Raw genomic sequence first — 144,179 nt, forward strand, 5'->3', positions numbered from 1 at the left:
GACAGAAAGAAAGAAAGAGAGAAAGAATGAGAAAGCTAGAGAAAGACAGCATAACGTATCCATGCATATTATCGTAGAGCAAGAGGGTGGGAAAGGGGAGCGGGTAAAGCATAGCATAGCCATGTATAAGCCTACTACCTATAGCAAGAGGCTGGGAAAGGCAAGTGAGGGTGATGTTGAGGTGAAGGAGGAGGGCTGGGCCACCAGCTCCGCTGTTTCCACAGTCTTCGCAGCTGCCCCAATTTTTTACAAGCCAATTGTAGCCTCATATGATTTTATTCAGGCTCCTTTTCCACGTGTACAGAACTCGCAACAGATGGCCCGATGAGCGGTGGCCGTTACAGAATGACGTCACAGAGGACCGTGCGTGAGACTCACGAAGCTGTCTGCTTGGTAGTTTCTAGCGCAATTTGCTCGGGTCTTTTTATTGCTCGAGCCTATGCCTCGTTAATGAAACAACTGTTAGATATAGCCCGCTCTTTGCAACAGCGCTGCGAAGTGCTCGTATATTTTCGGAGGCGTTTATCGCGTTTGAAGATCGACGCTTGAAGCCTCTGGCGCGGTGTCTTGTCAGCGCCCATTTCACAGCTTTCTGCGTTGACGCGCCATGTTCTTTCTACAGTGTACACTTGAAGGAAGCGTACATGCAATCGGCAGCACATGCAAATAGCAAGCTGCACGTGACAGACGGCGGCGTTGAATAATCGGTGTGTCGTGGCAATCAACAGCAGGGCGCCATGGACACGGCACTTGCCTTTCAGGTATGAAGAGAATACTCCTTCAACCGCGGCACTCACTGACCTTGATGTACCCCATAGCAGCACGCTAAAAAAACGACAAAATCATCGCCGGTCGGGTTCTTGCGCGTTCAGTTTGCTACACGACAGCAGCTCATTCGCGTCTTTGAAATTGTGTGCTCCGTGGCACGTTATAGTGCAAGCGTATACGGTTCCAGTCAATCGTCAATGCAAACCACTAAGTCAGTTTAGTTGCGTGTTTTATGTGAAATGTGCTAGTCACACCTGTGAAATCCTATGCCGCTGACGGCTGCACGTTGTATGAATTAATTAATAGTTACCTCCTTTCTTTTTCATTTCGCGAAGACACATCGTTCAGGTGATAGTGGCTTGGAATGCTCAAAAATCGTGAGCGCCGTATGAGGCTTCCGCTGCCGGGCTCGCAGCCTTCCACCAGTAGCTACGGCTTCTGCGTCTAAGTTCAGCGAGAGTTGTACGCTCAAATCGTAGCACTTCTCTTCGTGATATGCCGAACACAGCCTCGAGTGTTACGACAGAGACCCGTTGGCGCGACGAACGGCGCCAACCCATTTCGCCTGTAGGCTTTTGCCGCCGGGAAACTTGTGAAGAGTCACGTCGCGCGAATCCTTAACCGACTACAAAGCCCAACAGGCCCTTCCCTTGAATTTGGATAGCACAACAATGCCACGGGACACTCAGAAAAATTACGCGCGCGCGCGCGCGCGTGTGTGTGTGTGTGTGTGTGTGTGTGTGTGTGTGTGTGTGTGTGTGTGTGTGTGTGTGTGTGTGTGTGTGTGTGTGTGTGTGTGTGTGTGTGTGTGTGTGTGTGTGTGTGTGTGTGTGTGTGTGTGTGTTTTCTGAGGGTCCCGTGGTATTGTTGTGCTATCCAAATTCTAGTATGTTTTACCAACCTTAGCATGTCTTTAACATTATACAGCGTTAAAGGAGCACTGACACGGTTTTGAAACATCGCAAAAGAGACATTTTACGTTTCCTTTGTATGCAGCGTTAACGCTCTCCACACAGCGGAGTCAGACAACGCATATAAAATATTTTACTTTGATTTTAAAGTTTTCATGGCTGAGCATTTGCAAGCCAGCCCCACCGCAATGGACATTAAACCGACAAGTCAACTTAGTTCCGCTGAGTTTGCGAACTCTGTGTCCTCCATGCAGCCTAACTCGCAGAAATCACTGTCGGAGTCGCTGGACGACAACGCACTAATCATTGTTTGCGTGCACCACAAGCAGATGACAGATCTGCCGCTAGTACGTCGCGAGTTGCTGTCTTCCCGTGACGTCAACTGCAATGACACGCCACTGAGAAGCCGCCCCATCGATATCGAACAGAAAGTGTTTTTCTGAGGTAGCAGTATTAAAAATATATTCGATGCATTCCCAGACACTACAATGCTCTTTTTAGGGTTCTCGACACCAGTGTTTTTACTTAAAGCAACAATCCGGAACTATTTAGAATTCGTGTCAGTACTCCTTAAGACAGCCTGGAGCCCTAACTTTGCAAGAAAAGTATGGTTCCACTCGTGCACCTATGTAAAAGGCAGCGTGGCTCGCGGCCGCCCGTCGACCTGACAAAGCTATATGTGATGTCACGCTCACTGTTGCCAGCGCGTTCTCTGGTTGACGGCATTTTCAAAGAGTGCTCAATTTGATATTTATTTCGGGATTTAAAAAAATCACCGACGATAAAGATATTGCCTAGGGCGAATTCTGAGCGCAGCTTCTTGTTGGGGCAGGGCCAACTGTGTGTGAAGTTTCGGCTTTCCGCACGCTATCGACTACGCCATAAACCATAATTTTTGTGAGGTAGTACAGCACCCACTACGCTAATAATCGTCTTTCTGCGGATAAGCGAGGTACCCGCTACACATCTGTAAGGTAATACGTGCACTTTGTTGATGCTGCATGTGGCTGATTAAGATGAAGAATTATGGCTGAGCAGTTTGCAGTGGGTGGGAAGCAATAAAGGGACCGACAACTGCCCAGAACATGAAATGAGATGACTGCACTGATGGAAAGATTGTCCATCGCATTGACTCAAACCAACCCTGTTTATCTCGTGAGAGGCGGATTTATATTTTTATTTCTTCATTGAAAGTCACGAAAAATGACCTTTGGCGCCTCTGGCGACAAAATCATACACGGTCCGATGAAGCCGGTCACGTGACCATTGATTGGTGTATGCGTTCGATGACTTTTCTGTTAGTACTGTAATATTGTTCATTTCTTTATATTAAAAGATATTACTCCATAAAAATGTACATATAGGCCTGCGTTAGTTGTATGCAACAAAGTGGCGCTGCCTTCGCTTGGCGTAATGATCCCATGCCGCGAAAAGCCATCCATGACACAGGCGCAGGCAACCTTGGTCGCAGGCGCGCACAACGCTGTACAAATACCGAGAAGGTGTATAAAGCCACATCATCTCATTGTAGCAGCTTGCTATTTTCAAAAATGGCTGGAAAGCTCAAAATAATGGTGGTTAAGCATAAGTACAGTAACTCCTGCGAAAGCAGAACAACGACAGCTTTCACAAGGGCTAGCGGCATTTCTATCAATTCTCAGCGTTGCTGGAGCAAGCCTTCATGCGTGTTTGGAGCCTTTCAGATCGAAAAATACTGCTTATAAAATAACTACGTGCTTATAGGATAAACCACTGCAGCTACAAACACTACGAAGGGTAAGCTTCCTGTCGCGCCGTAAAAAAAACTGGGTCTTGAAAAATCAGTTGTCGGTCCCTTTAAACCACACACTCGTTGCGCTTAGCGTTGTGTGATGACTGTTATTTTACTCTTGCGCCACGCTATATTACATAGGTTACCGCGATTCCTTGCCCGACATTACATCTGCGTAGGGTCTTTTTGCAAATGAGTTTCAAGCACCAGCGTGGCTCCTTCTTTTTGCACAATATGCAATTTACGTCCCAAGGAACAAAGAGTCCTTTAATGCTTTGCCATGTCTTCACAGGAAGAGTACCTGTTGCATCTTAAAAAAGAAACTCTTTGTTTCCGGAGACACGCACATTTTTTAAACTCGAGTTAGTACATAAAAAAAACTGACGATTTCCAAATGTAGCCCGATATAGTGGGATCGGAAAGCATACATCAATAACACTCTTCACCAACTCCTTTCTGCTTGTGCTAAATAAATAGGCTGTTGAAAATTGTGTTTGCAGAAATAGTACGGCATCCACAATTTCTTTTTGAAACCCATAGAGCGAACAATATTCCACAAATTATGACACAATAAGAGATGGTAAATGAAGTGAGAGACGACGTTGCATCACCTCTCGTAGAAACGGATGTCGCACATCGAGAAAGTAAACAAAACGTTCGACTAATTGCCATATAAACAAATGCGGAAGGCCAACACCACCCCTTTGAAAAAGCGGCAGATTATTGACCATTGGTTTATTGATTGTAGTGATGCAGTGTTCTTTGGGATATTCTGCTGCGAACACTGAAAAAAAGGCTTTGAAATCCACCCTGTAAACATTAGGTGCTGTGCTTTCTCATTGGTTTGCATAGGCTCTGGAGAACAAGACTGATTGAGAGAAATGCTGAGCCTTCGCGATCAACAATAAACATATTCCAGGAAAAAGTGATTCATATACGCGGGATATATGAACGTTCTAATGACGCTCTAGACTGGTTTCCTGTGTTTCATCTGTGTTTAAATATCCCTGATTATTAATTTTCATAATATCAATCTAAGTACAATGATTTCCTTCCCTGTAAGAAGGAAAAAGAAAAGCCAGCGTGGCTCTGCCTAAGGATTCTGGACTGCCGCGCGGAGGGCCCGGGTTCAAATCCCATTCGATCCTGGGTGCTTTTTTTTCTCATTTTATTTTTTTCTGTCTATCAGTTACTTTTTCATGTCTATCGGTTACGCCACCGACGGCGACGCCACTCCTACAGGTAATAAAAAAAAAAGACGGCGACGCCACTCAACGCAGAAATGGGCGCCTAAGAGCTGCGATCTAATACGGGCTCACGTTATCCCTGCGAGCAGGCTAAGAGTAGAACAAGGCACACGCTTTCATCTAAGACCATTTGTTTTCGTTCACAAAACGACCGGACAATTCCTTTAATACGCGAAATGAGTGGATACGAACACTGGTGGGTGACTAGCGAAAAAAAGGCCGTGCATGACGCGTTCCCGCATAACGGATCATTTGTTTGTTTGTTTGTTTGTTTGTTTGTTTGTTTGTTTGTTTGTTTGTTTGTTTGTTTGTTTGTTTGTTTGTTTGTTTGTTTGTTTGTATCCTCAAGACTATGGCACATACGCACTCTGGGGATCGGCCAAGACTGCGTATCGTAACGATCGTGTTAAAGGGCACAGTTGTTTTTCTTTTCTATAAGGCGAAAGCCTTATATGCCTCACTAAACATCCCGCGTCGGCAGCGCCTCGCGTCCTGCGGCGTCGAGGACGAGTGGTGCAAAAAATCATCATCACGTGATGACATCACCATGATGTCACAGACCGCAAAATTTTGCGACGTGATCATGACGTCACAAATTCTGGCCTGACGTCATGTGACGTAGCGCCACATAATGCCGTTCTAGTGCCCTCCTTTAGGCGGCGAACAAAACTGGGGAGCGCGCTACCTCAAGAGAAGGAAATAAAGACGGCGCTTCGCGGTGGCACGTAAAGCCACGGCTCGTGTTCCCTGTTGGCGTCGATTCTGGTTCAACCGTCTCGTTCTTTCGCTCCTGTGGCATAAGCCTACATCGTCATCACATGACATAGTAGCTTGGTCAAAGGTGGGCTGATCACGGAGGCAGTGCAAAACCAGGTGAGGTGCCTCCGATCCTGGAGGCAGTGCGAAACCACGCTATGCGCACAATGCTTTCGGAGGGTGGCAGGATAAATACATCTAGGGAGCCTACATGACCGGCCGTTCATGTAGGCTCCCCAATACATCTACTGAGAAAAAAAAAACAAAACAAGATGGCTTTCGCCTTCCAGTCGTCTCAGGTAAATGCGCAAGTGACCCTCTGATTTTTCTTTGCGTGCGTGCACCTGCATGTGTACGTGCGCGCGTGCCTAATCAAGACATATGCACGCATAAGGATGGCGTTGGTTGTGTCGGTCGATGAGCAGCTCTGGCTTTGACGGAAGCATTCCACGCTTCCGAGCCATAAACACACTGTAAGCGACGCAGTCCCTCGTATACTTTGCGCGCAGCTTTCTTCGTCCAGTGCTGTGTGCTTCGGTGGCTGAAAGCACCTTGGTTGACGTTGGGAACGTGCGGAATCCGTAAGCGACACGTTCTGAATGCTGCCGGAAGGGCCACCTGATCGTGGGACTGCAAGTGTGAAAAGAAAGAAGATAAAAGGCCCACCAGGATGTTTACGATCGTCTACTCTTACTGCGGAAGTACCGCCTGCACTCGAGCCTTACGTTCAGAAATGGCAGCAGAGAAAAGAAGGGGAAAGAAGCGGGGAGATCAGCGCGACGCTAAAAGGGAGAAGGCCTTATTGCGCCATCCGATCTTCACAGTGCAAGCAACGAGCTCGCAGTACACATGCGTTTCAGGTAACTCTCTCTGGTCTCTCCACCTACAATTTATTTGTCAGCCTTCATTGTTTGCTGCTTTTTTTTTAGTTTCGTTTACTGTTTCATTCTCAGAAAAATGAATGGGACGTAAACTTTGTTTGAGCCAGACGTCCCAAACTCCCTACTTTGTTACTCGGGCAAGAGTAAAAGAGAAAATACTGAAAAACCTTATCCACACAGCAAAACGTTACAAGCAAACGTACAGCGTACCTGTATAGGCGCCAACAGAAAAAAAATTCAAAGCTCTTCCACTACTGTGAGGATGGAAGCCAGCGAAGCCAGCGGCTGCGGCTACACGTTCTGTCGCAGCACCTTCACGTCTTTTCCGCACACATTCGCGCTTTTGTGCGCGTTGGCGCTCCTTCGATTCCCGCTCTTCTTCCTCCGAGCGAACAACACGCGTCTGTCCCATAGCCAGTCCAAAAGGGCAACTCATGATAACAGCGCTAGCGCGATATCTACGTCAGGAGACAAAGGGGCGCCACGATTGGTGGGAAGTACCGCCGCCGAGTATCGCGACACTTCCGTAAGTAGGCATCGGTGGTGGTGAGCGGACGAAGTTCACCTGTGGCGAGGGGGCGAGGCAACCCGAAACTTGTTATTATACGTGTCGTTTTGTCCGGGAACGCAATCCGCCACAACCTAGTCATATAACGCTTAGCTGAAAAAAAGAAATGTGGGCAGCTGGCAGTAGTGGTGCAAGGCTGGACTAACAGCGAAGCTTGTGGTAGACCTAGATTATTAGCAAGGTCTTAATTAAGATGGTATCAATTAGCACGGACCTAATTAGTACGCTCTTAATTAGCATTATCCTTATTAACATGCTCGTAATTAGCAAGACCCTATCTGTCTCTGTTCCTGTCTGTTTCTTTCTCTTTTTCTCTGTCGCTGTTCCTTTCTTTCGTTTCTCTTCTTTTTGTGCTTCCCTTTTGTTTTCTTCAGAAGACACACGCATTAAAAAAAACCCTACATTGCGCATCCATAGTGTCAACTTCAATGGGTGCGCTGGTCATAGGCCTTATTATCCGCCAAATTACTAGGCGATACAGAAAAACGTGCTATCCTCATTTCTCGAACGTACGTCGCCAAGAGCAGCCTGTCTTTATGTATAGTCACGGTCGCTGGACGAAAAAGCGCCTTTTCATCCAACGGCCGTGGTATAGCCAATCCAAAGATGAAGTAAAGCACGAAGAGAGCGCGCGCTGGCCGAGTTATTGCGTTGCACGCGCTGGGCGCTGCTCAGTCTTCTGGTCATGCGAACCGACGGAACGAAGACCTTAAACAGCGCCGCTGTTAAAAGAGCCGTTTGTCACCTAGCACGCCTCCACGCTTACCCAGTGCGTGGAAATGGCACCGTGAGGCTGCGCTGAAGGTCGGACGTTGGATCCTTGCCTCGGCAAGCGCACTTCGGTGAGGGACAAATGCGGAAACGCTCGTGTCCTTAGATATATAGGTGCACGTGAAATAATACTGGGTATTCAAAATTATCCCCAAGTCCCCCTTTTCCTCACAATCACATCGTCGTTTTATCACGTAAAACGCCAGATCCTCCTTTAATTTTTTTTCGTATTTGGGAGGTTCAACTATCCCGCAGGTGGGAAGATGTTCGTGTAATTTCTTTATTCACTTATTTATTTATTGTTTACTTGTTTCATATTGCAGCCGCGAATGCCATACAAGAGAGGCCGGAAATAGATACATAGAATGTAGTAGAAATACATATGTAGTAAGAGTTAATCATGTACAAAAAAACATTAGTGATACAATTGCAACACTTATTTCAAAATTAAAAAAAAATGAAATTAGGCAGATCCCGCGCAGTGTGGGAGTCGGTTTCAAGCGAAGCAGTCAGCGAGCAGCTGTCTATGCTGCATTTTTTGGCTTTGAGCCAAGCGTTACAAGGTGGATCGGCGCGTCTTTGTAAACAGAGTAGTTGTGTACACATCGCGGACTCACCAGGCGCGTCGACTAAACTGGCGTTTAAAGGGTAACTTATGTTCTGACGTAAACTCAGCCCTCACGTTAGAACAGGGACGTCAGTTTTATCGAAACGAAGTGCATGCCACGGTGCGATGATGTGAATATCATACGCAGCATTCGTTAGCGTATTCCTCCAGGACCGAGCAATGCTTGAATGTAGCTTGCTGAGTCGCGAAGTACATATGTAATGTTTATTAGACTGTTATAAAAGCGGAGCCAACACCGGAACCACAATTTAGTTTAACCTGACATGACGCATGTATCATAGGAGTACATATGTAATGTTTATCACCGTGTTATAAAATTAGACATCCAGTACTGCAACCACAATTGACGCTGCACCGACATGACACCTCCATAGGATCTTTTTCCAAAGCAGATTTAGGAGCTGGCGTGGCTCTGGGGTAGAATACTTAACTGCCACGCAAAATGCCTGGGGACCATTCCTGCTAGGATCCTGATTTTGATTCTTGGCATTCGTCGAGTCCAATGCCTGTTCCAACGTCTGTTCTCGCCGTTTCTGGGTAGATATAAACTGTGAATAACCTGAGGCGCATACCCGCATACAGCGACCTGAAGTACATGGGTATGTGCCACATGTCACTGAAGGAAAGTGTTTCATGACGTACACGACAGGATTTTCACGTTATTCATGTCATGACCAGACACTCATTTTCGTCATACCCTCATGCTCTCCTATGCCAATTTTGGTCCATATTAAGTAAAAGAGGCGACCACGAGGGCACCCAAACGTAGGCGGCTAGATAGATACACAGATAGATAGAAACGCTCAAAGTGCCTTTCGTTCGCTAAGAAATGCTTCGCATTTAAAATTACTCAAGTAACTCGCACATCCCAACAGCTGCCAGGAACAAACTATGTAAGAAATTGGCACGCTCCCGCTTTTATAGGCAACTTGTTGCTACACCTTTTGCACTGGCGTAGCAGAGGGGGGGGGGGGGGTTGAAACCTCCCCGAATTTTTTCAATTTTGCATGTTAGTATATAGAGGCATACATACAAACGCACGTACAAACATACATAAAGTGTGGTTGAACCCCCCGAAAAATTTCTGGCCATGCTACTGACCTTTTGGTGTGCGCAGTGTTCACGTAGACGAGGACGAAGATAAAGTAAAGCACAGGACAGGCGCTACACGACGTGACGCACGTGATAGACGGTGACAACACGATGGTATCCTTCGCGCGATCCATAGCTGCGTTCGTGGCCTAAACTAAGCCCATGATCCATTGCCCACTCTCGTGGTATTTAACGTGCACGTTTCCGCCAGCCATCTCATAATAATACTCTTGTTCAGGGTTGTCAGGTTTGGCGACTTTGCGCCGATTAGGCTACTTTTTTAGGCCGGTGTGTGCAAAAAAAAACCATCTTGGTGACTTGGCTATATTTTGGCTACTTTCCTGTTCCCTCGAATAGAACCAAGTATTGCAATACTCAATATCTTGTAGTTGTAACATCGCAGCTGCTGGCTTTCGAGTATGCGGTTTCAAAACGTGGCGATCAAGACGTGTTTACGGCTCCCGAAATTCAATTTGGTGCTTGCGTTGCCCACACACACACACACACACACACACACACACACACACACACACACACACACACACACACACACACACACACACACACACACACACACACACACACACATGACTTTTGCATATACATTGCTGAGACTCGCGGGGAAAAGTGCTGCATGAGGCCTCATTTTGGAACCCACCTATTGCTGCACGCGTCTGTAAAAACTGTAATTGGAAGTTACACACTCATGCAGTACTCATTTTTATTGTCGTCACAAGGCTGGTAATCTCGTCCTTTTCAGAAAAGTCACTCAATACGCGTGAAGAGAGTGTCATTTCTGCAGTAGCGCAGGAAACTTCGTCGTCTGGCACGAAATGATTGCTGAGGTCAACAATTTATGCTTTAATTTCAGCAATTATGATTTGGGAGGGTTTTTTGCTGTACTCGTGTACATTTACACCAAAAGGCTCTTGGATTTAGTCAATTAAGTAAAAATGTCGCAGTTGTTTTCTCACACGCATGACTACTTTTTCTACATTTACTGCCCTTGGTTCAAGTTGGCTACTTTCTGGCTAGTTTTCCAATTTATTGGCTTTTTTTTTGGCTTTTTGACCTGACAACCCTGCTCGCGTTCAACTTTTCTCCGATCACGTTGCTTTCGCTATAGAGCGAAATCACGTCGTAGGAGCTTCCATTTGGATCCCTGGACTGCGCTATGTAGACCACGCGAGCTTTGGCACCGCTTTTGGGCGCAAGCCGATTTATACCTCGCAGTTTCCGGTCGTTGCTGCCGTGTAGCTATCTAGCACTGGCAGTTGGGCTTCTTGTGATTACCTCGCGGAAAAGTGTGCATGCGAAACTATGCTTGCTTGTGCAGTCTGAAACATCGCACCTTCAAGTCTCTCACGCACTTTTTGCAGTGCTAGACTGAGCTAATCTTTCAAATCCACTCCGAGATTTAAAATAATTAGTACTAAGCGATTCCCTTTCGATGAAACCTCCGCTGGCAGCGGCTGATGCCTGCTTGATTTCGATCCAAGCGGCGCGCTTGTGGCGGCCTCTGGTACGAGGTGCGCTTACTGCTTGCAGCAAAGGATCCATAGACAGCTTTGGCACGAGGCATCTATGCGAGCGAGTTAGAGCGTCGGGATGTTGTGCGAATAAGCCAGGGCTCGGTTGGGATCAAACTGCGGTCCGAAAGGATATGAGCCAGGAATCCACCTGATACCGCAAAGTGCCTCGCAAGGAAGAATGCTTCGCTTTATAACCTGAAAAAGCCACAAGCCAGAGAACACTACGGAATGCAAGACGCGACTGGATGGGCGTTTGGAGGGCATTTAGAAAGATACCATGTACATCAATTTCTACCTACTTATTGTGACCTGTGAAATATACGGAGATCCGGAACCCAAGAAAACTTGTAAGCCTAATTAGTTCTAACTTTTAAATTAACTTAAAGCTAGACTATGTCAGACTTTCGTGAAGTCTGATACATTCCGCCTACTTGACGAACCTCATTCCAGGAAAGATATTGAGCGGCTGCTAATAACTAACTGGTGTTTAGTGTCCCTGCGTAAAAAAAAAAAGTATGCTCAAAGGGCGTTCATAGGCCTCAGTTCTAGAAAAATTTCGAAATGCAACTTTCCTCTAGATTCTGGACATGTTTGTTAGAATGAGATAACATTAACATTCGACCACCCTTCGTAACGTAAAGCTGGTCGCCTTTATTGAGCACTATTCGAAAAATACGTGTTGATTTTCGATTATGCGAAGCGAATGTAATTGAAACATGTGGTTGAAAAACAACCACAATAAATTGGCCGGCGGTTTAGCATATCTCCGAAGAAAAAATGAAATGTCAACGTTTGGAATGGATTGTAGAAAGCTACGAGCTAAAGAAACGCTTAAAAAGTCGTAAAAATGTTTAGTGAAATGTTAAGCGATAGTTTTAGGGCTGATTACCGAGACCTCTCGATGGCACGATCTGGTTTATCGGTTGTTTCCTTTCGCTAACGGTATGTCAAAATTTATCAGAGTCGTTTCGGACGAAATTTAGTAGTTCGATGTTAAGATATAGACGCGTCGCCCGATTTCTATGCGTTGAACGGCACGATAGGCACTAGTCTGGCTATACAGTACCAGATTATTTTTTTTTCCCCATGACGCTTAGCCCTATATGCCTCGGGACAATTAGTAAAAAAAAATTGGTAAAGACAGCGAAACGCCACACACTCCAAGCAAAAATCGAGTATTTGGGGAGAATTTCTGCCACACAGTTATAATCGTCATCTACCTCGCGTACTTTCCTTCCGTTAGCACTGCGGTCCCGGCACCTGCCGGTAATGAATGGCGTGCGCGCTATCAGTGTGACGTAGCATTCTTCATAGGAAAGTGGCGAGAGCTGGGTTTTCAAGAAAGGGAACGCGAGCAAGCCAGATGACCGATATAATTTATTGGCAGAAATACTCCTCAAATACTCGATTTTTTTCTTAGAGTGTACTAATCGCTCTGCTAAGGAATTATATCAAGCCCTCATATTTTTAACGTTTACACCGACTAATAATTACAAGCTTTTTGGCGCATAAAACCCCGGAAGTTATAAGTTTAATAAGTGGCAATTTTACGGGTCGTATCTACGAAATCATAGTTTGTGCTTGAGCTAATGTTTGAATGCAAAGGATGTCGCTTGAATGAACTACCATCGTTTTTTGAGAACCCGTACATTCATTACTTTTAAGCATATACTCCAAGGAGCGAGAAGGTTCGAAAGAAAGAGGGGAGCGACAGAGGATAACCCCAGACGTGTGACCGTTTTGCTACCCTGCATTAGGGGAAGGTGATATAGAGACGAAGAGAAAAGGAAACCAAAGTGCACTAATTACGCGCTTGCATGAATATGTACTGTAAGCCTATGAATGCCTCCGTGGCAGCTCAGCGGCAAAGGTGTAGCACTGGAGAGCTCGAGGACGCAGCTTTGATTCCTGGCCACGGCGGACGCATTTCGGTGGGAGCAAAATTCGCGAACACCCGCGTACTTAAATTCAGGCGCATTTAGGACCCCACCTGGTGACAATTGCTCCGGAATCCCCCATTACGGCAAGCCTCATAATCATGTCGCGGTTTTGGGGCGTAAAACCCCATACAATATTATCATATCAATATTATTTGTAAATATGGCAGACGCTTCTTGACTTGCGGCTTTGCATAGACGTTCTCGTCGCTTTGGTGAGCAATGGGCACGGCGATGGCTCAAGGATCTTAAGAAGCCGTGATGTCTATGCTGAAGGTCATGTAAGCATTGGATGCAGGACGTCCAGTTACTGTTGAAGCGCTTCGAGCTGACGGTGCCCGCTGCTTAGCAATATGCACACGAACAGCAGTGTGATCACAACCTGCCGGTCTAGCTCTGATCTTGCTTACTCACTGTGCCTTACACATACGAGGGTGGGTGGCGTCATCGAAGTGTAGGCCAAATATCAGCAGGCGCACTCTCCACCGCTTCCTCATTCTTGGAAACATTTTCTTTGAAGTCACATATGCTTTGCCAAGGTCACAGAGGAGATTCCAATGAATGATGGAGCATGAGTATAAATGAAAACTGTATAGAGCTGCTTGCAGAAAGATACTGACGGGAGCATCGTCCGCGTCGTTGTTTTAACAATCTCGGCAGCTCATCGGAGAGATGACTGATTCCTCACGTTCTGCTTCAACGCGGTCATTATTCGTTATGAACGAGAACACATTCCATTGAGGACGCTTTCCGCGGTTCGACTGTGCGGTTCGGGCACTTCAGAGTCGCGACGCCGCGGTTATCAGTGCTATGAATCTCAAAGCAGTGATAGCGCGCCTTCAAGTTTCTGAGCAAAATCGATAATCCATATGCTGTAATTGTTGCTATTGCTTGCGGAGCCAAAAAATAAAATAAAATAATGGCAGCTGTACTAACTATCAGACGGCACGTCACCGAAATATGTGTGATCTGTCGCGACGCAGATGTTTTCATGACCTGGCAATTCGCCCTTGACCTGACAGAACATCCGCTGCTCAAAGACATATTGCTGGTTATTGGGCTATTTAGTTTATCGCGCATAACGGAATTCGGTCAACGGAAATATGAAGACGAGGACCGTGGCAGAAGCGAACAACAGAGCAAGACGCAGTAATCCAAACATGGTTCCGCGTAATCGTTTTGAACTCGGTCATTATCTTCTGATTCGTGGCTACTGGCATCTGTCTGACGCGGTGGCCCTCGTATACGTAAGATACGAGGCTCCTGCTAATGGTTCGCTTTTATTTAACTGCCGAAATTCAAGCGTGGTACAGAATATTTCTTAACGCATCCACCCGAATAAAGTATAAGTCACACACAAAAAAATGCGTCGTCCTCTATGCGGTCCTTAGCCTTTCCTGGAAACTGTGCTCCTCGGGTTGAATAAATTCGCATACGCAACGCGCGCGGCCGCTACATGGAGTTTCAAATTTCTCGTATGGGCGAAGGGGAAGGCTCATCTGTTATCGCCAAGGGAACACCACGAGAAACACAAGAATGAACCGTAAGGTGTTCGCCGAACTTTAACAAGCAAAAAATGGAGAGCAATGCGTTGCACGTTTCGCATCCAGTCTATCTCCTGGGACGGTCAGTGCCCCGACCGATGATATCGCATTCCAAACTCATTGGCATTCAGCCCGCCATCGCAGTTTCGCCAAACGGTCACAAGCACACACCCCCCCCCCCCCCCGCAAAAAAAAAAAAAAGTAAACACGGGCTCAACGGAACAAACCCTCCCAACTATAATAGAGTATGAATAAGAACGCCCAAAAGAACCTCGTTGCATTTGGTTACGCTATGGATTTCTTTGCCGTTCATTAAAGGTAATGTTAATATTTAATCTTCAATATGTAACTTTCTTGTTTTTTATGTACGTTATGCAGGGGCGAAAAGTGAACAATAATATGCCAGAACGCATAAAAAAAGTTAGGTGATCTACCATCTAACAAGCTCATCGGTTGACACGGAGCTCCTCACATAAAACACTTGATCGCGCAGTACTCCAGTATGGCTTGGCCGCATGGAACTCTCACAAAAAAAAGGACGGTACCGGTAAAATTGAGTTTGCCCAGGAGAAAGCCGTCCACTTTATTTACGGCCGCAATATTGCAGGTATTTTACAGTAAAGCTGTTATTCTCTAGTTGGTCGGGATTCCTCGCGACATCGTGCCCACAAAATAAAAAAATCTAAAAAACTTCGGCGATTCAAGCAAAAAGTGCATACATTCTTTGGCACCACGCATACGACATACAGCAAAGCATTCGTTTCAGGAAAACAACAAAAAACAAGCATCTAGACGACATAATTGAAGATAGGGCGTGATAACACGCAGCGCACCCCGCATACACTTCCCGGTAAATATTACCGTTGCGCAAGCTGTAGCGGCGACGGCAGCTTGCGACGTGGGGAGTGACGTCACAAGCCTTTGAAGCATAAAAAAAAAACAGCCTCTATATATAATACACCAGTAGTGTTCGTCGGCGATAGTAACGTTGAAATTGCGAAACACGACGAGTACTGGTTCCTGTCGTTTGTTTGTAAGGGCAACTTCGGTAATCGCGTTCCCTGAACGGCTTGTGCCTGAGGTTGTTGTGCATACCCATGTGAACTACCCAGAGGTGCGCTGGTTCCGTAACCCTCTTCGCTACCTGCGTCCACTTAAGTGGACATGACTTCTTAAGCAAATTACACAACAGCAAACTGCTCAGTGTCACTGAAAAATCGCGCCTACGTCGCTCATCGTGTTCTTTATCCATACTCCACAGTGAGCAGCAAAAGTCAACTTCAGCGGCTGGTGTGCAAACAAAAGTAAACAGCGGTGAGTAGCTCGCGAAGCGCGTGGGTGTTTTGGCCTAACTTTTCTTTTTCATGCAATGTAGTGTGGACAAAAGTTATGCTATTAGTCTTTGGGAATCATTTAACGAAATAGTGAAAGAATAGAATTCGAATTAATCGGGGTGTTTTTGTCTTTTTTTGCAACTAATGTCCCCGTCTGTTGACACCCATTTCTACCCCATGAAAGCGAAATTTTTGTTCCAATGTTCTTTCTTTGCACTTGTGGAACCGTTTCAAATAAAGATTTTGCAAACTGCGTCTCTTTTTCTTGCCCACTATTTTTTTTTTTTTTTTTTTTTTTGTAGTGAAGAGGCAAGACCGTTCACTGCACAACTACACGGTTAAAGGAGTACTGACATGAATTTTAAAAATTTTCGGGTTGTTGCTCTAAATGAAAGCACGGGTGTCGAGAACCCTAAAAAGAGTGTCGTGGTGCCTGGGGATGCATTGCATATATTTTTAATACCGCTTCTTCCAACCAGCAGTTTCGGTTTCGGTTTCGAGAGGGCGGACTCATAGTGACGTGTCAAGTCTGCCCGTGACATCACGGGCAGACTGCAACCCACGAAATATGCACCTGCTGTCCTTTGCTGTCAGTCGAACGTGGTTCATGATGAGTGAACTGTCGTCCAGTGCCTCCGACAGCGATTTCTGTGATTTAGGCTGCATGCAGAACCCAGATTTCGCAAACCAAGTGAGCTGACTTGAAACGTCATAGGGCTCTCCATGCGGTGAAGCTGCCTTGCAGATGCTGGGAGATGAAAACTTTAAAATCAAACTTAAATATTTATACGTGTTTCCCGGATGCAGTGTGGGGAGAGCGTTAACACTACATGCCAAGGAAACCAAAAACGTCCGTTTTGCTGCACTTCAAAATCGTGTCAGTACTCCTTTAAAGAAGAAACGGTAGCATGGTCAACAACTGGGCTAGTTGGTAAGGTTCCATTATGGTTAAAGCAGCGCAAAATAAACACGGACGAATAAGGAGACACAAGGAGCGCTTACTCGCAGCTGAAAGGTTTATTAGATGAAAGATAAAAAGAAGTGAACACAAACAAACTGCGAAGTCGCCGCCACGTATAGGAAACTTGCCAACTTGCAAAAAGGCAAGGAACGCAAGGCCTTCACTAAACATACCTGACATCTTAACAACAACAGAAAGTGGCACATAGGTATGACAACATATCTCCAAAACCTCAGTTGCGAGTAAGCGCTCGTTGTGTTTCCTTCTTCGTCCGTGTATTGTGCGCTGCTTTAACCATAAAAGAAACGGTACCTGAATAGCCTGAGCACACTTCATTTAATAAAGCCGCCTTTACGGGGGTTTTCGATTTGGTGCGCCTGCGTTGTCGGTCTCACCAGCGAAGTGACAGTTCAGTATGACCCTATACCTCCGGTATTTGATCACTATAGCAGTGGGCGCGCCGATCCTTCAGCTTGAGTCATAGCAAAGTAAGCCAATCCCGGAGACCTTATGCCATGTTGATTTATTTGGAAGTTGCACAAGCTAATGCATGTTTCGGGACGCCTTAGTCGCCGAACGCGGACTGTTACAGGCATGCGGGACGCGCATGCTCTCTGCCTATACTACTACTACACATGCTCCGGTTAGCAATTCTGTTCTCGCGAAAATTACACAGTAACACAACTAAGTACCCCCAATGTAACAAATATGCAGCGTTATACGCGCCATTCATTTAAATATCGAATAACTTTCTTGCCTCATATGAGTGAATTGACAATCATTGTTGGTCTCTGCACAATTATTCACTTTCTGGAGGCTTCTTTTAGGGTCAACGAAATGTACACTGATAAACGTGACGATGATAACTTGCATCAGATGCTTGTTAAGCTGGAGAAAGTAAGATTTAAAAATATGTCTGTACATATCGGATATGTGCGTGCCCAACCACTGTTTGTACATCTGCAGGTTTCATATACTCCTTCGCGAAATTGGTGTCGTTTGAAACGGCGAGGCCAAATGCGCAGAGCATATTACCGAAATGGCTCATTGATCAAGTACAATGGCCTTAATTAACTACGGCTTTTTATACTGCCCCGTACATGGTTTATTTTGCTCTTATAAGCACCGAAATTTAGCTGACAGCGGGAGAATAACCGATGTTTAAAGCATCCATAGCCTATAAAGCGACAAGTCTGTGCATCGAAGCATTCATATATCAAAATTTTATCGCAACAGCGTTAAAGATTCCGTGTCGCAGAATATCGGGTATCGGCGCCAGCGGATTTGTCCGCGAGCGACAAATCCCGGCGTATGCAAAGAATAAAATTCAGGGTGCGAGCCGGAATCACACCCAGGTATTCTGCGTTGCAGTCAAGTATTCTACCATGCACAGAGCGACGCCAGTGCTTGGAACTGCCTCGGAAAAAGACCCTATACAGGCGTCATGCCCGGCGAGGAGTCGTGTTAACAGATGTAATATTGCGTGGCAGAAGCGTGGAATCTCACCAGGAGTCGTACCCGTGTATTCCATAACGACTGAATGAATTCAAGCTGTCCACCCATTACAAAGGACTCAGCCATAATCCATCATTCATTATCATCATCATCAGCCACATCATCAACAAAGCGTGCAGCTACGTTGGTGCGCGTATTGGCTTACAGGCGCGTAGTTGGTTACTTCGCTACTTCGCAAAACGGTGAATTAGGCCGTAGTGGATACTTCGCAAGTGCAGATGCAGTAGGAGCCCTAGGAGAGTCCACGACGGCCAATGTCTCGATGGTACAGACGTTCCTTCCCTCACGGCGCGGTTGAGGCGTCCACCGAGAAGCCAGCCATGGCAAGCGAATGAGAAAGCGGTGCGAACGGAGCCCGATAGCGCCATCGCGTTCCACTCTTAAAGGCGAACCTTAAGCATCCTCCAAGTGTTTCTCGCACTGCGTGTAGCCTTCTCGCACTCAAACTTAATAAGCATGGATATCCCACACTACCATGCCTGAGACCTAGTGCACGAAGACGCTGGAAACGAGTTTAATGTAACCTATACCGCGATAATTCAGCGGACAGTGGAGTTACTGGTGAACTAGGCAGTTACGCGTTTGGTCCCGACTGCGTTGGCGGCATTTTAATGGCACGAAATGGGAAACTCAAGTTTAACTACTCATTCAAGAACACCAGGTGGTCAAATTTAATCAGTACGCTTTCACTGTACGGCGCCTTTTATTGCGATAGCAATTATATGGACACTCTCGGCTGATTTTTGCCGTCGCATCATGTCCCGGATGTGTATATATCAAAGGCACAAAGAAAAATAAAGCAGAAGAAAATAATTCCGAAGCACCCGACCGGAGATTCGAACCATCGACCCCTCGCTTCACAGCCCGCTGCATTAGACAACTCAACCATTCCCAATGCACGCGCCGGCGAAGTAACGGCGAGCTATTTATATGCACCATTTACCGCTGGTAGTAAGCAAATCTCGGAGGAGCTTGAGGGTGCTTTCTATCGCGCAACGCTCCTAATTTTCTTTCAATTTGAAAACTACCCTTGAGACGCGCACGACAAAGTGGCCCCCTTCTGTACCCATTCGTGATGTGGAATGAAAAAAAAAAAAAAAAGAACACCAGACACACCTTGCGTTAGAAGCCCCCGTGTGGGAGGAGACTCAGAAGGATCACTCCACGCGCCGCAGTTTAAAAAAAAATATCTAAGAGCATCTGATTCTCCATTGTCAACACTTGCAGCGCGTTGCTCAAGCAGAAAGACGTGACAACTGCGACAGTAGTTAGTTCACGCTTGCTCTGTGCATGCTTGTGCGTTCTTTTCGGGCATCCTTCTTTGTGCTTCAGCGGCCACGCTGCAAGCATCGAGCTGCTTCTCGTTCTTCGGGTGAGATTCCAATTTCTTTCTATCGCATTCATTGCTTCGCCCTTGCGGCAAAGCTGTGACATTTTATCACACTGCGGTTTGCGCGCGTAATACCCCAAATTTAATTTTATTGTGTCTGTGGCACGTCCAAAGAATATGTGTCCAATAAACGCTTTTTCTAGTGCTCTGGCACGATGTGCTTACTAGATATGTGCAGCACGTATTATCGCAGTCGAAAGGTGGTCAAAGCCGTCGCACCCTTGCGTGAAGGTCCGGAGCGCAACCTCCCAGAGAAGGCTCTCTCAATCAGGGTGTTTCTCCCTCCCTCTCTCTCTCTCATTTCCTGTTCTCTTTCCCCGAGAGCGCGGTTGAGGCGTCCACAAATATGTGAGGCAGTGACTGCGGCCTTCCTCCTTATCAAATCATTTTTTCCTCCTCCTCAGAGTGGTATGAAACAATGGCGGACGTAAAAAAAAAAAAAAGGAAACGTAAAGAATGGTCGGTCAGGCGAATATCTGGTGCATAGGTCGGCAAAAAATGTGGAGCTCACTCAGACTCACTCGGACTCAGACTTACCAAAATTTTCCTCAAATTGATTTACTCGGACTCAGACTTACTAAAAGTTTTCTCAACCGGACTCACTTGGACTCAAACTCACCAAAATATTACTCACTCGGACTTACTCAGACTCGGACTAACGGCTCGATCTGAGTCTGAGTGAGCCTGAGTGAGTCGTCTCATGAGTCCGTTAGCGTATAATTAGCTTTTTCGACCATTCAGTCAATGCTCTTGAACACCACTATCTCGCATAATCGGTGCTCTACTTGGCACCATTGGATCCAGTGGTTCCAATCTAGTAAGGACGTTTGTATTGAAAGAGGTGACTCAGGCGAGGTATTTTTGTGAAGAACTTCCCGTGAACGAGTTTTGGTGCGAAGGTCAAGGTACCTCCCTTCGTAACTCATGCCTCTGATCAATAAATATTTAGTGCGTTGAAGTACGTGTGACTAGCCGTGAGTATAAGCGCGACCCGACATAAAGCTGATAGTACTGCTGAAGTTGAGTAGATAGCAGATTCAGGTGTACTGGCCTACACTGAAGAAAGGGACGTTCAAGGATGGAGAGAAGGAGCATATCCTTTGGACAACTTTACCTTGGCGTTCCCTTCGTCCTTGAAGGTATCAGCCTTGTTTCTCTGCGTTCGAGTCTGTTGCCGACGTTTGTGTCACTGCCAGAGACAGCAAGCGTGGCGTTTGGCCAGCTACATTCAAACATTCAAGCCTTCTTTATGGGAGTGTGAAAATGAAGAGCAGGCATGCACATAATTCTGAACATCCGTCCACTCGAGCAATCCACCAGCAAGGTGTTCGTTCATGGCCCATGGACATTTCCATGCGCAAGCTTCCTTGAGTTTAGCTGGTGTTCCACGGCCAACAGTGTAACGCAAAGATCGATCCGGCACAAATCGAGGTACTCAACGGACTGGCTAACAGTAACAACTATGAAATAATATGCAAATAACGTGCACCTAGGAGACGCACGAGAAGAAGCAGGGGTGAACAGCAGTGAAATGGCCCCGTGATAGGTGTAACGTAGATCGTGATGTGCGTGGAAGAGTTCTCGTAGATGGTTGAAGGTGTTTTGAAATTTTTTCAGGGAGACGTGGAAGACGGCTTGATACGGAGAACGGGTCATCTCATCGTTCTTGTTTTTCATCACATGGGTTTCCGCGGCACTGCATCTATGAAGATAGCGGATTGCCGATAGAACTAAGTGCACGTTGTTGCAAGTATCATCGGAAAGCGTAGGCAGGGCCTCATCTAGAACGCCTCCATTTTGAAAGGTAAAGACAACGCGAATGGTTCCTACGCGATAGTGTTCGAAGAATTCTTGTGACATCGTGATAACGATGTTGTTCGAGTTCACTATGTTCTGTCATCGCTTTTTGCGATGGATTTATAGGCGAGCTCAGAGCTAAACGAAATGGACGCCATGAAGCTCAAGACGCATCCGGAAATTGCCTGCTAAAGTGCAATCATTTCCAGGATTAGACATTATGTCGTTACCGGAGGAAACACTAACGAGACACGGGAACCTAAAAACAACATGATACAGCCTGCGCCGTTCCCTAGAAGTATTGTATTGCTTCTTTCTGGAAGAAGCAAAGGCGGACCATCATTATGCCCGTCGTTTCTGTCGCATAATTCGAGCAATATCTGAGCGGCCGCCATGTATAAGAGTTGAAATGCGCTTTCACGTGCAAACCATTTGCCGCGCTCACACTGACGAGCTAGTATGCCTTAAATCAAGTATTGATCGGCGTGGCGAGGACATGGAATGTATAGATATGTGATCTATCGCGCCTGCTTAATGTTCCATTCGAAACCTCGAGCATATACCAAGAGAGAAAGGACAAACTGCGCCGTTGTTTGTCTCTTCCTCTGCTTCCGTGTGTCAGTCTCCCTGCGTTGTCGTTTTGTGGAGGTCGGCTCCATGACTTAAGGTCGTAAGACGTGGGGCGTTTTTTTTTTTTTTTTTTTTGCGGTGATTATGGTTTCCTTTATTCTATAAGGACCGTCTCGGCCAAATTTTTGTTTTTCGCTCACTAGGCGAGTTCATCCATTTGCCGAACGCGGACGTCGTATCGCACAAGCCAACCTATACGCCCCCCAGGTCAGCATGAGGTGAAGCCACTTGCAGTGACCTCACGCGGCTGGCCGCCCGCTGAGTGGTGCTGCTCCACGAGTAGGTGCTAGTAAGAGGGTGGTGGTATTACGGCGGCGATATTGGCCCCCGCCGTGCCGTCCTTCCTGCTAGCCGTCGCCGCCGGCCGGCCGGCCGGAGAGAAAGGAGTGCGCGCGGCCGTGACGTGAACGGCGGCGGCAGAAGGACAACAAGCGTCGATAGAAAAGGAACCGGTTTGCTGTTGCCTCTTGTGCGCCTCAGCGGACGCTGGAACGTCAGTCGCCAGTATGCCGATAGCCAGGAGGGCTTGGCTCAACTGGATCGTCGCCCTGCAGGCGCTGGCGGTGAGTGAGCGACCTCACGGCACGACCCCGCGGTGGGCCAGGCATCGAGCCCAGGCCTCTGGTGCCGCTCCCATGCCCGGGGCCGTCCGCGCCGCGTCGCAAGCAGTATAGCACGTACGCACGCACGTCCACGCTTCATCTGCGATCGCCGCTGTCCGCCCCTTAACGCCGCCGCACACGAGGAAAAGCGCAGCTTCTAGCGCTGGGAGTGATTGTGTGTTTTGCTTCTTGCCTTGCGCTAGCCGCGCTCGCCTGCGCGGGCGCGCTTCGGGGCTACGTAATGGGCAGTTGAACTTGACATTGCGAGGCCGTCGCGAGGGGCTCCTCGCCCACACATGGGCGGGCAGCCTCAATTTCGCTGTTGCAGCGCTTCTGTCATCATCGTTTAGCGTGGTCAACTCGATGACATAACCGCGCCTTCCCAGCTTGCCCGTCTGGCTGAAACATTTTGACGTCGGTGTTGCCGTAATTAACTACGTCTCGTGTGTAATTGTGCACGTCGGTCTCGAGTTTCGCAGAGTTCGCGTAACTTGAAGATGAACACGTTCCATTTCTTTTTAACCTTCGAGCCGGCTGAGCATCTGACCTTGCAGGCGATGGCTCGAGGTATTTTCCCGGTGGGTTGCTTCGTGGCCTTTGCGAAGAAACGCATCGAGTCGCAAATTGGGGCAACCATGTACACTGCCCACTTAAATAGCGTATTCCTATAGCTCGCAACAGCGAGTCAGTCCATTGTAATGTACCGTACGTTCAGAATTATCTTCGAAGTGAAAGGATCTCGCCCAATCATTGTGGTTATTAAGAGCGATTTGATTCACTTATGTTGCCCCACACGCTAAATGTGGCAACCGACTGATATGGAACATAGGAGCTGATATTAACGAGGAGCATTTCATATGGGCGAGAATTTGTTTAATATAAGGTAGTTTTTCTCCCGGTGTTAGTGTCCAAATGAATACCGAGCTGTAACTTTATTAACCTATGAACAACGACATCTTTAATCTATTTTGTATTTACTTGCTGAATGTGCTTATCTAAAGTGGAACGCTTGCTTAGAATGTGAAGCGTGTTATATTCGAATTAAGCTTGACTTTTATAACGGACATATTTCGTATAGTCCGAGACGTTTTTCATTTCCTTTTCGCAATGGTATTTGGTCTCAATGAGACTGTATTGTATGCCTTTCAGTATCAATTATGCCAGTTTCGGCAAATACCCAGTTTCGGGAAATATTCGCGTTGAATGCGCGGCGGTACACAGCTTCGAACGAACAAACTTGAACTTTTTATAAAAGCTTCGCTTAACACTTCGACCTAGAGCTGCCTACCTACCTATTGTGTTCACATGTTCACTAATTTCAACCTCATGGACAGCGATCATTTCAGTAAAATTTTATATAAGAAGGAGCGCAGCGTAAATAGAGGCCTGTGACAGGGGAAAAGTGCTGTGTGTGCTCTGTGTTCCGCAAGACAAATTTACACCTGCTTACCCTAACACCAGTTCTACTCGATGCCAGCTGTGTTAATAACAAGAGCTGTTGTTCATTCGCCACTAGGCCCGACTGCTTCCATTGCAAAGTCACGAGGCAAGGGGAGACAAACATTTACAAATGATGTTTCCTCGTCGCTGGCGCTACCTCTTCTTTCAAAAAAGAAAGAAGAATAGAAAGAACGAGAGAAAAAACACAGTAGCACAGCCTCATATAGACAAACAAGGCGACGCAGTCGGAAGTGATGCTGGCAGGCACATGCCTGACGCCCTCGCGAGGCTACGAGCAGGACGAAGGTCGACGCAGATAGCGACTGCATCTGCAACGCGAGAAAGCGCCCGTTTATAACGACTGTTCCCCATCGGCACACAGCCACGGCAAAGCGTCGTTCGCGGGAACTCGGCGTGCAATCATTATTCTCCCCGACCACGACGACGCCTTGTCTCGTTTTGCTATCTATCGCGCGCGTGCTCCACTAGCCGTGTGTGTGGCGATGAGGCCGTGAGACGATTTGACACGTCAGTAGAGGAACTGAACGAGGAAGAAATAAAGTCACGTTTTCGTTTATTTTAATTTGGAACTATTGCGAGATATATGGAAAGCCATTACCGTATATATGGGAAATCCAGTGCGGATAGAGAGACAATAATAATCTTTATTGCGATAAAGCAATGGGGAGGAGTCTGCCGTCCAAGGCGCATTAAGCTCTTCCTGTTTCTACACCGTTAATACCAGCAAGCGCTGATCGTCGAGGTTGGAGCTGATGAGTGCTCGCTCCCAAAGCTCGTGGGGAAAATAGAATGGATTAGGCGAACGTTGCTTTTTATCGCAGCCTCCTACCGTATGAAAGGGAGTCCCGGGGAAGCCGAAGAAGCGGTCTAGTCTGGAATACAGCCTGCAGGGGGACAAGATGTGACACACAGTGTGATGCGGGAAAGCTGTCCGCCTAAAGTACACGGAGTTGACGCTCATGCTTTTCCGGTGGTTGTATGTGCGCGAGTGGCTAGGTGCCCTGTGCGGAGAAAGGTGCATGGAAAGCGAACTATTAATCCGCGTCCTGGCCGCAGCACGAAGGTTAGCTCAAATGGCACATTGACTCATCCCCCAGCCTACCGGAAAACCGTTGGTCCCGCTGCAACTGCTTAGTTTTCGTTATGAGGAAGTAGTCATGGGACATTAAGATTGATAGCAGTCGTTCATGTTACTGCGTTTGTGCTTACTGCGCTTATTCGCCTGGGAGGTCGCGGAGTATTCGACACCCAGGCCTCACTTAAACCCGTCTATATATGCACTCCGCTTCTCGTTATTAATACCTTTCTTTTCACTGATGGCATTTGTTGGCCATGTATCGCCTTTTTTGTTTGTTTGTTTGTTTGTTTGTTTGTTTGTTTGTTTGTTTGTTTGTTTGTTTGTTTGTTTGTTTGTTTGTTTGTTTGTGTGTTGGGGGCGCTGTTAAGGTCTCCGCTACACGTACAAGTAGGTGGGCAATATATACAGGTCCTCGTTATCTCGAGCTGCCTAAATGAGTTATGAATCTGGGCCAATACGACCAGTCATCTTACCTAAGGTACTCGGGAATTTCTTAGACTAGCACATACACCTTTGCGCTACAGCCTTGTCTCGCCAGTCTTTTTTATAGACCCTCATCAATAAACGATCATTGTAGTTAGTTAGTTAGATGGTTAGTTAGTTAGTTAGTTAGTTAGTTAGTTAGTTAGTTAGTTAGTTAGTTAGTTAGTTAGTTAGTTAGTTAGTTAGTTAGTTAGTTAGTTAGTTAGTTAGTTAGTTAGTTAGTTAGTTAGTTAGTTAGTTAGTTAGTTAGTTAGTTAGTTTGTTTGTTTGTTTGTTTGTTTGTTTGTTTGTTTGTTTGTTTGTTTGTTTGTTTGTTTGTTTGTTTGTTTGTTTGTTTGTTTGTTTGTTTGTTCGTTTGTTCGTTCGTTCGTTCGTTCGTTCGTTCGTTCGTTCGTTCGTTCGTTCGTTCGTTCGTTCGTTCGTTCGTTCGTTCGTTTTTGCCTATAAAAATCTCATTACAAAATACTAGATGATGTTTTACAGAAAATTTTGTTATTGGTAATAGCTATGAGACAGTTTGAGATTAGTGCATTACGCTGCATTTATTTATATTTATTCCTTGCAACTGTAATATTAACGTTGAAAAGCCCGTTTCGCAGAAATTGCGGTTTCAGCATCGGCGTCGTTGGTTCAGAGCGAAAAATCGGCGTTATTCGTGAGCAAAAAATCGAGACATTCAAATAAATAACGAGCAAAAATATTCGGCTCGAGTACGATTCGAACCCACGCCTGCCTTCTGCGTGGCAGACAGATGTTTCACCACAGAGCCGCGCTACTGATCGACACTGCTTTGGGTAAAGAAATTCACCGTCGATTACGATACTGCCTTATGCGGAATACTGAGTGCATCTTCATGTTGGGGCAACGCCAACTGTGTTTGAAGTTTTGGCTTTCCGCAGTCGTAGCAATGTAACATTCGTTGCATATTGCCACAGAAACTGCCAGCGCTCGAGTGCTACGCGTTCGCTCTCTTTCGTCCTCGTTCGCTCTATCGATTACGCCGACGCCAGCGGCGACGCCGCTTAACGCAGGAACGGGCGCCTAAGAACTGCGCTCTAAAAAAAAAATTACAAGCGTCATGTAGTGCCAGGAGCATCGTTAACAGGTGTAATATTCCGTGGCAGAAGAGCAAAATTGCACCAGGCGTCACACCATGCTAAGTGCGCAACGAAAGGGTTGTTTAAAGGCCCACACATTACAAAGCGTCGCATTGCTCTAATCCCACATGAATCTTCAACACTGTCGACATCCGTGCTGTAGATGAAGCAGTCGTCATTTGTGAAGAACTTGTTGTAGTATATAATAAGAACTAGAGGAAACCAGACAATACAGCGAAATTGGTCGTTTTTTTAGAGAAAGAAATAGATCTGTGGGAAAAATGGTGAAGTGCTCGTTAACTAGAAATGTTTTTGTTTATGTACTTTAACCGGTTTAATAGGAAAATAACCGTTTTGTTACTATCTGAAGTTTGCATACTTGGTTAGGATGAGGAGGAGGGTGTTGTGTGGGTTGCGGGCGTATCTACCCTCGCAAGATATGCCGGCAATTGCAACGCCCACTTTTCTCCTTTTAGAAAATTACGGGAAACACGGGCATCCTATACAAAACCAGCGTGGGCAGGGGAACAAGACGACGCGCTAGCGGCGGAACAGTTCTCACGCCGCGGTCCGCGAGCTACGACGAGATGACACGTCCCAAGCGTGGTGTGGGTACGAACGCTCAACTGAGTCGGTGCCGAATGACTCTACACTCGTAAGAAAAAAAAAGAGTATGTGTGACTCCTTTCGGTGAATCCTGACTTGCCACGTATATGACTCTCTTTAAAGAGACACGTTAACTCTCTTGTGGGTCACACGACTCTCAGAAGAGAGTATAGTGATCTTCAAAGAGAGTTCACGTGTCTCATTAAAGAGAGTCATGTAAGTGGCAAGCCATAACTCTCGAAAAAGGGTCAAATGACTCTTTTTACATAGAGTGTAGAGAGAACTTTTTTTTTTTTTGTCTCGCTTCATTCGTTGGTCTCAGTTTCATTCCAGGGTACTTTTGCTTCGGGAAGGCTACGGAAGAGTAAATTGTGCCGTATCAATATATCTTAAAACATGGCAACAGGTCTGTGGTAGTACGCTAAAATGACAGTAGAGCTGCGTTTTCTTATTTTTAAATATTTGCTGCCGGTTCAATGAATCGAAATTTTAAGCTAGTCAAAAGAGGAAGGGAAGGGAAAACGATGCTGGCCATGCACAAGATGGTGTCCTTGACGCCACAGGAAAACGACTCGGTTAGAGTGTACTAGAACAGGAGAGTGCCCGGAACGAGCTTCGAAAAGTGAAGCCTAAACAGGGTCAATCCGCTTGCAGCGCTGCGATCGGTAGTCTGCAATGCGTCGTCGTTTAAGCAATGCGCGCGGCTCCGCCAAAATGGTGCTGGGGTAGAATGCCCGCTTCCCACTCAAAAGGCCCGGGTTCGAATCCAAGCTGCAAATGGTGGGTTTTTATTCTTAGTGTCACCTTTTGTAGCTGTATTGGTTTTCCTTTGTTTCTTAAAACTAGCTAAAGTTGCTACGTGTTGGTTCAAAAAGTAACGCAATATGTGAAGTTAAATAGAAGAAATTTGAGAGCGAGCGCAGGTGTTTGCAGCGCCACCACCCGGGATTGAACAAAAATGTAAAGTATGGCCTGCGAGATTTTCGCGAAGACGAGACTCGAAACAAGATTTCACATCTTATGTTACTTTTTATAGCAATACGTAGCAACAGAAGGTAGTTTTAAGAAGGAAAGTAAAAAACCAACGCAGCTATAAAAGGTTACACTAAGAATAAAAACCGACCATCTACAGCTGCGATTCGAACCCGGGCCTTTTGAGTGGGAAGCGGGCATTCTACCCCTGCACCACTTTGCCGGAGCCGTGCGCAACTCTTAAACGACGACACATTGTAGACCTACCGATCGCAGCGCTGCAGGTGGATTGACCCTGTTTGGGCTTCACTTTCTGTACATTGGTGCTGCGGCCGTTCCGAGCACTCCCCTTTTCTAGTACACTCTAACTCGGTCAAAGAACTTGTGATAAATAGATCTCACTGGAGTTCATATGCTCATGGCGACACCAGGGGTTGTCAGCAACTCGATGGTACACTTAACACAGTGTTGCTTCCTGTCATTTCCTTCCTTCCCTTCGCAACCTCATTTGCTGGCCGTCGTGCAGATGTCGGCAGCCGAAGCTAGGCAGATACACCAATTCCGGTAGCGATTATTTTCTTTTCCTTCGTTTTTTTTTTTACTCAAGGAAACACTACCAATTGCTATAACAAATTAGCTTGCGTCTCTGAAGCCCCCTTGATTCGGTTGACTAACATGCGCCCCATTTAAGATTTGCTTCCTATCCAAGCTTCTCGTATCAACGCCCCTCTCAATGAACCTCTGCGCCAGCACAGGGTGACAGTGTTGTTAAGCCAAATTTTGCGTGAGAAATGAAGAAACACAAGACGAAACACGAGGACGAGCAACCGTGCGTTCGTGCTTTCTTCTTCTGTGTGCGTTAATTTTTTGCGCTAAGTTTATTTTAACGATGGCAGAGCAACCAGCCTGACAGACTGTCCTATGTTCGATCATCTCGGCATAATTATTCATTTTTTACGCTTAACACAATCCATCCAAATAAGGGCGGCCAATTGAATTAACGTGCCTTGGACGTTCACCGCACGAAATACGCTTCCGGGTGGCAATCCTTTCTTTTTTTTTTTTGCGCACATATTATTGCGCCCTTCGTGTGGATCTTTCCTACGACCTGTGTTGCGCGGAGCACCATTCTTTTTATCAAACTTGAAAATCTTGAAAGAATGTCTCTCAAATTGTAAACAGGTGTTTTACACTGCTTTTTTCTGTAGCCATATTAGGTCACCAGGGCTTTGGTACGAACACCTGCCATTGCTGTTCGAATGCGAAAAGTGCGCTTTTATTTGCATGTGTTTTTCGATCTATCCCCTTTCTATGTTCCTGTATTGTATTACTGCATATCATCTTGAAAACGCTCCGGTTTATTGGGCGTATGTGCATGAAAAAGCAAGCAAAAAAAAAACACGTCAGACTATTTTTGGGAGAAGGTAAAGGTAAAGAACCGTCAAGTGTCTGGAGAAGCATGCTGGGTGGATTTTTTTTTTTGTTTGCAATTCACCAGGTATGACGCATCATCAGTAATTCGCCCAATAATAATCGTTTTCTGTATTTTGTGAAGTAAAATTAAAATAAAAATTTCTATAGGAATAAAATCCACGCATATCCGCGAAGTGAATGATGATGGGTGGGCGAAGCACTGGTGATCGTTTGGTAGCTGTCAATCTCCCGTGACATTGCCCACTTGCGCATGTAAATGAGTGACAACGCGTGTGGACAGTTATATACAATGTGTTTTATTGGTCATAACTCGTATGTCGTGTTCAGTTGTGGATTCCGTTTTGCCTTCATTATTACTGCTTTGTGGTCAGTGATAGTTCTTCGATCGGATCTAGCCTGAAGCTGGCAAAGAGAGGTCGCGCGGCGCCGTGCCCAAGAACGGTCTATTTTGGGACCATGTGCGCGCTGTGCTCGCTCTATAGACGGTTTATACACAACTGTTTTGCACCTGCGCTTCGACTGTAGACTACAGCGGACGGACGGACATTGTGAGCTCTTAAGGTGCTTCGCCCCTAAAAGTTGGGGGCGCTTGCTGCTATGGCCAAACAATGAACGGTTTCCATAAACAGATAAAAACATACTTATAGTTCCGATTTTGGGAATTTCGTGCGACTCCCTAACAAATATGATGTAAATTATTTGTTAATACCAAAACATCATCCAGAACTAGACAGCCTCTTCCGAAGATTTCCCGCCCTAATGGTGACAGTTACGGGATATAGTAAAAAGAAAGAAAAAACATCTGCTTTTTCGAACACATTAAAAATAGATCTTGCAGTAGGCTTTCCTAATTTCATGGCACAGCGATTCTCAAACACCATTTGAAAAGCCTCGCTTACATGAGAGCGCTTCCTCTGGAAGCATTTTTAGCATAGGGAGTGTTTCGGCTGGCCTGCGCCAAGCATTAAGAAAACAAAGATATGCTCTACTCGTGTCGAATTGGCCTAGCATCGTTATGAGCCGTATGCAGCACATCATGATATATATTTTTCCAAACCACCAAACTGGGTAATTAATAAAGACTGATTTGATAACTTTGTCAATTAGTATGTCTAGTGAAAATCTTCAATACAGAAGTTGCTGCACTTGTTCAAAAACATCGGAATATTTTACCTATGCTGACTCCCAATCCACAAAGCTGAGTAATTAACAAATGCTACTTAATTAACTTTTCATTTAGTAGCTCTAGCGAAAAAATCTTCAATAGAAAAGTTTTAACGCTTGTTCAGCAACGTCGGATTATGTCATCTGGGGCAAGATAACTGCCCCGTTTAATTTTTTCCCAGCCTTACTTTAGAGAGCGCGAAATTAATATATATATATATATATATATATATATATATATATATATATATATATATATATATATATATATATATATATATATCACACGAACTACGGCCAGTTACCAAGCGTGGCCTAATTGAAAACGGGTCGCCGAAGGGGGAATTTTTCGCATTCGATACGAAAAATTGCATGCGGATGAGCATTGAAGGATAAATAAGGGGAAGGACGCGAGAGCTTGTGTGCGTCCCGCTTACTTTCCTCGTGTGGAGTGCTTTAATTACTCAGTTCTTCGCGTGCGAAAATGCCCGAACTGCCAGAACCTCATTCTCGCGTGCTTTCTATACTGGGCGCAAATAAAAAAAAAATTCTGGAACGTAACGTCGTGCAAACGAGTGAATCTCATGTTTTATTGACATTCCACGTATGCGTCCAAACATTCTAGCCAAATTTTTCCTTTATTTAGAACTTGGATCCCCGACGAATAATACTTAAGTAGTTGTACTGAAAAAGACAAAGAAAACTCAAATTACGTACAGGATAGCTCTCTGATACTGCAATAGCCTCATTTTTTTTTTGGCGTAGCATACAATATTTACACGAGATTAACGCGCGTTATCTAGAGGTCACCCGGCACACACACCGCAACAATGTGTATAAGAGAAAACTAACCCTTAAAATTAGTAGGTGGCGTTTAGACTTATCCTGCGCTGAACAATAAAGCTGACTGCTTGGAAACAATGAGGAAACAAAGGCAGCGTTTGTACACATGCGAGAACGAGAAAAAAAGCCTGCGATAATAATATTATCAGCAACTCAAAGCAGCCTTATTATCTTTTGAGACATATACCACAGCTACCAACATAATGCCGAACGCTTGGAGGTCATTCTACGGCACAAGAAATTTTCATTTCCATAATAAGCGAACACGCCCATCACATTATCGCCGTCGTGTTGTTGTTCCGAACGAGGTCGATTGCGGGTAGAATCAGCGGCCTGCCTGGCCTATACGTGTTGCGGGCGCGAGGTAAACAATGCGAACACAAAGCCAAGATGGATATTCACTTGGTGCTGCGCGCTGTCTCCCCCCTCGCATCTATTGCCGAAGGCCGAGTGATCGAGCCCGCGCCACTTGACGGCTCGACTTAGAAGTATGTACAGTACGGAGTGCGCGTCCCTTCCCTCATCCCTGCCGTGGCTGTCTGCGGGACCGAGCGTACGTGTGACCCTTACACGCGGCCCGCACGCCACACGTTGGAACTGATATGTTATGAATAGTAGAGCGCTAAAAGTGGCACAGAGAGGAAAGAGTGGCCAACAGAAGGGCGCGATGTTATGCATGCAGCCTATATATACGCGGCTTCCAGCACCGTAGGAGGAACGGGGGTAGGCTGAGCGAATGACGCCATTAGCCATCTCAGTGGATAGTCATTTGCCCTGCACCTTAGAGGTAATCAGCGGTGAATGCAAAGGCTTGGCGAGCCGAGATGGCTAGTAGTAGGGAGGCTCGTCATGTGGGCTCCCTACCACCGGTCATCTTCAAGACGTTTCGGCTTCCGTACAGAAACCGAAACGTCTTGAAGTTCCTGAACCATTTCATTTTTGGTCGGCGTTTCTCGTGTTTTCTTTCTTTCTTTTTTTACAGCGAAAGCTGTTATCGGATTACAATGGCAGTGGAGTAGTTGTCCGCCGCCGCCGGTATCCATAACCACAACCGCGCAAAAGAAGAAAAACTGAAATAAATAAAAAATATCCATTGTCGGATAGTATTTCAACCCGGGCCGTCTGCGTGGCAGTCGAGTATTCTACCACAGAGCCACGCTGATTTTTTTTTTTTTACTGCAGAGCAACGCTGGTGCATGAAACTCCTTTGCAAAAAAACCCTATTCAGGCTTCATGTCGGGCAAGGGATCGCGTTAACATGTGTAATATAGCGTGGCAGAAGAGTAAAATAACAACCAGGCGTCACACAATGCTAATAGCGCAACGAGTGCGTGGTTAAAAGCTTCCCATCCACTACAAAGAGCTCAACCATTATTCTTCATCGTTATCAGCCTCATGCAGCATCAACAAAGTGCACATAATGTCTTACAGATGTGTAGCGGGTACCTCGCTTATCCGCAGAAAGACGAATAATAACAGTGCGCTTCCCTACTTCACAAAACTATGATTTGTGACGCACTGTAGTTATAATAATAATAATTCTTTATTCTGGCATGTGTATTAGTTTCCCCACGAGAGTTTGAAACGGGCTTTAAAGGCCGCTCTTCCAGCTTTCGCTGTTACTGTGCTGCGCGCTCCGCGCAGGCCTGGCGTTCTTTTTTTCTATTATCTCATTCAATGACCGACAATACTCGCTGTCACAAAGTTTTCGTGATGAAGAGCGCCGGCACCCTCGCTTTAACGCCAGTCCGAAACTTGTATTTTCCCGACCATACGAATTATCGACCGACCATCGATTTCAGTGAATAAGATATTTTCATGCTTGCCTGTTAACTTATTTTCGTAAGCGAACGGTCATTGCAATTTGGTAAAATGCGGCAAGACTCGACCTTCGAGATTAGGAGAGCGCTTCCGAAACGCGCTTCACATGGAAAGCTTCAGCTCGGTGTCTTTGTTTTTGTGCAAATATGCAGTTTTACGCGTGTGAGAACTTTTACAAGCAGTGCACGAAGCTGTTTCCTAACTGATTTCACACCTCTCCGTAGGCTATTTTACCGAGCACCCCGAGATGGTTGTTTCTTCTCCCTTTGCGTCTTGACCAGTACACTTAAATATCTCTCCGAATAGGGTTATGCAACGTTCCTAAACACTTAAATCAGACTTTTAGTCTTCATGTCACCATGTAGTGTCTCCTAATTTGTACAACTCTGATAATGCCATGTAACTGTTGTTTGTTCACTCGCGTTTCAGTAACTTTCCCAGTATATTCGACAGTGTACCTCTCTAATTTATAGTGTATTCCTGGTCGGGCTATAGCTTCTTTTAGCAGTGATAATTTAAAACGTCCCCGCGTGTCTCATTTTATTTACAATTTGGTGACTTCCTGCAAATCTTCCAGTTAACTCAGATTTTTTGTTTTCCTCGCAATGTCTGCGCGATATTCTTCATATTCTCGCTATTTTAGCGCATCTGATCAAGGTCGTACGTCCGCCGCGCAGTTTGTCCCTGTGAGTCCAGGCCGGCTGGCAGCAGCTATCATTTTTTAGTATTTCGTTTCTTTATTCGTTGTTCGTGATGTCGCTGCAACAGCGGTGTTTCCGGCACTCGTGGCACCGGTCTCCACAAGCTTCGACCATACTGAACCTTTGCTTCGCACACGTTTCTTGGGCTATACTCATTTGTTATTGGACCATGAAAAGTGCTTCTAGCAGCACAACGTATTCGACGTGCAAGAAAAAAAAAGAGAAGTAAAACCAAGACAAAGCAATGGGACACACTATTGTTTAGGGTAGACTGACTTGGACACGAGCTCGATATAGCGGCGGGCAACTCCTGGCCGACAAAAGTTATGATGAGGCCCTTTAGGAAAAGAACATAAAATAAAGTGCCTCCGCCCGTACCACCGAGGTAAACTCCTGGCCGACAGACAAAAGATGCCGACAGACAAAAGATGCGAATACTTTATTGCGACAGCAGTTAAAAGTCAGAAATAGGATTTGCTTCGTCCGCCTGGCCCTTTAACATCACGCCGATGACGACGACCGTCGTAGTTAAGTTGTCGTGAGGTTGCCTCTTAAAGGAAGGGAAATAAAAGAGGAGGAAGCATTACGCCACGTACCAGGCCAGCACTCCGTGAGGCAGCGCTCTTCGCCTTTTCTCCCTAGAAATGTCCAGCTAACACGCGATACTGCTCGGCAGACTTGGTCCAGCATTGTGCTTGGTTCGCGGTAAGTCTTAACGGGGCACACGCTTGTTCGAGTGCCTTGTCAACCGCTCTAGCTGCGTGCGTTTTCGACCCGCCACGGTGGTCTGATGGTTATGGCGCTCGACTGCTGACCCGACGGTCGCGGGATCGAATGCCGGCCAGGGTATTTCGATGGAGGCGAAATGCTTGAGGCCCGTGTACTTAGGTTTAGGAGCACGTTAAAGAACACCAGATAGTCAAAATTTCCGGAGCTCTCCACAACGGCGTTCCTCATAATGATATCGTGTTTGGTTTTGGGACGTAAAACCCCAACAATTATTATTATGTGCGCGTTTTCTCCCGACATGTTCGCGCCACTCTAGTCCTTTATATTGCAACGTATACACTTTTATTCCATCCTCCACGGACCATCGCCACCATCGCCACATAAAACGAAAACTTAGGCGTTTACAGATCGTAACCGCGAGGCGATTTGAGATTTTAAGCTGGACACGCCGACCACTGAAGCTACATCGTGTAACGTTCGAATCAGCACATTCGCGCTAAAGCGCCATATAGATTATGACGTCTGCGCGGCCGACGGTTGTGCGTGTATTTTGGAGGACGCGGCGGGCAACACTGTAATGGACGAAGACCGCATTATGCCGCATTGCAAGGTATTCTCTCGTTGCCCGAGCAATGGGCGCTTTCAGAGCCTGCATGCGGTTGTCGCAATATGCGCGCATCATCAGTTCCGGCTGTAGGAGATGCCTTTTTTTTTTCAACGCACTCTATTATTCATACTTACAGTCATGCGCTCCTCCTTTTTCCCTTCCCATATTTTCTAGTTATGTTTCGTCATATAAAATTTATGCTTAGTTTATGCTTCTGATGCGTGGTATTTAGTTTTCAAAATTAAGGTGAAAGCCTTAGATGACTCATCAAACGCGAAAATTTATTATTCCGTCGGCGGCGTCGGCGACGTCAACACGAGTCATGCTAAAAATCATCATCACGTGATGGCGTCACCATATGACGTCATTATGATGTCAGAGAAAGCAAACATTCGTGAGGTCATTACGGCGTCACTATGACGACATCATGACGTCACATAACTCGACTTCACATGATGACGTCATCATATGACATCGTCGCTTGGCCAAAGGTGGGCGGATCACGGAGGCAGTGCAAAACCAGGTGAGGTGGAGAAAGCTTGCAATGCCTCCGATCCTGGAAGCAGTGCGAAACAACGTTAGGTGCAGAAATCTTTCGGAGGGGGGCGGGGGAGGATCAATACATCGACTGAGAAGAAGTAGAAGAGGAACATGGTTGTCCCCTTCGAGACACCTTGGGCGAATGCATGAGGGAGCCTGAGAGTTTTAACGGCGAAGCTGTTTAGCAAATCGTTCCTTGTCCGGCGAACCAAAAAACTATCATCATCATAAACGGGTATGTGCCACAGAAATTGGGTAAATCCCACTACTCACCACTGGTCCACTAAAAATGAAAAATGAAGAAAATGAACAGTTAGCGCAACAAATGGCTGCGAAGTGACGGAGGCGAGCCGCGGAAACCCCGACTACGTACAACGAGAGAATACTATATATAGGGAACGGGGGAGGCAACGGTGGCTGCGAGAAGACCCCGAAGCGATGGAAACCCTACGCCAACGACGACGTGCCCGTATAGACCAATGAGAGGTGCGAACGCTTGGTTTCAGTGCGAGGTTCTGTCTCTGCAGTTTGGACATCCGTGTCGTGTCTGTCTGTGCTTTAAGACGCACCTATCTGCACCGAGAAACAACGTAGAAACAACCTAGCATCACCTAGCTAAAGATTAGCAACAACCTAGAAGCAACCTAGAAACAACCTGTATCACCTAGCTAAGGCCTAGAAACAACCTAGAAGCAACCAGGTTACTATTCCGAATCGTCCAGTTTCGCTGTTTCAAGCCTTGCGCGGCTTGGTGCAAGCTTCGTCGATTTTTTGCTTAAAGTGCCGTCATCGACAGTGAGGCGAAGGTTTTCTCTCCAAATAGGTGATAGTGTAGCAGCCCTCATATACTATACGTAGATTTGCTTTGGCGAACGGTTCATAAAGAGCGGAGAATGGCACATAGCTAACGGTCCCGTACAAGCTTACTAACGTTCATGTATTCTTAGTGAGTGCAAGAAGGAAATAGCGACGAAAAGGAAAAAAAAAGATTGCCGGAGGTAGTTGTGGTTTAAGAGCATACTCAGGTGACACAGACGCACGAAAGATGTTTTCTTGGTTTGGCTTCGAGGACAGCCCGATATGATGTGCCGTCAAAAAACACCAGTTCGCCCTTTCTACAGGCGCGACTGCTTGCCAGGCCAAAATAACAGTGACACTGTCATTAGCAACGTGCACAGCAGATTATGAGGAAACATAGTGCAGATTGCTAGGGTGAGATCTCTTTTTCTTTCTCCCATGTGCTTTTTTTAACCTTATTAAACCCTCCCCAGTACAAAGTAGCAAACGGGTTATTTCTCTTTGGTTACCCCCCGGCCTTTCGCATCTTATCTCTCTCTCTCTCTCTCTTTCATTCTATGTAAGAATATTCAGGCAGTTCGAGCATAAGAATGGAATATATTTTATAAATATTATTAGACCTTTCTTTCATTTATAACCTGATATAACTTTGTACACGGGATCTTTCTGCTGAATGCGCTGGTGACAGACGCGCTGTGTCAAAAATGTAAAGAACTTTACTGAATATACTAAACAAAAATGGAGAACGATAAGGAATGCAACAAAAATGATGATGATTGCGATTACCACGACGACGATAACGACAAAGGTTTTATACTACGCTTCACGCAGGCCGCGTGAAAAATTTCCGTTCCTCAATTCTGACAGAGCACGTGCGTGCAATGAGATAAAACAACCATTCGGGCTGAGAAAACGGCCTATTGTAGAGTATAAGTTAGCGTAACACAGCGTATGTTCCCAAGAAGCAAAAGCAAAAAAAAAAAAAAGAAAAGTTGAGCAAAGCTAAGAAGGCTGCAACGGGGCGCCTCTGAAAGCACGTTTCGGTCACGCATCATTTGCCGGCGGGGACGCCTTTGTCAGCTACTCTTCCTTCTGAGCGCGACTCGTCTCGTCCAAACGCAATTTCCCGTCGCAGGCCTATTCATCGCGCGTGACGTGCGCGCCGTTAAGGTCGCACTGTGGGTATAATGAACTTCGCAGGCCTTGAACAAATGCTGTTAGAGTAGATATATTGGACGGGAACTCGATAAATTATTCTTATCACCTCCTTCCAAATGCACAACACGCCACTTTAAAAGGAATTAGAGATATGATTAGTTTCTCTTTCTCCTTTCGAATAATACACGGCCGAGTAGATTGCTACTTCACCGTACGAACTCTTCCCCGTGTTCGGCGCATTCTTACTACCTGCCGCGGCAGCTGTCGCGTTGCGGTGCTCAGTATACAAGGTTGCGGGTTCGTTAACCGGCCACAACGGCCGCATTCATACGCGGGCGTAACTTGCATAAGAGCGGTAAACTTACGTTTAGATTCCCGTTAGACAGCACCGGGCGGCAGAACTGAATCTGCAGCCGTGGCGTCTCTTATGCTCTGTGCGTCCCTTTGACGCGCAAGACCCCATTATTTTGTTTTGTTTGTATATGGCCGTCCTCACTAAAATTACGTTCGATATTGGACGAGAGAACGTTCATAAAATAAAAAAGAAAAGTAGTTTAGATTTGTGTGTAGGGACTGCCATCCGCGCGGCAGTCCACCAGAGCACTTCTGTATCGTCCGAACTCGGCGACCGCCTCTAATTGCTCGGCATTCTTTATTACCTCATCAATATCTCATTACCATATGCGCCTCATTTATTAGGATTTTCACCGTTATACTGCGCAGTACCGCATCAGTCATGAGAAGATTATAAGCACTGAATTGAACTGTGAAACTGTATATGCCAGGAAAATGCGCAGGCAAAACAAGCGCCAAGCTGTACGCAGATTCAAATAGTCATTTATTTTGCGCGCTTTATTTTGATCACTGTCGTACGGCAGATCGAGTGGTCTTTACGCATACAGCAATAAAGTTCAATCGACTCCTCCCACATCGTCGCGCACATTCAGTACCCTCAGGAAAGAGCACACTGGAACACCAGCTAATGTGAGAACCCGTTGTGGTACTGCGCGAACTATTTAACAGAGGGATCGCGATTGCGTATCTCCGCTGGTGCTCCCCGATAACCCTACTTGCGGCCTGCGAGCCCGTGAGGCAGCCGCGTGACAGAACGGGTTCCGTATTGTAGGTTCGTCACATAAATGCACAGATGGCGATTGTAATTTTGATCATTACTGACTCGATCAGTTTATTCTGATAAGCTTTTAAAAGTCATTGTATCAGTTATTGTACGCAGTCCGCACAAAAACAAAGGCCATTTCTGATCGTTTTATATACGTCGTTCAACCACTATATGATGAACCACTATACATTTTTGTACCTCGCAAAGGCGGGCGCTCAAGCTACTTAACTTTTCCTTTTTGTTTCAAACGCGTAAAGAGGCCATATTAGAGAGTTTGAGAATTGGAGCCCCAAGGAGCTTGGGGACCCAGGAAGTTTTCGAGTTGCCAGGGCGCATGCGCAGAACACAAGCCACTCTTGGGCTCTTGCGTTAGCGTTTTCCCAAAACCCAAAAATCGAAAACTAGCGTGAGTACCCAAGGCGTCTTGGGTCGCCAGCGAGACGACGCAGACGCAGCGCAGGCCACGAAGCAGTATGGCCCGCGTTTCGGATAATCTTAATTTCGCCACGTGTGGTGCCCCGTGCGTTTGACCCAACGCAGCTTGCGTTTGACCCAACTCTCAAACTCTGCTGCTTCTCTGAGCGCAAGGGCAGCCTGCCCAATGCAGCTTGGAAACCCAGTGTCTTGGGTCCCGATTTCTCAAACTCTCTATTGGCGTTCTTTCTAGACATTGATAACTTTGTACAAAGCCACACACACACACACACACACACACACACACACACACACACACACACACACACACACATATATATATATATATATATATATATATATATATATATATATATATATATATATATATATATATATATATATATATATATATATATATATATATATATATATATATATATATATATTGTCGTTGCCCAGTGGCGAAACCTTTCCACGCACTGTCACGATTGTGTAAAGTCACACCGGACAATTTTGAACGCGGATAACTTGAATTATCCTTTATATCGAACCATTTTCGAACACGCCGAATCTCTAACCTCAATGCCTGAGAAAATATATGGCTACATCGAAGAAAAATGGCTGGTACACTTCAAATATCGATCATCGGGCAGCGTGAAATGCCCCAAGAAGTTGGCTCTCCCTCGCAAGTTGTTCGCTTTTGCTCGTGGAACGGATCTTTGCCGCATGTATTTGGGAGAACCAGCGTTGTGATTAGGAGGGCACCGTACCGAGCGAGTAGAAACTACCGCTTGCCGACACTCCCATGAATCTCCTCCATATAACTCGCAACCGCAACATCAAATCACGAGAAAAGGAAAACTACAAAAAAACATCCTAGCACATTGCCGCGAAGCCGGCTTTCTTGTATAATTGTGAAGCAATGCCGTGAAGCCTATATGCGCACCGAAAATACGGTAATATATATATTTTTAAGTTCTGTAACGAATTATACAGTATATAGAAATAATTCCAGTGTCTCTCCGAGTTCGATGTATGCGGCTTCGACAGTATTTCTAAAGCTTAGGAAAACTTATGTTCTGTTAAAATACTGGCATCAAGAAGTAGTGATTTTTTGGCGGAACCTTGGCTTCAGTAATAAAGGCGGAACATGCATAAGCCAATTTCCGATTTCCTTGCGCAAGAATTAATTCATCCTGTCGGAACCTCCGTGTATGACAAGAGTCCAAGAGTGTTCCTGAACACGGGTTCGGGTTGCACGCCTTCGTTTCGGTATGCTCAGCTATTTTCTTGTCTTCTTTGCAACGACTGTGACTTTGTAGTTCATAGCTCGCGTTTTACTTATGTGCATGTTTTGCACGCCTACCGTTTGCAATATCAGGAGTCGTTACCAACTGGCTCAGCTTTCTGTAGTTCTAGTACAGTAATGTTACAAAACGCATCAAAAGCTCGTTTAAGCCGAAGCAAAAATATTACGATCCTCGACGTAGTAACAACAGCCTGTTATTTTGTGCAACAAGAACGCAATATTCTTGCCCGTACTCCTGAAGGAGCCGCATATACATTCCAAGAAGAGATCAACGGTGTCCATTGAATGCGTATTTCAGAACACCTCTGTTACATGCGAACAGTACAGTTTAACGAGATCCTCCAGACTTATAAAGCTACATCAATTAACAACATTTTGTACCAAACCGTAGACACATATGCGAGTTTACAGTATATATTCACGGAAATTGTCTTGCGCGTGAGAGAGATGCTTCTTTAGTTTGAGTAGGTGGAAGATCCAAGATACATGTTTTCCCCTATTCCTATTTTCCTCTGCGCAAAACATCGCTTCAAGTCTCCTATAGGCTTTCTTCACTAAGTGCAGATTTCAACGCACTCGTGTTCGTCAAAATACCTGGAACACCAGTATGCACTCGCGGCCGCGCCAGCTTATGCCAGAGGTGGGAAGCGGGGTTAGGCGCGCAGTCAGTGCACGCCTGCCCATTGTTGGGTGAAAACGTCAGCAGCGATTTCGGATAACGTTCTCGGTGTATATGCAGGCAATCTTCCGAGAAAGAGAGGCACCGTGGAGATCGAAGTGTCTCGTCAACGAAACATTGAACCATGCAGTGGTGTCCAATCACAGACAGCTGCATCCGAAATGGTACCTTTCAGTTTCACGTTTTGGCTCGTTGCCGGCTTCATACTGTACAGCATGCTAAGCTCGAGACACATAAGAAAAACGAGTTGGATGTTTTGAGGCAAGCGTAGAACAATAGTTCCTTCCAGTGTTGTCGCCTTCAGCGCTGCTGCGCAGAATCGGAAAACTTTCTCACGCATAAGTTTCGCGAAACCGCTACTGAGAAAGAAAGTCGAGCTGTCATTACGCCGGAAGACGGAGCTCTCATTACCGTCAATGTACAGCGGCTGACAAACATCTGACAACACTGTGCTGGCATCAATCAGTCAAGCGACCCTCAAAGCTGCTCGTGTCTTTTGATGCTTGTCTGGGTAGCAGCTCCAAGAGGCGTGCTCCTTTCGAAACCATACCCAACGTTAAACATCCCATTGCAACCACATACGCCGTTGCTCATAGGAGCCTGTACTTCAATGTCAACCTGCCAGTGCCGCTGTGCAGTGCACTTCATCACCCCGAAGTGAATCAGAACTGCTTTTGGGGCGCCACTTCGCGTTTACAATACGATACCGAACAAGCTGCGCTTACGCCGTTCGTCGGAAGTGAGGATAAACATTGGCTGCTTGAGCCTAATTGTCACGCGGGCACGAGGCGAGAATGCCTATCAAGCCCGGATCTCGCTCACTTCACGCTCGCGCGACGATTACGCATCAACCGGTGGGTTCCCGGTCGGCACTCGTAATCGAACCCGGTACTTCCCACATTGGAAACGGGCGCTTTATCATTTCGCTAGAGCTGAAGCTCGCGAACTAACCGTTCCTTGTTTTCTTTTTTCTTTTTCTTTTTCCTAATGGGTCGTGCCGTACTCCGACCTGGCACTTGGTGGTGTATGGGTACTCATCTCGAAAGGTCGCCTCATAAAGATAAGCGAAGGCCTGTGGGTGCACCTTGACACACCACATCATTGGTGAAAAGGCCGAGCATCCGCCGCGGCCGTGGCAGGTAGATAATTGCTGCTGCCGGGAAATTGCCGGTGAAATAGGTACAAGTGCGCTTCCGGCCAGCTGCTCGGCAGAACGAAGTTTCTAGTCGCATCTACACTGTTAGAAATTGGTGGCATGCGACCGCCAGAATTATATATGTGTGTATATATATATATATATATATATATATATATATATATATATATATATATATATATATATATATATATATATACGTCGTATTTGATACCATACGCATATGGGACAAAACATCCGCAGCAGACGCAAGACGAACGACCATAGCGCTACGCATATCGAAGATAATTCCAGTTCAGGGAGCTTCTAGCTTTTCTGTATCGTGGCCAGTTGCCCGGTAGACTCAGTCATCTTCGTCTTGTTCTTCTTGTCTTTTAACTTTATGTGCTTCATTAACGAACAGGTTGTGTGATACAAACTTCTTTCTTCTTGCGGTTGGCGTGCCAACAGGGCAATGTAGGGAGCAAAGTACACAACAAATTAACACTGAAACGCTCCGGCCTATGGCAGTGTATATAGTATGTGCGCTGCGCAAGCCGCCTCCGCCGATAGCTCTCGTGCGCTTTCGAAGCCACTGTTCTACTTGTTTATCAACACAAGCATAATGCCACAGCACGAGTGGTGTTCTTTCGTCCCACTTTTCTCTCCCTCTACTCGATAGCATTCACTGCAGCCTGCACGCTCCCCACCACTTTGGAAACTCAAGATGAAATATTCATGCCAGATGTCTCGTAAGATGAGATCGTTGGCGCACAGCATAAGGCAAGAGGGTACATATGTCGCGGAAAGCTATCTCCTTCAAAAAAAACTACGGCGAACTTTAAAGCGAAGGCCACTGGTACTGCGAGAGCCCTTGTTTTCAAGGTGATTATGCTCCGCACGCCCTTTGGCGCCGTCATTACCTTTGCCTCATTTCTAAGAGGCTGCTCGTAAGGCTCACGTGCATTTCGCTTGCGCGCCACAACTGTGGAAGTTTAGGGGTGAGCCTCCGCCTGAAGCGTCCCTGAGGCAGGCGGCCAGGCAAGGGCACCCGCACGCACCCTACACAGGACCGAGCACAGGGGAATTCCCGTCCTTTTATTCCCCCTGCTGCTGCCAGCACAGCACGACGCTGACATAAATCACCCCGTGTTACAGCACTGAGGAGTGGCCTGCCAGGGACCACTGGCTCGTGGCAGCTGAAAAGTTCACTGCCCTCTCGCCCTAGCAGAGCGTCGGAGCAAGCACTCCTCTTAGCGCGTATCCCCGAAGAGCAGTGAGCGCAAATTGCTTTAAGCGCTCGCAGTGCTGACTGCATGGCAGCGCCATGCAGAAGGCAAGCCAAGCGTCGAATAAGACAGAAAGAGATTTAGAGAGAGAGAGCAAGTCGCTTGCGTCGTTTTTCGCCCGACAGGCCGCAATCAACGCGCTTCCTTTCGATCGGCTTTGTATTTCGCCAATACGAGATGCGCCGCGATAGATCCTCGGGGGTCGCGCGAACACCCGCGGTGCTGCGAGATTCAGTTATCAGCGGGAGTCTCCGTGGACGTGACAGTAATTAACTTGTCGACAAGCACCAGGCCTCCATCTAACACCTTGAGAGGAGAGGTGTACGTTTCATTCTCGTGTTTTTGCCAGGTTTTTCACCCACCATGAGCAGCGGCGTTCTGTCATTCGTGTCTGGCAATGTCTTGGGGAGCGCTGACACCGAGTGCATCGCCCCCGCGGCTCTGTCCCAGCTGAACAACACCACGCCCCCCCCCCCCCCCCCGTCACCGCCTCTCCCCTCACTCTTGTTGTATTACACGAGTCTCTCAAACCAACGCCAAACGAACCCTACCACTCCGGAGCGACGCGGCAACGAAAGGAAAAATTGTGCAGAGTTGTGCGGACTGGTTGGGCGTGAGCTCACCCTGATACCACTCTGAATTATCTACCGTGATAGCTGGTGTTTAATAATAATAATAATAATAATAATAATAATAATAATAATAGTAATAAAATAATAATAATAATAATAATAATAATAAATAATAATAATAATAATAAGAAGAAGAAGAAGAAGAAGAAGAAGAAGAATAGTAATAATAATAATGCCAAAAATAGCAACCTGAACGTACAGGCCTGAGAGAGCCACAGAAATACTTCAAGGGCAGTGCTTGGCGGCAGCAAGACAACCAAAATATATCTGGAACATTACAGAAAAAGAAAACAGAAAATGCGAAGACATAATCTACAAACATCTAATAGTCGTCGTTTCAAGGCACTGCTGTAGTGCCTAGCAAGCACTGCTGTTGTGCCTAGCAAGCACTACATCGTTGGCATCGCTTCCACTGAGATTTCCAGGCATCGAAGGCGTCACGGACGGTAGGCCTCCTCCGGAATGTCCTTTGAAGCCTTGGTGCAAGCCTCCTTGACTTCGTAAACTGTCCTGAAATGGTGCCCTTTCATTGGAGTTTTCGAGCGCGGATGCAAAAGGGAGTCAGGAGGAGCCATGTCAGGACTGCAGGGCAGCTGGGGGACCCTTGGCTCCTTTGAATCGGCAATGAAGCGGGTCAAGACGAAGGCGGTGTGGATTGGCGCGCTGCCATTGTTGATGGTCGTTGACAGCCGTCCAGTGCGGGCGTCATCGTTGGCCTCTTTACGACCTTCTAAAAAGGCTTTATGCCTCCGGTACACTTGCCGTTATGACTAACAATTATCACCAAAGCTCTTTATCATATAAAAAGTTTCCACTTCGGATTTGTCGAGAGGAGGAGAGAGAGATGAAAAAAGGAAGGCCGGGAGGTTAACCAGATATTAGCATCTGGTTAGCAAGGTTAGCAACGAGTTTGACGGAGTAGTGTCTCCTTACTCTCCGGGTGGTGTTACGAGCGGGTCGTTGTCCGATGTGGACCCAGGGGGTAACGTGGAGCTGAGCGGCAGGAGTCGTACCACAGGCCCAGGGATGTCCAGAACAGCAGGAAGCCGAGGCAGAGAGACCGGCGTTGAGGAAAACTTAACAGACGTTTATTTACAACATCATAGAGGACAGGATCGTCAGAACGACATCTAGTCCGACCGATCCGTCCCGAGCAGACGCTCTGCTGCTCCTTAAATACGCTTCATTCCCAAGATAGGGAAACTCCTTAATCAGCAAATGTCCAATCACAAATGAGCATGCCTTTGAAGCTGCATAACTAGCAAACGTCCAATCACAAGCATGCATGCCTTTGGAGAGTCCGTCTCTTCGACACATAGGTCACCGCCCCCAGGATGGCACGCCAGGGACCACTGCGCTCTCACTCTCTACGTCCGACCAGTTCGGAAGAAAAGGGGGGGGGGAGACAATGCCACCTCGGGGAACTGATAATCCTTTTACGAACAAAGGCACCAGCCTTAGCCAAAAGCACACTCGATGCAAATACGCGTCCCACGGAGGGGACCCGCGTGTAGCAGCCAGCTTCCCGCCGAAGCGCTCAGTTCAGGGAAAAGACAGCAGGTGTAGGTAAATCCGTTCTCCGAAATGAGGGGGGGGGGGGAGTCCAAGTAGCAGGAAAACTCGTTTGGAGACAGCTGGCCCAGGACCCTCGCATTTGCTTTGTAACAGTGGTAGCATACGACAGTGGGACCGCACGTGCGTGAGCTAACTTCCCTCTCCACCAATATCAAGCGGTCCCAGCCTGTTGTGACGTATAGACGCTTTACAATATAATTATTGACATTACTTTTCGGACAAACCCTGTAGCTCACCCTCGTTAAAAAGCAATTATGGAGTGCAAAAAGTGATCAACGGTCGTTTCAACCCCTTAGTCTGGTCATTGTACAGCGGAAGTAGAGCGGTAAGCTGCTGGCTATAACTCAGTGATGCCCGTTTTATGCTCTCCAACCTATTTTTATTCTATGCATTTTCTTTCCGTCATCAGCAACCCTTGCGACCAATCGGCATGAATATACGCCCTATTGCACGCATTCCAGCGGCTGACTGCCCTTCACGAATTCTCGATATATTGCAGAGCTATGAACATCACCTTTGTCTTCTGCATATTAATCTTCACTCAAACACTCTATCGGCTAAGCTCCTCAATTAATCGTCGCAAGTCACCTCCAGCGTTAATGACATGACCATGACAATGTAATCTGTAAACCGCTGTCTCTCTCTTCTCTAATGGTTGTTCTTTCTTTTTTACGTTCGGCAGATGTCCTCCTACACTGACGTTTTATTCTTTTTAACGACTGCGATGGTAAGTTTTTTATATGCAATAACAAAGTACAACACACCTAAACGGCTCAGATTATCAATGTTCCTTACAACAGAACAATGTGTCGTCGTTTTATACGTCATTAGCTCTGGTCGACTATTATATTACCCCGAAGTATGGATTAGAACAGTGACGTGCAATTACACATATTTGTGCCCGTTACTCATATTTTTTTTCTTTTGTGTAGCACGAATCTGCAAGCGTTTGTAAAAGCGGTTGGAAAGTCTGCGTATTATTCGAAGCGGTGCTTCGTTTTGTTAACACGTTGAAAGAAATGACTACTGAAGTTACGTGTAAGTTGATACGACGCTAGAGTGCGTTGTTCTAAGCGACAAAATTCAGCGAAACAACGCACACCCCTTGAATGAAACAGAACACTCATTATGTGGACCACGCCGAAGTCAAATGTATAAATTTACAGCGTGGAAATGCCGTTCTTTGTGAATAACAATTGGAGAGATGACAACATCTGTAGGATTGAATTGCGGCGCTTGAGACTACTAGAGGGCAAAGGTTGAACTTATTGCGACACGTGATTAAACTGGGCTATGTCACAGTGTATGTGGCTTCTTTCGTTCTTTCGTCTGAACTGTTCCTGTGCACAAATAGTTCAGCGTAAAAAAGAAATACTGAACCTTATTCAGCAGGACGTCAATTCTGGCTGCTTTCAACAACTTTCCGTTCACCTCTAATGTTTCTCTATTTGGTGCTTGCCATTTATTGCGCGTGAAATGCGCATGCGCCGTCGCGCAACCCAATACCTAGAATACCACTGCTCACTGGTCCCGTGCAGCAAGTTGGGAGTCCTTCAAGCGTTGTAAGCCTAGCACCACTGCGGCACTGCAACACCACCACGAAGCCCGCCTGTACCCATTGAAAACCGGTGGGTGGCCGGCCGGCACTGGGGATCGAACCCAGTACCTCCCGTAGTGGAAGCGGACGCCTAATCCTAGAATACCGATGGCAGGATCAAATCTGGAAATGCTTTAGTTGGATGAAATCAACGGTCTCCATTGAAGCAAAAAAATCAGATGGTGGAATATTCGCACAAAGTTTGCTTAATGAACACGCTAAAACTGTCAGCTTTGATCAGTGTTCATGTAAAACTCTCTTTGCAGATCACAGAGTAATTCGCACTGTATTGTGTGCTCACGGCTCTCGTAAACGCAGCGTTATGCCCTTATTTTTTTACGACAGAGAGAGGGAGAAAGTAGATGGCTAACACCATCTTTGGATAGGCTATAGAAATCAATCCCAGACTCTCGTAAGCAGAATGACGTCACCCACTTCATTTTGACTGTCCATCCGTTATTCCCTTAATTTATTTTTTAAGGCGAAAGCCTTACACGCCTCATCAAACGCGAAAATTGACCGTCGGCGTCGGCGTTCCGCGGCGTCGGGGACCACGCGAATGATTGCGAAAAATCATCATCACGTGATGACGTCGCCATATTACCTCATCATAATGTTACAGATCGCCAAAATTTGTGACGTCATCATGGCATCACAAAGTCTAGTCACGTGACGTGACGTCACATGATGCCGTCCTTACGTGACATTGTAACTTGCTCAAAAGGGGTCAGATCAGTGAGGAAGTGCAAAACCAGCTCAGGTTCCTCCTATCCTGGCGGCAATGCAAAACCGCGCTAGATGCACAAAACTTTCGGAGGGTGGCGGGGCAGGATCATGACATCGACTGAGAAGGAAAAGAAGATGGCTTTCACCTTCCAGTCGTCTTAGGTGAATGCACAAGGGACCCTGTGAGTTTTTTTTGTTTGTTTGTTTTTTCCCTTAGTTAAGCAAGCGACAGAAGGCTGTTTTAAATATGGTACAACAGGTTTCTTAGGCAAAGAAAATTGTACAGTGCACTGGTGGCTGCCGTGCTGTAGGCAAGTGAGCATCTTTGCTTCGGGGTTTCTGGTCTGGAACCGGGTACATTGACCGAACTTTAAATTTATACGCCCGCTAGGAATTATGCAGGGTGTTCCTTAATATACTAGATAGTACTTCATGTGAACAACAAGAAAGCATTTGTTCTGTCCAAAATTTATCTGATAAGATAAGATCTAATTTAGGCGGAGTATTATAGGGCCAGTTTTCCTCCGTTTTCCTTAATATTAAATCTTATTAATCAACTAGTAGATGCGTATAAATGCTGAAATAACTGTTAATTTGAAGTACGCTTGTCATTTGCTCGAGTTTACGTCTGTAAGGTGTCGCTGAACCCCTATGTCAATTTCATACGCCCAGCGGGTAGTGGTAAGATCAGTTAGGTATAAAAGCACTTGCAAAAATGTTATGCGCAGAATGCATCAGAAGTACGAATGCTCTCTTACTGAGGAGTATTTTATAGTACTCGTTTTTTAACGAGTCAGAGGTTTACCATTTCCACACATTCTTACGTGGCCGCTGCACAGAAGTGATCATGCAGTCATGCGACTTCTGATCAACGAGCCATCACCCCCCACGGTGGTCTAGTGGTTACTGTGCTCGACTGCTGACCCGGAGGTCGTGGGATCGAATCCCAGCCGTGGCGGCCGCATTTGGATGTAGGGGAAATGCTAGGCGGCTGAAAGCTATAGGTGGCTGAAATTTCCGGAGCCCTCCACTACGGCGTCCCTCTAATCATATCGTGGTTTTGGGACCTAAAACTCCAACAAATATTATATTATCAACGAGCCACATTTCGCTATCATTCGAACTGTTATTTATCGGACAGCACAGCGAGTTGGCAGGCGCATCCGTTCATGTCGGCACTTTAGCATAAGCGCCCAATAAGGGAAGCCGCCAAATATAGTTAAGTGCGCTGTGGCTTAGTGCGTATCTGCTGCTTTCGCGCTGTACTCAAGAAAACGACAATTGATACTTTCTCTTTCACTGCACAGCTTAAAATTAGGTGGCAGCCACTGCGCAACTACTTCTCGCAGACAAGCGAATGAGTTCTTTGCGCTTCTTTCGAGTTTAACAAAGAAACGGATGAACACTACACACCAAACGCCAAGAATAAGCGGTCCAATTGGGGTATTTAGGACGACTTGCCGTTTTTCCTGACCATATTCTGTTGCGACGCGCCTTTTTTTTTCAAAAAATTTCACGTGAACTTCCGGTCTCACGTGACAGGGATGACGGATTTCCTGCGCGCCGCCCGGTGCGCTGCAGTTTGAATTTCGGGGATTATTATCTCAAATTACATGCATTTTACGCAATTAAAAAAATTGTCATGTAATAAGTTGTCACGTCCTACAGCTCTTCCATATATACAACGGCCCTAAAGTTAATAATTTAAAAGTTGATTAACGATTTTTGTTAATTACTCATTTGAATGTAACTTTAGGTGCGGCAAAGTTTTTCCGTCTCGGCGTGCAGTTCGTTTGCGAAGACCACAAGGGCCTGACTGTCATAGCACTTTTATAAAAAAGTCTGTATTATCTAAAAAAACCTGTATATGTGTATCGGTTTATTAATGTTGTTATTTTGTTCCTATAACAACTATATGCACGACATTAATTATAACTAAGAGACAAGAAAGCCAAGGATGATATAGGTGATGTTATTTGTAGCAATTATGATGTAAATGTGAAGAAAGTAAAGTGGGCGAAAAGATAACTTGCCGCCGGCAGGGACCAAACCTGCGACCTTCGAATAACGCGTCCGACGCTCTACCGCTGAGCTCGTTCTGGTAGACTTGGTGCCTTCAGGCAGTATGCGAGGGATTACTGGTCAGCTGCCAGCTCGCAAAAAGATCACGTGCTTCGTGACGTCAGCAGGCAGAAAAAGAGTGTTCCACACTCACCGTCATGCCCAGTAGCGGCGCTGACTAACACTCCTAGGTTTCAATGCCCATATATACCCCATAAAGTGGACGGGAGGATGACCGCCGCCGTAGCTCAGCGGTAGAGCATCGGACGCGTTATTCGAAGGTCGCAGGTTCTGTCCATGCCGGAGGCAAGTTATCTTTTCGTTCACTTTACGTTCTTCACATTTACATCATAATTGCTACAAATAACATCACCTATACTTTCCTTGGCCTTTTTGTCTGTTAGTTCTAATTAATTTTGTGTATATAGCGACGAAAAACGAGCCCTTAAAATTCCCCTTCTTTCATTCAACTATATGCCCGGTATTATATACGGCAGATGCGGACGCATTCAAACGACCGTACAGATGCATTAGGCGTTTCGCGACCTCCTTAATTTGACGTCAGGCAGCACAAAATTTCAAGTGATATAAATTGCACGGTCCACGAGGCGCGCTAGCTGCGCGTTCACTTAGTCTTTGCGGCGTTCACGTGATTAAAAACATAAAAGACTCTCACTTCGTATTTGCGAAAGCGTGAAACCGAGGCGATAAAGCAGACGATCGCTGGTGCAACAGACGTCATGGAAAATTTCTGCGGAGTACCAAAAAAAAAAAAAAAAATGCGGCGTTCGTGCGACTCGGCTTGTCGTTGTCTAGGGGAGCGAAAGCCACACAAAAGCGAATGCAAGCATGACTTTGCGCATATATGATGATAATCATAGCAAATTGAGTGAGGAGTGAGTTAATAAGTGACATTATTAGTTAACTTTGATAGTGATGTTAATTCCTGAGTGTTAAATAGTCGATGTCAATTAGTGGAAGCTAATTAGTTAAATCTAGACAATCCACGCAAATTGAGTGTGTGGACTTAATTAGTGAACGTTGATTAGTGACAGTTAATTTGTGAAAGCGACATTAATGACAGTTAAACAGCGAGAGCTAATTAGTTAACGTTGGACGTGGATATAAAGTGCACGGTGAAATAACCACACCGCATGGCTTTCGCGTTCGAGTCGTCTTGGGCGAATGCGTAAGAGACTCTGTGAGGCTTATTTTCTTTTTTTTCTGTTTTTTTTTTTTTGAAGTGCCATAACCACGGACCGATCATGACGCACGCCATATGGTAAGATGACTCCGCAATAACTGCGATCACTCGGTTTTCTTTAACGCGCTACCTGAATATAAGTAGACGAGCGGTTGTGCATATCGCGCCCCATTTAAGTGCCACTGCCCGCGGCCAGGATCGAAGCAGTCGTTTCGAGCTAAGTAATGCAACGCTATCGCCTCTAACGTACCTTGACGTACACCGAAACGTTTTTTTTTCTTTTTTCAGTTTTTATTTATTTATTTATTTATTTATTTGTGACAGCGGCAGATTTCCTGCTCGACGTGCTTATCAGCGAAATAAAAAAAGAGGCAGATTTCTAAAAAAAAAAAAAAGAAACATGCGCGAGTAAGCGTGTTTTCATTGTTTTCTTCAGCAGATCACTTATAGAATAGTGGAACATTGGTGATTACTCTGGGAAGAAAAAAACACTCCACGTAGTAATCATTCATTTAACTATCAGAGGCGCGCATGTCCTGCCCTGACAATAACGGAATCCTGACTGTCGCTTGTCCTGTATAGAATATATACATACCGGATGTCCCGGCTATCTTTATCCATGGATTAAAAAATACAATATTAGAGGCAGGCGAGTGAAATCAGTTGCACATTGCTGACGGTCACCTTGCGCCCTACAATGTTTTTGTTTTGTAATTAATTAATTTGTTAATTAGGAATATATAACTAAATTGCTAAATATTGACTTCAGGCAAAAAATGCGACTTTCAAGGTTCGAGAGAGTCTTCAGGAACCCCCATTGCATTATTTGCGATAAAGAAAGTGTCACGTATACCATTTTTTCCAAGCTGCAAAGACAGCCCGCGAAATACAAAAAGAACCACGTGACTAGCGCATTCGCGCGCAGCGAACGTGCTGCTCTCAGCCGTGGTTTGAGCGAACGAAATCAGCTGCGGCCGCAACTCGCCGGCTCCGTTGTAGCGGTAGGCCGATAAATTAACGGTGGTTTCTTGACCCGCGCTCGCTACAACTTGCACCGTCACGCACGCCAACTGGCTGACGCGGGCCAAGAAACCACCGCCATTAGTGTACTACATTAGTGTATCACATTAGGTCATTACATAAATGCCGTGAGTGAGTGAAGAAACTTTATTTCCCTTTTTAAGAAAGGGGAGGAGCCGGAGGGAATGGCGTGAGATACTTGTCGCGTACGTCATAAAACCCTTTCCTTCAGGCACGTGTGGCACATACCCGCATACCCCGGCCCATGGAATGTGGGTATGAGGCACGGGTGATTCACAGTTTGTATCAACCCAGGAACGGCGATAACAGACTTTCAAAATTGGGGGACGCTTAAGCTTCGCCTTTAAGAGTTGAACGCGATAGCGATATTCTGTTCCTAGTGCGCAGTTCGAACACTACGAGTGTTTAACAGAATGCGCGCGCTAAGGCGTGTCTTATGTAATGGGTAGCATGCTTTAAACCAGGACCAATTATGCGCGAGAAACTTTTACGAAATTGCGATGCACCCACTACGTGGTCTTAAGAGAATACGCTCAGTAATGTGTGTGCCTTTTGTAATGGGTGGCTGTCTTTAAACCACGAAGTCGTTATGATATTGACGTGGTGTGACGCCCGATGGCAATGTACGCTTGTACCACGCAATATTACTGCTATATTTCATCTCGTACTGTGACACCTGTATACAGGACGCGTATTTTTGGGAAGCATGAAAGTTACTTTCAGTGCAACCCCAAGCAGAGGCGTGGCTGTGTGGTAGAACGCCTGCTTGCCACGCAGACGGCCTGGGTTCGATTCTCACTCGGACCCCAACATTTTTATTATTTATTTTATTTGCAGCTTTTTCGATTTTTCGGTCACGGACAAGATGATGATTTTTCGCTCACAACCAACGGCCCCGACGCCGACGGCGGAATTTCTGCGATACGAGCTCTTTAACGCTATCGCGTTAAAAATCTTTACGTTATCGCGTGAGTGGGATCTGCCGAACTTTTTTTTTTTTAAGCTGGAGGTTCAATAGCGTGATCCGGCTAAAATTCAGCCATCAAAGAATTTATACTCGCCGTGTGCGTCGTATTAGTGCAGAACGATCCTCGTTTTTCTTATCTATTGACTTGTGTAGCCTCTGAGACAAACTTTAAAAGAATTTTTAAGGCCAAGTTGTCTATATCGATTTTCTAGGAAGCAGTAAATACGGTACGGTACGAAGAACTTTATTTAAGGATCCGGAGAAGTGCCACCCCTTAGGGTGACACCGCGGGCCGCTCCCACGTGGGGACAGTTAGACCTAGCCTAACCGCCGCATCGCAGGCTCTCTGGACAGCCCAAAGTTGATGCTGATATTCCGAGCTCCAGAAGCAGTAAATAAGACTAATTAATGCGCCTGAACTTATGCATTCATATTCAAAACTTCTGAAGTTCTGGTGGACAGCACATTTCTCAAGTACGACAGCATTTCACCCGTCAAAATCTCGCAGAAGTTGCTCCCCTTTATACATATATGTGGCGTTTTTTTTTTTTTTTCATAAAGAGCCAAATGCAGAAACCGAAACTGTGCTAAATATCGCGGAAGCGTAAAGCGCGCCTAAGTGTCTTTAACTGCTAAAACAGGTGGAATTAAAATGGGGCAATTCCTGATTGCAACGTGAACTCAAAAAGGCAGTTTCTAATCAAAAGTGAGCCAAATGCTGCATCTGTTTGAATCAAACTGAGCCACATTCATTAAACCAGCGCTGCGTCAACAATCCTGAACAAAACAGCCAACATGATGTCATCTAATCTGTTCCATTTGTGTCCTCGTTGGTTTGCTATCGTGTTTACCTTCCACAATTAGTATGTTTTAGGGCGAGTTGCCACTTACTGAAGGACATGATGCTGTACGGCAAGACTCGAATATAAAGAGTAAGAGGCCGAATTTACTGCTTCTTTTCGCCTCTTAAAGGGATACTGAACAAAATTTTCGCCGTCGAGATAAATGGCCCAATCGAAAGATTGGGTGCTGAAATTTGTTGAAACAACCTTCATTTCAGCCAGAGACTAGCAGAATATAATGAATTTAATGCATTTTTCGCAAATTGGCGCGTCTAGCGGCCGCGCCGCGAACTAGAGAGGAAGTGACGCTAAACTCGGCGGATAATGACTCGCCAACCGTGCTCTCTGCAAAATCGCTTACCAATCGACATCGCAAGCCGCCACCCGCTGCCGCGCGCGAGGCGGTAAATGCAGGAGAACGATCCTCAGGTCACGTGGGCATAAAGTCACGTGATCAAAGCGATAGCTCATCTAGGTACATCTTCACCTAGGAGCAGAGAGTGTGTCTGGGACGGTTTAGGTACAATCACCGAACACGTAGTACAATCGCGTGGTGCGTGATGGGTGTGTGTGAGAGGCATGAACGGGGTGGGCGTGTGTTCACAGCTTCCGAGCTAGTAAAGTTGCGTTAATTCGTTACCACTTAAAACGTGGCATACTGGCAACAGCTAGGTTGAGGCATTTTCATTGGTGTCATGTGTGCTGACTCTACGTAGTTTCCGTGAATGGTTTGAGAAGTGTTTTGCGTTTTTTTTCCCTTCATGTATTGCATGAAGCTGCACACATTTTAAGTGTCCCGTAAAAAATGCTTGTACGCAAGAAGAGTAGCTTGGGCTTGTTCGTGTACATACATAACGCAAGCGGAATAGCTCACACCGAGGCAGGGACGGTGTAAGCAAGTCGACACGAGAGCATGTGTTGTCTTGCTTGCTCCGTCGCTGTCTCAGTATGTGCTATTCCTCTTGCTCGTGCTAGGTCTAAGAGGTGCTAGCGCGCGCCCCGGCGCTTTCGCTGCCGTCCATCGAGAGCGTCCGACAAGAGAAAAGAATCGCTCTCCGCTAACTCGGGAGACGGGAACGCGAGGCTCACTTGTTGCGGGATCGGCAGGAACTGTAGGTAAACTGGGAAAACTTGGCATCGCCTCATAGGGGATAATCGAGCTCTTGATTTCTCTCGTGGTTGACGCTGCACCGTCCCTAGAATTCCCCAGAAAGCGATGTTATACGGAGCGCTGACGTCTGCATCGAACTAGCCAATGAGAGCGAGGATCACCCTCCTGGAGTTACCGCTTCGCCTGCCGCGCGTCTCTCTCAAAACGTGTTCTCACCGTCGGGAAGGTGTTCTTGAGAGGAGAGGTGTAGAAAGGAAAGTGGCAGGGCAGGAGAGAGCGTGCCCGTTGCCCCCCTCTTGCTGGAGCATTCGACGTCACGGCCGTCGACAAGCGCACTGGCGTGCAGCCGCCGCGCTCTCACAATCCACTAAAAATACGGCCAACTGCTCGAAATTACGTGAAATAAACGCTGTTTATAGGAACAGTCGTGTCGTCCGAGTCGAATGCAAGAGTTTTCGCAGCTTTTTCAAATTTTTTTCAATATCCCTTTAATGTATCTTTTCAAGTTTAGCGCTGCGCTATGATGTCGTTCTTGCGCTTCAAGACGGTATATTTGAAATAAAAGATATATGAAATGAAGATATTGGGTACCGATCTATTCCTTGAAGAAGAAGAAGTGATCCTAAACGGCATGGCATAAAACGAGCTCAGAAGAAGAAGAAGAGCTGGAGCACTTTTCAAGGCCTTCAGTAGATGCCAAGAACAAGAAAACGATGACGCCAGTCCAAAATAGGGCGCCTTTTGCCACAAAGCACCACTCGCTCTTGAAGTCTAGACATCGCCATTACGCGCATGCGACGAAGGACGGCACCAACGGAAGCTCAAGGGGGATGTTAATTTTAATGCAAAATATTGTTACATCGTACATTCGAATCATTTTAGACTTCTTTTACGAGTTAATTCAAGCACAAAGAAAATGTTCCAATCTGTAAGAGCCAAATACAAAGTTTACTCCTGAATACCGACGATAGTGGGCTATATAAATTTTAGCCACAATATAGATTTGACTTATTTTGGGGACAGAAACACAATGGCAAAAAACTGTCGGAGCAGGCCCGACCATATCTGCAGTAGCAAAAAAGTGCGTTTTTCTCGGTTTCAGTTAAAGTGAATTTGGCTCTTTTAGAAAAAAAAAACGCCACATATATTCTGAAGCTCAAGTAATCCCTTTCGAGCTAGTAAACGGGTGTCCATAAACTACTTCTACGCAATCCTGAAGAGGCCACGGCGCGCAATCTGTGCCCCGCTGCCTGTGCACTGCCGAGGGAATCACGGTCATAAGGAAAAACGCCTCGCACTCGCCCCCTTCGCGCACATTGAGAAAAACCAGGAGGAAACGCGTCTTTCACAGACAGAGAAAGTCTAATAAGCTAATGTCACGCGCAGTCGATAAGAGCCTTATCGCGAAACCACCGAATGGCTACAAAAAACACGCTTCCGCGTGGTAAGCAATGCAAACACGCAAAAAAAAAGGACCCTGTCGCTGCCGTCAGCGCGCACATATCGGCCACCACGGCGCTTATTATTTGCATAGCGGGCGTTCTGCTTCATCTAGACTGCGAGTCGTTACGCCATTACTTGCGTTTTTTCGTGTTCGCGTCTCCCGTAACGACACTTGGCAAGTTCATTAAGCCTCTCCGGAGAGTGCACACGCTTGGCGCACATGTCGGAGATTGGCGCGGCTGTTGGGGCGGCGGCGAAACGCGTGTGTCAACGCGCGATTTCCTCGGAGCGTTCAAAAATTACGCCGGAATCCGACGTTCTTGATTACGCGCTCTTTTATTCGGGAGCGAGTAACGAGGAGACCGGTCTCTGTTATTGACTTAGGTCGGCCTCCTTTATGGCAATCATTACTAAATCGCGGACGGCTGAATGCTGCCGGCGGTATGCGGCTGCGGGGACCAGTCCCGCCCTCTGGACGGAACCAGGCATCGCAGCGATTGATCCGAGCAAAATGACGTTTTTTTGCATTTTTTTCCCTTTAGTTCCCTCGTTCTTGCTAGCAAGCTGACCCCCCCCCCCCCCACCCTTGGCTCACGTCACTAGTGGTTGAATGTGTTCGCCCTCTAGCGCTCGCTTTCGCCTTTGTATTTTATGTCTTGCACATAGAGATCTCCAGAAATCTCACAACGTGGGGCGCGCGCGCGCGCGCGCGCGTATGTGTGTGTGTGTGTGTGTGTGTGTGTGTGTGTGTGTGTGTGTGTGTGTGTGTGTGTGTGTGTGTGTGTGTGTGTGTGTGTGTGTGTGTGTGTGTGTTGGAAAGAACGACGGCGCCCCCTCTCTCTTTCTCTTCTGGACGCGTTGCTTACTCCCTGCGGCCAATGACGTCCCGTCGAGCAGTTCTGTAGACGCCGAGCCCGCGGTTGTGTACTGATGGTAATTGCTCGAGATAGCGTCGCAGCTAAGGGGCATATAGACTGATTGCATGTTTACTAGCTCTGCATTGGCTCGGCGGCCACCAAAAAACGATGCGACTGGAATGGTTTCAATGAACTTCTCCCGGGCGCGCGCTCCATTATGCGGTGATGTTGCAACAATTGTAAACCAGTGCATATCAAGTCTGTGACTGAGCTCAAGCCTTACTGAAGTTACGCCGGGTCTGTGAGATGGATGGATGGATGAACAACTTTATTTTAGTCCTTCGGTGCGCGCGATTAGAGCATTTTTTTTATCTTACTGGCATACGTACATTTTTTTAATAATTATCTACGGTGAATATAGTCGCGCGACACTAACAAGACAAGCAACTCAGTGTCTGTCTTAACCAAGGACTGGCTCCGCTGCCTCAGTGCTGCGTGGGCTTGCCATATGTAATGTTGTTTTCTCGACCGAACGGCCTGACCCCGCAGGTTGATGCCCCTACAGGACAAAAGATATATCCGGCACTCGCACTCCAGCCGACGATAGCTGCGCGGCGGCAGCGGGGGAACACGGATTAGACTACGTTTTTAGGACGGGGATAAGGTTTTGTTCGGCACACTTAGCCAATATTCTGCGTCGGATTTTATTGTAGCAATAAGTGACATTAAGACAAGACTGAATAGATAATGTCTCGACAAGAACATCGACTGTATTGATTGTACAGGCGGAGCTTCGCCATTTCCTTAGATTTGGGATTCATATAGCAAGCCCGTGCGGATGTGCGGCACGCGCGTATAATTTACGCTAACCAAATTCTAGAAGGCCGCTTCGGCCCCAGGTGACAACACTGCCCCCAGAGCGTAGGGCAGCAGGTTCAGCGCATTGCCGTGTCTAACGCTTTGCCCCACGGTGCCTTTCTCCAGGTGGCGATCGTGTTCGCGTGCTCCAGAGAGTGCCTCTGCGTGCCAATCGTAACTCCGTCGAAGGGCAGGACCCGCTTCGCGAACATCTCCATCCACAGGAACCAACCCCCCCGCAAGCCCTTGCCTAGCTTGCACAAGCTCAACACTTCTTGCCTTCAGGACCACACCTTCTGCGAAAGCCTCCCCGGTTATCCAAAGTAGGTATCGTGTTCCTTACTATATCACGATTGGGGCTGCGCGATAGGCGTTACATTATAGCCCAGAACAAACGAAAAGCAATGGTTTATTGTAGTTTGTGATGCCTTCGTGTTCGACACCTTAAGTGCGTGCACTTCAAGATTATTTTCCGGGTTCCTCCCTTTTCACTTTCTCTCTCTCTTCCTTGCTCCCCCGTTCCTTCCCCCATATATTTATAGAGTGGCCAATATCTATCTATCTATCTATCTATCTATCTATCTATCTATCTATCTATCTATCTATCTATCTATCTATCTATCTATCTATCTATCTATCTATCTATCTATCTATCTATCTATCTATCTATCTATCTATCTATCTATCTATCTATCTATCTATCTATAAAGGATCGCTGGCCCTAAAATTTGCGGTGGGTAAGTTTAACCATCGAAATAAAGATTCGCGTGAAGAACAGTGACACCCGGCATGGTGGGCAGCGGCGGCCGCATTTCGATGAAGGAAGTGCTAGAGGTCCGTGTACTTAGATTTAAGTGCACGTTAAAGAACCCCATGTGATCAAAATTTCCGTAGCTCTCTACTACGGCGTCCCTCGTAATCATATCGCGGTTTTGGGACGTAAAACCTATTAAAGGACAGTAACTCGCCTCTATGTAAATTTCCCAGTGATAGTGTGTGACATATTTTACGTTAATCAATCACAACTAATATTACTATATTTTTCAAGTAACTCATGCGACCTATTAAACTGTGACTAAATTTACGATGTCTCGCGAAAGCGTCACCTTGGGTCTGCCATTGCTTTCCGTGTTGTATGCGTCGCTTATCGACCGTAAAAAGCACTCACTTTCCCTCAAGTGTGGCTTCTCATCGCATGAGCTTGCATCATTGTTGATTAAAAAAAAAACTTGGATGACACTTGAGCTTTGCTTTCAAGAGTAGAACGCGGTAGCGTAGTCGGACCGTGTTCGTATCGCCTTCCCAATCGCTAGCCTTGCTTCGCTTTTCGGTGGAGACCTAAACCGTGCCGCAAGGAAAGCCAAAGTGTGAACGCCCTCCGGCTCCAATATCCACGCATGCGGCGCGAAGAAACACAGCCGCACGGCGGGGCGGAGCCGTTTAAAAGCGCGCCCGTCGGCCCTTTGCGCCATCTCGCGGGGGATAGTCAAACCGCTGAAGAACCTCCGAGATGTGCGTACCACCAACGCCACATGGTGTATATAGATAGCTTGACGTTAGTATGCTAGAGGATGTATACGTATTGACTGAGCGGCTAACCGCGTCGCGCCACGGAGCGCGAAGTTGGAGGTTCGAATCTCCGGTCCCACCACAACCGAAGACATTTTATTATTTTTTTATTTGCATCGACCTTGAATTTTCGCTCACGGACAACGCTGATTTTTCGCCCTCAACAAAGACGCCGCCGCCGACACCAGCATCGACACCGACACCGGAATTTCTGCGAAACGAGCTCTTAACTCTATCACTTTTAAAAAGTTGTTTCATTGTTACAGAACGTTTCAAGGCGTAAGCCTTAAGTGCCTCGTGAGAAGCGGAATGTGACCGACCGACGGTGTCGACAGCACATGTGATACGAAAATCGGAACGGGCGATAAACGTCATCGTCATCATGATTGGCGCAGAATCATCAACACTGTCATCCTCCTCAGCATAGAGTCACGTGGATATACGTAGAACCTTGGTGATACGATCACGGCTCGTACAAATTTCGGGGTGATACGAATTTTTCTGTGGCCCCCGCCAAGTCCCATTAGCCTGCAGTGTAATGGAGTACGGTTGTTACGAACCGATTTTCACCCGGTGACCTTTGATACGAACGTACGCTACCACGCAGGTACGAACAGGTGCTGCCCGTGCTGTCGCGGAATACAAGACAATCACGCGCGGTCACGCGCGCCGCGCCGCCCGTTCGTCAGAACATTCCATCAGCGGCGTGTCGTAACCTCCGAGACATTCGAGACTGTGCGCGCGAATCTTGGAGGCCTCAATGCGCTTTCATATACCTTCGCGCTTAGATTACAGATGACGCTAACGTAGCGCTCTCTCTTTCTTTCTCTCTCTCTCTCTTTATTTTAACGCGTCGACGCGTGCTGCTGTGCTCGAGGCAGCGTCATTGTACATTGTTTACACGTGCCTGCCACGTAGATGCAAGCCTTATATACGCAAGCAAAACTGAAAATTTCGGGGCGGGAGGGTTTACATCCCTCAACCTCCCCCCCCCCCCCCTGGCTACGCCCCTGTGTGCTCTCTGTGAAGTATTTTGGCTACATCGGTTTCAACTCGACGATGGGCATTGGCATGTGTGGATCACCAGCGTGAGTAAGAAAAATCTCGCCATCTAATCGCTTGGTGATGGAAATGAAATGAAATAGTGCTCGTTCACGGCCAAACCAATGGAAATGCTTGAACATCTACAAGCGCCTATCGCTAGAACATTTGCGTCAGCTACCAGGGTCTTTTTAACTCATTTCAAGTCACCGTCCGTGGTTGCTTTAGAAGCTAAGGTGCTGCGCTACTGAGTTCGGGGACGCGGGTTTGAGTCCCGGCCACGGCGGCCGCATTTTAATGGTGGAGAAATGCAAGGGCACCGGTGTACTTATACTTGGGAGCAAGTTAACTAATCCCCTCCCCCCCACGGCATGACTCATAATCGCAATGACACAGTGTACAGATAGCACAATTGGAAATATATTACACAGAGGTGTGTGTGTGTGTGTGTGTGTGTGTGTGTGTGTGTGTGTGTGTGTGTGTGTGTGTGTGTGTGTGTGTGTGTGTGTGTGTGTGTGTGTGTGTGTGTGCGCGTGCGCGTGTGTTAGCTTTTCCTCTGTGCCTGTCCAGTTGCGCTGCACTGTGTTGTTATGAATCCTAACCAACTAGCCCGCCAACATGCATTGGTTATCTCATAACCATGTCATAGCTCTGGCCCGTAAACCTCCAGAAGTAAGTATTATTTATTTCGATTCTGCTAAGCTATGTCTGCATAAGCGTTGTACTTTGCCCAGTAGAGCAGTATTACCGACCCAACGGGAAAAGGTAACAAAAAAATGAAACGCCTACTCGAGGGGGTCACAATTTCCGTAAAACAACAAAACAATAAAAAAAAATGGGTGGATCCCACGCATAGGTAGGATCGTCGCGCAGTGTAGTGCTGTGGCGTCGGAACGGGCCGACACTTTATCGCAGGCGCTGCAAGCCGTTCCGAGTTCCTCCATTACAACGTGGTACTTTTCGAAGTAACTTTCTGTTCCGGCAAACGAGACGCGCTGCTCTCGCAAGGCCGGTGCCCTTTGTTGCTTTACCTCTCGCTTTCCGTTGATATATTCGTCTCCCATCGCCGACAGTCGTTGTTCTCGCTTCTGGTAGTAGTGTTCACCAAGCTTCCTGTACTCCCAACGCTTACAAGAACTGTTCCTTCTTGTGTCCTTGTCTTTTGAGCTACTTCCTCAAGTATGGACTCCCAATGCTCGTAGCCTTTCATGGCTGCCACGAGTCGTTGCGTGTGCTCACGCCTTTAAGCCAGCGTACAATCGCGATCCGCACCGCGTTTCATTGCGCAGCGAAGATGCGGCTAATCCGCGCGACGCTTCTTTCGTGCGGACACGCTACACAGAAAAAGGGGCAAATAAGTGTCATTTTGTTGGTTTGCGCTACGGTGTACTATGTCCGTTGTTACTTGAGTGCGAGAGGCCCTGCAGTATCACGCATGTCTAATATAATAAATCCGCCGATATTATAGTCATATCTGGTGTGAACAAAAAGTTATAGAGGTACATAAGTCTTCTTGCGTGCATTGAATGCGAAAGCAGTGCGGAACACACAAAGAGACACGGACCAGACTGGCGAGGCCGCGACGTGTCTGGGCGTGTTGTCTACATCAACGTCAATGTCGCGTGACATTGTCACATGACGTCATCCCTTTGTTATGTGCTCGAATTGGGAAAAGTTAACTTTGGGGATGGGCCAAGTCAATCTTGGAAGTGGGTCATTTTACTTTTGAACTGTCAACTCAGTTTCCGGATTGGGCAAAGTCCTTGTTGGAGGTGGGCCACCGAAATTTTGGCAGTGGCCCAAGTCAATCTTGAGAGTGAGTCAGGTCGGTCTTAAACGTGGGTGACCTCAATTTTCGAATTGGGCGTTCAAGCCAATGTAACGTCATCACGTACTTGATCATTTGAGGTTTCTTCCCATCGGAAATCTAGGCTAACGCTCGCCGGACGGACGCCGGATTTTTCGTTTGATGGAACATATAGAGCTTTCACATTAAAAACAACAAAATTTAGGCTAACATCGTAAATAAGAACACTCACGGTCATGCGGCGTGCTTGTGATCCGTACGCTATTATAACTCAACTTGATTCCAAGTGATGTAATGAAACCCGATTAGGTAACGCAGGCTGGGTAAATATTTCGCATTGCCCCGTTTCAAAGGTGATGACAGTGAAGATGTATAATCATCCTATGGAGAAACACACATAAAGCAGTCTATATGTTTGTATTATTATTATTATTATTATTATTATTATTATTATTATTATTATTATTATTATTATTATTATTATTATTATTTGTGACGAATTTTTCTTTCAGAGCAGTGGTCCTTCTTAGAGGTGTGTACTCACGCCTAGCCCCAGTTCACGTAGCCAAGCATTTCTTCACTGGCACCACTTCGTCAAAGCATTTGAACAGACCGCGGCGCAGCCGTGGGCCACGCGGAAGGGCCACGCGTCGTCGCTCCCGCCTTTCCACCTGTGCATCAGACTAGTTGGAACAGCCTCATGTGGATAACGAATCTTTTGCCAGAAAAAGCACACGATTGCATCGCGCTCCAAAGTACTACGTCAACTCCCAATAATTAGCACGTGAGGACGGCAGCACTGACGCGGACACCTCCCTGTCCCTGCACGTCTCGTCTTGGGGGCTACGAGTGGCCCCCGTTTGTGGTAAGCGGTGTGTCCGACGCCAGCTCTTTCCTCGCCTCGCTTTCGCTGCCGTTGGCACGTTCGTTTCTGGAATCACCCCTACTGTTTTACGTCCCGCGGATGCGAACCAAGGATGAAACTGCAGGTGAAGAAGAAAAAGATATCTATTAGAACGATAGAGCGCAAAGAAAATGAACGGCTCACGCTAGAACCTCGCGGACGAGCTTTGTACCAAGCCTCGCGTTTTCATGACACGACACGGGAAGAGCGGAGTAATGAGTTTCGCAGGCACCGCACAGGGCGGCTCAAAGCCGCCGTTTATCGTCAGCCAACCTGGTGTATACGGCTTACGCGCAAAGGGGATCTCGCTCTTTAATCTGCGCGCAGGTCGTTACGCCACTCGAAACGGCCGCACTGTTATTGTTGGTCGCAACCGAGGAGTTTCCGCCCATATGGGGCCGGCGCTTCGTCATCGCGCACCCGTCGCGTCCGCCGTGACCCGAAGTCGCATAAGTGGGCGCCTGACATACAGTCGGGTCACCACTTCCAATACCAACCATGCTCGCCCCGACGTCTCTTGCGCGATCGCTGCCACGCTTGAAAGAGCTGTTGGCCTATATACCGCTCGTAGAGAACGCGTTTCGATGGGTTATATGCGACAGCAGATACCACCTGTCAGGGCCTACATAGGTAGCAGCGTTCTGTTTTTTTTTTCTTTTTTTTTCGTTGGCGTACTTTCGGCATTTGCTAAGCTTGATGCGCACGTAATGCTTTGTGGAGATCGTGACCGGGATAAAAAAGCTGACAGGTGTCTTCCTCATTCCTTCACTGGCATCGCTGCAACACCCCTTGGCAACAACTAGGTTTTTTTTTTCTTTTGTTTACTTTACAAAATATTCATGTTGACTCAGTTGTTGTGGTCGCTTACCCTAGTTCTAATAAAGCTCGATGTGAGGATATTTCGATGCTATAATTTTAAAAAAAATGTTTAATGACAGTACGTTAATCTTGGATTGCTGAAACTTCACTGAATTCAAGGACGAGGTAGACAAAGAAAACGTGTGAAAGACTACTCGCTTTTAGTTTGGTTGCTGCCACTGCCTGAATGATAGAAGCTTAAAAATCCTGTATGCATACGGTTTTTCTCACACCGTGCGTAATTTTGGCAGCGGCAAACATATCTCGTGCGTTGCCAAATTCCGCAGAACCACTTGATATGTCCTTTCGCCCGAGCTAATCACTTGGAACACGAGTGAATTTCTTTTTTCATATCCGCCTTCCCGCTCATATTTTTGCCTTTTCTTTGCATGTGGTTTGATTTTTACGATTTGATATTGTTATATTAAAGGGGCCCTGCAACACTTTTCGAGCATGCTCAAAAAGCGCTGCCGATCGGTAGTCGAGGCTCCCGAGAACACGCGAGCCAAATATTATAGCGATGCGCACGGCCTGGAATTTACAATAAATTCTCAAAGTCAGCTGAAAATCGCTCCCTCTTCTCTCGACAAATGATGTATTAGTCCGCAAAATATGACGCGATTGTCGGCAGTTCCACCATTGGCTGATGTTATGATCACGAAAACACCCTCATTATTACTTTCGTTGTTAATTTTGAGTTCAATAAGTAGATAATATGTATGTTTATATTATGTTATCGCGTTAAAAACACCGAACAAACATTAATATTAGCACTTCCGGTCTCACCGACAGCTCGTCTGCTCGTAGTTGCGTGGTTCCGTTTTCTTCGCCATGCGCAGTGCCGAAAACGTGAATATTTCTGTGCTTTTGACCATCGCCGGTTGCCGTTGAGAGTGGCAGCCGTTCGAGTGTTGCCTTGTCAGCTGAGCACTGCATCGTCGACACGTTCTCACGACCGACCGAGGCACGGGCGCAGCGTGTCTCCGATAACAATGCTGGCGTCCGGTAATGGCGGCGCTTCGGGGTCGTCTGCCAGTGCCGTCTTACGATGCGGTGTATCGGAGTATGGGCCGAAACCGATCTCAGCTGTCATTCGTTCCAAACGAGCGCGCACGTTTGCTTCCATGGTTGGCAGAGCGATGAAAACACTACGGCGTTCGAGGTGCACACCCAACATTACCAAACCGACGCGCAGTTTTCAAGCACGCGCGATACACAGCGCGATCGACTCCGCTCGACGAGAACGACGCAAGCCGACCGGAAGTGGCGGCACAGACCACGTGGTTGCGCCGAGACGCCAGAGAGAAAAAAATGAAAAAAATGCCGCCGGCGCTGACGTCGCCTCCTCGCACCTCCACCCTCCTTCCCTCCCCTCACGCCGCGCGCAGCTTTCCGCGCGCTCGCTGCGTTGAGTTGAGAGAGAAAGCTGCGGAACGTGATCTCTATAATTTGGTAACACCACTTAGACTTGACGGATTCGAAAAATTTTTGCGGCATATGGCTCGTGAAGAGTCATACGTCAATAATGGGACTATTCCAAAATAACAAAGAAAGGTGTTGCAGGGCCCCTTTAATAATTGAGATTACATCAAAAACCTTCTGTCTCAATGTCCCACGAGAGCACTGTATGCTTCAGCTACTCCAGAATGCAGAGTAGCCGTCTGTCATAGAAGCGGCCGCAGCTGAAAGGGACCCTACGCACCACACTTTTACGGCAATCAGCGAATTTGTTAGTGTATTTTACGAAGCAAATATCGGTCCGCTTCTTGTCTTTTACTCACTTATTCTTCCTCTGCACAGCGGCACAAATCTTACCTAGCGTATTGGCAGCCGTGAAAACAACATTAGGGCCCGTATCTACTTCCTACTTTCTTTAGCCTGTGAAATACGCAATGAATGCACTGCGGTATACCTACGACACGTTTCTTCCTATCGCTTTCTGCAACCATGCTCGCACTTAACATAATGGACTTCTTGAAACGTTCATCGACAGTGACCACTGCATCACGAGGATAACCTACATCTAAAAGACGCGTAACCTGTGCGTTAAAACTATCACTCCTTTTTCTACGTATTTTCATGTATACTTAAAGTCGACGCTGATAGGTCGACGCCTTCCGGGTTGATAGGTTCACCTATTGTTTGGGCATGCGCAGATAAGTTTTCGTGCCTTCTTTCTTTTCCGCCGTTGTGCGTCCCTTGAGTTGTTAGTCGGCGTTTGTGGTGTCGTGACTTCTTTCTTGTGTCCGTGTTTGCACACCCTGTCTTTTTAGAATGGACACAATTTTCTTTTTTTGATGCTTACTCGCGCGCCACCGAGGACTTGTTTTACAGCGCTGACGAAGCGGCACGCTCGATTCAAACAAGGCCTTTATAAGGTCAATGGGTCAGAGGCATTAAAAGGACGTGTTTTCCTATGGGCCAGAAAATCCGCTGCGTTACCGTGGCGTGCGTAATTCCTGGCACATTATGCAGTTTTAGAACAGATGCGCAAAGCTACGCGTTAACGTTTGTCGCCACTGCACAAGCGTCACACGCTATCCACTTCGGTACCCCCGTTAAGTGACGAAGATAGTGTACCGTACCCAACCAACGCTATCTCTGCGTACCCTATTCTAGAACTACCTATTGCCACAATAGGTTACTGTTACGGATATAGGCAGGGATCCGAGTCCATACGAACGGATTATAGTATTTGCGGATTTGTTCCCAATTCTAGCCACAATGAAAAACAAATCATCTTTAAATTAGGCGCCAAAAATCAAACAAAGGTAAGCCGTTCCGTTTGTACGTTCCACTGTCCAGCGGGACGCTCTCTTGTGTTCAGCGTGTAGTGTTTCTGTGCTCCAGGCGACCGTATCCTTGTGCTGCAGCATGCATCCACTTTTCCCAGCTTTCGCGTATTTCTGTGTCACTGCAAACGCCGACAGCAGGTGCAGTGACCGGGAAGGCTGAGAAGAGAAAGAACTAGAAATAAGAAAATACAAGAACGCGGAGAATGTGATTCGGTTAAGGAAAGTCCTTTTTATAAGGTTGCGTAGGAGATTGCACTGTGTGTTTTGTGTCCGTCAGATACGCGGCCTTAATCTCATATCGACAAGAATGGCGACCATGTTTTCGTCAGAAAGGACCTGTATCATCCCGTGGTGCGTACAAGGTGCATTTTTTATTATTTCTTTCTTTCTTTCTTTCTTTCTTTCTCACTGTCGTGTTTCCCTTGCCGCATGTAAAAAGGGAGCATTTGATCACCACACATTTTGTAACACTTACGAAGAACTAAACTTTAGTAGAACTCGCTGTCGGGCTAGTTGATACATGTCTGAATTAAATAGTTAACTTCGCGCCAAATTCACATTCACACAGAAGAAGAAACCGTACCCACTGGAGGAAATTTTTAGCAATGAAATGGTTTTTAAAGTTTTTAGATACGTAGACGATTTTCTGATTTTACTAAAAAAAACGGGAAGATTTGACGAACCAAGTAATGGTGGATAAGGTTTTAGAGACTTTTCGGCAGAACGGACAAGGTTTGTCCTTTACACATGAGCTGCCTGACGATGGGGTCCTGCAGTTTTTAGACTTAAAACTAACCCTTTGTGACAGTCATGTTTGCTGGTGTTTTTCCCCCCGTGCGAGGAAGGAACTTTTACCCTTTGGCTCGGCCCACTCGAAAACCGTGAAGAGGGGCATTGCAATGCTTTCCCTGGGGTCCACTTCGGAAGTCGTGTCCGCATCTCATGAAGTTTAGTTTTAGTGCACAATTAGACCGTTTGAAGGTCGCCGGGTTCCCTGGCTCGATTTTGTATGCGGTTGCGGAATGCCTTCTGCAGAAGGTAAAAAAAGGCCCAATGGAAGCACGAAAGGATAAAGAACGGCCGGAGGTGGTGCCTTATATTCATAAGGTTACACACAACCTGAAAAAGGTGGCGAGTCGGCATGGTGTACCGCTGGCGTTCGCGGCCCCAAACAAACTGGCGAAGTTGTGCCCTCGCATCAATGGAAGTCATGCTCAACAGCCGAAAGGCTGCAAAAAGAAGCATGCGCGGCCGTTCACGAAGTGCGCCACCGGAGTGGTTTACGAGATACCCCTATCGTGCGGGAAGAGCTATGTTGGCCAAACGGGGCGCTGCGTCAATGATCGAGCGAGGGAACACGCTCTCACGGTAAAGAATAAGGATGGTGCGCATTTAAGCGCGCATGTCGCTTCATGTGGATGCACACCATGCTTCACGCAGATTAGGATCCTGGGAATAAGTAAAAGCAAGGTAGCGCGGGAAATTTTGGAGGCATATCACATAAAGAAACGGGTGGCGGTGGTGAAAAACTTTATTATAAAAGAGAGTGTATGAGCCCCTGAAAGGGCCCTACAGACTAGGTGACATCCTCAGTCTGGGACGTCATTGGACGACACCGCTGCTCCAGCTCGCGCAATGAGGGCTTCTTGGGCCCCCAGGTCAGAGCAGCTAAGCAGCGTCGCCTCCCAGTCCTCTCGCGTAGGGTTGGGGAGGGGGGGAATGGCTGTGTTCAGCTGGCAGGCCCATACCATGTGGTAGACGTCTGCTGTCTCCCCACAGTGTTTGCACCTGCCAGTGACTGCTGGATCGAAGTATTGTAATATGGCCGGGCATAGTAATGTGTTCGTTTGAAGTCGGCGTAGGATTCTTTCTCCCGCCTTATCCAGACCCTTGGCGGGGGGTGGATACCGGCAATGCTGGGAACGATAGTGCTCTACAATTTCTTTGTACCTGAGCAGCGGCGGTTGTGGGTTCCAGTCCATAGGGTTCAAATGAGGTACCCGGGGAATGAGCGCCCGGGCAGCCGCGTCTGCGGCCTCGTTCCAACGGGGTATCAATTGTGTTATTGAGACGTCACTCAGCCTGTATGACTCGGAAGTACGGTATCTGGAGAGAATGTGGTCGATAGCATGATTAGGTAAGCGAGCATGTTGCGCATGTGTTGATGAGAAGTGGGTATATATTAGCCTGTTTCTTCAAGGAATAAACAGTTGTAAGTGAGCGCCCGTCCTGTCTTGTGTTTCTTCTTCTGTGTGAATGTGAATTTGGCGCGAAGTTGACTATTTAATTTCGAACTAAACTTTCTTTTTATTGTTCCTGTTCGTGATTATACCTCGGTATGTAATCGCGAAATAAAGGCGTGTGTCATTACTTCGACAGCTGAGCCCAGCCATCATTTGCATTTGTCGTGTTTTCTTCAATAAGCGCCTGTTATTGGCAACGCGAACTTGTTGCCACAGGTAGTACATTAGTTGCACAAGCATGCTTGGTAATATTTAGTATTATTAGTAACGCGCATCGCTGGGGCTGTTCTTTCCATGTTGGCCTCTCTGCACAGGGTATACCTGCTGTGTTACCCCCCCCCCCCCCCCCCGCCCGCTGAAGAGTAAGATATCGCTGCATCTCATTTATCTCACATTTTCTTTAATTTGTTTTATTCAACAGGGCTCTCGTATAAAGGCAGCGCAGGTTAGACATGGCATTTTAGCAAAGACGTTCGATAGCTCTTAGTGACATTGAGGTAAATATACAGATAAGGTGTTATTTTTTTGAGAGAACACTATTCGTGAAAATGGGCGTCGTCCAATGTGCACGAGTGGCCTTTTTAATTTGCTGCAATACCTAACTCGTTCTTTATTGATAACTAGCTGCAGCACACGTGTTATACTTGCGCAAGTGACGTGCGCGTGTGCTCGGGGTCCGTACATTTAGCAACTGTCCTGAAATTAGCTTCGAGACATGTCTCCCGAAAATTGATGCAGAATGAATGCTTTCCGCCGATGCACTTTGTCGCCAGATTTTAGGAACGAATATTTCCCCACTGTAGCTAGGCTAAGTGTTCCCTTTGGTGCATATGTTGTTACAGAAATCACTTGCGCACTTGTGCATGTGGGAATACTTCTTAAGTAGACAACCACCTATATAGACCCTATGCAAAATTGCTGCCATCTGTCGGAGGTTTGACGAAACTACCGATTCGACGCCGTGTTGGAGGCTTGTGTCCGAATCGTATTGCTGTCACTGCTGTAACTTCTTGCTTGTATACACTCTAAGAAAAAAAAAAAAAGAGTATGCGTGACTCTTTTCGGAGAGTTCTGACTTGCCACGTATAGGACTCTCTTTAAAGGCCAACTCCGGCGATTTTTCGAGGCCGATGGATCTCAACGAAATTCGCTTGGTACATTCCTTTGCACGTTTCCGTCATTTATGCCAAATTACAGGCTTGAGACATGCGCAGATTGTTTGCAAATTAATTTTAAAGATTGTCTGCAAACGCCCTCCTGGCTTCCCACAATTATTGGCAACATTGCGTCTGTGACGTCAGTATTGGGAAGGCGGCGGAAGTGACGCAGCCGAGGGCACCGCTAACTTCGGCGCTTCGGCCGCTACAGCGAGCGTCTGCTGTGCACAAGGCGACAGACAGCGTTGGTTTGGCCGGCGCTTCGCTGGTCGTCCCGGCTGTCACAGTTTTCATACTCCGCGCCGGCGTGACCGGCATGCCTTGCACGACTTCCGGTTCGTTCGTAACAACGTCTACGTCATACTGCCACGCCCACTTATTGTCTTGTTTTGATGTATTCGGGTTTGACCGGCAGGGACGGTTATCAACGCTCGACGCTGTCCGCGAAGCAGTGTTCTAGAAGCGTCGCGATTGTAGTAGATCGGTTTGTTAAGATTGCGCCCCGCACGCGAATGTTCCAGCTTTGTCTAGAGATTACGCCGCCACCAGCGATATTGCTGGAAAGTTCGATAGCGCCTGTATAAAAGCCGACGCGCATGACCGTTTGTCAGTTGATCGACGGACGACGCCCTCCTGTTCGCCGCTATCATTGTACAGCGTGTATTGCTGTAGTTCTAGTTCTCATTTTCCCGGCCACAAGTTCGGCCCAAAAACAGTTTCATCCTGCAAACGCCGACCGCTGTCTTCGTCGACGTCACGACCACGTGACATCTGGTGGAGGTGCTGCTTCATGATCCGGACGCCACCGCGGAGCGCTGACCCAAGCCCAAGCCGCGAAGAAGACGACTCTAAGGTCAACCCGGATCCTCGAACCAGCCGCCGGCAGAAGGGACTACAACCAGAGTACGGGCTCCTTCCCGAAAACGCCAGGCAGCCGAAGACCGTCACATCTACCGCCGAGACGATGACAGACCAACTGCCACCTACAACGGTAGTCATGCAACAGCCAAGGGAGCCACCAACTTTCCGTGGATCGTCTTTTGAAGACCCGGAGACCTGGCTGGAGACGTACGAGCGAGTCGCCGCCTTCAACCACTGGGACATAGAAGAGAAGCTGCGCCACGTCTACTTCTACTTAGAAGACGCCGCGAAGACGTGGTTCGAGAACCATGAATCGAGCCTTCAATCCTGGGACCTCTTTCGGACGACGTTCCTCAATACCTTCGCGAGCATCGTCCGCAAGGAAAAGGCAGCTGCTTTGCTGGAGACCCGGGTGCAGCTGCCAAACGAAAACGTCACCATATTCACGGAAGAGATGACTCGACTTTTCCGTCAGGCCGACGCTGCGATGGCGGAAGACAAAAAAGTTCGCCTGCTAATGCGGGGCGTCAAACAAGAACTTTTCGCGGGACTTGTCCGCAACCCGCCCACGACGGTCGCCGAATTCCTCACCGAGGCTACGACTATTGAAAAGACATTGGACATGCGGACGAAACAGTACAACCGCTCGCCGCTGTCTGCAACCTATTCCGAAGTGCACTCACTAGCCACCGACGACTTGCGCGAAACCATCCGAGCGATCGTGCGGGAGGAGTTGCGCAAGCTGTTACCTTCGCCGCAGCCTCAAGTGGATTCCATCGCAGACATTGTCCGCGAGGAAATCAAAGAGTCACTGAGTGTTCCTCAGCCGGCACCGCCGCAGCTTCAAGCAATGAGTTATGCTGCTGTAGCCCGACGCAACGCCCCCCCTCCTCGCCCGCGTCATGACGCCGCGCCGCCCCAGCAGTTCCGCCGCCAGGCACCACCGCCGCCACCACCGACGCCATACCGCCCGCCAACCTGCCAGCGATACACGCCGAGGAAGACCGACGTTTGGCGCACCCCCGACCATCGTCCACTCTGCTACCACTGCGGAGAAGCTGGCCACACCTACCGCCGCTGCCAGTATCGACGGATGGGACTGCGTGGGTTCGCCATCGACGCGCTGCGTCCACAGCAGGGTGAACGACCACGTGACATCGCCGACTATCTGGCAGGAGCGCATTGGACCCCCCGAGGACCTTCCCGATCGCCGTCGCCAGGCCGCTACGCCTCTCCCCAACGCCGCCAGTACACTGGCCCGTTCCGGGGCCGGTCGCCTAGCCCGTATCCGGAAAACTAAGGGCAGCAACCGATGGAGGTGCGGTTGCTGTACGACGAAACATCGAAGATCCTCCGCCGCCGACGACGACGCCACGACGAAACCTTGAAGACCCGACGCGAACCAGACAGAGCCCTGACGACGAAGCCTCGTGGACCGAAGTGGACCTGACAATGCAGCGGGGAAGCAGCGGAACAAACCGACGTAGCCGTGACCCGACGCCACGACCTAACTGCAATGCAAGACGACGAACTAGCGACCTCGACGTCCTTATCGACTGCCACAACGTCACAGCTCTCGTCGACACCGGAGCCGACTATTCTGTCATCAGTGGACCGTTCGCCGCGAAGCTGAAGAAGGTTAAGACCGCTTGGGACGGCCCCGAAATCCGCACCGCTGGAGGCCATCTGATAACACCGATTGGTGTCTGCACGGCGAGAGTCACCATCAATAACCGGACTTATCCTGCGAGCTTTGTAATCCTACAAAACTGCTCCAGGCATGCAATACTTGGAATGGACTTCCTAAGTGAACACGGCGCCGTCATCGACCTGAGGTCCGAGTCGATAACACTAACCTCAGATAAAGCGCTCCCGCCCCGCGTGACGCCGGGGAACCATGCACTGAATGTGACAGAAGAGCAGGTGACCATTCCGCCGCGTTCCAGCGTCATTATTTCCGTCGGCACCGAAAAAGCTGAAGACATCGAAGGTGTCATCGAGAGCGATCAGCGTTTGCTGCTAGATCGTGACATTTGCGTCGCAAGGGGCATTGCTCGGTTGCATGAAGGAAAAGGAAGCGTGATGCTAACGAACTTCAGCCAGGAATACAGACACCTGAGCAGGGGCACGACGATTGCATACATCGAAGAAATCTTGGCCGTCAGCGATGCGTTTGCATTTTCAGATTCTGACGAAGCTACGACGACGATCCCTGAGCCACCCTTCGACGTAAACCCAAGTCTTCCCACTCGCCAACAGCAACAGCTTCGACGCCTTCTGCAGGAATATAGGGACTGTTTCTCGTCGTCATCGCGGGTCCGACAAACGCCCCTTGCTAAGCACCGCATCATAACAGAAGAAAATGCTCGACCACTCCGTCAGAGTCCCTACCGGGTTTCGACGCGGGAACGGGAGGCCGTTAAGAAACAAGTCGATGAAATGCTGCACGACGACATCATCCAGCCGTCCAACAGCCCGTGGGCGTCTCACGTGGGGTTAGTGAAGAAGAAGAATGGGACCCTACGTTTCTGCGTCGATTATCGTCGCCTGAACAAAATCACAAAGAAGGACGTGTACCCTCTCCCACGGATAGACGACACCCTGGATCGACTCCACAATGCGAATTACTTTTCGTCGATGGACCTCAAGACCGGCTACTGGCAAATTGAAGTCGACGAGAGAGACCGAAAAAAGACCGCCTTTATAACACCGGACGGCCTGTTCGAGTTCAACGTCATGCCTTTCGGTCTTTGCTCGGCACCTGCGACTTTCCAACGAGTCATGGATACTGTATTAGCTGGCTTGAAGTGGCAGACTTGCCTTGTTTACTTGGACGACGTCGTTGTGTATTCCTCGAACTTCGACGAACACCTCCAGCGACTTCAATCCGTACTTCAAGCAATCAAGAACTCCGGGCTCACCCTGAAGCCAGAAAAGTGCCGCTTCGCGTACGAGGAGCTCTTGTTTTTGGGTCACGTGATCAGCAAGACTGGAGTGCTCCCAGACCCGCAGAAAACAGCTGCCATCGCCGCTTTCCCGCCACCCACCGACAAGAAGGCCGTGCGCCGATTTCTCGGCTTGTGCGCCTATTACAGACGCTTTGTCAAAGACTTTTCACGGATCGCCGAGCCACTAACGCAGCTCACGAAGACCGACGTCGAATTCAGGTGGCAAACAGCGCAAGTCGACGCATTTCATGAACTGAAACGACGCCTGCAGACACCTCCGATACTTGCGCATTTCGACGAATACGCCGATACGGAGATTCACACCGATGCAAGCAGCATAGGACTCGGCGCCGTCCTTGTGCAGCGGACGGGCGGACTGGAAAGGGTTATCAGTTATGCTAGCCGGTCGCTGTCTAAAGCAGAGGTGAACTATTCCACAACAGAAAAGGAGTGCCTCGCCATCATCTGGGCTACGTCAAAGTTTCGCCCCTACCTCTACGGCAGGCCCTTCAAAGTTGTGAGCGACCATCACGCCTTGTGTTGGCTAGCTAACTTGAAGGACCCTTCAGGTCGCCTCGCACGGTGGAGCCTAAGACTTCAAGAATTTGACATTACTGTCGTGTACAAGTCCGGAAGGAAACACTCCGACGCCGACTGCTTGTCTCGTGCCCCCGTCGACCCACCAACGCCCGACGACCAGGATGATGACAGCTTCTTGGGAGCCATAAGTACCGAAGACTTCGCCGAACGACAGCGAGCCGACCCGGAACTGAAGGGTCTAGTGGAATACCTGGAGGGCAGGACCATCGTTGTCCCAAAAGTATTCAGGCGAGGATTGGCATCATTTTCCATGAAAAACAACGTCCTCGTAAAGAAGAACTTCACTCCGGCCCGAGCCAGCTACCTTATCGTTGTACCTTCGGGACTGCGACCAGAAATTTTGCATGCCCTGCACGACGACCCAACGGCTGGACACCTCGGACTTTCCCGAACGCTTGCACGAGTACAAGAAAAGTACTACTGGCCGCGCCTTGCCGCCGACGTCACTCGCTACGTAAGGACGTGCCGAGACTGTCAGCGACGGAAGACACCGCCCACAAGACCAGCAGGCTTCCTTCAGCCGATCGAGCCTCCTCGGCGACCATTCCAGCAGATCGGGATGGACCTCCTGGGGCCGTTCCCAACGTCGACTTGCGGAAATAAATGGATCGTCGTGGCTACCGACTACCTCACCCGCTACGCCGAAACAAAAGCCCTGCCCAAAGGCAGTGCCGCTGAGGTAGCCAAGTTCTTCGTTGAGAACATCGTCCTTCGACACGGCGCCCCAGAGGTTCTCATCACCGACAGAGGTACGGCGTTCACGGCTGACCTGACTCAGGCAATCTTGGAATACAGCCACACAAGCCACCGCCGCACCACCGCGTACCACCCACAGACCAACGGCCTCACCGAGCGTCTAAATAAGACCATCGCCGACATGCTGGCAATGTACGTCGACGTCGAACACAAGACGTGGGACGCCATCCTTCCGTACGTGACCTTCGCGTACAACACGGCCGTACAGGAAACGACGCAGATGACGCCATACAAATTGGTCTACGGACGGAGCCCGGCAACGACGCTCGACGCCATGCTACCAAACGTGACCGACGAGGAAAACATCGACGTGACCACCTACCTACAGCGCGCCGAAGAAGCACGACAGCTCGCCCGCTTACGGATCAAGAACCAGCAGACGACTGACAGCCGCCGCTACAACCTTCGCCGACGCCACATAGAATACCAACCCGGTGACCGTGTATGGGTATGGACGCCAATACGCCGACGAGGACTTAGTGAGAAGCTTCTTCGACGATACTTCGGACCGTACAGGGTACTTCGACGCCTCGGCGCACTCGGCTATGAGGTTGTCCCTGACGGCATTACGAACTCTCAGCTTCGCCGTGCGTGACCTGAAGTCGTCCATGTCGTGCGCCTTAAGCCGTTTTTTGCGCGTTAGCGAGCCTGGGGACTCTATTTTTTTCCCCTTTGTTAGTGTAATTTATTTGTGTATGCACTTGTTTTTTTTTCTCTTCTATGTTCTTTCACAAGCATCGGGACGATGCTTTTCAGAGGGGGGCAATGCCACGCCCACTTCTTGTCTTGTTTTGATGTATTCGGGTTTGACCGGCAGGGACGGTTATCAACGCTCGACGCTGTCCGCGAAGCAGTGTTCTAGAAGCGTCGCGATTGTAGTAGATCGGTTTGTTAAGATTGCGCCCCGCACGCGAATGTTCCAGCTTTGTGTAGATTACGCCGCCACCAGCGATATTGCTGGAAAGTTCGATAGCGCTTGTATAAAAGCCGACGCGCATGACCGTTTGTCAGTTGATCGACGGACGACGCCCTGTTCGCCGCTATCATTGTACAGCGTGTATTGCTGTAGTTCTAGTTCTCATTTTCCCGGCCACAAGTTCGGCCCAAATAAACAGTTTCATCCTGCAAACGCCGACCGCTGTCTTCGTCGACGTCACGACCACGTGACAATACGTAGACAGTACACTCGGTTGGGTTTCGGTTTCGGCGTTGCGCTTTTTTGCTTATTTAAAATTATTCTCCAATTTGCCGAGTATTTCTGCTATCGGGCCCGTAACAGGAGCGTCTCAGGAACATAAAAGCACCATTACTTTGACATGGCCAAAAAATCGCCGGAGTTGGCCTTTAAATAGTCACGGTGACTCTCTTGGTGGGTCAGGGTCGGCTCGCTCTAGGAGAGTCCCCTGACCCTCTAGGAAGAGTGCAGACTCTCATCGGGAGGATCACGTTACCACTCATAGGGAGTCAGACGACTCTTGCCGGTAACGCTCCTAGGGGGGTCAAGGGACCCACACCGAAGCATCAAGCGACTCCACAAGCATTTTAAGCTACTCATTTGATCCTTGCTCTACTTTTGCGCGACTACTGTTGAAAGTAGTGGAGTATTCATTTTAAGCAAGTCCAATAATACTTGCCGTTCTGCCCAGCGACTGTAAAAAAAGAATAGCTTAGTTTTAGCATTATTTTAAAACTCGTCAAAACAACACATATTTTCCAACTAAGTTATATAGAAAGCGCGAAAAGATGGTCTGTGATTTCCAATTAAGAAATTTGGGTATTCCTCATGTACATGCTTCTATAAGTATAGCCAACTAAAATGTGTGACTGTGATGTGCACAGTGTCATATGGTGCTAAATGAGCAGCAGAAATGGCCATCATGTTTCCATATTTATTCCTTGTGATTAAGGATAAATCAAAAAGTGGTGACGGCTTGAGGCATCAGACTTGTGGCTTGCTAGGTTGTCGCTCCTGTCCAGCGTGAGCACCATGAAAAACGGCATCTGAAAAGCAGAACGTGATATTATGATGAGAAGATGAAATTGCAGTAAAGGTTTGCAAAACCTACACAATAAGTGGTTCACACAGACATAATAAAGGCTAACAACAAAACAACAAAGCACATCCTCCGGCAGCCAGGGGCATGCCGTGAGCGGTTATTGACCGCACGTTTTACAAACGTAACCCATCATCCTTAAATACTCAGATAAACAGATGCGAGTACTAGGGCCCGAACGACACCTAGCAAGTGCGTACACCGTCTACGTCGAGATCAGTCATGGCATATGCTAGAATTAGCGCACGTAACTCCCACAATCACGTACACTCACTCGATTCTGTTATAGCGCCCAACGTCATCGCAGTGTATGCAAACCACGAAAACAGCAAACAGAAACGAGGGAAAAGAGTGCACGCCGGCGGCCGCAACAACGCGCGCCGTCGAAAGTCTAGAGCTTTTTCACTTTACCGGCGAGGCGTGTCCAACTAGAATGACTACCGCGTACGTTCTGGAAGCCACCGTACTATATCTGCACTTCAAACTACCGTCTTTAAGCCAACAAAAACCATTACATATGGTGCGTCTGAGCGTTCTGTACACAGGCTTTTTTTTTTTTTCACGTTCCCACGCGTGGAAGCACGCCGCACACTCAAGGTCGATGGAAATGTTATTATGAAGTAGACTAAAGTGCATCTCAAAACGACATCTTGCACCTTCAGTAGTGCAGACACGACGTGCGATCAGCAAGAAATGACCCTCGATTATTGTTTCCATCGCTCACTTTATGGGAGCTTGTACAGCAGCGCGCATAACGGTGGCAACTCGTTAACTGACAGCTTTAGTTGGGCATCCGCAACAGCCCCGCGGATACAGGCTACTGTTGGAAATGGCTGGCAGGTTCCGCAGAGCTGCTGCAGACGCCCAGCTAAAGCTGTATAATTAGTACCTACGAAAGCAGTACACTCACCGTTAACTGGCGCCCGTTGTCGGTGTCCGCAGCTCCATGAATATTCCGCCCTCCAAGCGTCACTTCGTGCACGGAGCCGGCGTCAATACCACCGAAGACGCGCAACCAACTCGTCCACGCAACGCATTCCAATAGACCAGGAGACTGAGATGACTGAGACGACTGAGACAACTGAGAGAGGAGAGCGGCGCGCCACCCCGGCGCCAACCCCGTCTGCGTCGCCGAGCAAGGCGCCACAACGGCGCCAAAGGGCGAGCGTGCGATATGTATGGCGTATACGGCGTCTCTTCCGTATACCGAAGCCAATCGAAACGCGCTTCAGGAGGGTCCAGAGACTCCTTCCCAAATGCGAACACTTTTTCTCTGCCTGTACCTTCCAAAAGGGGTCAGATGGACACCCGAAGAGAGTCACGGTTCCATGACCCTCATTTGACTCTCCTTTTTCTTAGAGTGTATGATTTGATAGAAAGCAATCGAGGCTTAAAAAAAAAAAAGTCAGACGAGTGTGTAAGGGCATGTACACGTTACCGGCATTTCCTAGTTATTACGTTGACAGTTATTACATGTAAAGAACTGCCTCGCAACGAGAAGAAGGCACAAGTTTGTCACCGAGTCACATGTAAGCCTGTTGTCGTTGAGCATGAAGCTTAGTGCTAGGTTATAAATTTTGTCTATTTTCAGTGTAGCGAATAAAGCCGGAATATCATGCGTGTAGTGTAGGATGATTGGGAGGAGGCTTTAGCGTACGTCACAGCTAGGCACAGCGATGACGGTAAGAAAGTGCTGTTGACCCATTTCAAAGCGTTTTTCATAAGGGACAGCCTACGTCGACCAGATGTAGTGTGCACTTAATTTTAAGTAAAACGTTGTCCTGTTTTTTTTTTTTGTTTTTTTTTGAAGCAAAAATATTTCGCTGCTGCAGTCACCGACGTACGTACGATTAAAATGTAAAAAATTTCCACTTCTCACGCACGTGAAAAGTGAACATGAAAAGTAAAAGTGTTAGTTGCTTCAAGAAGTAGGTGCCTGTTGGCTGGTATTTTATTGAATATCCTTCCAACATGTGCTCGTAAATGACACGATACGCCAAGAATATTTGCGTTCACATCGTCGCTTTCGGGGCCTACTGGCGACTTACAATTTCAATCCGTTTCCGCAAGGCAGTTTTGCGTCGCTGACCGCACGCTTGCGAAACCACCTCAGCGCGTAACCAATGGTCACGCACCCACGGCTGAGTTTAACACACTTGACGGAACAGCACTTCTTCTGTTTCATACGAAAAGTGCCCCACACAAGCGTCTGCTGTTAACATTTCATAGCACACAGGGGTGAATACAGGATTTTTCCGAAAGGGAATGAGCTTCTAGGAGAGCCTGATATGTGCTCTTCTTAGGATATAATTTTTAAAAAAAAGTTAGGGGGGGGGCGGTCAGGCCATCCGGGCCGCCCTTCTGAATTTGGCATCGATAGCACATGAAATGCTTGAAAAATACGCATTGTGAAGCAATATGCGCAAAGTCCACAATCGAAAACAAACTACAAACAACACACTCCAGCACAATCGGTTCGTTCGCTGCGAATCGATGACGCGCTCTAGCTACCTGTCTAACATGTAATTGTTATCGCAATGTAAAAAACTAAGTAATGCTGTCAACAGCAGCGCAAGCATGCGCGAGTAGCCGCGATGCAGCTTTGTAGGTCGTACATGAAGCCGGTTTGTCTGTATCTGCAAGCACACCGTGCGAAAACTGTCTCGTTCCAGCATGTACACACAAAAGAGAGTTCTCTGATGAGTGCCGGTGCTTTCACATACCGCATCTATTAAGAACGGCGAACGTAAACACGGAGTTAGTGGTAAGCAGCAGCCGGAGCGGCGGAACGATGTGCCACGTCTCATCGGAAATCTAATAACATGCAGGTTAGCTTCCTGTAAACCTTTTTTCAGCACCCCAATTTCCTCAATCGGGACAACGCGGCACAAGAAAATATGTCAGCATTGCAGTTCCCATCAGCCTCCACACGCCGACACGTATACGCTCCGTGTGCGCACATGCGGAGCGCGCTTAGCCTTCAACATGGCGGAAATGCGCACAGTGGCCGCTAGATGGCAGCAGATATTGCATAAGGTCTCTACCCTAGGGGACAACCGTGAACTGGACTTGTGATGCCACGGCATTCGATACACACTCTGCAACGTGCGTACCGTAGCCGATGAAATTGCATATGTATTTGGTGAGTTGTGTATTTTTCTAGATTCGGTGCGCTTCTCGGACAATTCTCGATGTCCAGTGCAGCGAACAATGCGTCGTCTAAAGATTAGCCTCTTTCTTACTGCACTCGCGTTACACACCGCTCGTGTTCTCTGTAACACCTCGTGTATGAGCAGCAGTATTTTTCAGTTTAAACAAATCACTGAGACCATACGACTACCATATTCATTATATATATATATATATATATATATATATATATATATATATATATATATATATATATATGGGGGGAGGGTACTCCTGATCGCCTGTTTCTGGGAGTGTTAGCCAGCGACACTCGGAGCGAGTACCGCTGCCTAGCACTCCCAGAAACAGCCACGCATAAATACCCGATGGAGTGGACGGGCACGACGACCATCGTAGCTCAATTGGTAGAGCATCGGACACGTTATCCGGAGGTTGTAGGTTCGGTCCCTACCAACGGCAAGTTGTGTTTCTTCGATTCCTTCGCTACTTATATCATAAAATTACAACATTTCAGTGAAAGACGACAAGTAATGTCGTCTATGCTTAATCGTGGCTTCATGTTCTGTTATCTTCATTAGGTTATGTCTATCAACAAAACCAGCCCCTCGATTCACTCCCGTTCTTTCGTTCTAGCGTTAAGGAGCTTTTCGCGATCACGGTTCCGGAGGCACGGGCCACCCATCGGGAATTACAAGGCCAAGCACTGCTTGTTTTTCTTCTTCTATGGCGCTGAATATCGTTCAATCTCTTGTCCTGGTTTCTTGCAAACCGTTTCAGCCTGCTAAAGGCAGCGTTCGCGCGAGTGACCCGCTCCTGTCCTCCTTAAGCAATTGGCCTGTGGCTCAGCGATATGCAGTGGTGACGTTATTCGTTCGTATTTTTCCGATGGTGAGAGAAGGTCGTCTGCGAGCTACGCAAACGAGCTTTTGCTGCCGCTGCTGTGAGAAACACAAGGACATGCACGCAGCTTCACATTCCCTCCGTTGCAGACGATAGAGGTCCTACGCGCATTTTTTTTTTTCCAGTATGTCTCATTATATTTATTGAGAGGGACGATGGAATTGCATCGCCTTAATGAAAATGCCTTCGTCTACAAACGAAAACAAAGTGTCCGAAGTTCTACGTGTGCTTTCAAACAGGTCTTCACTGCCTTCTTTTCTGTATCTTTATATTATGTGTGGCGCTTTTCCTTTCTTTCTCTCTCTCTTTTTTTATCTCTCTGTTTTCGCTTGCTCGAGTATATAAAATGCATGGAAGTACAATTCAGTGGTCTTATACTTTTTTTTTTACCGCCCTTCATTGCAATCTTTCTTCCATGTTTGTACATTTTAATAGCGAATGAGGAAGGGCATTATTGAGAAATAGTTCCGAGCTGTCAGTTTTAAAAAGAGCATTTGTGATAGTTTATAAACTGAATACTGTAGTTTCGAGAGCACGTAGAACTTGGAAGGGCTGTTCGAATCGCAATTAAAAGCGGTTGCATAATTTGATTCAATTAAAAAATGACAGAATGCACACGTATACAAGCAAGAAGAGCGACAGAAAAGAAAACAGTGCTCAGCCACCAGGAAGTGTACTTTCTTTTTTCTTTTCGCAACCAAGAGAAATTGTTAATGAATAGCATTTTCTCAGTGAACCAAAGGCGCTCTTAGCGTGTCTATCTATCTATAGGTAGACGCCAAGAGCAAAGAATACGAGGTCATTTTGGGTATTTGTGACGACATGCAGTTTTTCCTGGCCAAATAATTACCAATTGTAACGTAAAATGTGAAATCTCGTTTCGAGTCTCCTATTCGCAAAAATCTCGGAGGCCATACTTTACGTTTTTGTTGAATTCCAGGTGGTGGCGCTTCAAATAAATGCGCTCACTGTCAAATTTCTTCTTTTTTACTACACATTTCGCGTTACTTTTTGAAGCAACACGTAGCAGCTGAAGCTAGTTTTAAGAAACAAAGGAGAACCAATACAGCTATAAAAGGTGACACTAAGAATAAAAACCAACCATCTACAGCTGCGACTCGAACCCGGGCCTTCTGAGTGGGAAGCGGGCGTTCTACCCCTGCACCACTTCGGCGGAGTCGCGCGCAACTCTCGAACGACGATACATTACAGAGTACCGATCGCAGCGCCACAAGCGGATTGACCCTGTTTGGGCTTCACTTTTCGAAGCTCGTTCCGAGCACTCCCCTGCTCTAGTACACTCTGGTTAAGGAGTGGCGTGAACCTGCACCAAGCGAGTGGGGAGCGGTGGGAGGAGTTGCTGGCCAGCCTTGACGATCACATCAATTGGATCGACAGGGCACGCAGGGTGGCAACTGCCTGTGGCTCCCTGGACTGAGGGCAGTGTTATGATCGGCCTGCCTGGCTTGGCGCCGCTTTGACGCATGAGACGTTGCGGCTAAGACTACCCTGATTTCTTCCGGGTCAGCGGTTCCAGAGATGCCCCAAGAGCGGCGACAACACGAAGGTCGTTCGTCTAATATTCTCAGGTTGTCTGCGCCCCTCGCAGAACCCTTTGGGCACGCCTGACCGACTGACAGATTAGGAAGAGTTGTTGGCCGTCGAGGCGGCTTGCTTTGTCATCAAGGTGCCCCGGACAAAGGACCCAGCGTCTGGGAACCGCCTGCGGATGCATTTCCCACGTTCTCCGTGGCGCCTTGTTGCCGCTGTTTCCACAATTCGTGGTCTGCCTCGCGCATACCCATCATTGCAACAGACTACGAAATTGACTTCCACGTAAGACTAAACGTCTTCGTGCTGTGCCGTGTGTGCGCGGTGAGCAGTGTTTTTCCCTCGCCATGGGACGAACTGGATGTGCCTCTTTCTCCTTTCGTGGGTTGGGAAGGAGGCGGCGTTTCACCTTCCCCTTTTGGGGGCGGAGGTGAAGATGGAAATTTTCATTGGACTGTCCTGGCCTCCATTGTTTTTTCCTACAGGGAACCCTGGGAAGGCTAGGACATAAAATGCGAGCGCCGATGCGCTCCCGACAAGCTCTCACAAGTTCTTTCAAGCTCTCACGAGCTCCGAGAGCTTCCATGATGCTAACCCCATCATGTAGCAACACGCTACCTGTAAATAAACGTTACTGTTAACAGCTCTGGGCTCCTCTCCACGACATCTCCCCGGGACTCTGGCTGGCTCCGGTCATCTGGGCAGTACCCCGATCACATCAACTGGATGGCAGCGGTGTGATGCTGCTGACAACTGGATCACATCAACTGGTTAGCAGCAACGGGATGACCCATGCTTGACTCGGGCCTCAACGATATGGTGAGTGCTTGACTTTCTTTGAGTTTTGCCAGGTTTTAGCTTTTGAAGTTTTCTAAATCAGTGTGTAATCTTCTGTGCGTATAGGCTTCGTTGTACCGCTACCATACGTCGCAGCTATTCACCATTTTAGCTTTCATGTTCTGAAACTGGCAGTGTTTTACCGTGCGTCTAGGCTTCGCTTGTTCGCTACCTAACGTCACGGCGGGTAGAAAGTCCTCACTCGTGAAGACCATGGAGTTGGTAAAGAAGCTAGAGAGACCAGACCTCTTACTACTGTGTGAAGAGCTGGGAATTAAGGTTGGGAGAGAGGAGAGAGAGTCACAGCTGATTAAGGCTATTCAGGAATGCGGGGCGGAGGATGATGAAATTGAGGAGTGCTGGGAGGAAGTTGAGAAGAACAAAAGATGGGCTGAAGAAGACAGGATAAATGAGAAAAGGCGATTGGCTTTAGCACTTTATCAGGCATCAAGTAACCCGAATAACGAGATAGCACCCTCAGATAAGAAAAAGAAAGGCAGTCCTGCTAAGTCCACGTCTACAGTGAGCCACTCAGAAGATCGAAAGAAAGAAAAGGCGTTTAAGGCTAGGAAGCCGGTTGTATGCCACCGTTGCAAAGAGCTAGGTCACATCGCAATCGGCTGCCGCAAGCCTAGGAATGTTCTCTGTTTTCGGGACAGCAGCGACAATGATTCTGGAACAATTGAAACCCCCCATTCAGGAATTAGTTAAGGAAAACGTACCGCGGGACTCTGCCGCAACGTTTGATAGTGTACATCCGTACCCTTTGACAAATGAGGTGACCACAGGGGAACGCCCGTGTGCATGGCAAGTAGTTGAAAATGAAAGTGTGTGTTTGCCATTAGCCCTCGTTGCGAGTGACGGACCGTTCAGACTGCTCGCCACGGAAACTTTGGTGTCCCAAAACCTGCCCGAGCATTATCCCTCTCAGAATGACGTGGATATGCTTTCGAAAGGCCTTTGTTTTGGTGACGAATCGGCGGCAGCTATGACGGATCCGATGGCCTGTGAGTCTGCTCATGAGATTCCGGAAGCAGAAAGCGCTAATGAAGCAGACTGTAAAAGTTCAGATGATGAGGCGCTTAGCTTACCACGAGAGGAAGAGGCGCTCAACATAGCGCGAGGTGATGAAGCGCTTAGATTAGCGCGAGGTGATGATTCTCATCAAGGAGAGACATCTGACGGCGAGCCGGCTGGTTTAGCAAGTGTCGATTGTAGCGTTGTTTCTGAAGTGCAGACAGCTAGAAATAACGCCGAGGATAAGCCAGTTGAGCCGCCTGGAGTTTTGATCAATGTACTTCCGAGTATTATTGCCGAGTCGGTGAGCGTTCCGTGCCGCCCCGAAAGAAAAAGGCGCCAGCGAAAACTTCGGGAAAAGGGGAAAGGTCCAAGTTGCCTCGAGCGGAGGCTGGAAACCCCTAATAAGTTCTCTAAAAGCCAAAAGTTGCGGGTCTCGCACAAATTGAGATTAGGCATGAAGCGTGTCGCGAGGGCCAAGAAAAAGAGACGCCGAAGTGGTCGCCTGGTTTCATCATCTTTGGTGAAGGCTAAACGGTGGAGCAAAGCGAGGTGGTGCGTACGCGACTGTAACGACAAAGGTCCTCCCCCAAGTTTGCGAGAGGGTGACCGCTGTTCTGGAAGGCCCACAATGAGGAAGCTTAAGCGTCCGGGTGCCTCTTTGTCGGAGTTCGGGGACCGCGGAACAAAGGTCACCGCTACTGTGTGCTTCGGACAGGTTGGCTTTTTGTCCCTCCGTCGCGATCTGGCCCATCGACAACTGTGGTATGCGCGTCCCCCCAGAGCACGTCTGAAAGGGTGCCGCATTAAATTACGCAGTGTCACGAAGGATACTAAGAATTTGTCTTGTATCCAGTTTTATTATTGTTTTGTTTAACTGTCTGACGTTTGCATGTCTGCCGATGAGCAAGGACTGTGTCGATTTTTGAAAGTTTTATTTTCCTCCTCATCTTAACTGCAGACATTGAGATATTTGCTAAACTGCTTGTTTGCTTACATTTTGCAAAAGCTAGCACCCGAGTAGAGGGTTTTGCGCTGATTTTAACAGAGAAGTAGGCTGAAGGTAAAAGCCTCTGTTTAAACCTTCTGTTCTTGCAGTGAAGTGTAGGTTTTGTTTCTCTGTTTGTTTTATGTTTTACGCGCGAGTTTATCTTAACAGAGAAGTAGGCTGAAGGTAAAAAGCCTCTGTTTAAACCTTATGTTTTTGCAGTGTAGTGTAGGTTCTTGCTTTTGTTGATTTTATTTTATCAGCATAATTTTCGGACAGTGTAAGGCTACCAAGAATTTCTCTTGTATCCAGTTTTGAATTGTTTTGCTTTTAATGTTTGCGTGTTTGCAGATCAGCAAGGAATATGTCGATTTTTGTAACTTTTATTTTCTTCCTCATGATAACTGCAGACATTAAGATACTTGTTGAACTGAGTGTTTGCTTATATTTAGCGAAACCTAACACCCGAGTAGAGGGTTTTGCGCAAGTTGATTTTTAACAGAGAAGTAGGTTGAGGGTAAAAGCCTCTGTATAAACCTTGTGTAAATTGCAGCACACTTGTTAGTATGCGCATCAGTGTAGTGTAGGTTTTTTGTTTCTCTGTTTGTTTTATTTCCATACGCGCAAGTTTGATTTTGAGTTTTACTTATACTGTGAGAGGCGTAATTCATTAACTACCTCCTTTCGTTTTGTTTCGCCCGTAGCACCTGCGTGCCTTGAACGCTGTGAATCTCTCTGGGAAATGATACAAAACGTTAGGCTGTTGATTTGCTTCGCACGTAGTAGGTCTGAGTTTGTTATGGCTTCGTTATCTGATTCTTGATTTTCACGAGTGAGCGCACCAATTGTAAAATTCTAGGGAGTTTTACCCAAAACTGTAACCTGGCATTTCTCGAGGTCAGTTGAGTGCCCTATGTTTGTTGTGCCTCGGGTCTTGCGTGGTTCGTTTCTGGCGTTTGGTGGCCATGGCTCAGGTCCAGAGATTGGTGCAGCCTGCGTCAACGTCTACAAGGGAGCAGATCTACGGTCTCTGCGGAGTGCTTTGGTGCTGCAACCCCTTCGAGACCTCCTGTGACGGTGGACGGGCTGTTATGATCGGCCTGCCTGGCTTGGCGCCGCTTTGACGCATGAGACGTTGCGGCTAAGACTACCCTGATTTCTTCCGGGTCAGCGGTTCCAGAGATGCCCCAAGAGCGGCGACAACACGAAGGTCGTTCGTCTAATATTCTCAGGTTGTCTGCGCCCCTCGCAGAACCCTTTGGGCACGCCTGACCGACTGACAGATTAGGAAGAGTTGTTGGCCGTCGAGGCGGCTTGCTTTGTCATCAAGGTGCCCCGGACAAAGGACCCAGCGTCTGGGAACCGTCTGCGGATGCATTTCCCACGTTCTCCGTGGCGCCTTGTTGCCGCTGTTTCCACAATTCGTGGTCTGCCTCGCGCATACCCATCATTGCAACAGACTACGAAATTGACTTCCACGTAAGACTAAACGTCTTCGTGCTGTGCCGTGTGTGCGCGGTGGGCAGTGTTTTTCCCTCGCCATGGGACGAACTGGATGTGCCTCTTTCTCCTTTCGTGGGTTGGGAAGGAGGCGGCGTTTCACCTTCCCCTTTTGGGGGCGGAGGTGAAGATGGAAATTTTCATTGGACTGTCCTGGCCTCCATTGTTTTTTCCTACAGGGAACCCTGGGAAGGCTAGGACATAAAATGCGAGCGCCGATGCGCTCCCGACAAGCTCTCACAAGTTCTCTCAAGCTCTCACAAGCTACGAGAAGCTCCCCTCGAGAGCTTCCATGATGCTAACCCCATCATGTAGCAACACGCTACCTGTAAATATGTAATAAAGGTTACTGGTTAACAGCTCCGGGCTGCTCTCCTCGACATCTCCCCGGGACTCTGGCTGGCTCCGGTCCTCTGGGCAGACCCCCGATTACATCAGCAGCCATCACTGCTAGATGGGTCTTGCGGACCAAGTTGGCGCTGCACCACAAACCCCTTTCTGTTAAAAAAATGTTTTCCTTCCTTCCTTCATCCTTCCACGTAAGAATTCACCGCGGTGTGATGCAATCGAGTTGGCAGTTTAACCAACCTCCTCGCGGATTTCTCAATTAACATGAAAAAACCAGGGTTCTTTGCAGAGTTCACCATGGTGTCGCGTTCGTAGGTCGGTCAGTCGGTTCTTATCTCACCGGACGTTTAAGTGAATGCACATACATATAAGTATCTCAATATAGAGGCACTGAACGCTGATTGACATAGTCGTACCAGTGAGCACGCGTTGAACAATAAGTCACCATATAAAACACGCAGTAATAATGATGGCACAAAGGTATAATTCACGCGCACAGACATCTCAATAGAATAGCGTGTCATCTTCAAAGATTCTTTCATTTAGTATACATTTGATTGGCACCCGCCGCAGTGTTCAGTGGTTGTGGTGCTCTTATGCTGACCCGAAGGTCGCGGGATCGAATCCCGGCCGCGGCGGCCGCATTTTCGATGGAGGCGAAAATGCTTGAGGCTTGTGTACTTAGATTTAGGTGCACGTTAGAGAACCCCAGGTGGTCGAAATTTCCGGAGCCCTCCACTACGGCGTCTCTCATAATCATATCGTGGTTTTGGGACGTTAAACCCCAACAATTATTATATTATCTTCTCGTCGAGCGTGTTGTAATACTTATATGATGACATTATAGACTGCCTGTGACGTATAACGCCTCAGTAAGGCGATTTGATCGAGAATCCGGGGACGGATACGAAATGCATTATTAGAACGGACTTTCAAAGCTCGATAGGTGGAACGAAATCGAAAAAAATAGAGAGTGTGACTGAGCTGTCAGTCGCAGATAAAATAGTGCGATCTAGTGATGAGAAACGAAGAAAACAACATAAAAAGGCTTTAGGAAGAACCAAATAAAAGCCTCACCACTATAAGGGGCCCGCTTGCCAGGTTTAGGTATCCCAAGCAAACAAGCGCTGCACGTCAATGAGGCGTTGATGGTAGGACCCGCACAGTATAATGAAACGGCTCCCGGGTGCGGGAAGTGAACTTGGAACGTCACTGGATGGTGGATTGCGCAGCGCAGGTAGGGCACAGATATCGACCTATTTCCTTGTCAGCAGAGTAAACACAGGAAGACAATCGAAGGGGAGGGAAGTGTGACTACAAGCGAATAAAGAAACAGATCTTCCGAACATGCAAAGCCAGCTCTGTCGCACGATCAAACGGTTAGGCTCGGACTTCACGCTGGAAAGGAGCAACGAAAGCGCAAGAAAACTTGTTTTCTGATGAAGGCGCGAAGAAATCGATTTCTTTCGCACTGAGGATGACAAGCTGCGTGATTACGCAGGTGCTTGCCGCGCGCGCAATCTCAGCAGCTTCTATATTTTGCCGTGTCATCCAGCGGCGATCTTTGCTTACAACGACGCAGTTAACGAAGTGCGGCCGACGTCCGTGGTTTCGACAATTATTCCCAAGGTGTGCGCTAGCTGCTCCTCAAACATTTTAATCACTCTCGCTTAATCTATCGCTCAAATTGCGCTCAATCTGTCCGACATAATTCTTGCCGCGTGAAAGTGGAACAGAGTAAACCACTTCCTCCGCATACACTCGACGAACTTCTATGTTGTTTCATGCAGCCTTATTTCTGCGCTACTTCGAGTAATTCTTGCATCCCCTTTGATTATCTCCCTTTATTTATTTTGCTGACAAGGGAATAAATCAACAGCTGAGAGAGCTCTTCGGTGTTGGTGTGTTTCTTCCTTGTGTCCCGTCAATGTTGCGCGGTCCACCACCCAGAATGATTAACAAGCGCGCCCAGTATTCAATCCGGGCACGTACACTTCGGTTCGTCCTCCAGTGGGGTGCGCGCAATGCAGCCACTGGAAATGTGCCGCGAAGCAGAACAGAAAGGGAACAAATATATAAATAAATTGTGTGAGCGAGACTCTTGACGTGAACGTGACGTCTGTTCCAGCACGTGGGCGAATGCAGGAAAGGTATGCAGTGCTTAGGGGCACTAGCCGAAGCTAAAGGGGAGAGTTGCCTTTGTTCACGCTGGTTTTCGCCTGCTAGCAGCATGGTAAGAGGAGCGTTCAATTTCGTCTTGTTATCTATAGTCACTAGCGCCCCCTACACTCAAATGCTGTTTAATAAAGGCTAGGCCAGTCCCGGCCTACCGCGTCGTTCTCGCGCATTGGGTCTCTCACTCGCGGCTTCATGCCGCCGCATCTTAACGCAGTCGTAACCAACAATTGCAACTGTAAACAACATAACAGTCTAACTCACTGATCTGAAAAATTGTTTCGGTAAAACATTCTTTAGACCGCGCCTAATCTTCTATAATCGGATACAACTTAGAAATTGCAGGAGAGGCCCCGCCGAGATGACCGAACAGCGGCAGCCGATTGCCTCTACAACGAAATAAATTGTTCTGCTCATGTACTCGGCGACGTTCTGCGACGGCGGAGTGACCGACCGTGCGTCGTATGACGTCCGTCTAGAGCGCGTGCTCGTCGGTGCAGGCTTTCGTGCGTTCGCTTGTGAGGAGGAAATGCCGCCGCCTTCTAAAGGTGCACACGACCATAGCGTGTAACCAAAATTTGCAATCTGGACTGGCGAGGGTCATATTAAGAATCAGTTGCCTAAAGTCACAACGAAAGCTTTTTTTTTATGCCATTGTATTAATTCCTTCTGGTATGCCTTGATTGGCGCGGATGCTACGAAATATGACGAGACAGGAACATTTAGCAATTTGCTATAAATGACTTGGTAAACACAGCATCATGTTAGTTAAGGGGATGGAACTTGTAGTAGACGTTTGGTGTGCACAAAAATATGAGACACACGTCTGAACAAGGATGACAGACTATCGGGTAAGGTGATGTTGCAGGAAATTATCAATGATCGACTCGCGGTCCTTCGGACCGCTATAGAAAATTCGAGGTTCAGGCGTTTTACACTGTCGGACATCTCAAGGCGCAAATTGGCTGGAATGAAGTGTGTTTATAGAGAAGCATACTGAAGCAATTTCGCAGTTAGAGGAAGGCCATCATAGGATATTATCAAATTTGCGTTGATGGGTGTTCTTTGCGTGCTCGCAAAGCTGCTATAAAGCATTTGCCCTTCGCGAAGTATTGAGGTTAATGCGATGAAACTTCGTAAATAAAATTTGCTTAAGAATAGTAGGTGGATTGCGCTTCAAAGTGTTAAAGGGCCCCTGAACCACTTCCGATCATTTTTTTTTACATTTCAAGTAAACGTGCGCATCGAGTTCAGAATGCCGTCACGGTCAACAATGTCAAACGCGGCAGCGCTACCAGCCGCGGGCGCCCCACAAATTCCAAGAAACAATCCTTTCTCCTCTTTGGTCTTTTCGGTATTCCTCAGCGTTCGCCGTGACGTCAACGTTCTCGTCTGTTCATGTCATCCACAAAAAGAAACTGTTTTTTCGTCTCGCAAGTGCGCGCGCTCGCCGCTCTTGGCCAGGAGGAGAGACGCGCCGACGAACGAAGCATAGCGAAGGAAAGAGAGAAACGAGCGAGGGCGTCTTTCGTGTCATCAAACGCGTGTAATACCCCTGTCACACGGGCACCCGTGAACTCCGTTTAACTCCCTCGTCTTTTCCTCGAGAGAGATGGGGTTCATGTCACAGGGTCATCATTTCGCTGAGGAAGTTAAATGGATCTTTTGGTGGAGGAAGTTCGGTTATGCCCATTTCGGCTCGATGGAGTACTCTCGTTCCCAGCCAGCTACTGCTACGCTGAAAATCGCACTAGCAAAATCGTCCTAATGAGCTCAATTATAATTTTTAAAACTATATGCTCTTTTTTGCGTAGCATTTCACGCCCCGTAGTGTAAGTTTTAGTTGTATTTTTTCGGACATCAGCGATTGTATACTCTCCACACCAACGCCTCGCCAAGCCGCCGCTGTGAAGCGTCGCGCGATATTTGTTTCTGCACGTGTGAGGCGCACGCACAAGCACATGACAGTAATGGTGATTCCGAGCACTTCATCAACACACAAAAACACGTTTTTGTTGCTTTAAAGGCGACTGCACAGGCAAAAAATTGGACGTTTCGACGAGCGCAGCAGCGCTGTTTCTGCCCCAAGCGGCAACCGTCGAAAGCTTACACCGAGCCGTGTAGCACGGCCACAACTCCATTCTCGTAATGCTCCATCACGTAGTTAAATGCCGAACGGAGTGAAATGGAGTTCGGTGGTGGCCGTGTGACAGAGGTATAAACAACTGCAAGACCTATAGTGGCATCTTCAAGAATTCGCACCGGTGTGCACCGGGGCGCCCAGGCGCTACGATGATTGGGCTAAACGGCGTACCAGGGCGCCCCGGTGCGCACCGGTGCGATTTGTCGAAGATGCCATAAATTTCGACCTCTGAGTGGTTTAGGGGCCCTTTAATCCTGTTTAGGCACCGCAGAAAGTATCATAAAGGTCATTCGAACTTCCACAAAGCTCCTTCGAGCATTAAAATATTTTTTAAATTGCTACCGTCATCAAAGGGTCTGTCATCTTTGGTTGCAAGCCCCCACACTTACACGGGAGGCCCTCTACAAGAACCACTCGTTGAAAGGCTCGGAAGTGTTAATTTTAAAGCGTTGATTGTAAGCAGCGTAAAGCACACAAAGCCACGGGTGCCGACGCAGCGGCTGCGCTTCAAAGAGGCGCACGCTGGCGATCAAGATGTTGAATGGTCACTATAGGGTGTGTCCACATAAGATCGAACACGAGGTCCCGATCACCATTTCAGAGTTTGATTAAATTTACTGTTGGCCTAGCCATCAGAACCAGAACAATGGTTCCGAAGTTAGTATTGCGACAAAATATTTTGTTTGCCTAAAAAAAAATATGAATTTTGGCCGCAAAAATACTTTCCCGCCCATTTCGCGATTTCTGAACTTTGAGCGCACCTAGGGAAGAAACGGCGCACTTCCAGGTCACAATATATATTCACCTCAAAGAACACGTGAGGCACAATGTTATGAGTCTATTATTTTCCGTGTTTGTCGAAGCACTTTTGAAGAAAAAAAATCACAAACATGGCAAATTGCACAAAATACCTGTATTTCAGAAATGCCGCCTCTGCTAAAGTGCATCCAGAAACGTAGCGAGAAGGATACAAAGGAATAGGACACTTATATCGCAGGGAAGGCCAGCCTAAATAACCGTTACATTGTCACACACGCCTTCTGAGAGAAGCAGGATAAAAAGACAGCTTCTCTGCCGTTGTGGATCATTAGATGCGTGCACTTTAAATTGAGTTGTACTTCTACATGGTAACACAAGACCGCCAGCTTCACACACACACACACACACACACACACACACACACACACACACACACACACACACACACACACACACACACACACACACACACACACACACAACACGTGTGTGTGTGTGTGTGTGTGTGTGTGTGTGTGTGTGTGTGTGTGTGTGTGTGTGTGTGTGTGTGTGTGTGTGTGTGTGTGTGTGTGTGGAGAGAGAGAGAGAGAGAGACAGAGACAGAGAGAGTTGAATGTTGGGCTAGTTCTCTGTTGGGCAGCGCTCTCTCTCTCTCTTTTCAGATACATTGACACTGGTCAAAACGTATTAGCTACAGTACCGTAATCTCGCGAAAATAGCGTGCGAGTTTTCTTTCTTTGAAATGTCAAAAATTACTCATTGCCAGATAGAAAGAAAGAAAAAGAAACGAAAAACTGTCTCCACTCTGTATCTATAGTATCAGCAGCTCATGTGTTCATCCCCATGCAGGGAGCTCGTGACGAGCGTGATGCAGCTGCGCGGTGCGCCTTTCCGGAACTACTTCGCGGAAGTGGACCGCGACGAGGCGCTGCTGGACGACCTGGCGCCGCCATCGTCCGAGCAGCGTGTGCGCGTGCCTTTCGGCAGCGACGTGGATGAGGCACAGGTGTGCGACGTGCGCGTCGAGGTGCGCTACCCGCGCTTCGGCGTCGACAAGGACGGTGACATGCGCCTCATCGTCAACGACGGTGGTGACTTCAAGCAGCCCGTGCGCGTCGAAGTCTGCAGGTATAGTGCCCACTGGCATGGGGATATCTATCTATCTATCTATCTATCTATCTATCTATCTATCTATCTATCTATCTATCTATCTATCTATCTATCTATCTATCTATCTATCTATCTATCTATCTATCTATCTATCTATCTCCTCTGATTTTTCATCTACCCTTCTCTTTTCTCCAGTGCAGGGTAGCAAACCAGGAGACAAGTACAGAGAGGTCTTTGTTCGTATGAACTGTTTTCTCGCTGGTCGGCGGCCTTTACTGATGTGTTTCCTGTTCCTATTGCATGTATTTTGTTCTTACGAAACCCGCCACGGTGGTCTAGTGGTTATGGCGCTCGACTGCTGACCAGTGTTGCCAACCAGTTTTTGATAGACACCCAGCGTCACGGTCGAAATTACCCTACTTTCCCGTGCACGACTCTTTTTATTACCCTACATTTCACCCTGCGCCTACAATAGCGCAGCGTAACAGTAATAAAGTGAAGACTATACTTCATTATACGACATGCAGACGTGTGGTGGCGCTTAATTCGGTAGCAACTTCAGTGGTTTATTAATAATTCTAGGGGTTTGACGTCGCAAAACGACGATATGATTATGAGAGACGTCGTAGTGAAGGACAGGGTTGCCACTGACTTTCGACTAAATGTCGCCAAACGACGAGCAAAAAGTCGCCAAAAGTCGCCATTTCTTTCAAAAATTTCGCCAAAAAAGTCGTCATTCTATAGATATGTGCGGCATACCTATATTAATAAACATTTCCACTCATGTATAGCCCCGTAGAATACAGTACCATCCTAGACTCTTCAATTATATTGACGTTTCTCAATGCCAGTCGTATCGCCCGCTTCACCATGGGAGTACATGGTGCTGCTTCTCCGACTAGCCGCAAGATGTGCGTGGTGGCGCAAGGGTGAATGAATGAAACGCTCATGATATCCTTCCATCCCTGTCCGCTCGTTTCAAAGGCAAAAGTATGGTAAACCTTGGGCGAAAACTGTGAAATCGTTCTTTGTAGACAGCTTTACGTACCCTTATATGAATTAAAAGGATTAAAAGGTTTATTGGAGGTAACACGACAGAATTATTACAGGAACCGATCATTAGTGAGTCTTACACCTTTTCAGTGTAAACTAATATGATACCGGACGCCACCGACCCTTTCTTATAGTCACTTATATCTGCACGCGTTAATCCGATGCGTTATTAATAAACAAGTTGTGGAAAATGCCTCAATAAATATATTTTTATTGCACAAATAGCCGCGTATCCGCCTCTCTTCGTTATTCCAAAACAGTATTTACGAGCTGAATTGGGGGAACTGAAACAGTGAATAAGTCGCCAAGCTATTCAGAACAGTTGGAGCTCTGGCGGAACAAATGGTGGGAAAACACGGCCAACCTGTCGTCTAGCCCCTTCAGAAGCGAAACTTTAGAGAAGCTTAAGGCACCTAAAGCCTTAAGCTCATAGTAAAACACTGCCGCCTCGTGGTATGCAAGGCAGTCTCCTGACTTACATGTTGCTGGAATGTCGCTTGGGGCCGCTGCAGTACCTCCTGTATCTAGAAGAATTGAGGAGATACACACCGAATGACGCGTAATGCGCACATTCTACTCGTGGGTCTAAAACCAAGAAAAATACAGGGAATGTTGCCGCTCATTCGTTGGGAAGACACTGAGCATAGGATGCATAACCTAGTGGAGACCTAAGCCGAAAATCGCCAAAAACTCGCCGTGTCGCCATTCATAATATTAGGTCGCCACGAGCCTCTCAAATTAGCCAATTTGGCGAAAAGTAGCCACCATTGGCAACCCTGGTGGAGGACTCCGGAAATATTGACCACCTGGGGTTCTTTATTGTGCACCTAAACTTAAGCACACGGGTCTCAAGCATATTCGCTTCCATCGAAAACGCGGCCGCAGCGGCCGGGATTCGTGGCCATACTATCGTGTTCGTGGTCATACAATGTCTTGTTCGTGGCCATACAATCAGAAAAATACGCACTGCCAAGGCTTACATGTAAGTCAGGTAAGTGCATCATGCTGCTATTATAAGGAGAACGCGTCAGTTAGAAATTGGGGATTTCCATGTGCAATTTCTTAATGTAGTTTTTATTCAAGTGCTGACGGCCATCTAGCTGAATAAGCGTTTCAAAGATTCAGAGAAAGGGAGCGTGCGTGCGCGCAAGTGTGTGTGTGTGTGTGTGTGTGTGTGTGTGTGTGTGTGTGTGTGTGTGTGTGTGTGTGTGTGTGTGTGTGTGTGTGTGTGTGTGTGTGTGTGTCAGAGAGAGAGAGGGCGAAGACTGTGCGAAGACCCACGAATGCGAAGACTTTGAGGCCCTATGAGGACATTGTCACTATTGAATATGGCCTACGATGAAAGACCATACATTTACACAGGAGAATTGATAACTGGTGGGATGGTACGCTGGCATCGTCAAAAAAAAAAAAAACAGCAGCGCTAAAGGCACAAAACGAAGGGACGCCTGTCCTGTTCTTCTCCATTTTGTGTGGCATCCTTTGTTCTGCTTTCTTCACGACATATCTACACCAATGAATCATTCTCCCACTCCACATTTAGATGTATCTTTATCACCATGACCATAGTAGTAACAAACATGCTCATGGTGTTCCATACGACGTCGTTTACGGAAACAGAACTTGCCACTTTCAGTACTGCTGTTAAATACATACCCTGAGTTACAATCCTTTTCTCCCCTTATCAATCTTCCATCTACGGAGGGCAACAAACTAGATGCGCGTCGTGGTTACCTGGCTATCTTTCCTATAGCTCTTCCTTTTTTTATTATGCCAAACGTTTGCATGTTCCCTTTGTTACCTTCAGAGACATTTTAGTGAATGGTTCGTTCGGGCGATCTCTTACAAAACTGTGTTTCGTGTTCACTTTCCGCTTGGCTAGGAAATTTCGAGGGCAGATTTGAAAATGCTCATTTGCTTTGACCATCCTAAATCATTAACTAAAGAAGTTTGATAATGATGATGATGATGATGATGATATCTGGGGTTTAACGTACCAAAACCACGATATGATTATGAGAGACGCCGTAGTGGAGGGCTCCGGAAATTTCGACCACCTAGGGTTTTTTAACGTGCACTTAAATCTAGGTACACGGGCCTCAAACAACTAAAGAAGTTAAGTAGCTGAATTCGTTCAATAACCACTTGTTGTCTTGATTTGAATAAATAGCTGCATACAGCATTAATAAATATTTGCGTTTGTGACTTGAGTGCTTCAGTCCTTCCTCATCCAGTGGCTCACAGCCTAGACATTCGATAAGGGTACTTGCTTGGGCCAGTTGGTATCTCTTCATTGTTACGTTATTACGCACCGCTTAGAAGTCGAAGACTCGTGTTCGTGCTCGTGTAGTTCAGTGTTTGTCTTCTAAGCGGTTGCGCGATAACGTAACAATGAATAGACATTCGAATTATTAGCACGGCCTTGCCGTCAGTTATATCGCCTTAATTTCTTTTTTGATCGCCCGATTAAAAAGAATGACTCATACATGCGGGATGAAGGTCATCAGCCTCCAATTATACCTGCTTTGTGTTAGAAAACTCCAACTTACGCTATAAGATCGTCTAATTTTGTTAAAAGCCCGTATCCTCCGCATTCTCCTATTGCGTTTCACTTCTGTTGTTACGCACTACTCTAGTAGACCAGTCCTTATATCTACTTGCATATTAAACGACGATCCAAACTCTACTTTATCCTAATCTGTTGCCAAGGTTGACGACTGGGCGTATTGGTGAAGCATCACTGTAGATTGAATAGCGCGGCTACTCGACGGGACACAAGAAATATACACGCACAACAGAGCGCTTTCAATGATTGTTGAAAGTTAGCGCTTTGTTGTGCGTGTATCTTTCTTGAGTCCCGTCGAGTAGCTGCGCTATTCGATGCCTCTCCCTCCCCCCCCCCCCCCCCCCCCGGCTACGCCATTTTCATCAATGATGAATTTCAAAAAAGGTTCCCAGGACACATAAACAGCTACAGTTGTACATGTACAAAAGTGATTTATACCAACAGTATGGGCTATTGCTGTCTAATTTAGGCTAATACTGGCTACGATTGGCTAATAGCGGGTATCCGGACCTATAACAACGTAACAAATACACGTGACGAACTGCGCCTGCATCACTCCGTAAAACGCTGCACACGCTATGCGACAGTTCCTGCTGCGGAAGTTCGTCACTTTTCTTTTTTCGTTTTCCCCCTCTTTCCCATCGGCCACACCATGCTGACTGCACTGGTTCACGTCGGAACACATATTTTTCTCTTAAAATTTGTATTGTGCTATATGCAAAATGAGCTTGCATTTTTCCTTAGGTAAAGCAGGACTTCCGATTCTGGTTTTACTCGCTCGCAGTTAAAGCAAGCGCGTCTGAGTCCTTCACCTTTTTTTGCACTTGTTTGAAGCATAATGTTGACGCTTTTTTTTTTTTTGTCCTACGCGCACTAGAAGGTCTCGAGTCGCCTTACTTATTACGAAAGTGGTCATGAAGTGGTGGCCGGATAGCCAGTTCCCACGCATCCAAAATCGATCTGACGTCACCGAGGAAAAACCTCATCTCCAAGACTGATAACGGCGAATTGTCCAGCAAGGTGTGATTGCGTAAACCGCGATAGATAGGACAGGAAGATAATTAGGGCTCCGTGTTTTCGGTTTTATCCGAAAAAGATTCGATAAACATTAGCCGGTAAAATTTTTGACAATTCGGATTTATGCGATAAACTCTGATTTCAAGGGCCAATATGACCTGGTTCCGTTCTTTATCGAAAGGGCAATTCTAAGCTCTCATTGATACATCTTCTGGTATGACCGAAAGTTTACCGCCCCTTACAAAAATCCCATATATGGACATATATAAAAATTCCCATATATGGCCACATCAGGAATTGGGCATATCAGGCCCATATATGAATATTCGCCATATATGTGCCATATATAGCCATATATGGCTTGATATGCCCAATTCCTGATATGTGCCATATATGGCCATATATGGCCTGATATGCCCAATTCCTGATATACCCATATATGGATGAGGTCTATATATGAATGCAAGCCATATATGGCTTTATATGGGTACTTTTATATATAGCCATATATAGATGACTACTACATATGAATTCCGCTTGTGAGCACGGCATAAATTAAAGTTGCAGAAATCATTCTACAGCTAGAAATAATGCTCCATGATTATTGATGCCACCCAACGTTCTGCAGTAGCAGTCGTGTTTTCAACACGAGGGTTGTGAGCTGTTTCACTGCCCTCCCAAGAAAAATTACAGTTATCCTCAAAGCTTTATTGCTAGAACTGTCATTTTGCTGTTCATTACTGTTTGGGGTCAGCACATGACTGTTAGTCAAGTTATTTTAATGTATGGAGACATTCACTGCACAACAACAGTTTGGCAAGGCAGCTAAGATTCAGATCGGTTATATTCTTTTAACATGCACGATCGAAGCATTCTGTGCCCATGTAGCTAAAAAGCATGCAAATAAGTTGCGCTCTAGTTTCTTTTTAGTGATTTCATTCAGACTATATCAACTTTTCACGAAAAGATACATTGTGTGTAAATTGAGTGCTTATCGACATATTCTATTGTTTCAACAGGGTGGCTACTTGGGCAGGTTGGTACTGCATTCTAAAAGGAAAAATACGTTGTTTGTGCGCAAAACGTTTCAGGAAGGACAGATAGGAGTGCTCTCTGTCCTATCTGTCTTTTCTGAAACGTTTTGCGCACAAAGAACGTATTTTTACTATTCAGTTTCATAAACACATTGGCCACCGTGTTTTTATTGAGAATATTTTTGCGTGTCAATTGCGATTCTTTCGCGAGACAAATTAAATTATCTACTTGCCACTGACCATGTGGACTGCGTGTACATTGAATGATTTAGGGGACATGATATTTAACCTTTATGGAGTTCGACCAATAGCGGCTGGTACGCAAGCTTGTGATATGCAAGTATAGTGAAAAAATGGCGGCTATAAGTCTCTGTGCGAGTAGAAATGGAGTGACATTTGTTGAAAACCAGACGCTAAAAAATTGTGTTTTCAAAACGTTGCCTGCCTTTGATACAGCTACTAAAACATTAATATTTTAATCAGTTGCAAGCCCTAAGCAGATCAGTCGGGTTTAATTTGTCGACTTGTACAAAATTACGTACAGTGCTCACGGATTCAAAGGCGAGATCACATTTTTTAGTATAACGAGTGGTATGCGCAACCGCTCGAGATAACCACATCATATCACAACTAATCTGGTCTCTACATATAATGTTGCTCTGGCCTACGCGTTCGAGTCGAAATTACGCCGATATGACCCGAACTGGAGACGGTGGAGACGAAAGTATGTGCGTTAATTGGTCCTACATTGTCCCGTTTGAATCCGTGAGTACTGTACACCGTCTTCTAGAATTGCCCTCGCAAGACGTTTTAGCCGTGTGCACTTATCTTCAAGACAAGCGTAATTCTAAAAACAAGGTAAAAGCTGGGCGAGAACCGACAATTTAGGACACGGGCACATAAATGTCATGACACATACTTGGGGATGCGGATTGCCAACCGTTTTTCATTTGTTAATTGCGTAAGTTTTAATTGACTTTTGGTGTTCTCTCAAATGTCAAAGCAAAAAAAAATATCCAGATATATTTATGTTTTTTTTTATTTTTACGAAAACTACAATAACACGAAAGCCATAATTTAGTTGGTACAGCGCTTGCTTCCGATAAATTGGGGGGAGTCATGTCTGGAAGAAATAGAAAAAGCAAAACAAGATGGTGTTGTAAAAATAAAATAGCTAGAATACGACGTCTTAATCACGTAACCACAATTATTATGCAGTCATATACTAATCAAAACATGCAATGCACTACGCTTTGTGAGTTTTCATAATTTTTGAGTACAGCGTAAGAAGGCAATGAAAACGATAAACTTACCTAAAAATTTAGCAGAGGCTGTGATGTACAGAGCCAGTAAATCCAAAGGAACTTAATCACAACTTAAGACGACCACACTTATCCGTACAGCTTTTCAGAAAGGAAGATGCGAGGAAAACTTGCACGCAAGCTTAGGCGTCCATTTGTCCGCACCAAAAGTTAACGATGGTCAAACCAACGGCCTCTCCACAAAAACACACTTGCCTCTGCATCCACAATTGCACCACATGCAGAGAAGTAAATTCCTCAGGTCTGCGTTGAAGTCAGTGCAAAATCAAATCAGTCGCTGAACACGAAATAAGAGCAAGAGAGATCACAAGTGACGAACATTAGCCGCGCATGCTGCTCCGGTCAGCAAAGAAGCAACAGCGGCGCGGATGGATACAGCCTCGATCACGATGCAGCGCTAAGATGTGTGTGAGATCACCAATTTACACAGTTGTCGCTGCAGTAAATTTTGCGAAGCTTATTGGCAAACAAAGTTTCAACTCTTCATAATTATTAACGCGATATTAACACCTTACAAGTTAAACTTTTCGTGTGCTATTTTCTTTATCGCAACCGTAGATGGGCCACGCGCCTTCTGGTCGTCTGTGTTCCTGCGTGCAGTGGAAGTTTCCAGTATGCATTCGCCGAGTTGCTCACCCCTCAGACCGGAATCGCTTGTCCACGCTTGTGTCCGCCGAGTGCAAGCAGCCCCGCGTTTAACTAGTCACGCGGGTTTCGGGACAATAGGGCTCGCTCTATCCCCGCTGGCTGCCGAGAGGCACAGGTGCATGTCCTTTGAGGGAGGCGTTCGTAGAATCTGCAATTCGCTGCTTCACGTACGCTGGCTGCCACGACGTGTTCGATCCGGATATTTATCATTCTTCTCATGCTTTAATAATAATCAATCAATCAATCAATCAATCATTTATTTAACGTGCCCAGGAACAACCGTGAGGTCTTTGTGCAGGCGCACGCAAAAATAAAATCAATAAAAATAAACAATACAATACAGACAGTCTTCAGAAATAAAAAGAGCAAAAACACGTAGACAAAGAGAAATGAACACTAAAGGGGAGGAGTAAAATAAGACAATATGAGAAATATTGAAGGGGAATAAAAAATTAGATTGCACATATACAACTATGCGGAAAGACGGAGAAGGGAAGACTTTGTACACTGTGCCATACTATGTCAAAACAGTGCAAAGCTCGGATAAAAACAGTGATTGTGGACTATGAAAAACGTCAAGATCAAGAAAATTAATATTATAAAGACTTTGTATTCTGTGAACGGTAGAGTGTTGGAAGAAGCAGGCGGGTACATGAAACAGTCTGTTCTCTCTGGTTAACTTACGCGGAATTCGAAAATTAACACAATTGAGAAGTACAGGGCAGGATATGAAACCGTGGACTAGCTTGTAGAGAAATAAGAGATCAGAACGATTTCGTCGGCAGTGAAGTGATGGCAGTGATAATGACTCAGCAGTATTTGAACGAGATCCAGAGTCATTTTTAGCAAAGCGATGGTTATATATGCTGAGGAATTTTTTCTGGACTCGTTCAATGGTGTTACCGCTGGATTGAGCAATGTCATTCCATATCACGGACGCATACTCAAGTTGCGGAAGACATATTGCCGTGTACAATTTGTGTAGGGCCATGGGAGACCTGAATTCTCGAGATATTCTACAAACACATCCGAGAGAACGAAGGCCCCGCATAGCAGCACGCTTAACGTGAGAAGAAAAGTTTAACGCGCTGTCAACAACAACACCAAGATCACTGATTTCATAAACCATGCATAACGGCACAGAATTGACAAAGTATTGAAATGACACGCTAGATGTTTTGCGAGTGATAGACATAATAATAATAATAATAATAATAATAATAATAATAATAATAATAATAATAATAATAATAATAATAATAATAATAATAATAAATGTACTGTTCCTACAACCCCTAGATGAACGTTGAATCAACGATATTACTCCCATGGCAAAAATCATATGGCCCAATTCAAACAAACGGGTGTGTCCGCGAACCCATGAACCGCTGCGCGCGAGCGTGTAATTATGCATGTGCGCGCATATGTATACGTATTCGCGTATAGTTCACAAGCATATGCGCCACACTGTTAGTGTTGAAAGGACATAGCCCCATGTAGTTTTATTTATTACGTGGCTGCTCTACGGAGCGCTGTAAATAGAATGGCCAGTCTGGTTTATGTAAGGCCCTTAATTATTCACAAAAACGTCTCGTGATAAATGCATTTCCAAGGTAACATTTAAGGCAATTGGTGCACGTTATTAGCGATCCCGATCAAGAAATGACACGCACAAAATAGAAGTCTGGTGAGTTCCGTGTTATAAAACTGCAGCATTCTGAGCGCTTAATAATTGGTGAATTAAATGTGCATCGTGTGTGCGTCAATTGGACACTTCTTAACGTATACCCCTTAAGTATGTATCGAGTGAGGTTCAACTGACGCTTTGCTTTCAAACCTCGCATCAAATGAATTCTTTGAATGTACTCATTACAAATGGACATTAAGGTGACGATCTGCACATTCAAGAAGTTTATACGCAGCCAAATGAAACGCAAAGCGCATCCTTGCAAGACATGAGCACGACACCAATTTTTAATGTAAGCATAAGGCCTGCGAGTTGTGCTGTCTCATTTTTGTTTTTGAAAATACTGCCTCAAATATTGCTCTGCGCATACTATTATGGTAAATGTCAACTGAAAGTGATCCCAGATGTGAGTAAACAACATTCATAGAAACCTCGTTAAAAGAAGTGTCCAGCATATAGCCATCACAAACTTCGAATTATCAGCAAGTTTGTCCACTGATGTGCGAGATAAAAAGCTGCATTAAAACTAGCATTTATTTAACCATGCATTACTGTGAACAATAGAAGTTGCATGCATGGCGTTTTTTATATACCACAACAATACACATCGGCTTGGTTAATGAGAATAGCGAGGTTTGGGAGCTTGCATGTATTATATGTGCGGACAGGATAGCGCCCTTGTAAAAACATCTCGTATATATAATAATGACGTCGTAATAATTGCCACTTATTGTTGGAAACCTAAAGTTCATGTAAAACTCAGTACAAGCTATACACGCGTGAACCATGCACTGACACGTACATATACCTTATTATTTTATCTTTTATGATTGCATTGCAACAATGTTTATACTTGATACTCTTGTTGGTGTAGATACCAATTAGGCCACTTTCCTGTACCTATTGCCATATATGACAATCCCCATATATGTTAGTAACTCGTGCCGTATATACGTTGTTCATCCCATATATGGTAGCACAACCCCATATATGGATCTACTTGATGTACATATATGGTGTGGCCGTGCCATATATGACAGCATTTCACTCTATATATGGACCAGCCACGCCATATATGGCTGTATTTGTCTCCATATATGGGCCAACCGCGCCATATATGGCCCTATTTACATCCATATATGGTAAGCGGTAGCCACATATGCAGACATATATACTCATATATGGCCGCATATAATTTATATAAGTGCCATATATGACATTTCCGTAAGGGGCGCGTATAGCTGTATTAGGCGACGTAGCTGTATTGCGCTCCGACTCAGCTTCCTACATGCAGAAGCTTCACAAGGACTTGCAACTCTCCAACCCCGAATTCAACGCACTTCACTTCAAAGATCCGTGCCACCTACTCAACAATGCTCTGGAGCATGGAATCAGGACGAGCTCGTTCAACGCAGTTCACGATTTTGTTGTGCACTTTCCCGCCCTGTTGAAGTCGTCGCGGGAGCTGCGCCGCAAGTTTGGTCTTGTGTGCTTGGCCACGGGCATGTCCATGAAGTCGAGGTTGTTCTCTTTTTATTAATCTATAGAAGATATTTGGAACTACTGGCGCGCCATTTTGTCTTTCTTGAGTAGCGACGAAGCCGAGGGAACGGAGTGTGAGAAGCTCAAGAGTCTTATTTCATCGCCTGAAGCTGTGCACGACTTGCTCGTTAAGATGAGGTTTCTGAAGACCAATTCGTGTGCCGTGCTCTCAATAATTAAGGAACTTGAGGCAGAGAGTACCATGGTACACCAAGTTTATCCCATACTGGGGGTTCGTTTGCACGCACTCATCAATCAATGGAGTGATCCAACCGAGGTCTTCGCATCAGACGTCACAAGTCTGTTGGACCTCCTTGACGAGAATGACCGCTTAACGACTATCGCAAACATTCATGAATATTGCGCTGCTGTCGCTTAAAATTGGAGACAGACATCTGCGAGGAACCTGTGCGATCAACTCCAGTACACCAAAGAATCGTTTTGGTACTGTGTTCAAATTGTGAATCCAAATGTCAAGCATGAGCTTCCCCTGCGCGTTCCAAACCTATGCGCCTATTTTTCAATTAGTGCTTCTTGAAACTGACGACATGAGCCAGCTCCTGAGTGATTTTGCGAACTGTCAGTGCTATGAAATATGTAACATTGCTGAACCCCTGTCGTTTTGGGGACTTCAGTATGTCCAATGGCCAATGCTTTCTCGCTGTGCGGTGCATCTTCTGGCGCTTTCTGTTTCTAGCGCTAACGTTGAAAGGGCATTTTCAAAGCTGAGAGTCGCCAATCGAAAGGAGCGCTCTTCGATCACTGACAGCAACCTCGCAAAGTATGCTTGCGTGTTTTACAATAAGCTTTAAGCTAAGGTTGTTATACGCACAAATACAGGCGTTTTGTGTTCAAGTATTTCGCTTGTGCATTATGTTTTTGTGCATTCAAACCTTCTAGAAAAAATAATGTGCTTCGCGTGTTTTGATGTTTTAGCATTCAGATATGAATTGATCTAAAATTTTTTAGGGTTTTGAGAATAATGCAAAACTCCGAATTTCGGAGAATTGGGGACTTACGAGAAATAAACTCCGATAAACGCCGGATTTCCGCCAAAAATGTAAACTCCGATAAACACCCGGCGATTTTCAAGAAATATAAACACTGAAAACACGGAGCCCTAAAGATAATGTATGCCTCGACCTGAGAGAATGTCGAACGGGTACGGGCCTTTTTCCGGCTCCATGCCACCGGCGCCGGCGATCCCCTGCCGCGTCGACTTCGATCTATCGTCTTCTCTCTGATCAGAAAGTGGCAGTACAAGGTGTTGGGCAAGTTTGTGCAAGGCCGTTTTAGTCTCCAGCTCAGCTCGTAAGACATCGCAGCGTTAGTAGAAGAGTCTCGTGGGATATATCGCTGATCGAGCGTGATGGATGAGCCGTTGATGGCATCGCCACGACTGCGTACTACTCGAAAGAACAAAAATGAGCGATAGGCATACTAGAACGGCTGTCATGTGGGAATTGGGGGCGCACCGTTTGGCATAACGTCGTTTATTATCGTAGGCTATCTTTCAAAAGAAAACAATAGAAAGATTCCCTACACGAAGGGTATACCAAGAACAGGTGCGCCCTTTCTCACTAATGCGTTCTCATTATTGCGTTCAATGTGTTATGGCGTAGACAGAATACGTTGGACCTTAACGAGGTTTCCTTGCCCTCTTTTTCCGCGATGTTCAATTACCTCGCAGAGCCTCAAATCCATGCTAGCAAACCAGATACTTTCTATAATATATTCTTACTAAATCTGCCACTTGTTTGTAATAATGCTTATTTGTCATACTCCTCTTTTAAACGGACAATCAAGAGTGCTTCGATAAAAGAGAACTTGTAATGATATAATACTTTTTTCTAATGAAACCAACAGACAATTAAGCCAAGGAAGGTATAGGCGACATTACTTGTAGTCTTTTAACTGTAGTGTAGTAGTTATCATGTAAGTGCAAATAAATTAAGGTGGACAAAAAGACAACTTGCCGCCGGTAGGGGTACCGAACCTACAACCTTCGGATAACGAGTCCGATCATCTAGCAGTTGAGCTACGGCGGCGGTCATCCTCCCGTCCACTTTATCGGGAATTCATGTGCATGCAAACCTGGGAGTGTCAGTCAGCGCCGCTCGTAGCCATGACGGCGAGAGTGGAACACTCGGCCTGAAGGCATCAAGACTCTTTGTCCGAAGGTTGCAGGTTCGGTCCCTACTGGCGGCAAGTTGTCTTTTCGTCCGTGTTAATTTCTTTACATTTATAACACAATTGCTACACCACAGTTAAAAACGAGAAATAGTGCCCCCTATGCCTTCACTGTCTGTTGGTTTCTTTAGGTTGCGTCTAAGAAAGAATACCAGCCCTTGATCCATTCCCCTTCTTTCGTTCAATACTTTAGAATTTCTAGGTTTTCCAGGCCGTCATACGGCCGAACATCTTCTCAGTAAATTTGTGGGCTCCTTTAGGACTCTGTCTCACTTTCTTTTGCGGAAAACTGTTCATTATTTTTGCACAATATAGAGGTCTTAGATTGCTTCCGTATACATTCTCCCTCTAATGTGAGTATCGATTATGTCACTCGGAAGTTACATGTCTTTAAGAATGCATTGGCGTTCTTGTTGACGTTTGTTTGTTTGTTTGTTTGTTTGTTTGTTTGTTTGTTTGTTTGTTTGTTTGTTTGTTTGTTTGTTTGTTTGTTTGTTTGTTTTAAGCCTACCTTCTTCACAAAGCATTATAAGCGTAGCATACGTGGCATTTATCCGGAGAAAGCTTTTGGTAAGGTGGGCGCATTCTGCTGCGATTCATAAGCTGAATTAGCAAACAAAAATTATTCATTAACTTTTTTTTGTTACAGCGTTAATGGTAGTTGGATATACCGCGTCAGCGCACTTAATTGGGCTAGTTGGTTCTGCATGTCGACGATGTGTCCTGTCTCTTCCCTGTCCGCGTCTTCAAAGCGCACCCACATCGTTGGATATACGGCGAACACAAAAACAGTCGCATTTTAATGCATCCCCGACGCTTCCCTCGCGAGCCAGCTCATCCTTCTTTCTGTGTAGTATACTGTACAAGCAAATCACAATACATACCAGACAAAATAAGCAACAAACCGTTTGTTGATTTCCGCGTCAGGCAGTGGGGACCAATTCCTTCTTGCGTCAGAACAAAAAACCAGGAGTGGTTAAGTTCGTAGACAGTGTTGCTGGCACCCAGTCTCTTGACAATGACTAATCCTTCCTTGCACACTGCATGTAAGCGCTGTAGCGCTAACATACCAGCACAGAAAGAGAAAGAAAAGCACCGAGATGTACTCGCTTTTGAGAGTCCAACTTTTGCCCTGCCCCTTTTATATTATTTTATTATTTTTAGCAGTTGTTTAGCAGTTTACTATACGAGACTTGGCTCTCCTGACCAATCGCTTCTTGTTTTTTTTTTTTTTTCTCTCTAAGCCGCATTATACGCTCAGACATAACAAACTCCGTCCGTACGGTGCCGGCTTGCAGAAACACCCCGCGCATGGTCACAGCCGAGGCTTTCCGGAACCAAAGCGCTGATTGCTTCCAACATTCGAAGGAGCAAAATTACTCCGGCTGGCACGAGCGAAGGACGCCCGGGAATACGTGTTGACCAAGTATATGTCTGGCAGTCCTCGCTGCCCACATCGAGACGACGGGCCGTTGCTTTCACAAGATATTGTGTGTATACACAGTGTCCCTTCCGGCAATGCGGCTTGTTTTTGCTTCCACATATCACGTCACGTCAATGCAATTGACAACAACGCTGCAGCTACAACCGGGCTAGACGTCCGCTTTCGCCCAGCGTCTCCCGGCTATAGAGGCCTCGCGTATACGCCTACGAGAACCGTGCCCTTGGCACATCTCCCGAAAGTGGCCCTGGAGGCATCTCGCTGCGTGTGCTCGATTGGTTGATCGAGCAGCACGCTCCTGAAAGTGCGTAAATTTGCCTCGCGTCTTTAGTACGCGGTCATTGCGTTTAGCAACATTTAGCACTGCTATGGCGTAGGCCCAAGTAGTATGGCTACGAAATCGTCCATACGGTGCCAGCAGCTTGATTCTCACCTGTTGCTGGCTGCACTTTGGAGGTCTCTGCCCGAATGCACGTGAAACGCTTTCCAAGAATTTTGTTCGATCGAAGAAGTCTTGTTCCAAGAAGTCTTGTTCGATCGCGCGTCCCAAACTGGGCTGCTGAGTCTGAATCGTACATGAATGTGATAATGTGAAATTTACATTGGCATGTCGTAGCCGGCGCATAAGAGGGGCAAAAAATAAATAAATGTTGGCGCGGTAATTATTCATGAAGTATTTAAAAATTATTCCGGGTGAGAGCACTTATAACGACCTGCAGCAGCAAGTTTCCTTGACAGTGTGTCCAAGATAACGTGGGCCAGGCTCTATTTATATATAAAAGGCGGGGTCGCTGCGAGATACAAAGATTATCCTCTTTTCTGTAATCATTGGCTGTTTAATGAGACGGAATTAACTGCCTATATTAATACATTCGTATATAAAATGGTGCAAGTTCAAATGCCACATTGGGGATCGCGTTTGAGAACATAAAATTCAACAGTTTCCAGCTCTCTACATATCCTTCTTTCGTTTTGTTATTTTCTGCCGCACCTCAATGTTGAGCCGGGAAAAAAAAACACACTAACAAGGATATGAGAAGCGAGCGCGATCGCCCGCTTCGCGTACGCGACAGCATCGCTCGCGAAACGAGTTTCACGCGCCTATAACTCTACTGACTGGCTGACTTGGAAACCGCAAAAGGCGGTGTTGGCTTCTGCTATAAGCACTACGTAAGTAGGCAGCTGCGTGACGCTGTATGTGTGGACCAATGCTCACGGGGTGGCGATAAGGAGAAGGAAGCAAAACAACCCGCATGTTTATTGATAGCTGCTGCTACACCGCCGCCTTGTTGCTTTTACGCGGCCATCAACTCTGCGATGTTTATGGCATAGTTCTTAGAAACGCTTTTCAAGAGCTTTCGCACGCGTGAGGCACGTGGGCCAGCAGTGGCTTCCCTCTTTCTCATTTCTTTCTTTATTTATTTCTTTCCTTCTTTCTTTCTTTCGCTCTTTCCTCTTTCTTTCTTTCTTTTGAGCTTTGCGCCCGATATTTGAAACGCTGCAAAAAGTTTATATGGTGTTAATGTATACTGAGGTGGAAAAGTTTCAGAATTATTTATCGAAGTGCAGCGCGCAATTTGTCATCCTACCTTGGTGAAATATTCGACAAATTGACTTCAACTAATTGGACTAATTAAAATTTCACTAATTTTACTAACCGAAATATTTGATTGACTAATTGGCTGGTCAGTGATAACCAAAAAAAATTGCTCGCGTTTGGGCAAGTTGATTATAACAACGAAACATTGTCGAAGTCCTTCTCGCATCCTCTTTCTTGTTTCTTTCTCTCTCTCTCTCTAAGTAACTTGGCTCGCGCGAAGTGTGACACCCGCATATTCGGATTTCTATGTCCAAAAGTAATTCTGAATTTCTGTCGTTATACGCGATGTCGTTTTGAAAGAGAAGAAATGTAAAAGATACTCAATCTACAGACATCTGTGGCTGCACCAAATCAAAATAAGAAATAAAAATGTTTGAAATTTTACTTTCCAAGAACACGACATGATCTTGAGACCTAATGTCACTTGGAGTTCTTTAACACGCACCTAAATCTAAACAGACGGGCGTTATGGCATTTCGCCTCCATGATCGAAATGCGGCGACAGTAGCTTGTAATTGAACCCGCGTCCTCGTGCTTACCAACGCAATTTCGCAGCAAAGTAATGAACAAAGAAGTACGTTTGCAGCCTCGCTCCAGTGCTGTTGAATTCGAAGGCCAAAAGAAGAAAACGCTGTATGGAAGTGCAATTCAGAAATTTTTAAGCAATTTACGGCAACTTAATTTTTTAAGAAGATAACCGCCACAAAGATATTTTTTTCAGAGTCGAGCATTTCATAAATTTTGACCGACTACGTTGAAGTACAGGATTACTACAGCTTGCCAATGCTGCTGCTTTGCTTTCTGGTTTGTCCAAGATAAATGTTCAGTGCTTGAAAACTGCTTAGATTAAACAAGAGCCGCCACGGTGGTCTAGTGGTTGCGGTGATCGGCTACTGGCTCGAAGGCCGAGGGAATGAATCCCGGCCGCGGCGACCGCATTTTGATGCAGGCGATATGCTAGGGGCCCGTATACTTAGATTTAGGTGCAGGTTAAAAAACCCCAGGTCTCTTCTACTGCGTCCGTGTGTGCACGCTTTGCCCTTCTCTCACAATGCTGGCGGAACCTGAGTTACGAGCAAGTCCGTTGACGCATGCGTATAACGTATAAAAGTAGGTCTTATGCTTGGTGGATTCAGGTAATATTTAATGTTTGAAGTCGACAGTATGACGGAAGCCCGTCTGGCCGGAATGAAACATGTTAAAAGAAGGGATCCGGACACCGACCAAAATGATTTTTAAAAAAAGCAAAAAAAAACCTATTAGCGTTAACCCATCAAGTGATAGCTGCAAGACAGCATCATTCACAAGAAACGTACTTCTTTTCTTGGAGCTCATTTTCTGTGGTTTTGGGACGCTAAATTACTATCAGTTTCTGTGGTCTACTGTACGCGGTACGTTTAAGCCTCTCGCACAAATAAACACATCTACAACATCTATATAGCGCTTTTTTCCCTTGATAAATTGTATTTTCCTGATGATGTTGTGTGGTCATCGTCCCTTGCTAAACTAATATCCCCTAATTTGCCGTAATTGTTCCGGATTTTTTATTTATTTATTTATTTATTTATTTATTTATTTATTTATTTATTTATTTATTTATTTATTTATTTATTTATTTATTTATTTATTGTTCTGAACGCCGAAGCAAAGAAAGATCCAGCATCTATCTTGTAAACCGGTTACAAAACGCTTCAACACAAGAAGTCTTACTAGACATACGGTCTTTTTTTCTTCCGGATCTCTCTCTATTGATCCAGCAAAGAATGCGAACCGCAACCGTCTTCGGCCATGGCGGAGGACTTCATAAGCGATTGCGGATAACGACGGGAAGTATATTGGGCCATGACCGCAGTGGTGGGATGTGCATGATTTCGCTTTTCTCTTTCTCGGAATGGAAAGTGATTGCATATTTTATTGAAGTCTGTTCTCTCCTATTGTATCTGCTATATGCACGTATACATCCCAGACTGCATTCAAAATTCGTTTGCTGCTAGCTTTCTTGACGTAGCATTTTCGTCTTATTGATTCAATTTTATTGAATTACATAGCGCTCTAACTATTACGAGAAACACAATGTATCCCTTGCCGCTATAAAGGGACTCCTCGTCGTTTTCTTTCTCTTTCACTACGAGTGAAAAAAAGGCTAACCGTGTGCAGGTTCTTCTGGAAATCCTCGGCGTGAAAAGCAAGAAGGAAAGAAAACTAAGGTGGGCCCGTAGGGGTCATAATAAAAGTGTGAACGCTCACAATCAAACGTCAGTATAGAGTTCCTCTCCTAATGTGACAATCTGTGTTTTAGTTTGAGACCCCCGTTGACTGAGTGAACTTTCATGCTCGTGTAGCCTCCCCGATCAACTTGACGCGGTCTGCGCACTAGCAGAGTTTTTCCCTACGCCACTCGCTGTTACAGTGTACTAGAATAGGTACACTGTATTCTAGTACACTGTATCGCTGTATGAGGTGGGTGGCCAAGGTGCTGATATATCGTGGTTCTATGGTTCATCACGAACTATTCGCACTAACCGTGTAAGTTTCCATTACGCGGCAACGTCATAAGCGCGCTCAACATAATCCATTCGTCTCATAGGCAGAGCCGTTTTAGTGCTGCAGTATACGATCCTTCCGGTGTGGAGGCGATAGCATCCCATTGGCCACATCCGCTCTGGAGTGTTTTCTTTGTGACACGATGCTGTTTTATGACAAATTTACTGGGCACCACGTACCTCAGCCAAAAGCTGAGCGAGATATACGACCCGGTTCTCTGCGCCTGCCGTGCGTGTTCCAGGAGTTTTACGACCAAGTTAATGAACCATTATATGGGTTGTCTTTGCCTGTTCTCGTTTTCGATATGTGCAACAAGGATCATAACGTCTTTGTGAACGCTGCTCGTATCATTCGGCATACGATGATACTCATAACTCAAAGAATACACCACCACTGTGGTTGTTAATGAGGCGTGCGAGTATCGACTTTTCTTTAACGGTCGGCAGGCAAAGAAACGGAAAAGTGTTAGAGGTATTCGAAGAGCGTGTTTGCAGTCTGTCGTCACACATCGCGGTTGAATAGATTTCTCTGATAATTCAAGAACGCTCTTGTGTTGTAGAGGGTGTTAATTCTTTTCTCTCTCTCTCTCTCTCTCTCTCTCTCTCTCTCTGGTTTTTCCATGTGAGGCCCGTGCTGGAACAAGCGTATTTACGGTGCAAAGCAGCGCTGAATGTTTCCCCGGTGACTCTACTCTTACTTGATTCCTGTTTATTTGCCGTCTCGGCTGACCAGTTAAAACATAACAGCGCTGTCACGAGAAGGAGATGGTGGTCAGTCACTGCCCTGTATAATAGCAACGAACGACATGGAAGTTGGAACGAGTCGTTTATATGTGCTGTTACTAACAAAAGAAATATGATCACTCTTCATCAACGTACCAGGGTACCGGGGCCATGCACAGCAGTATCTTACATATGTTGCTTAGCGGCATCTTCTAACAGTGTTGTCGACAGTATCGTGCTGACATCTGAAAGCAAAGGACGCCACACCAGGATTATTCTTGTTCTGCTGGAAGATTTTCTACGGTTGTTGTATTGACTGATAGGGCACGAAGCACCGAAGCTTTTTTGACTGCACTCGCCAACACGGCTGGCAGTGCCTGGCAGCGTGAAAGTAGAACAATGGAGGTAAAATTATAGCCTAAAGGAACACTAAAGGCAAATAACATTTTATGTCAGAGCGAAAGATGAATGCTTGAGAATGTCTGAAACGTCAATATTAAACACAGCAGCGCTTTAGTAATCGAGAAATTAGGGTAAATGTAGATACGATTTGCGCCACCAGTGGGACATTCTGGAACACAAGCCCGATGATGTAGTAGGGTCTCAGTACAATCAACCACAAGTACTCAAGCTACCCATGACGAAAAAAGTATATTTCCTTGCATTGCAAGACGGATTGAAGTGAAACATTGGCATCAGGCTTGCCACTGACTAAATGTCGCCAAACGACGAGCAAAAAGTCGCCAAAAGTCGCCATTTTTTCACAAATTTTGCCAAAAAAGTCGCCATTCTATAGATATGTGCGGCATACCTATATTAATAAACATTTCCACTCATGTAACGCCCCGTAGAATACAGTACCATCCTAGACCCTTAAATTATATCGACGTTTCTCAATGCCAGTCGTATCGCCCGCTTCACCATGGGAGTGCATGGTGCTGCTTCTCCGACTAGCCGCAAGATGTGCGTGGTGGCGCAAGGGTGAATGAATGAAACGCTCATGATATCCTTCCATCCCTGTCCGCTCGTTTCAAAGGCAAAAGTATGGTAAACCTAGGGCGAAAACTGTGAAATCGTTCTTTGTAGACAGCTTTACGTACCCTTATATGAATTAAAAGGATTAAAAGGTTTATTGGAGCTAACACGACAGAATTCTTACAGGAACCAATCATTAGTGAGGCTTACACCTTTTCAGTGTGAACTAATATGATACCGGACGCCACCGACCCTTTCTTATAGTCACTTATATCTACACTCGTCAATCCGATGCGTTATTAATGAACAAGTAGATAAGGTAAAATGTTATATATTAATTGCTTTCATTGCACACGCTCACCGAGAACAGTGGAAAATGCCTCAATAAATATATTTTTATTGCACAAATAGCCGCGTATCCACCTCTCTTCGCTATTCCAAAACAGTTTTTACGAGCTGAATTGGGGGAACTGAAACAGTGAATTAGTTGAACAGTTGGAGCTCTGGCGGAACAAATGGTGGGAAAACGCGGTGAACCTGTCGTCTAGCCCCTTTAGAAGCGAAACTTTAGAGAAGCTTAAGGCACCTAAAGCCTTAAACTCATAGTAAAACACTGCCGCTTCGTGGTATGCAAGGCAGTCTCCTGACTTACATGTTGCTAGAATGTCGCTTGGGGCCGCTGCAGTACCTCCTGTATCTAGAAGTATTGAGGAGATACACACCGAATGACGCGTAATGTGCACATTCAACTCGTGGGTCTAAAACCAAGAAAAATACAGAGAATGTTGCCACTCATTCGTTGGAAAGACACTGAGCTTAGGATGCATAACTTAGTGGAGACCTAAGCCGAAAATCGCCAAAAATTCGCCGTGTCGCCATTCATAATTTTAGGTCGCCACGAGCGTCTCAAATTCGCCAATTTGGCGAAAAGTAGCCACCATTAGCAACCCTGCGGTCTGTTCTAAATGAAGGCTGCATGCTTAACGTTGCGATGACAAGGATACTGTTCGCCGCAGTTGCTGATCGAATCAAAATCTGGCGAGATCATTTTATTGATTTCCAACTTGAGTCCATGCTGTAGGCTTAGCATATGTTGCGAAGATCAGATATAGTAGAAGAATACAGTGTAGTCAAGGCGGTGATGCGGGCTAGTTGGTTTGAATCACTAGTAACCATATTTGTAGCGCAAGAAAACCAGACGTAGACAAAAGTAAGGAACACATACACAGGACGGGCGCTAGACATCAACTCAGATCATCAACATCAGATTGCGAGAGCACCGTGCGGGAGTTGATGCGCAGGCAGCGGGGGGACATTTGGCGGACCATTGCCGCCGGTGTGGCTGTGCTCCAGAACTCACCACCACACGTGTGCTTAAGAAAGGCAATGACCAGGCAACGCGAGAAATTATAGAAGCGTTTGCTATAAGTGAGAATGAAAGAAAATGTGTCAGTGTTGCGTCGATAGCCTTGTCTCGTAAAGAGCTTGAATATCTGAAAGGAAATTTTGAGCATGTAAGGTGGTAAAACGTGGTGACGCAGGTATAAGGAAGCAGCTCGGAGTGTGATGGTGCGCAGGCGCTCATGTCCGACGGTTTTTTGGCTTTTTATGTTGTCCGTAGTAATAAATCAGTTGATGTCTAGCGCCCGTCCTGTGTATGTGTTCCTTACTTGTGTCTACGTCTGGTTTTTTTGCGCTACAAATATGGTTACTAGTGAATACAGTGTACTTTTCTTTCAAACTGTCTTCAAAAGCAAACGGGTAAGGGGAGCTGCGGGGACTTGTATGCATGCAGTGAACAACTTCGCAACAAGTGTTACGTCAGGTTCAAGAAGCTAGAGAAACAATATATACGCTTTTCTTTCTGTCTTTTCCGCATCCTACAATCCTTCTGAGTGCATCAAGAAAGCAATATATATATACGTATATAACCAGTGACAGGCGTACGGAGATTCACCGAATCCTCTATAGAGGATTCAGCGCATCTCCGTACGGCGTACGCCCTAACTAGTACGCCCTAACAGACCTATGGGCGTACGCCCTAACAGACCTATGCGAACGCACTGAGAACATATGTGCTCTCAGCGCATACGAGTGAGACCTAAAAGTTGCAAATGAAAAGGTGTCCATTTGCTTATGATACTATCGCATCTAAAGCTCTGTTTTTATTGGGCAATTTAGCTTTTGTCCATTTGTAGCTTCAGCGTGTCATCACCTATCTATTTGCCACTGTCACCTCTGTGGGGCGAGTCGCTCCTTAACTGATTACATTAAGCGTCGTAACGTCATAGTGCGGCATATCGCAGTACGACGGGTGATTTACCTGCATTACTAAGAATACATGCTTGTCGACTAACTACCCCCGTGCTCATATAAGTGCGTTCGTTCGTTTTCTTCTCATTGCTATAGCTGTGTGTTTCGTTCGCCGAGGAATAACTCACGGTATACGTTATGGTGGCACCACTGCGCTCGTCCTCGCCGAGCGACTGCCGCTTCCATTCGGTCATTTTGGGACGTCAGTGTTCAAGTTTTTTGCGTTGTCTAGTCAGCTCTATCCCTCTTCCTTTCTGTAATGCTAGTTAGTTAGTTAGTTAGTTAGTTAGTTAGTTAGTTAGTTAGTTAGTTAGTTAGTTAGTTAGTTAGTTAGTTAGTTTGTTTGTTTGTTTGTTTGTTTGTTTGTTTGTTTGTTTGTTTGTTTGTTTGTTTGTTTGTTTGTTTGTTTGTTTGTTTGTTTGTTAACGTTCTGTTCAGAGGCGCAAAAGCGACTAGGGCGGCACCTATTCATTTTCGTTGAGCCCGTGCGTCCGTCTATAATACGCCTTTTTTCGGTGTGCGCAGAAACGAAGGCGGCACTTGCGACCGGATCCACGACATGCTGCCGGCCGGCCATTCTACCCGCTGTGCCACCAAATACGTGAACCGGGTGCTGGTGGCGCTCTTCACCGAGGACAACCGCGTCGAGCCCAAGCCTACCAAGTTCGCCTTCCCGGCGGCATGCGTCTGCTACGTGCGCACTTATTACTACCCGAGCAAAGTGTGACAAAGGAGAACCAACAAACGAAACAAAAAAGTCACGCTCTGCGCGCCGCTGATGATGGACTGCACTTGGCAGCGCGTTCGCGGTGCGCGGAGATCTTGCGGCCCCCAGCAGAGGCACGAAGCCAACGACGGCCCGGCCTTGTGCCGGTGCTAGGACCACGGCAGCTACACCGAACCACGCTCTGTTTCGCGCGGACGATGTCGGCTCCAAGCCGCAGGCCTGAAGCGTGCTATAACGCTGGTCTTCACCCAAGTCTTCCATTCCCGGCGCAATGTTTCGCGCCCCACCACGCCTCGTCCAATCACAATTCCATCTCGGCAGCGCTATACTCAAGACATACCATGCTCCCCCCTCCCCTTCCCTTATTTTTTTCCCTTTCTGCATATCGTTCGATGGCAAAGAATGTGCGTTTCTGAGTGTAAGCTGTATAAACGGGTGTCCTTAGAGGCCAAAGTGCTGTCGCGATATATCTTGGGCGTGGGCGCAGGGAAACAATTAGTGGCAGGTACATTTGCGGCAGATAAAGCAATAGACGGGACGACCGGTGGACTTGCCATTCCATGGAACGGTGAACTCATCCCGCCTTCTTCTTCCTCTTGTGTGAGTGTCCTCACATCTGGACTCGGGGACAGGAAACGTCAATGACATACGTAGAACGCACGCGTGATGTTTTAAATTAAAAATATTGAAGCACGCCAAAGCACGCGCTGCACAGCAATCTGTAGCAACGATGACGAAAAGAAAGTATGCTAGAAAGGATGAAGTCGTTGAATAAGAAGCTTGCCTTGCACTAGCCTAAGTACACCGAAAGTGCTTTAGGCGTTTTTGTGGTTCCTTGGAGGTTTATTCCGCAATTCTTTTTTTCTTCTTACTGCTGGTGCAAGAGCTAGGAACCTGTAAAGGGCGCTTGCCGGGCGGACTTCCTGCGAAATTATTTTAATACACACTTCAACATTTCGCGCACTTCAGATAATAAGGAAGAGCCCCAATCGGTTGCAGAAATGAGCAGAGTTTAATTTTTTTTTCTGCCTACGCCACAACGTCGATTAAGCCTGAGGATGCAAATGTTGGGAAGAAAAGAACTAAGCGTCTTTACAGTGCATGGTGCTTCATCTTTATCTGCAAGCGCCATGCTGGATAATTTCAGTGCCTTCATTTTCTATCACTGTTCTGCAATAAACATCGCTTCATGATGACTCCTCATCACCCCTTCAGTCACGAGGTTAGAATTGGGTGCTGTAAAGACTTCTGAATTTGTGCATATGTTACCTTCACAGAAGAGAGTTTGGTACCTGTAGAATGAATAGTCAGGTTACATCAGACCAGCTTTCAAAATCACAGAAGAAATTATTTGGATACTACATAATGTGAATGTCTTACAGCCTATAGGTGACGCAGTATATCATGAAATGAGATATAATGAAGCGTTACCAAGAAATAATACTAGCAAATGTTATTATAAAACAGTTACGATTAAAACTAAAGGCCTTACCCGTCGGGGTGGCCTGGTAATTATGGTGCTTGACTGCTGACCTGAATGTCGTGGTATCGAACCCCGGCCGCGGCGGCCGCATGTCAGTGGAGACAAAATGCTGGAGGCCCGTTTGCTTAGATATAGGTGCACGTTAAAAAACCCCAGGTGGTCGAAATTTCCGTAGCCCTCCACTACTGCGTCACTCATAATCGTATCGTGGTTTAGGGACGTAAAACATCAACAACTAATTATTATGAAGCTGAAGGCATTCATTTGCAAAAACGGACACCAATTAATGGCGGCAATACAGAGTACCTGGTAGATTTTACCATCAAGGCTGGTAGCTCGCCTCATAAAATTACTTTTTCGTGCATAATTATCCGTACTGCCATGCAGTGTTGTATGGAATGGCGTTCCAAGGAACGACGTTCCAGGAACTAGTTAATTTTTGGAGGAACGGAGGAACGCGACCGTTCCATCGAGGATCGGTGGAAGTGCAACTACACTCGTGTAACGTTAACTCGTTACGTTTACGTAGGAACGGTAGAGGGAACGGCATTCCTTCTGTAAACGTTCATCGGCATTTAACAGGCTCACGAACGCACAACGTCGTGCAGAACAGAGCAGATGGGTGACCGCGTGAGGCGCAAGAATCTACCGCTCGCCTGTCGTTTGACTATGCTGCATCTTGATTTTCACTTTAGGGCGCCCGCCGGGGGCGCAGGGAAGCGCGCGATGCCGAGACCGACCACGTGTGGTAGGAACAGCAGATTTTTTTCTTTTTCTCTAGACAAAAAGCCACAGCTGAGCCACTGCTGTCACAGTGGCTCAGCTGAGCCGTGACCGCAATCAAGGGTCGCTCTGCAGTGTAGACACACCTTGCAGAACATTTACTTGACATTCGAGAATCATCAAACCCCATTGTAAGGCAGCCGCCAGGAAACGACGCGTTATAGTTTTTTATCTCGGTGACATTTTGTTCGGCCAACTCGAAAGTAGTTTTGTGTGTGTGTGTGTGTGTGTGTGTGTGTGTGTGTGTGTGTGTGTGTGTGTGTGTGTGTGTGTGTGTGTGCGTGCGTGCGTGCGTGCGTGCGTGCGTGCGTGCGTGTGTGTGTGTGTGTGTGTGTGTGTGTGTGTGTGTGTGTGTGTGTGTGCGTGCGGGCGGGCGGGCGGGCGGGCGAGCGAGCGTGCGTGCGTGCGTGCGTGCGAGCGGGGGGGGGGGGGGGGGCTGCGTATTTGTGTGGTTCAGCTACGCATCCCCGTGGCATTGTCGGCATACGGAAAAGTGGGGGAGCCGACTTACCGTAGTCGAGGCGCCTACACGTGGTTTCGTGGAGTCCTCGAACGGCGCGAATATGACGTTTGACGCGCATGGGACAGATGAACCAATCACAACACTTGAAGCCGTAGAAAGTGAGTGAAGCACCAACGTGCTAACGACCGAAATCCCGCGCAGTGGCCTCCCACTGCGCATGAATGGTCTTGGGCACCAACGTAACGGTGGCGAAGTTACACTTTGGTTCTATCACTTGGGAGTGAACGCCTTACCGCGTGCAGCATACGCTTCCGACCTTTTATTGGTTTTATGTTCGCGCGCTCGCCGACTGCGAAGATTCGACCCAATTCCTGGGAATGTTTTTCTCGTCGCGTGGTATTTAGCGGCTGGCTCGATTGTCTCTTCAGCATCTAGTGCATGCCAAGCCGGCAGCTATAGGCAAATCTGTCTTTTTACACCCCGTTGCGAGGATGGCGGGGAAGAGGACCGAAACGCAGTGGACGCGGGTGCCGCAGTGGCACCTGTCGGTGCCTTCGATGGTTGCGCATGGGCAGGAACACCTCCAACGTGCGAGTTATCTCGGCGGCTATTGGTCTATAATTTTATTATAGTTCAGTTCGACAGCCGCCGCACCGATAACGTCTGTCATGCAATAAACGATACGCGTACTACATTTATAGTTGCAACCGCTGAGCCTGCCCTCGCCCCTGCGACCTCGGTTGACTTTGTTCCTATTTGTGTACAACACGGCAGTACCTTCAAGCGCTTGGTGGAACGGCTCTTCAAAATTGGCAACGAAGTGCTGACGAGAAAACAGGTTCGTCTGTCGGATACGAACATCGAGATGCTACTTTTGCTGAGTGCGAACAAGGCACTTCACTAAGTTGCGAATACGTATCCTGGACATTACTTTCTACTCCCACTGCAATATTGAATCAGCACTCGTTAAATGCCTATGTATTGTTCCTTTCGATGCGGTTTGCTGTGCAAGAAACTTATGGAAATTTCTGTTAGGATATCTAAAGCGCAGTATTGGCCTGTGCATTTGAAAAGTGACGTGGAAAGTGCCACATGTGTTACACATGTAATAGACGAGCACGAAAGTTGCAGTTAGACATGTTTGTAGTATGTCCGGTGGCCCATAAAAAGTTCGTCTAGGAGGTTTCTTTAGATTCCTTTATATCTACAAAAAACCTGCTGTTGGCGATGTCAAATTTGTAAAATTTATGCAACTCGATGTGAGCTTTAAATTGCTCACTTTCTTTAGTCTCAGGATTATCAGGCAGTGACGGGCACTATATTTCGAATAAAAATTCAAATGTAACGTTAATGTAACGACATGTTCCAATTTTCGAAATGTAAATGAAACGAGTTCCTTTCTCATTAGAGGAACTTGTAACCGGAACTCGCTCCAATACTGAGAAGGAACGAGGAAAGAGCTTTCTTTCCTGTTTTAGAGGAACGTGTACAACACTGCTGCCATGACTTATGCAATATTTTATGGTTAATCAGATGTTATGTCTTCACTCATTGCCATCTTGTAAGATTTTTTTTTTTATGCGAAGCATTTCTTAGCGAACTTCTGCTACTTTGAGCGTATCTATCTGTCTACAGTAAAACCTTGGTGATACGAATCTCGCGGGGTTACAAAAAATATTCGTATCATCCGAAATTCGTATCGTCAGAAAACATGGAAAATTAGTATGCGACAAAAGAAAGTTGGCATACGTTTTGATTCAGTGTTTCCCGGGGCCGCAGCGACGTCATGAACAGCGCTGAATTATTGCCAGTAAAGTTTTTAGACGTCAACGATCATACTTGCACTCGCAAATATACGGTGCATGCGCGCGTGTGTAATTAATGAACCAGACCAGATGTGTTAATTGTGCCCCGTGACTGCTAGTAGCCCCTTCCCAATCTTACGACGCTTTTCTGCATGACACTAGAGTATTGCGGCGAAAGTGACTTAAGCGCTTTGCACACGACAGATAGAGGCCAAGCTCCTTCGCCCAGACCGTCCGCTTCGTCTCTTGGGGTCTTCGTCCACCTTTAATGGGACTTCATGACGGACTCGCAGCCTAAGTTTCAGTCTTGTTTCATGTAGAACGTCTGATTGCGGGGACATGGCTTGCATCGACGTGGCAGGCACGTGTTACTGCTGCCTCGAGCATAGGAGCACGCGTCAATGCGTCGGAAAAAAAAATCGCGACGTTAACGTCATCTGTAATCTAAATGCGAAGGCGCCTAAAGGCCTCCAAGGTTCGCGCGCACTATCTGGGAGGCAACGAGGAACCGATGATGGTCGCGCAGCGCGCATGCCCGCGCCCGCGCGTGACTGCCGCGTCTTCCGCGACAGCGCGGGCAGCACCTGTTCGTACATGTGCGCTAGCGTACGTTCGTATCAAACATCGCAGGGTGCAAATCGGTTCGCAACAACCGTACTCCAATACATTGCAGGCTAATGGGCCTTGGCCGGGACCACAGAAAAATTCGTATGCACCCGAAATTCGTACGAGCCGTGATCGTAGCACTGAGGTTTTGATCTATCTATCTATCTATCTATCTATCTATCTATCTATCTATCTATCTATCTATCTATCTATCTATCTATCTATCTATCTATCTATCTATCTATCTATCTATCTATCTATCTATCTATCTATCTATCTATCTATCTATCTATGCTCTCCTGGCCGTTTCGTTAATGGGACGTATAGCCAAATTGGTATGGCACAACATGACTGTATGACGAACATAAATGACCGGTCATAACATTAAAATCATAACATGCATATCATGAACGACATGATTTACATGCCACAGCCTTGGTGCTCTTGCGGCAGTTTCATTAACTTGATATATACCAAAATTGGTATGGCGTAACAAGGTTGTCTGACAAACATAAGTGACAGGTCCTGTCGTGCAAATCATGACACGTACGTCATGTACAACATGATTTACATGACATGGTCTCGGGGCGCTCGCGACCGTTTAATTATATGGATATACAGGGTGTTTCAAGAAATGTGTCCAACCTTCTCAAAAAATCTGGAAAATGCGATATTTAATTGCTGCCTTCAGAATTGGTTTTTCTGTAGCGGCAGGGATTTTAAGATGGTTAAAGAAATTATTTGAGACTGTAGTTAAAAAAAGTTAAATTAATTAACTTTTTATTTAGTGGAGTTAGGTGGTTGTGTCAAATGGGAGAATTGAAGTTCTTCATGCCAGAAACCCAACCCAACTTTGAGATGTCGAAAAAGTGGCATCTAGTAATAATTACGAAGTAATGAAATTCAATTAAATTCAATGGCGAAACCTAAACAGAAACATGGAATAATTAAGAAAGTTAAATTAATTATCTTTTTAATTAGTTGAGTTAGGTGACTGTGTCAAATCGGGCAATTGAAATTCTTCGTGCCAGAAACCCATCCCAATATTGAGATTTCGAAAAAGCGGCCTCCAGTAATAATTACGAAGTAATGAAACTCAACCGAATTCCATGGCTTTCGCTGTTGAAGGCCTTTGCATTTCGTTGAACTTCAGTACGCCACAACGATTACTAGAGGACGCTTTTTCGAAATCTCAATATTGGGATGGGTTCCTCGCATGAAGAACATCAATTCTCCCGTTTGACACAGTCACCTAACTCCACTAATTAAAAAGTTAATTAATTTAACTTTCTTAATTACTGTCCTAAATGATGTCCTTAACTACCTTAAGGTTCGCCCCGCCACGGTGGTCTAGTGGTTACGGCGCTCGACTGCTGACCCGAAGGTCGCGGGATCGAATCCCGGCCGCGGCGGCTGCATTTTCGATGGAGGCGAAAATGTTTGAGGCCCGTGTACTTAGATTTAGGTGCACGTTAAAGAACCCCAGGTGGTCGAAATTTCCGGAGCCCTCCACTACGGCGTCTCTCATAATCATATCGTGGTTTTGGGACGTTAAACCCCAGATATTATTATTACCTTAAGGTTCCTGCCGCTACAGCAAAAACAATTCTGAAAGCCCCGAGCAAATATCGCATTTTCCTGATTTTTTGAGAAGGTTGGACACATTTCTTGAAACACCCTGTATACCATAATTGGTACGACGAAGCACTTCTGTACGGCGAACATACATGACAGATGGTAACATGAAATCATGACATGCGTGTCATGTACGCTATGACATACGTGCCACGCTCATGGTGTGTTTGCGGTCGTTTCGCTATCTTGACATGTACCATATTTGGTATTGCGTGACGTGACTGCATGAAGAACATAATACCACAGGTGGTAACATGAAAATTGTGACATGCATGTCATGTAGAACATGATTTACACGCCACGCGGATGGTGCACTCGCGGCCGTTAGCTAGCTTGATAAACACCAAAATTGGTATTGCATCACGTGACTGCACGACGAGCATAAATTACAGGTGGTAACACGACAGTAATGACATTCATTTCATGTGCAGCATGATTTACATGCCCAGCTCATGGCGCGCTCACGGCCAGTTCGCTATCATGGTATACGAGTACCTCAAAAGTGGTATTTGGTGACGTGACTGTATGACAAATATAAATGACAGGTGATAACATGAAAATCATGATATGCGTGTCGTGTAGGGCATGATTTACATGTCACGCTCATGGTGCACTTGCGGCCGTTTTCGCTATCTTGGCATGTAGCAAATTTCATATTGCGTGACGTGGCTGTGTAAAGAACATAAATCACAAGTGGTAACATGAACATCATGACATTCATGTCATGTAGAACATGATTTACATGCCACACGCATGGTGCGCTCACGACCGTTTCGGTAGCTTGATAAACACTAAAACTGGTAGTGCATGACGTTACTGTACGACGAGCATAAATGGCAGAAGGTAACATGACAATCATGGCATGGATTTCATGTGCAGCATGATTGACATGCCACGCTCATGGGGCGCTCGCGGCCGGTTCGCTTGCTTGGTATACCCCAAAACTGGTATTTGGTGACATGACTGTATGGCAAATATAACTGACAAGCGGTAACATGAAAATCATGATATGCATGTCGTGTAGGGCATGATTTACGTGTCAGGCTCACGGTGCGCTCGCGGCCTGTTTGCAAGCTTGATATACACCAAAACTGGTATTACATGACGTGGCTGTACGACGGCCATAAATGACAGACGGTAACATGACAATCATGCATGTCGTGCAGGGCATGATTTACATGCCACGCTCATGGGCTGCTCGCCGCCGTTTCGCTAGCTCGACATACACCAATATTGGTATTGCGCGACGCGACTGTATGGTGAACACAAATGACAGGTGGTTACATGACAATCATGAAATGCATTTTCTGTACAGCATGACTGACATGCCACGCTCATGGTGCGCTCACAGCCGCTTCCCTAGTTTGATATACACCAAAACGGTTACTGCGTGACGTGACTGTATGACGAACATAAATGACAGGTCCTAACACGCAAATCATAGCATGCATGCCATGTACGGCACGATCTACATGACACCATCTTGCTGCGCTTCCGGCCGTTTCATTAACTGGATATACACCAGAATTAGTATGGCATGACATGAGTGCGTGACGAACATAAACGACAGGGCATGCATTGCATATACCAGAATATACGTTTCATTATATTAAAGATTGTACATGCATGAATGCATGACAAACATGCCACATACAGTGAACTAGATGTCATGACATGAATGACTTCGTTTGCCTCAAAGGCAAACAAGGCGCTGTATGCAGCTCTTTGCTGGCTGCTTCGCATTACATCAATTCCCACATTGGGTGGGATCTGCCGGATTTTTTTTATTGCCATCGCCTCTCGAAATATTTACAGGCGTGTGCCGGAAACAACGTGATCGATGTCTGTGTTCCCAGACTTCTGGCAACAGGGATGGCGTTCATTGCGTGGTGCATGTGCACCGTTTTACAGCGAAAGCTGTTATGAGATCACTTCACCGGCCGTTTTTGGCGCCGTAGTTGTCCGTCGTCGCCGCCGCCGCCGCCGGTGTCCGTAACCAGTATCGCTCGAAATAAGAAAAAAAACGAAATAAGAAAAAATTACAGGATGGAACGAGGTTCGAACCTGGGCCCTCTGCGTGGGAGCCCAGTATTCAAGCTCTGAGCCATGTTGGTGCTTGAAACTGCTTTGCAAAAAGGTCCTATACAGGCTTCATGTCGGGAAGGAACCACATTAGCATATGCAATATAGCGTGGTAGAAGAGTAAAATAAGCACCAAGCGTCGCACAACGCGAATTCTGTAACCAGGCGTCACACAATGCGAATTGCGCAACGAGTAGGTTGTTGAATGCTTCCAACCCATTACAAAGGGATCTGCCATAATTCTTCGTCGTCATCAAGCACAGCATCAACAAAGTGCGCATAATGCCTTACATGCGTTTGGCAGGTACCACGGCTCTCCTTAGAATAACGAAAAATGGCACAGTGCCTGCTGCCCTACTTCTCAAAAATTACAATGATTTATAGCGTAGTGGGTTCCTCGCACGTGCACTTGTATTGGTTGCCAAGGAAGCCCATAAGCGCATGATCCACTACCTCGGGGTCTCAGTAAAATTACAATGATTTATAGCGTTGTGGGTTCCTCGCAAGTGCACTTGTATTGGTTGCCAAGGAAGCCCATAAGCGCATGATCCATTTCCTCGGGGTCTCAGTAAAGTTAATCGCCCCCCCCCCCGTCTCTCTCCCACGTCAACGTATGTTATACAGCATGACAGGAGAGGGAAATAGCGACCGGGCATCACCCAATGCAAATTACATAGCTGGTGGGCCGTTTAAAGATTCCAACCCATTACAAAGGGCTGAGCCACAATTCTTCATCGTCGTCAGTCGTCGCGTCAACAAAGTGCACATAATGCCTTACAGACGCGTAGCTGGTGCCTCGCTTCTCCGCAGAATGACGAATAATTGCTTAGTAGATGCTTCCCAACTTCACAAAAATTGTGATTTATGGCGTAGTGGGTACCTTTCTAGTGTACTTGTATTGTAGCCCCAAGAGAGCTTAACGGGCTCCAGAAACGCCGCTCTTCCAGCTTTCGCTGTGACTGTGCTGCAGGTTCAGCGCAGGCCTGGCGTTTTTTAATCGTTCTATTTTTATGCAGGTGTGCTTGTAGTTTTCAGGTAAGATATTATTAGTTGGTGTCTGAGTTAACCATCTTTTATATGAAAAAGGAAATCGCAGGAAAATTTTGGTAAGTACAAAGTGCCAGAAGCGGTCAGCTTTGAAAAAAGCTTCCTCACTTGGCACTTGTTCACTGCTTCAACGTTACAAAAAAAAAGACAACATTTTCCAGCAAGAACGAGATAGAGCGCCCCCTTCATAGCATCGTGCGTGAGCAACGCGCTGTTACGTGGGTGCGAGTGGTGTGTGCGCTTGGCAAGATATATCCACCTGCACAGACGGGCTCAAGTGTTCAATAAGGACGGCTCCGAAACAAGCCGAATTTAAGTAGCACTGCATCTCGCTTGATTTTTAACTTTCAAAATGAGAGGCTTACTTTTTCGGGCAAATCGCTTGTAAGAAATTTATTTTGCACTGGTAGCACATGTCGCAAACTAAGTGGCAAACATGTGCAACATTTTGTACACTCTCTAAGTAGTAAGTAAGTAGTAAACATGCGCAACATTTTATTGTACGCTCCCGTTGAGAAGGTGGGTACGCCGTGCGCCACCTTCAGTCAGAAAGGACATTTCCTTGCACTTTCAGCTCTTCTGCTCGTAGGTGCTGTTATTACGATAGTCCTGCAGATAAACGCTAGCGTGACCAGCGTTCACAGCACGAGTGCATTTCAACTTGCTGCAATTAATTAATCGTCGTTGCCACAGTCTTGTCTCTCACAAGTGCGAGCCTAACCTTTAACAAGGAGGGGAAAGGGCGGGGGTACGGAAAAGTTGTTGATATGCCTGTTTGTAGTAACATTAACAGTTGCACTCTCGCCCCATGCTCCTTTTCAGTATGGCCTCGATCCCAATATCTGAAACGCATCTGTCTCTTCAGATGAACGTTTTATCCGCTTAGCACAACGCGGATCGGAAACAAGGAAGCAGGGCCCAGGGCGTTGTCCGTTTCGCGCTGATATACGCACTGTCAATATACGTGTGCCCGGATAACCCATACAGCGGCGAGACCCGTTGCAGGAGGGACAACGCTGGAAATGCTTGGACATGGATCCACGAAGACAAAACAAAGAAAGTCAGCTGGAGCAGCTGGCTCAGACGTACCGTCGAAACCAGAGGTGCGGCAGCGTTTGCCCGCGGTGACCCTTGTGCGTTTCATGGCTCAAACACCCCGCAGTTTCGTTTTACAAATACCCTGCCACGAGGCCATGCCATCAACAACGCGGTGAGCCGTATTTTTGTGTATTATTCGAATGACAAATGGGAAAGGTTAGCGCCTTTATCACGGCGCCGGCTACCTCTTGTCTATTAGCAAACAAAACACTACAAGAAAAGGAAAACAAAAGGGGGGCACAAATTGCAAAATATGGCGTAGAGGTCGACACCAGATGTGTAACATCATGTAAAGCGAGAGTACATAAGACGCAGTGTTTTGTGGTTGATTCCATGCAAGATAAACAAATACGCAGGTGCACATATCAATACAAAGATTGTGAAAGTCCTATACCTCGTAAGAAACACGGAACACGTATTTTACAGAGCACCTAAGGCACACGATCATAACATGGGAGACAATTACTAGAAAACATAACAAAATTTATCTCAGTCGTTTACCTTTCAGGATACTCTGCAATTTAGTATTTTAAAGCGATAGCTTACTCCTCCCGGTACAAACCCAGCAAACGCCTTTGTGCATGAGTTTGGCCTTCAAGCTCAGCCATGGTCAATACCGGCGACAGACCTTTAACGAACACTAGCACGGCGCATTCGCAAAAACAAACAGCGGCCCAAAGTAAGTGCTTCGTGCCGCCACCGCTAAAGGCTGCATCCAGGTTCACTGCGCGTTCGCGCCGAGAGCGCCGACGGCGCCGGGCTCTGTCTATCTGTTGTCTAGTAGAGCAACTGGTAGGCTCCCTTGACGCGGCGGGTTGTCGAAGCGTGCAGTCTTCTCTTCGCCCTTGTCTAAACCAAGATTTGCAATAAAGTTAAATCTCTGCAAACCAATGGCCTCGTCCTTACCCAAAGCAAGCAAAACCTAGCTATATCGCGCCACAAACATTCCGCATTCAACCACGGAAAATTTTTATCAGATATTGGCAACTTCTAAAAAAAATTGAAGGCGACAACTGCTCACTACTGAAGGCCCGCCTTCTTTTAGGTTGATGCGCCTGTGAACGTGCTTTGTTCTCCCTTTTAAGAAAACCTGCCGTTTTAGTCTGCAGTGACGTGCCATAGTGTTCAACCCCTTGGAAACTCTGGCGGTTTAAAGATTGCAAAGAATGCGAACAGATGAAAGAGTGAATGCGGTTGAACGAGGTAGGTACGCTCATACGGCAGGCGTGTCACTGCATACAGCTTCCGAGTACAAAGGAAAATAAGAGCAAGTAAGATAGCAAGAAGATGGAACGACATGGTGAGAGTGGTACTACAGTGCTCCCTTTCATACATCAGGCAAGATAACGAGCCGTGTATACTGATGTCTGTAGAGATAGCGCGCGCGCCAGCGCTCGCGACCGCGCCCTTATGAGCAAAGTTCGCATTTAATGTTTGAGCGACGCTATTTGTCAGATAATGCTATTTGCCAGATAATGGACAATTTTAGTTTAGCGCACGCAAGTCTGTACGTGCGCAACGTGCTGCGCGCTGCGTACGCTACGTTTGAGAATGTCTCCTACAGGATTAGTTCACCCAGAGCCGTATAGGGAATATACGGCTCTGGTTCACCATGAGCAACATCTTAAACGTGTACTGCCCCTGAGCGTCAGCAGGCTTACAATTGAGCGTTGCTTCGCGCCATCTAGTGGCGAAACAATAAGCTGTAGTAACTGATATTGGTCAACGCAAAACACCAGTCAAGGCATGAGACAAACCGAGCTTTTCGGACGACGAGTAATGGTTCGGAGGTTTGGAGGCTCAAGCTCGTTGAACTTCCATTTTTACTAAAGCAGCACGAGGAACACATAGACGGCGAAGACGAGCGCTTACTGCTAAGTGAAAGTTTATTGTTTCCGACAGACATTTGGTAGGAAGAGAAGAAAAAAAAGAAAAAGCACAACAAGGATTGCTGAACGCTAAATACAAAAAGACCCCCACCATTGCACTCTAAGAAAAAAAAAAGAGTATGCGTGACTCTTTTCGGAGAGTTCTGACTTGCCACGTATAGGACTCTTTTTAAAGAGTCACGGTGACTCTCTTGGTGGGTCAGGGTCGGCTCGCTCTAGGAGAGTCCCCTGACCCTCTAGGAAGAGTGGAAAGACACTCATCCGAAGGATCACGTTACCACTTTTAGGGAGTCAGACGACTCTTGCCGGTAACACTCCTTGGGGGTTCAAGTGAGCTACACCGAAGCGTCAAGCGACTCCACAAGTATTTTAAGCTAGCTACTCATTGGACCCTTGCTCTACTTTTGCGCGACTACTGTTGAAAATAGTGGAGTATTGATTTTAAGCAAGTCCAATAATACTTGCCATTCTGCCCAGCGACTGCAAAAAAAGAATAGTTCAGTTTTAGCATTATTTTATTAAAACTCGTCAAAACAACACATATTTTCCAGCAAAGTTATATAGAAAGCGCGAAAAGATGGTCGGTGATTTCCAATTAAGAAGTTTGGGTATTCCTCATTTACATGCTTCTATGAGTATAGCCAACTAAAATGTGTGACTCTGATGTGCACAGTGTCATATGGTGCTAAATAAACAGCAGAAATCGCCATCATGTTTCCATATTTATTCCTTATGATTAAGAATAAATCAAAAAGTGGTGACGGCTTGAGGCATCAGACTTGTGGCTTGCTAGGTTGTCGCTCCTGTCCAGCGTGAGCCCCGTTAAAAACGGTATCTGAAAAGCAGAACGTGATATTATGATGAGAAAATGAAATTGCAGCAAAGGTTTGCAAAACCTACACAATAAGTGGTTCACACAGACATAATAAAGGCTAACAACAAAACAACAAAGCACATCCTCCGGCAGTCAGGGGCATGCCGTGAGCGGTTATTGACCGCATGTTTTACAAACGTAACCCATCCTTAAATACTCAGATAAACAGATGCGAGTACGAGGGCCCGATCGACACCCAGCGCGTGCGTACGCCGTCTACGTCGAGATCAGACATGTCATATGCTAGAATTAGCGCACATAACTTACACAATCATGTACACTCACTCGATTCTGTTATAACGCCCAACATCATCGCAGTGTATGCAAACCACGAAAACCACGAAAGAGTGCACGCCGGCGGCCGCAACAACGCGCGCCGTCGAATGTCTAGAGCTTTTTCACTTTACCGGCGAGGCGTGTCCAACTTGAATGACTACCGTGTACGTTGTGGAAGCCACCGTACTATATCTCTACCTCAAACTACCGTCTTTAAGGCAACAAAAGCCATTATATATAGTGCGTCTGAGCGTTCTGTACACAGGCTTTTTTTTTTTCACGTTCCTACGCGCGGAAGCACGCTGCACATTCAAGGTCGATGGAAATGTTATTATGAAGTAGACTAAAGCGCATCTCAAAACGACATCTTGCACCTTCAGTAGTGCAGACACAACGCAAGAAATGACCCTCGATAATTGTTTGCATCGCTCACTTTACGGGAGCCTGTACAGCAACGCGCATAACTGTGGTAACCCGTTAACTGACAGCTTTTGTTGGGCATCCGCAATAGCCCCGCGGACGAAGGCTGCTGTTGGAAATGGCTGGCGATAACTTCAGCAAGGCTGCTGCGGACGCCCAGCTAAAGCTGTATAATTAGTACCTACGAAAGCAGTACACTCACCGTTAACTGGCGCCCGTTGTCGGTGTCCGCAGCTCCATGAATATTCCGCCCTCCAAGCATCACTTCGTGCACGGAGCCGGCGTCAACACCACCGAAGACGCGCAACCAACGCAACCACACAACGCATTCCAATAGACGATGAGACAGAGACTGAGACGACTGAGAGAGGAGAGCGGCGCGCCACCCCGGCGCCAACCCTGTCTGCATCAGCAAGCAAGGCGCCACAACGGCGCCAAAGGGCAAGCGCGCGATATGTATGGCGTATACGGCGGCTCTTCCGTGTACCGAAGCCAATCGAAACGCGCTTCAGGAGGGTCCAGTGACTCCTTTCAAAATGCTAACTCTTTTTCTCTGCCTGTACCTTCCAAAAGGGGTCAGATGGACGGCCGAAGAGAGTCACGGTTCCATGACCCTCTTTTGACTCTCTTTTTTCTTAGAGTGTGGCGCTGGCGTCTTCCAGGAATGCCAGCTCTCTTACTTATGCATGGGCATTCTTCCCGAGGCATACATGCTGCTTCCACAGTGATGAGGGGTGTCCGCGTGCGAGGAAATCACCTTAGCTTGGTGGAACACGGAGGTGCATCCACATGCGCTACAATGCATGGCTAGAACCACCCCTTTCGTTTCTAACATTTGGAGTGCTTTTTCAGGCGATCGTTCAGACATCTGCCGGTTTGACCCACGTAGCAGCCACAACAGTTCAAGGGGAAAAACTTGGCAGTGGGCTAGTTGGTTAAACATTATCGATGATTTTTGCGCAAACTTTACAAAAAGTGACTGGGGACAGAGAAGGACCACACACACGGCACATATGAGCGCAAACTAACAACTGTTTATTAGTGGGGCATGCGTGGGTCACCGTATACATTTCATTCCATAGTTCTAATAAACAGTTGTTAGTTTGCGCTCATATGTGCCGTGTGTGTGGTCCTTCTCTGTCCCCATTCACTTTTTGTAAAGTTTGCGCAAAAATCATCGATAAAGTTCAAGGGGATTATATACACGATGCCCCGCGCACAATCCACAAATCCGTCGCGTGCTGCTTCACTTCGTTTGGCAGCCCGGACACCACGTATATATCTTCTAGTATACTAACGGTGCCTTATACACCATTTAGCATTGGTGGTACGCACATCTCGGAGGTTCTTCAGCGGCTTGACTATCACCCGCGAGATGGTGCAAAGGGTCCACGGTGCGCGCTTTTAAACGGCACCGCACCGCCGTGTGGCTGTGTTTCTTCGCGCCGCAAAGCATGGATATTGCAGCCGGAGGGTGTCCGCACTTTGGCTTTCCTTGCAGCACGGTTTAGGTCTCCACCGAGAAGCGAAGCAAGGCTAGCGATTGGGAAGGCGATACGAACACGGTCCCATTACGTTATCGCGTTCTACTCTTGAAAGCGAAGCTCAAGCGTCCTAAAAGTTTTTTAATGTTCCCTGCTATTTGCCCTGACAATGTTTCCTGCTATTTGCCAGATAATGTTCTCGCCGACATCATACAAGAGAAGGATATCACTCCTTTGGCAACAGAAGCGCCATATCACTGCGAAGATTGGTCGTGCTCTCTAGCGATATGCTACCACTCTTCCTTTAGTTATAGATCTAAAGTTGTGTTGTCTGAAGCCATGAGTAATAACATGCGTACAGGCCCATAGCCAGGAAATTTTTCGGGGGGAGAGAGAGGGCACTTGCTGAAGGCCTTGACTATTTGAGAAAAACATCTATTTTCATTATTTATGTTCGTTAAAACGTCCCCCTCCGTCCTACTGGCCTGCGTGCGTATCATGTGGTTGTTGAAACACTTTCGCGGTGCATCAACTTGAAATGATCGAGAACACTCGCGTTCGAAAGTGGCGTCATGAAATAACATGTGTCAACGTGGGAGTCGTGAGGGAAACTGATACGAATGCCTGAGCACTGGAAATGCACAGTCTCCGGTAGCAAACTTCGATATCACTAGCGAACATGTAATGTACAAGGGCTACAGAGAAAGACACAGCACAACCGCTAGTACCGTTTTCTCTGTAGTCCTTGTGCGTGTTCGCTAGTAATAAGAAGCTATCAGTCAGTACCAACTAGCCCAGCTAAATGCATTATCCGGTAGCAAACGCAGTCAAAGCTTCTCAAATCAAGAGTGGTCTTAAGAGGTCGATCGCAGTAGCAGGCCCTGCCGCTGGACGATTTCATAAGACAGCGGAGATAAAAACGAACCGAAAAGCAATGACAAGCGGAGTAAAAACCGAAGACAGAATTCTCTCTCAGTAACACTGAGCGGGCTTTATTGTGTAACATCCTCCCCGATTCTGCGCGAGCCAATGCCGATATTACTGGGCGCAACTCGCGATAGTTTTAATTGCTTCGCGCTTTTTGGTGAAACTACAGTAAATTGCAAAAATTAGGGGCATCAGGAACTATAGCACGACTAGCGGCCTCAAGATGAAAACAATCATGGTATGTTACGGAGAATATCGCGTTCCATTGTGATCTAAATACTTATTGTAAGTAAATGTGTCGGCTGTTTCAGAAGCTGCGTTCGAAGCTCTTTAAAAACAGCGAATAATTGCGAGAATTGCTTTCTTGGCAGCTCCTACCTTCAAGGACGCTACGAGTAGGAACGGCGAGGCAGCGTGTGGCATGGTTTAGAAAGACGACAACTACGAACAGCACGAGCAGAGCGAGCCGGGCGTTGGCGATGGTGCTGGACGGAGAAGCGTCTTCACAGTTTGGCGATACGAACGAAATACACATTTGAAAATGACTCGGAATTAGTAAATATAGGCAACGATTTATGTGAATTAAACTGAATAACTTTTTTTAGCAAATAGAGCCAGAACGTCTACGGCAATGAAAGACTTGTAGAATATCTTTCTGAGAGTTTGCGCAATACACAAAGTTGAGGCTGTTAATTTGACCCTTAGTTGACATACACTATTGACGTGATGCCGGATGAACATCATTCCAGCGAAGTCGCGGCTTGATGAGGAAACTTGCTTCGTGAGCGCCAGATGTAGAAATGCGGCCGGTCAGGTCACTAAAGAGTGTCAGCCTATAACGTAACACTTGCACTCACCGCCAGTTGATTCAGTTACGCGGCAGCTGATTCAGTTACCCCAGGTGGTCGAAATTCTCTGAGCACTCCACTACGACGTCCCTCATAATCGTATCGTGATTTTGGGATGTTAAACCCCAACAGTTATTAAATGCGAAGCATTTCTTAGCGAACCTCTCGCACTTTGAGCGTTTCTACCTACGTATCTATCTATCTATCTATCTATCTATCTATCTGGCCGCCTACGTCTGGGGGCTCTCATGACCGCCTCCTTAACTCGGTGTAGACCAAAATTGGCATGGGAGGGTGAGAGGATCTGACGAATATGATTATCGGGTCATAACATGAATAACGTGAAAATTCTGTCGCGTACGTCGTCAAACCCTTTCCACTAGACACGTGTGGCACATACCCGTTTACCACGGGCCGCGGTGTACGGGTATGCGCCACAGGTGATTGACAGTTTATATCTACCCAGGAACGGCGAGAACAGATATTGGTAACTTAAATGCTAGAGCATTAAGGAAACCCAACATCGGCAGCGCTGACTCGACGAATGGAAAGAATGAAAATCAGGATCCCAGCAGGAATCGAACCCAAGCATTCTGCGTGGCATTCAGGTATTCTACCACTGATCCACGCCAGGTCTATAAACTCGTTTGGAAATACAGCCTACGCAGGCGTAATAACGGTGCAACTTCAATTGTGGCTGTGGTGCTTGCTATCCAATATTACAAGACAGCAATAAACACTACACGATACTCCTACGATACAAGTTTCATATCAGGTTAACGTCTGTGGTTCCAGTGTTGGCTCCGTCTTTATAGCCGTCTAATAAACATTACGTTTGTATTCCTATGATTCAGCAAATTATATTGAAGCATTGCTCGACCCCGGAGGAATACATTAACGAAAGTTACTTATGATATCCACATCACCGCTGCGTAAAGTGCCCTTCGTCCGCCAGAACGACGCAGTGTCCTCTTCATTTCTTACGAGGCTCGGCGATGGCCTCATGATGACCCACGATGATGCCAGATTGATTGACAGCCGCTTTGTACACTAGGCTACGTAGGCCACATACGCCCAGGTAGTCTACGAATACGACAAGCACGATCCACTGATGTTGGTTTACGTAGCACTATCCAGGCCGCCTATCAGCCTCGGCGGCCCATACCTCACCAACGCGAAGGGTGGCTTCAGGTTGCGACATGTCGCCGGCTTCATCGACAGACAATTTGTCGACGAAATGACCGAGGCATTCACGATTTCCAACAGCTTTACTATATCACATACTTCACTACACATGCGACCCCTCGTCACCACGATCACTATCGGATCCTATAACAAGTCATGACCAGCTGCTGGTGCTCGCTGATGACGGTGACGATGCCCTAGTTCAAGAACTGTCGAGAACTTCTTCCACACATGCACACGGGTTCGTGAAATGTGCGTGCGTTCTCGGGACAAGTATAAGCATTACATATCAGCCCACGGCTTCTGGTGTTGGTAATACCCAAGTTGCCATTGGCAGCGTTACGCAACCGTAAACAACTTGTTATATAACACATATGCAGCTGTTCAACATATATGTGTGCGTATAAAATTTATACAGATATTTAGCGTCATTTTGTAACGTGTCGCTCAGTAAAAAAAAATTACGCCACAGTCACCTTCCCGCCGCATGCTTCGCATAACATCGACTCCCACGGTACGTGGGAGCTGCCGAATCTTTTTTTATCTCATGGTTTTAGGAATCACGTAATTTTCATAATGACTACAGCCTAACTACTAATCCGAGCGTTGTCAAATGTGCACCTCCGAGAGAACAGCCATCCAGATGGAATAGTTTATCTTTCCGTCAGTGTATTTAATAATACTAATAATTGTTGGGGTCTTACGTCTCGAAATCACGATATGATTATGAGGGACATCGCAGTGAAGGGCTTCGGAAATTCGGACCACCTGGGGTTCTTTAACATGCACCTAAATCTAACTACACGGCGTCTAGCATTTCACCTCTATTGAACTGCGGCAGCAGCGGCCTTCGGGTCAGCAGTCGAGCACCATATAACTACTTGACCACCGCGGCGGGTTCGTCAATTTATTTTACGTATTTTGAACGCATTTCGTCAAACACCTGCTACTGGAAAGTAATCTGAGATACGCCGATGAAATTGATTTTATGGGTGCCTGTAGATGCAAATCGCGTTACAATGGGGCCACTTTAATGTGATTGGCATCGTTAGGGTACCTTACACACAAACGGGCTTGTTTCTACTTTCCTAACCGTTTTTCCACCTACTTGGGTCAATGAGTAGCCCGTTGTTTAACAGGTAAAACAGCATCCGGCTGCAGTGCTTGGAGGACTGGTTGCCAAACCAACCGTTGCATTTACATTGATGCCGTGGTGTTACACCGAATCACTCGTTAATGAAGTTGTTCGACGCTAACTTGGGCCATTGCGTATGTGCCGCTCTTTCATTGCGAAACTAACATTTGTCACTTCTCTGCTGCTGCGAAGCATTGAAGCTGCATCATGTAAATATGCGCGCAGATTTCGTCGTGGTGCCACTACATGGCGCAACGTGTCCTGAAGTCCTGAAGTGGGCACGAGCGAGCAGCACACGTGACGTTCTCCAGCGTTCGCAGTAATAATATTAATAGTGAATGTTTTATTGCTGTATATTGCTTTCAGGTTGTCGGTCAGTATAAATAATAGATTTATTGATTCAGCGTCTCTCGTGACACGCTGAATAGAATGTGTGGCTAGCATACCAAACAGCCTTGTATGCTGCAGCATCTAAGACAACGGTAATCCGCACAGGCGCATAATCAAGCAGCAATAGAAATTTGTGCAGCTGGATAATCGTCTGCGTTAGGCACTGCATGGCTGCTTAATATATGTATACAGTGAGCGCAACTCCTACATTACCATAACCTCATGTTTTGCAATCGACAAGTTTTCACTTGACGTGGTAAAGGAACAATAAAGGACGTAGCGGATTTTTTTACTGATATACCGAAACAAAACTGTAACAATGAGCTGTTGTTGTAAAATAGACGCCATATATTGTTACCAACTGGACAAATAGCAAGGAACTTACAGTAGGATTACAATATTATTGTGACGCACTTACAAAGTTTTTCGTGCTTTCGCGCAAGAAAAAAAGGAGTCCAAACTCTAGCCCGCGTGGCGCATTGCGAAAGTGAACAAATTTGTTCCGGGAGTTGGAAGATAAACAACTGGTACGACATGTCCGCGGCAGCCTCCTTGTGTGTATCTTATAAAAGTAAACTATATACACTATAAACTTTAAGTGCAAACGGAAGAAAGACCGCCTACGCCCTCGAAACAGGACGAGGTCACAATGTTTCCCTCGTAAACTCTAAAGTTTACGCGCCAGCGAGGCGGCCATACGTAGTTTCCTTAAGTCATACTAACCATGTGAGGAAGTGACAGAATGCTCGCTTCTTTCAAGTCGTACACTGCCTCGGTTTCGTAACAAGGGTCGCCCCAAAGAAAGTATCGCCCTGAACGCAGAGCGACGTTATCTTGACGGTTGTAGGAGAGAATTTGTGTACCGCTACTTTTTGCACGACAGAGTAACATCAGGTAACATATTGTTTTTGTTACAGATAGCTGGCGCTCGACCCCTCTTCGCGCCATTATGAAGACAACACACACTTCCGCATTGTCTAGGCTCTAGAAAGGATCTCCTTTACAGGGACTGTGCAAAAGGCAATATTAATTGGATGTGTGAGCGTATTTGGTCAGGAAAAAATATCCTAATAACCATGGCCTTAATTAACAAGGTCCCCTCTGTTCCGATATGTTTCGCTTTTTCTCTGTTTCTCTCTCTCCTTTCCCTTCCGTTTATCTGTTCTGTGCTTCTCTTCTGCCTTCTTCAGAAGGCGCACGCATCGAAGCAATGTCTACATTGCACATACATCGTGTCAACCTCAATGGGTGTGCTAGCCATATGCCTTATTAAAGCGATAGCGTTCAAGAGCTCGTTTCGCAGATATTCCGGCGTCGGCGTCATTGGTTGTGAGCGAAAAATCATCATCTTCTCCGTGACCGAAAAATCGAGAAAGATGCAAATAACATAAATAATAAGAATCTTACGATCGAGTGAGAATCGGACCCAGGCCGTCTGCGTGGCAAGCAGGTGTTCTACCACAGAGCCACGATATTGCTTGAAGCTGCTTCGGAAAAAAACACTATATGAATGTCATGTCGTGGAAGGAGTCTTCTTAACGCGTGCAATATTGCGTGGCAGAAGCGTAGAATCGCGCCACGCGTCAAGACATGTAAATTACGCAACGAGCCGGTGCTTTAAAGGCCCACCCGTTACAAAAGGTCTCTTCGATTTGGCTTGCACTGCCTGCACTAGTTCTGGAAAGTGCCGTGGCGAAGCGGTGCTGCGCCGGTTCAGCAGTGCAGGTGCAGCCGGTGCAGCCGCGACACTGGCGACACTACCACGCGGCGGCTACCACCGAAGATGCAAGAGCAGGCCGTGTTGGTCGAACAGCCGACGCGGCGTGTATCGCTGGTGTTGTTTACCAAAACACTGCCGCGGTGGCACTCTTCGTAGCTGCCGTACGGAACTGCTCGACTCTGCAGCGACGACGATTCGGACAATGGCGATCCTCACAGCGACTCCGAGGAGGAGTTTGACTAGGGACCATAGTTTGACGGGTGTATGTGTTTTGTCGCCTGCATGTTGGTACGTGAAGATCTAACTCCTGTTCCCGGGTACGAGAACGTCGTTGGCAGGTTCCATGAGTGTAATTTCAAGAGACTGTTCAGACTATCTAGAGGCGTTTTACTGGTTCAGCGGAAAATTGCGCTGGTTTCGGCCTTCTATGAAAGCGTGTGCGAGGCCATACAACAATAAAAAACGAAAGTATCTGAGGTCCTTTGACCGACGCTAAGACGACTTGACGCGAATGTTCAGTTATCTTGGAAAGTGTATGCTCGCAAATTTGTGTTCAAAGGGTTTTACTGGCGTCGCCACTTCATATATTAAAGGGACCCTGAAACGGTTTTTTAAAGTTTTGTCAGCGTTTAGGCAGGAGCATCCCCAAATCATTCGCACCAGAAATTAAGCGACGCACTGTGTACCAAGGCCGCTACGGAATTTATATCTACACCCTCCTCCTTACCACTGCCTTGCACCCTCAACTCACAGACACCCTGACATCGCCGGCGATCGCAGCGCTCTCATGAGCGCACTCGACGGTTTGAGCTTCGCGACGGGTTGCGCGTAATCTCGGAGGCCCAACAAAAACGAAGCTCGCGGAGCGGTTGATATCTGCTCCGACAGGTGCCGCCACACTACCAGCAGATCTTATATTATTGCGATAGCAATTATATGGACAGTCTCGGCTGGATTTTGCCGTCGCCGTCGCCGTCATGCACCGTATATGTATAAGTATGTATATATATATATATAAAAGCCCCAAAGAAAAATAATTCGGAAAAATGCTTCCGAAGCGCGGAATCGAACGAGGGACCTCTTGTTCCGCAGCGAGTGGCGCTATCCACTACGCCACGAAACGCAGATCCTCCACGTAGCTAACGGCGAGCGTTATATACATACCCTTTACCGCTGGACGGACTCGCAGACGGCAGGCGATAATAAGCTTTCTTCATTACCAGCGAGATGGCGCTAGCAGCGCGACGGGCGCATTTAAAAGTCGTCGTCGAGCTCGCTCGCTTCTTATATTTGCGCAGCGAGAACATTGCCCTTCCGTTGTCTGCTCGCGCGGTTTTCTCGCGGTGAGGGGAAGAGGAATGTTTCACGCTTTCACCGTGATGTCCGCGCTCATGTCACCGAGCGTACGAAAGTCACTCGAGCTGAAGGGACGCCGCTAAACGAACAAACAGAAGATGAGCGCGAACTATCAAGTGTCACAGCTCGACAGTTGAAGCACGCTAGTTTCCTTCGCTGCTTCGGCCGCCTTTGCAACAGGAACGCTGTTCAAACTGAGAGTATCCATTGGCGAGCCTCACTTCGTATAGCATTAATTTCTTGCTATCGCATTCATTGCTTCGCCCTTGCGGCGAAACTGTGACTTTTTTATTCTCCTGTACGGCGACGATCTGCAACCAACTCTATGTCTGCAACAGCATGCGGACAAACAAAAATAATTCGAGAACGATCACCGATAAGCGTACACTCGGGCAATGTGGTTGTGTCTTCAGGGGTGAAGTTACAGCCACAAAAACGTGGATCGTGGCGTTGAACGGATAGCGAGAGCGCGACGCTCATTGCAGCGACGAGCTGAAGGGATTCCGCTCGCCAGATGCCTCACGAACATTGCACGATGTCGCAGCTTTACAAGTCACCAATTGCTAGAAATTGCTAGATACGTGGTACACAACAAGGCTGGGGCAATTAATTATGTCCAAGAAAAGAAACCTCAAGATAAACACTCTCGCTCAGCTCACGTCAACACGGAGCACGTTGTAACACAGGCAGACGACGCTCGCTGCCAACAGGAGGTTCAGTGACGTGTACTGGACATATCCAATCAGGTCAGCCGCCTGCGTGACGTCGCGCTTCCAATACGACGCGTACTGGAAGTGGGCGGTTTGAAAACGCGTTTGGCTGAGCCGCTGTGATCGGTGGCGATTCGCAGCTTCAAAGCCTTGTAATAAATTACACAGTTTACGCAGAGAGCTTAAATCGGTCTGTAAATGATCCTTAGGACTTGCTCTACCGGCTCAATGTGTTCGTACAAAATCGTCAAAACCGTTTCAGGGTCCCTTTAAGACATATGTATACGCACGCTCACCTGATGAATACATTTTAAAACTCAAAAGTATTTCTAGAAGACTTCCTATCGCATCAGCTTCACGATTTCGCAAAGGCGAACTGAGAGAGCAGCATCGCGAATCGCGCCACATCTTTATTACTTTTTTTTGTATCATTCATATTGCCGTCATGTACGGTGAATTTTTCTGCTCACGAGACATGTAAAAGGTCCGCCTTAATAGCTGCCGCAAAGACATGGCTAAAATTACCCGTCAGAGTCAGCAGTTTAACTTGCTTTTGCACGCCCTGAACAACAACACGCAGCGTCGTCTGCTCCAAGCTTGGGAGGAGGAAGGGCGCCATGCTGCACTTCTTTGCACCTTCTTTTGAGCGAGTGCAGGCCGGCAGAGAACAACTCGTGCAGAACTACGCTTGCACCTTGACAAAACGCGCGCGGCACCAGCAAAACGAGGACGACGGTGCTCCCGCCTAACTGGTGCCGCCGGTGCAGCCAAATCGAAGAGACCTAAAGTCCTGAGACATCTTTAATCATCATCAAAAGCACCAACAAAGTGAGCAGCTGCGTAGCTTCGCGTGTTCCCTTGCGGACGCGTAGCTGGCCCTTCACTGATTCGGAAAATGAAGAATTTTGCCGTAGTGGGCAATGTGCAATTGTACTTGCAGTAGGCATTCTAGGATAGTTTGAAACGGCCAATGTTACGCGCACAGACGTTCGTTTCCTTGCGGCACGGTTGAGGCATGCACCGAGAACCGAAGTTAGGCTAGCAATTGAGAAGGCACGAGGCCCGTTTACGCTATCGCGTTCTACGCTTGAAGGCGAAGCTCAAGCGTCCTCCAAGCTTTCATCCCCCAAATTACTAGGACAGTGGTTCTTAATGGGTGTCCGTGGACCTCAGGGAGTCCGTGAAGCCATTTCCGGGGGTCCGCAAATGCATCCACGAAAAAAAAAAAGCGTTTTTTGGAGACACATAATGTCCCGTGACAGCGGCTTCTTCTCTTTTAACAGCGAAGCTGTTCTAGCTCGGGGTAAAAGGTCGTTCGTGACCCAAAACTATCATCATCATGTGCCTGCACGCACTCTTTACATCCTCCTGATCTTTCTCTGCTTCGCTCCCAGAACACGTGCGCCGATTTCTCCGGCGTGTCCTGTGGTAACGCTGATGGGTGAGAGAACGAGTACAGAGAGAGAGAGAAATAAAGAGAGAAGTAAAGAGAGAGAGATGGAAAGCGATATAAAGAAAGAC

General features: G+C 46.7%; 1 protein-coding gene across 1 annotated transcript; it reads left to right on the top strand.

Moving 5' to 3' along the window:
- Window positions 1–22,391: 22,391 nt before the first annotated feature.
- Window positions 22,392–118,452, top strand: LOC119397120 (uncharacterized). The gene is made up of 4 exons (XM_037664564.2): window positions 22,392–22,596; window positions 59,117–59,313; window positions 94,801–95,079; window positions 118,241–118,452. Exons 1-4 carry the CDS (start codon window positions 22,540–22,542, stop codon window positions 118,440–118,442), a joined length of 735 nt encoding a protein of 244 aa, XP_037520492.1. The 5' UTR covers window positions 22,392–22,539; the 3' UTR covers window positions 118,443–118,452.
- The last annotated feature ends 25,727 nt before the right edge of the window (window positions 118,453–144,179 follow it).

This window comes from Rhipicephalus sanguineus, chromosome 1 (assembly GCF_013339695.2).
Source record: "Rhipicephalus sanguineus isolate Rsan-2018 chromosome 1, BIME_Rsan_1.4, whole genome shotgun sequence".
Classification (NCBI taxonomy): domain Eukaryota; kingdom Metazoa; phylum Arthropoda; class Arachnida; order Ixodida; family Ixodidae; genus Rhipicephalus; species Rhipicephalus sanguineus.

Coding starts and splice junctions, on each gene's coding strand:
- LOC119397120 (XM_037664564.2), top strand. CDS start 22,540: ATGCCGATAGCCAGGAGGGCTTGGCTCAACTGGATCGTCGCCCTGCAG. Junction 22,597..59,116: donor TCGCCCTGCAGGCGCTGGCG/GTGAGTGAGCGA, acceptor GCCTTTCTCCAG/GTGGCGATCGTGTTCGCGTG. Junction 59,314..94,800: donor AGCCTCCCCGGTTATCCAAA/GTAGGTATCGTG, acceptor ATCCCCATGCAG/GGAGCTCGTGACGAGCGTGA.